At 36.8% G+C, this 144,179-nt stretch overlaps 1 protein-coding gene across 1 annotated transcript; it reads left to right on the forward strand.

Moving 5' to 3' along the window:
* Positions 1-10,015: 10,015 nt before the first annotated feature.
* ARHGAP5 (Rho GTPase activating protein 5) lies at positions 10,016-116,124 on the forward strand. The gene is made up of 7 exons (XM_036769577.1): positions 10,016-10,153; positions 21,511-25,388; positions 82,392-82,539; positions 99,202-99,279; positions 102,659-102,790; positions 110,741-110,846; positions 112,487-116,124. The coding sequence occupies exons 2-7, from the start codon at positions 21,669-21,671 to the stop codon at positions 112,815-112,817; spliced, it is 4,515 nt and encodes a 1,504-aa protein (XP_036625472.1). The 5' UTR covers positions 10,016-10,153; positions 21,511-21,668; the 3' UTR covers positions 112,818-116,124.
* Positions 116,125-144,179: the final 28,055 nt, after the last annotated feature.

Consider the following 144,179-nt stretch of genomic DNA (forward strand, 5'->3'; position numbering starts at 1 on the left):
GCCATCTTGGCTTCATCCCCTATAAATAATCTTTAAAGCATATTTGGGAAGTAAGTAATCCTTGTAGTCTGTAAGGAGTTTGTCCTCTCTGCAATTCGCTTTCAGTTAATATATCTGAACAAAATTAAATTTAAGAAAACTAATATAGAAAATACAAATAGCATGTCATAGTACAAAGAGTGTGAGATTTATTGTCAGAGTGCCTATTTTGAACCCAGGTATGCTACTCTTTGTGTCACTTTATGGAAGGTACTTTGCTTCTCTCTGTCTCTGTTTTCTTATCTGTAAAATAAGGGATTTGAACTAGATGACCCCTAAGATGGCTTCTAACTCTACAACCAGGACCCTCTGATTGTATGAACAATGTTCACGTTACCAATTCTGGATTACCATAATTGCAAACAACTCCCAGAACTCTATATTTTGAACATACGAGTTTCCTTCCCTATTCAAATGAGGAAATATCCCCTTCTCAGCCAATAGATTACTCTCTGAACCACAGGAGAACTTTGTGGACAATGTTCTCCCTAAGCCTTACTTGTGCCTAACCTCATACAACCAAAAATATCTCTGCACACTTCTCCAATTTGCCATGAATAGGTAATGCTGTGGACCTGATTTATCTAGAAAAACTCAAAGTGGATTTGGCAACTAGACAGTGGGAAGCTTACTAGTGGGGTCTAATGGATGAAGAGATGATGGCTAGAGGGTAATGATTTTCACCTGTCTAAATTGCTCTTTGTGACTTGGAAGTAAAAGCACTCTAGTCCATTAGAATAAATTTCTAAAATAACGCCAGTGCTGTCATTGTGTTAGCATTAGAATAGCACTTCAGATCTGTACCCCAGGAACACAAACATAAAAACAAAATTATAGATGCATAGATAGCAAATAAGAAGTGAGTGCCAAATTGAGTCTCTTGGCAGCTGAGATCTCTGTTCAGATCCTGCCCCTCATACTTTACTAGCTGTGTGATTCTAGACAACTAGCTTCGCTGGCCATCAATTTCCTCATGTACAAAATGGACCTGTTGTACCTGCTTCACACAGTTGTTGTGAAGCTCAACTAAGATAATATATGTAAAGGGCTCCATAGATATCAGATGTGCTTTTTTTTTTTGAGTGCCTAAAATATAGTGCACTTTTTTTCTTCCCATCCCTAAATTGCTTTCTGGCACATTAACACTTCTGGGCCACTGGGTTGGGCAAAATAAAACTGCATTGGTAATATTTTGAAGAACTAATTGAGTCACTTTGAAGCATTCAGTATGGTGTTCCCTTAGCTTGAAAGAGTTAATTCACCTCCCCAAATATTTACTAAGCAATGATTTAGGGACAAGGAAGAACACTAGTTGTAGGCACTCACCTTTGATTTGTAGGCTTCAAAAATTCTGCCTCAAGGTTCATACTATTCAGAGAGATCCCAGTTGTCTGAGATCAGGGAGAATAAAGCTTACTGTTTATCAGTTCTTCTCCCAGATTTTCTGATAAAATGTGTGTATTGCACCTACTCCAAAATTCATTTTGAAAAGTCAGACCCCAGAGTCCTTTACTTGAATAGGAAGGAGTAGAGGGGCACAACTGTATACTGCCAGTGAAATAAGCTGACAAGAATTTTAAAAACATAAGTATCTAGTATTTTTTTTTCAGTTTTCTCTAAAGAAGGTGAGAGAAAGAGATGATTCCATAAGAAAATCATCCATGGTAGGATATAACTGAAAGAAACCTAAAATAGAAACCATCTATGCATTAAGAAATATTTAAATGATTGCTTCTATATTTTTAAGAATTCCAAATCTTGTTTATTATTTTAAATTAATATTAGAGCACTATACTGATGAGACCAAAGTCACTGGTTTCATTTTGGAATGAACCAGCTTGCTCTGTTCCATGGCTGTAGCCTGTGGCAAGCATTTTTGCGAAACTTTTTATGTGGACTGAAAGTGATCCCAGCCTGACTGGGATTATATAATACAAATATATTTGTTTTTAGATAGACTAATCTTAATGTTAATATTGGGACTGAGAAAAGAGCAGAGGCCAGAAGATAAATGCATGGGTAATGGGGAATCCAGGAGACTCCAGTTGGAGATACATTCCAGAGGTTCCTGGGCTCAGGATGGAGACTAAGGGGTTTGGAAACCCTGGATGACAATTCTATGCAGGCAAAGCCGTGAAGATACTTGGATTTTTAGAGAAACAATGGGTTTGGCATGAGGTAACTACACAGAGTTGAGGGAAGCTGACAAAGGAATTGATACCCAGAAAAAAGTGAAGTTTATTTTGTGGGCAGAAACCAGTAAATCTGTTTGAGTTGTGTGGCTCAGAGAAGAGCAAAATTGCCCTAGAACCATGGAATGCATTTACAATTCAGAAAGCATCTTGCTTCTTTAGTCATCAAAGAACCCAAGAGGAATAGGCTTATGATCATGAACAGTGAGCCAGGACAGCACCATTGTAGACAAAGTTATCTACAGAGTGGAACAATGAAAGAAAGATGGAGAACCATTAGTTCCTCACAAAAATTATATTCTACATTGTTTGTATGCTGCAATTACTTTGAAAAATTCCCTCAAAGGGTTCTTTCACGTGCAGTTAAATGTCCATTTACATAGCGCATTTCACCTCATCCCCTTCAGCTTCACTAGGCAATGATCATGAGTGCCACTGGGAAGCTGCAGGAGTAGTTTAGGAAGAAGTAGAAAAGAGAGCAAGAGAAGAGTTGTGTGTTTGTCAGAAAACAAATCTTATCTTAAATTAGTAGTGTAGCTAGCTATGTAACCTATCATGTCCACTCAACTATGCCAGGCACTCTGTGAGGCCCTGGGAAGAACCAGACAAGAGAAGGGCCATGAAGGTGCTCATATGCTACCTGGGCCTAGGAGAGACACCGACATTTACATAGATAGATCAATATAAAATACACACAAAATAAGTTCAAAGCCATTTCCAGTGGCTGAGGGAACACTAACCTCAAAGGAGAAAAAAAGAATCATTTCATGATGGGAATAGCCACTCCACAAGTTGTCGTATTCTTAGGGTCAATTTTATAGAGAGAGAAAAAGAGAGAGACACCAAGAACCATATCTTAGAGGCAGCTGGGTGACACAATGGAATGAGGAAAGCCAGAGTTCCAATGTGGTCTCAGGCACCTAATGAACTAAACCTCTGTCTGTCTTGGTTTCCTCAATTGTAAAATGGAGATCATATTATCTTGTACTTGCCAAGGGATCAAATAAGATAATGTTGGTAAAATACATTTCAAACCTTAAAGCACTGTATAAATGCTAGCTATAATTATTTGTAGGATGTAGTTGGAAGCATTTGCTATGGTACTTCAGTGCTAAAGGAATAAAGAAAGGAACTAGGTGGTGTTTGTCAGGAAGATGTGAAGCATGGTTTGAATGGCTGTTTGAAAAAGAGGGAGAAGCTTAGACTGCTAAAATAAAAATGTACTCTCTACTGCAGTTGTGAACTGAATAAAAGATTGTACAAGTTTAGAACAGTACGGAAAGATTAATAAACTGAAATTAAGCATGGATGTCCACCTCTGTATTTGTTATTCAGATGTACTTAAGGTAACATTCCCTGAAGTCTCTGTCCCTCAGGTTTTTATTGCAAACAGCTCCCAATTGCTTTCTAGAAGGATATCTGGGGAGAAGTATAGATATGGACTGGATGATCTAACCAAATATTCATTGGATAATTTGAGAGTTTCTTAAAATGATTTGTATTTTCTAAGGTGATTATCTCAGCTGGCACTTCAATGTAGCCCTAGTCTAGGCCACCAATAAAGTCTGAAGCCTTCTGTTAACAATCTGGCAATTGAAATCCATAAGACTTTTTATAATGTTGTTATTATTACTGTATGTAATATATATATTATTACTATTATTATAATGTTGTTTTTATTACTATACATTTATTGAGCACTGTACCAATGGTGTGCTAGATGTCATATAGAACCTAAACATTCTTGCCTGGAGGAGTTCACAATTTAAACTAGGATATAAGAAAGGGTAAAAACAAGGGAAATATGCAGAAAATTAATTGATCTGGATACAGGTTCAAGGAACACAAAATTAAAATTTCTTCTTGCAAGAATCTACAAAGGACAGTAGCAATATTGCCTCTTCTGGACCCTAAATCCCTCCCATTGGCAACCCTTGCAATTGTTTTCAATCTTTATGGGGTTAACCTTATTGGGGCTTATTAAATCCATGCAGAGATCTTTCATAAAAACTCAATGGAGGGTCCAGATGGCAAGACAATACCTCCTTTTGCGAGAAGAAATAACTTGAAGATTTTTGTCTAATTAAAGTATTTGTGCTGGTGGGACTTGAATGAATTATTATTCTTGAAGACAAAAAGGGGTCTGCATTACAAATAATCCTTATAAAATACTAATCATTCAGAAATTGAATGTTGCTTTCATTCTTCATAATGTGCCTTGACTGGAGCTATAATAGTACGATATTCTTAAACCAGATACTGACATAGTGATTGGGATTTCAAATCTGAAAGTCCAGCTATGGATAATCAGCCTCAGAAATATCTATGGTACAAAATGTCAGAAAGGGCAATCGTATTCTTTTCCTGCTGTTTTCCAGTGGCATCTCACATTCATCATAACCCTTGTCAAAATATTTTCTGACTTAAGAGCCAAATCATAATTAGCACCTTTTCTTTATAATGAAAATGTTATCTGCAGTCTTTAAACAAACAGGGGACATACCTGCTAGTTCCTTACCTCCATACATGGGAGTAGCTGTGGGACTAATAACGCAAAACTATTTGCCCAATAGTTCAAATATGACATTGTTGCTAATTCCTCTTCCCTCAAAACAAATCAGTGTTTCAGAATCATCAGGGATGTGTGTGTGTGAGAGAGATCAGTGATTATAGGCAGAAAGGGAAAAAAGAAGGAATTGTGAACTCAATAGGAAACTATAGAATAAACAGTGGCAAAGTGTATACTTCCTGGAGTGGGATACCTTACACTCTTATTTTCTGCTATGCACCTAAGTGAATATTATTTTATGTTCCATCTCTTCTGTGATTTCTTCTGGAATCAAGCTAATGTCCCAAAAGTCATCCGTTTTTAGGAATCCTGACTTGTATCAGAATGGCAAAACACAAAAACAAAAACATAATGATACTGGGCTATATTGTTCATGACTAACAAGCAGGTGAGAACTATGCTTTCAATATGCCGCTTTGTTAGAGATGGTTAGAAAAGACTGTTATGATGAGAAATTTCCAGCAGGGGGCGTAGTTGTCACTACAGGGCAGGTTCTTCAGTTGCCAAGATCCTCCCAGAGATGTAGAAATGTACCAGTAAAATATTAGTTATGATGGCAAAACCTAGACTAGAACTACTCCAAAAAGAAAACAAGATGATAGCCATCCATTTGGGTCTCCAAAGCTCAAACACATTGATACTGCAGAAAGATGTGCACGTGTTAACACTGCCTACAAGAACCCCTAAATTGAAAACATTCCCGGTGAAAGACTCATTCTGTAAATTCTGCCAAAATAAGACGAACGAATGCTAAGACAAGAGAGCTTTGGGTGATTTTAGGTGTTTGGCACAGTAGAACAACCACGTAAGAAGTTCTTTGTTAAAGGTTAGAACAGGTGAGCTGAGTTCTGCTTTATCTTAAAAAGTGCTACACACTTTTGTAAAATTGCTATTTTAATTTGCATTTATTTATTTATTGGTTTTTTTAAATTTGCATTTTTTCAAGTTGAACATCCAGTGGTATTTTTTTTAAGTTATTGGTCCAGTTCAACTTTCAAATTGTGTTTTCTTACCTTTCTTTGCTGTTTTCTTTTCTTTCCTTTATTTGTCAAAGAGTTTTCACCACGAAGAGATCTCTATTTTTATCTTTGAGATATTATATTTGCTTTTTTTCTTGAAAAACAACAGCCATCCTTAAGAAGTTAATAAAAAAGTATATTCTTTTTTTTTTCAAAGCCAATTCAGTCTTAGACCACAACTGCTGACAAGGGAAGAATAAAGCCTCAAATTGCACGAACCTAAAATGATAATAATAATAGCTGACATAGCACCTTGCAAAGAAACAGACATATATTATCTCATCAGATCCTCCGAACAACTCTGGGAGATAGATGTTATCATCATCATTATCATTTATCAATGGAGGAGACCAACTTAGAGACTGAGTGAATTTGCCAAGGGTCATATGGTTTGTAAGTGTCTGAGGTGGAATTTGAACCCAGTTCCTCTTTATTGAGGTCTAATGGACCAGACCACACTGCCTTTAAAACAGGGTGGAAGGCACAGGACAAGAAAATTAATCTATGCATTGAAGGGGAGCAAGGACCAAATACTTGTTATAGAAATGAATAATAATAATGGTTAGCAGTTAGCTGGTACCTCAATGTTTGCAAAAAACTTTACAAATATTATTTCATTTTATTCTTGAAAGAAACCTGGGAGGTAGGTGCTTTTATTACCCCCATTTTACAGAAGAAACTGAGACAGACTGAGCCTGAGTGACTTACCTAGGGTCACAGAGCTAATAAGTCTGATGCAGGTTCAAATTCAAGTTTTCTTGAATTCACTTCCAGCAGTCTATCCACCAAGTTTACTGTCATTTATTGATGACAGTAGTAAAATTTTATAGGATAAGATAATGAGGTTATAGTTACTACAGTGTATTTTAATTCTCACTTCTGCATAATATCAGAGATTTACAACAGTGAAGGGGACTCAGAGGTTTTCTAGTGCAGTATTTCTCAAACTTTTTGAAGTCAGGACACCTTTTTATACTCATAAAAATTGTTGAAGATCGCCCCAAGAACTTTTACCTATGTGAGTTATATCTATTTATTGTATTAGAAAGTAAAATGTTTCACTATTATTACAAAAATAGTTTTCACCTTACAAATGCCACGTAAGTGCCTCAGGGACCTCAGACCAGATTCTGAGAACTGCTGTAGTCCAATCCCTTTGTTTTTCACATGAGGAAACTGAGGCCCAGAGAAGTTAAGTTTACTTACTCAGTATTACAGAGGTAGTAAGCAGAACTGGGATTCAAACCCAAGACTAGGGCACTTTCCATTGCCCCAGAAGTCTCGGCTGAAACTTGAACAGCCACTTGGGAAAAGGGAATTGAAACCTCATAACCCTGTCCCATACATTTATACATCTAAATGAGTACTAAATACTTGACTCTGGCAACCCTAGTTTATGGTGATGTATGTGCCAACAGTTACAAAGTTTCTTATTTATTAGGAAAAAAAACCCAGTTGATAAACTCCTTGAAGGCAAGGACTGTGTATTACAAGTATTTATTGAATTGACTTCAATTTTTCATGCTTCTAAAAGTAATTTATTTTTTAGGAACAATATTAAAACTACCACTGCTACAATTACCATTATATTTATCGCTTTAATTTTTAGCCCCTAAATCAAGAAATGCTTTACAGGTCCTTATGCATGAATTTCCCCAAATTCTCTAAACTTAGGGCAGGCATCTAACTCTAACCTTAAGTGCCTCTCAGCCACCCTACAGTCTGGTTCTTTGTTTTTTCTTTCTGTATCTTACTTTTAAACTACTCTCTCACTCTGTGGTTTTTTTTTTAATCCTCTCTACTGTCTCCCTTGCTTTCACCTCAAATCTCCCAGCGATATTGCCAGTCCATAACTCAATAGGCGGAACTGGCCTTAGGTAACTAAGGGGCACTATATTTGTTTCAACAATTTGCCTTCTGCTAATTAGAGAAGGGAAGGTAAAATGGGATTAGAATTTGAGACTTCTTGTTTCTTACCTTACTTCAGAAATCCACTAAGTTTACTGTTGAGAAATATGGGGGAGGCGGAGGGGAGAAACAAGAGAAAGAACCTTCTCTCCTGGAATATCCTGACATTTTTTACTGACACAAATATTTTTTAACAGATTTTACTGACAGGCAGTTTTCGTTGTTTCTTTACTGACAGTCCATAAATGTACTTATGGCTGGCAGCAGCTGCATCATTATAGCACTAAAAAAACAACCTTACATACGGACAGTACCTTATGTAACCTAAGAAATAAGAAACAACTTGAATTTACAAGCCTTTTAAATATTTTTGCTTTACTGATGATAGCCAGTTTTTAGAACAGGAATAAATCTATCCCCAAAGAGGAATCACCAAATTCTCCTGCATCAATAACTTAGTTTTCCAAGTTTTAACAACAACAATCTGGAGCAGATTTATGGTTCACAAATACTTTGATTTCATAGAATCTGTTGAAAACTACTAGCATGTGACCTGTTAGTGTGACCTTGGACAAACCAGTTAACTTCCCTGGGTATCAGTGTCTTCATCTGTTAAAAAAAAATCCGTGAATTGTCCTCGAGGATCTCCAAGATCCCTTCGAACACCAAGATTTTAGGTCTATGTTTAAACTGAGATTTGGCTTAGGACTTGAGTGCCCTCAAAGAATGGATACTACAAACGTGATTTACTAGTGAAATTCCTAGAGGTAAAGCCACAACCTGTGAAAGGATGACTGGAAACAGCGTAAAATTTGTATGTGCTAAAAGCTATAATGCAAGCCACTAAAAAAATAAAACCCAAGGGAGGCTGCTAAAGAGAGATGTTAGTCCAAGGGATGGAATATTAGCACCTTTACAATACTCTTTCCCACGTCTATCTTACCCTCTCTGCTCCTTCCTAGTTATAACCCGTTTCAAAGCAACTTTCTCTTTCTCTCTCTCTCTCCCCCTCCCTCCCTCTCTCTCCTCCCTCCCTCTCCTCTTCTCTCTCCCCCTCCCTCCCCCCCCCCCCCCTCTCTCTCTGTGAATACGGGCCTGAGCCCATATGCCTTACGTTCCTTAAGAAATAGACTCCTCCTCCTCTTGGCTTCAGTAGGAGTTTTGCCTTCCGTGGAAGTATGGCACTGACTCCAATATATACTGCCTCTACTGTGGGTGAACAAATGCTTCTTACTAGTGATTCCCAAGCCAAAGCCGGCCACACACACACACACACACACACACACACACACACACACACACACACACGTCCGTGCAGGCGAGCTTGCGGGTCTCCTTTTCTCTGGTTCGACTTCAGGACCGAAAAGGGATTGATTTTCTCCGTGCACGTCAGATTTTGCAACAGATCCGCGCGATCTGCAGCACAGTGAACTGCCCTGAGCTGCGGAGAGAAAACGAGGAATGAGGAAAGGGAAAACGGGGGCGGTGCTTAGGCTGTGTGGCATGGCGCTTTCAAAGTGTGGAGGGTGGGATCGAGGAGTAGGATGAGGAGGAAGGGAAAAGGAGAGGAAAAAAAAAGACACACACACACGCACACACAATCCGTAATGGGTGAAAGGGAGAAGGTGGGAAGGAAAGGAGTAGGCGAGCGAACCAATGAATAGGGTAAAGTGAGGAAGAAAGGGAGGGGGGATTCAGAAACCAATGGGGGAGCTCGAAGTGGGGGGGGGGCAAGAACCAGGCTCCCCATCCGCTCCCCTCCCCCCGGCTAACTCGCGCCTTCCCCGGCTCCCGGGAGACGAGCACCGGGGCGGGGCTAAGCTGGGAGAGAAGCGGGGGGAGGGAAGGGAGGTGTCGGGGAGGTGAAGCACGGCTGCGGGAGGGGGGGGCGGGGGAGCGGACGCGAGGGCGCGCGCGCGCGCGAGCTCGGAGCCGCGGCGGCGCCTCCGCTCCGGGTGTGGGGTTGTGCGCGCGCGCGTTCCGGCGGCGGTGCGCGCCGGGAGAGATGCTGAGGTAAAGTTCGGGAGAGAGGGAGCGAGAACCGTCAGCGAGGGGGAGCCAGAGCGGCCGCCATTACTGAGCCCAGCGCGGCGGCCGGCCGGCGAGCGGGCTGAGACGGGCGGAGGGGCCTGGGGGTGGGGGGGAAGGGAGAGAGAGAGAGAGGACGACCACCCAGCCGCGGCAGGGCTTGGAGATCTGGGGCGTGGAAGGGGGGGAGGGGGGGTGCCCGGAGGGACGCGGCGGCCGGTGCTGCTGGGAGGCGAGCGGAGAGTGGTGGAGGAGGAGGAGGAGGAGGAGGCGGCGGCGGCGGCGTGAGCTCTCCCCAGGAATGTCGCTGCTGCTGCCGCCGCCACCCCTGCCGCCGCCGCCGCCGCCGCCGGGGCTGCCGCCTTTGAGGAGGAGGCGGAGGAGACCGATCGTGTTAGGTAGGACCCTCTCTGCTCCCCGGGGCCTGGTCGGGGGCGCCCCCTCTCCGCACTCACGCCCGGCGGCCACCACCGCTGTGGCCGCCGGTTGCAGCCAGTTCCAGCAGCTGCCCCCCCCCCTCCAGACCGGGGGGCCGAGGGAGGGGGTGGGGAGAAAGTGTGATCGGGGGTCGGGGGCGGGAGACGGTGAGTGTGAAGGGTAGGGAGAGCCGCTGCTGCCCCCCGGGTGACGCGGCGCACCCGGCCTGGGAGTCGGGGGAGGCTGGAGCCGGCTTCCTAGCTCCCCGCAGCTCCCGGGCCCTGGTGGCGGGCAGCGCGCGGGGGAGGGAGGAGGAAGGTGGCGGTGTCTCTCCCTTCTTCCCTCCCTGGCTTCTCCGGGCTGCTGCGGCTAACGAGTTCCACCTGGAAGGAGGGTTGGGGGGGGGGTGAGGTGGGGGGGGGCTCGTCAGCTGAAGCGGAATCTCCGCTCCGAACTTAATCCCCTCTTGGTGTGAGCGGCCCTTTCACTTTTACTCCGGTCCTTCCCCCACCCCCCACCCCCCGCAAAGATACACACCCCTTCTCTTTTTCCCCTTCGAATTCCCCAGCTCTCGGGGTTCGGAGGGAGAGAAGTTTGGGCTACGCCACCCCCGACGCTAGGTCCTGTCCGTGAACACAACTCCCGAGCCAGCGCCGCATTCCAGTTTCTACGAGAATAACCTCTAGACTCCCAGTCCTTTGGTTTCCACTAAGGAACAAGTATCGGGGTGGGGGTGGGGGGGGGAACCGCGCGGGAGCGCGCGCGCTCTTCTACACACATTAAATATATACACACTTACCCATTCCCCTCCCCCTCCCCGTAGCGTTATTAGAAAGGCTCGTGAGGTGGAGTCTGGAGAAGGCTGTGGACGAGGTGGAAAGGTAGTCGGAAGTGATGGAGAAGCCAGCTCCTAGGACGCTTAGGAAAGCCCTGAGAAAGTTGAAGGAGAGAAGCTTCCACTCTTTTTTCCTATAAAACCTGGGTGTCGGATCTATTTAAATGGGCTCTGAAGTGTTTTAAACCTAGACCACGAGAGGCCTGTAGGTGGGTACGTGCCCGAACTTTGAAGTTTACATCCTCACAGATAATTTGATTTTACTTTGCGATGTTTAGCTAGGCAACAGTGGAAACATTTTGGCTTCGCTGCACCAATCCTTGTTAATGTCTTCAACAGGTGTCTCTTCTTTCTTCCTTTATAATAAAAATCCAATAAACAAAAGCCTGAATTTACAAAAAGAGAAAGTTAGGGAACGATGACTTAGAGTTGCTTCTTGAATGAAGAGATTCTGATTTCTGGTGTAGTGATCTTCGTACTATACCAGGCATTTAGGCACTTAGTATACATCTGGCGTATTAGGCAGTCTAAATTACAGTGTTTTTACCCTTCATGAATTTGTATAACCTGTCCAGTGTCGACCCAGATTACTTATATCCAGAAGCATTACAAAGGAGAGGGAAAGATGAGGTAAAGTGAAAAACCAAAAAAAGAGACTTCTGCAAGGTCACATTAAAAAAAATTTAAGAATGCAAAAACAAGACAAAATACCCCACCCCACCCCAACTTTTCTGGTTATCAAGTCATAACATTATTGTTCTGATTTTCTCCTCTGGTTGAAGGCAACAAGAAAAAAATGAGTTGATTGAAAGACAATATGGTTGTCATGTGTAGAATTCATTTAATTCAGAAGCCTATTATATTGCTTTACTTTGATAACAATTACTAAGTTTCAAGGGGAAAGCATTTTATACTTAATGTAGGTAGGAAGTTCTTTTCATCTGAAGGTGGCCATATTTAAAATTTCCTTCTTAAAGGCATTTTACTATAAGGCATTTTAAAGATAGTACCCTAATTGTTTATCCTAAATGTTTTGAAGTCATAGCTTTAACAAAAATGTTTCACAGACAGTAATGGTACATTGTGTTGCACTTGAAATTTAATTCTTTACTTTCTACCTTGTAAGTGAAGGTCAGAGGATTGAAATTGGTTAAAATGGAGATTATTTGCATTCATTGCTTGGAATTGAAGCTGATTTTCAATTTACAGAAATCCTATGAGTAAGTTTTTTGTTAATTTTGAGAAATCTTAATACTTACTATAGGTTACTTAAGCATTGTAAACACTTTTGACTGCTAATTCTCAGGGTCGATCTGGTTTGTAATGAGCCATTAACCTGCTAAATGTCTTTAAATAAATTTTAAGACTTGGGCTTCAGTTTTCTCATCTAAAAAATGATGTTGAAATAGATGTTTTCTAAGCTTATGAAACTTCTCACTGACTAGTAAGATAGTCAAAAGTTGACAATTTAATCTTAAATTTTGTGTTGAACAGTGTTCAGTTTAATATTTACTAAGTACCTACTGTGTGCAGGGCATTGTGCTAAGCACTCACTGGGTGTGTGTAAAAATGGAAAAAAAAAAAAAAAGATTAAAGTATGCCTCTAAAGGTGTTTACAAAAATCTGATAGCTGAGAATAGGATATGTACACAAACAAGTGCCCAGGAGAGGTTGGAACAGTGCAGTAAGATATCAGTAAGATAGTTTATAGAAATGTCACTTAAAATATATGTTAATTTTCAATTTATAATCATGACCACATATGATAACTGCTGAATTTAATTTTCTTGATGTTAAAGGGGTTCAACCTCTGTAATGGTTTGGAAGTGACTTACTTTGTGTGAAATCTTATCAGGTACTTAAAATTTCTGAGTAAATACCAATTTGGTGTCAATACTTCATTATTCCAATTTGAGTTAATAACTCACTTTTCAGAAATATTGTTTTAGGAACTCTTTCTTGCAGAATCTAATTTTGTCATCTCTTTTTATCTCCATTAAGGTACATGGTAGTAAAACAAACATTCTTCATTCTTGGAAGATTTAAGGTAGCCAGTTTGTTCAGTTGGTAGTTTAAAAAAATTATGATATTGACGTATAGTTTTCATAATATGACAGTTTCATACCTAAAAAGTTTTTTACAGATCACATTTAAAAGGATCTATTGAAACTCAGCCATAAAGGAACAGTGTTGTGAGTTCTTTGGTAAAATGAAAAAGCATTTATTGACTTTACTTTGCTACTTTGGATCTGTGATTTCATCTGTGCTGGGATACTCCCTCCACCGATGGAGATTATGTGTCTTCTAATAATCATGCTCATGGATATGGGGCTGGAAGGGACCTTAGAACTTATCTAGTCCCGCCCCTTCACTTTACAGAGGAGGAAAGGCTGCCCCTCAAGCTTACATAGGTACACCTACAATGTGATAGGCACTAAATGCTTATATCCCATTCGACCCTCACAACAACCTTGTGAGGTAGGTACTATTTATTTTCCCCATTTTACAGTTGAGGAAACCGAGTAAATAGATATTAAGGGGCTTGCCCAGATTACCACAGTTCAGATCTGAACTCAGTTCTTCCAAATTCCAGGTCTTAGCTACTGCTATGTATCAGAGTGGGACTTGACCTCAGATCTAGCATTCTTTCCACTGTGCCATGTTGCCTCCGTAATTCTTGTCCTATTTCTTCCCATAAGTTTTCTCTAGAGGATTTGCTTAACTGGCTGGAGGCTTTCCATCCAGTAAGTATTTAGCACCTGCTGTGTTCAAGGTACTGTGCTAGGTGTTGAGGATACTAAGGCAAAACCAAAAATACCCCTACCCAAGTTACCTTATACTGGAAGAAGAATGTAAAGAAACTCCATATATATTTACAGATATAGATATGGGATATTACATGTAAGCAGATGAGTTTATGCATGTGTGTGTATATATATATATATACACACACACAGACACACACACACACACATATACATATATATATATATATATATATATATATATATATATATATATATATATCTATATCTGTGTGCATCTATATCATGAATGGGGAACAATAAAGAGGCCAGTTTGATTGAAATGTAAATGAATATTGGGGGAGGGGCCTAGTATGAAGTAAGCCTGGAAAAATAGTCTGAGGCCATATTATGAAGGCTTTAAATGTCAAGTGTAGAGGTATTTTTAAAATTTTACAGGCATCAGGGAGCCACTGAAAACTTTTGAGCCCAGCAGTTTCACTGTTGCTAATTTAGGAATATAATTTTGGCAGCTTTGTGTAGGACGAATTGGAGAAGGAAAGACTAGAAACTGAGAGTGCAGTTTAGAAGCTTTTGCATGGTAGTTCCAGTGAGAGCTGGTGAGGTAGGACTTGAACTAGAATCCTGACTATCATTGAACAGGAGTCATAGATGAGAGATAGTGTGAAGATAAGGGTCAACCAGTGTTAGCATCTAAATAGATTTGGGATATGAGGGAGTGTTGTTGGGGATGCCTCAAAAGTTTCAAATATAGATAAGTAGAAGGATAGTGGTGTTTCAAATGAAATCGGGAAATTTGGAGTAGAGGTGGACTGGGAGTAGGGGTGGTTAATTTGGAAGATGATGGTTTCCATTTTGGTAATACTGAGTTTGAGATATCTACAGGACATCCCAGTCTTGAGATGTCCAACATGCAGTAAGGAAAGTAGGAATAGGGATATAGACTCATTTATGTGGAAATAATTGAATGCGTGTTCCTTCCTCTTACATTTGTATTTGAGTTTCATTTAAAAGGAGAATTTCAATGTGCCTGTGGTTCAGTTCATCTATTAGTGTGTCAACATGGTTATTGACCAAAAGATGGCACTTTGCTTATGGAAGTTTAAATCAAAGTTTGTAGGTGGTTCAAGAAATGTGATTCTTGGTACCCACTACTCTCTTTTCTGCCTTTCTGCCTTTGTAATTTTGGTAAGGGTGGGAAAAGTATTGGATTTAGGGCTATTTTGTATTTTTTGTCTGTTACATGGGTTTGTTGGCTCAAAAAATTCAGTATTGGGTGCCCAATTTATTGACACTTTTTTAATTCAGGAATTCCTTTTTTAATAATATCTAAGTAACATGCACATATATTATGTAAACATACATACCCACTCTTAGAAGCACAGATAGATAAGAGATGCATCACTTCACTATCAAGTCTGAAATATTTAGTAATTTGGATGTTTTAGGTAATTTGCAATTTTTAGATTGACTTTTACCTTTTCATTCACATTTGCAATATACTGAATTGGTTTACCTAAATCAGTTCAAATTTACCGCATATCCTATATCTCAGAGATTTGGACTATAAATAGTACATGGGAAAGTTGAAGTGGTGTACTAGAAAGTCCTATGAACTTGAAGACAAAGAGTCTAAGTTTGAATCCTGCTCTGCACCTGAGTACTGTGGGCAAATTATAACATCTGGGACTCAATTTCCTCCTATGTAAAATAGCTTTGGAGCAGGCAGCAGCCAATGTTCTCATAGCCCAAAATATATGATTTGATGGTTAATGATCTTTAGATTTAAAAACTCTTGAGTATGCCTTTTTTAATTGTAAAATAACCCATACAATAAATAAAATTTTCTTATGAACTTAATTATCAGCAAAAAATACATATTTTTAGAAGTTTTAAATTTCCTTCCTCTGGCTCAGAATTAGTTTTAGTTCACTCTTGAATTAACAGAACAAATACTTCTTCACATCTCATGTCTGTGTCCTCAATAGTGCCATGAATAGTACTATTTTAGGTGCTGTGTTCTCTGGGTACTTTCCTCTAGGACCTTATAATCTAGTTAGAGATAAAGCATAAACACAAGAAAAGCTGAAATATAATACAAGCTTTTAATAACAATTCAGGATAATAACAGAAGAGGTGTCAGCAGGCAATTTAACTGGTACTGTTAAGAATAATTTGAATTTTCTCTGTTCTTATTCTGCTTGAATTGACCACCCCCTTCCGCTGGACACTGTCTTCCTTTGGCTTCTGTGACACTTCTCTCTGTCCTTTCCTTAGGCTCCTTTGCTCATTCATTATCCTATTCCTGTTCCACAAACTCTGGCCGGGGCCATATTTCTCTCTATATACTTTGTCTCTTGCCGATCTTATCACCAGCCACTGTTTCAGTTATCTCTATGCCGATCTTAGATCTAGAAATCCAGTGCTAACCTCTCTCCAGAACTCGTCTCACATTACCAATAGCTCTCTGTGCTTCTCTACCTGGATGTTCCATTGGTGTCTTAAATGGAACTCATTGCGTTTCACCCTTTACCTTCAAACTTCCAACTGCCGTTTAAAACTAGTCTACCCTCTCACCTAGTTTTAAACTTTGGAAGTCATCTCTGACTCCTACTCTCTTCATCCTTTACATCCTATCAGATGCCACGTCTAGTTTTCTATAACTCCGCAACTTCTCTCAAATCCATCCCTTTCTTTTCACCTATACCTGGCCTTTCCTGGTTTAGGCATCTATCACCTCTACCTCTTAAAATATCAAGTTTTCTCCAATGCACATGTCAGGAACCAACACTAGGCCAGCCTTTCTTAATCTTCATTCAAATCATCTTAGTTTGTGGCCCTGTCAGTTAGCTGTGTGACTTTAAACCTCCCTGAGTTTCTATTTCCTCATCTTTAAAATATGGTTACTTTTTGTATTAAGTCACAGACTTGTCGGGAGGATCATGTGAGTAAGCATGTAAAGCAGTTTGTAAATCATCATTATTGTCATTTTTGTTACTTCTTAAATTTGCTCTTTCCCATTGATGCTGTTCTAGTTCATGTTCTTTCTTCCTCTGTCTCATCTGTCCCTTTCCAATCCATCCATTATGCTTCAAGAACCTTTTGATCTTCCACATTCCAGGCTCTTTTATGTGGCTTTCATGGGTCTATACTCTTGGCTCACTCTTCATGTTGAATCTTTTTCTTACTACTCCTCAGCTGTCCGGCTGATTGTCTTTACTGTATCCCATACAGCTCATCCTTGTTCTCTAGACTTTCCCTATACAGTTTCTTACCTTTCTCTTCAGTTTTTTTTTTAATTCCTGTTTCTCTGCTACTAAAAATGGAGCTTGTGTTATACTCCATCATATCTCTACCAGATACCTGTATTCTCTGAATACCTACTACATGAATTTGACTTATCTCAGCTATGTTAGGTGTTTGTCAGGTGTTTAGAATCATAAACTCATAGATTTAGAGCTAGAATAGCCCTTAAAAAGTGGTTGAGTCCAGCCTTTATTTTATGGATGAGGAAATTGAGGCACAGAGGTTAAGTGACTTGTCCAGGATCACACTAATGTACTTGAACCACTAGTTGAGTGCCTTATCCACTATTCCACATGCATCTCATTTGTTGTTTATTGCTTGCCAAGAATGATAGCTTAAGTGAAATGAAATGATAGTGGAAAGAAAAATAATTCATCAATAAGAAAAAAAATGTGTATATAATGCAGTATGAAGAGTAACAGCCTTTTTTTTGAAAGGTCTTTCAGAGTAAGGTCTCAGAAACATTAAATCACCAGGATAGATTGCAATTTGAATCTACAGTAAGAGCATTTGTTTTAGGTCAGCGATACTCGGTCTAAAGCTTGTCAAGATAGTACTAATTTTTATTATTGTCTACTAAATTCGAATAGATATCTAACAGTCAAATGTTATTTTAGGTGAAGGTGATAATAAATCTGGTTCTAAAGTTAGAGAGCAGGTGCCCCAAACTAGAGAGTCTTAACTTACACATTTTAAAAGTTATTTGAACATGTAGACTTTGTCTTGACTAAAATTAAGAATTAAAAGTTTTAAACATATGAAATGAGCTTTTATTTTTTTGGTTTCATGATCTCATCTCAAGGCTAGGATTTAGTTTTAGATGCCTAGGAAATGGGGGAGATGTCACTTCAGTTCAACAGACATTTATTGTCTGTTGTCTGCAGAGCACTGTATTAGACAAAATTTGGTTAGGTAATTGCCCTTTTACTTAGGGTGCATAAAGATTAGTAGGGGAGTATGGTACATTGCTACATATTAAATATGTAATTAAATACTTAAAGAGAAGTACAAAGTTCTTTAGGGGGGCTGTGGTGTAGGAGAAAGTCGTTGCCAACTGAGGTAATTATCAGGGAAGGCTTCTTGGAAGAGGTAGTATTTGAGCTAGTCTTTCGACCTTATGACTGATTGTGGTACAAGCCTTAATTTATTATCTCATTAGGAAAGTATATGTAACAGAAGAATCTTGTGTTGAATTATTTAATTATCTTCAGCCTATAGATAGGTTTTTTAAGATAAACCTTAAAATGTTTACTATTTCTCTTATACCTCAAGTAGTAATAAATATATTTTGTTGAAATAACCTGAGAATGTATTGTATCGAAACTGTAGGCTTCATTTGTGCTAGATAAACTTATTTGGTTATTTGTTTAATATGTAGCGAAATTTGGATTTGAACTTGATTCTTCTGAGTTGAATATTTGCAATAAAAGTATTTATTTCATTTGTCAGAGACGGGAGCATTTAACTTCTCAGTTGCATCTCTTCTCTATAGTCTGTTAATCCGGCCTTGGAAATATAAAATATTCAATGTATTTAGGCCTTGAAAATATAAATTCCCTGTCTTCATATTTTAAATTGCAAAAATGACTTCTTTTTAAAGTAATGAGATAATATTTTTAAAGCACTTAGCACAGTGCCTGGACCATAGCAGGTATTATGTAATGCTAGCTGTTAAATATCCCAAAATATTTTTTTAATTTAAATTTATTTATTTAATTAGCATATTTAGTTTTCAGCATTGATCTTCACAATAGTTTGAATTACTTGAGGCTGTATTTCAGGTTGTATTCACTGATCTTTTTGAAAATTAATTCTTCCCTTAAACATAGAAATGAGCATAAGAAAAAACAGCAAGCTACACTTTGACACCACATTAAGACAAATTATCATATGATTACCTAAAGATAGTATTTAGCTGACATACTTAAACATGTATATTGTACATGGTTTCTTAAATCTCTTGGTATAGCATCTCCTGAAATACTTTGGCCGTCGAATTTTTCTGGGCTTGAAAAATTGATGCAACCCATAAATATTGGTGTTTGGCATAAGGAGAATTGGGAAATTTTAGGTAATTAAGCCGTATCCATACCCTCCAAATTTCTGTACATAGGTTCCTTTGATACCTACATAATTTCATGTGTACTACTTTAGAGAAAAATAAATGGCCAGCATAGTAATTCTCTCTTAGGATTCCCATTTATATTACATAGTACATCAAGAATCCTTGGAACATAGTTTGGACAATACTGTTTTAGTGGAATGTTTTAGAAGCACAAGATAAAATGTTGCCTTTAAATAACATCTGCTGTTTAAAATAGCAGTTGTTATTAGGAGGTAAGAGAAAGGAAACTTGTTACTGTCAATTACATCTTCAAATTCTTAATAAATTAAAAGACACCGTTTTCTAGGTCTTCTAAAAGACTATTGTAAAGAAATGGATAGCAGATAGAACTGCATCAAGGTGAATTTAAAGTCGTTTCATTTCTTTTTCTGATACTATTTTACATTGGAGTAGTAAGTTTCCTCAGAATCCAAGCTACATATTTACTTCATTTGAGCAGGTATCCTTTATAGAATTGTACCTTACTATAATGTCTTCAGGAAGTTAGGTGGCACAGTGGATAGAGTGCCAGGGCCTGGAGTCAAAAAGACTCATCTTCCTAAGTGCAATTCTGGCCTCAGACACTAGCTGCGTGACCCTGGGCAAGTCACTTAACCTTGTTTTCCTCAGTTTCTTCATTTGTAAAATGATCTAGAGAAGGAAGTGACAAACCACTCTAGTATCTTTGCCAAGAAAACCCCAAATAGGGTTATGAATTGTTGAATGGGACTGAAAACGATTCAACAACAAATAATGTCTGCAGGGACTTTTCAGTTATATCTGTTGGAGACACTGTTTTCTCTCCTAGACGAAATTAGTCCAGACTGTTTTAAATGTCTAATTCATTGATTTTTATAGCTTTTATATATCACCTTGCTATCCAGCTGTTATTTCTCATTATTGTTAGTGTAAGTTCCTCCTGCAACCTATCCATACTTAATTGTTTCTAGTATACTGTTAAAACTTATGATAGCCAAGTTTATTAAATCAGTAACCTTATCTTGCACAGTTGTAAGGCAGGCTGTAGTTGCTTTTCATACCTCTTCCAGTGGAGTAAAGAACATGGACTTTGTGACAGCTAATTTTGGGCTTGAAGATTTTGGGTTGTTTTCTAGATAGTTGGGATTTCAAGAAATTTGCCAGCTGGACAAGTGGGGTGTTATAAATAAAACCCCTTCTGTATAATGTAACTTTTTTTTATCATTTAAACAATTATGTTTAAAGAATTTTAGAAAATGAGATTTTTTTTCAGTGTTGACTTGATAAAGTGAGGTGCTTTCTTTAAAAAGAAAAGGAAAATGTAAGAATACCACTTACCTTACATTAACTGATGTGGAGCTGAGTATCTTCTACTTCTTTTTTTAGCTCCCTGAGTATGATTGCATATGATTTTCTCATCAGAGTTACCATTCAGTCACTGCCTAATGTACAGATACTGTTGTGAAGAAATTTGATCAAGGTTTTAGAGGAAATACTGGTCCTTTTGTTAGAGAGCCACTTTTATGAAGCTCTATAACTTAACGGGTGAATTGGATAGAATAGGTCATAGGATTGTATATTGAGAACTGGAAGAGACCTTAGAAGTTATCTAGTGTAGTTTTACACATGAGGAAATGGAGGCCCAGAGAGGTTAAGTGACTTACCCAGGATTGCACAGCTAATAAGTGGCAGAAAAAACCAAGATTCAAACCTAGCTATTCTGTCTCCCAACCCAGCACTTTTCTCCCAGATCTGGCTTGTAAGGTGTTGTCAGGAGTATGTTAATTATTAGTAATAGCTCAAAACCTCAGAAAGTTAAAAAGTAGGGAGGAACAGGCTGTTAAAATGTAAATCTCAACGGTGAAGAACATTTGCAAGCAGGATTTTATTTTTCCTTAAGAAAATTTGGTGTTTCACACGAGACTGTAATTTTAAAATTTCTTTAAGACATTCTTTTGAGTCAGCACAGTCTAGTAACTGATAGTAATAACACTCTGCTGTAAGATTCTACGATTCCAAAACCAGTTTCTCATTTGATTTTTAATATAGACCTTGAGGGTAGATAGTGTGTGTAGCAGTGTACCTACTTTGCATATAAGGAAATCGAAGAGTAGAGAGGTATGATATACCCAAGGTCACATAGCTAACAAGTAGATGAACCAGAATTTGAAGTCTCGTCTTCTTCCAAGTCCAGAGCCCCTTCTTCTTTACTAAGCTCACTATCATATATATAACACAAAGAGTTAGACAATACTGTTAAACTGGAATTCATGATTTGCTTTGTGTTGAACAGCTACATTTTATATATTAAATTACTTTAAGAGTTGACTTTTTTTTTCTTTTCTCTAGGAAGATGATCCATATAATCATGAAGACCTACTTTCTGCACAGAAATGAGGAAAATACAATTAGTTCTGAAATTGAAGATCTGTATTTTTGTGAAACTTTTTCAGAATGAGAAATACATTTGGTTACCTTGGTGAACATAGAAGGATGAGAAGAGCGTTATGATGGCAAAAAACAAAGAACCTCGTCCTCCATCCTATGCTATCAGTGTAGTAGGGTTGTCTGGGACTGAAAAGGACAAAGGTAACTGTGGTGTTGGAAAGTCATGCTTGTGCAATAGATTCGTGCGTTCCAAAGCAGATGAATATTACCCTGAGCACACCTCCGTGCTTAGTACAATTGACTTTGGGGGACGAGTAGTCAACAATGATCACTTCTTATACTGGGGTGACGTGACACAAAGCGGTGAAGATGGAATAGAATGTAAGATCCATGTCATTGAACAGACTGAGTTCATTGATGATCAGACTTTCCTGCCTCATCGGAGTACAAATTTGCAACCATATATAAAACGCGCAGCTGCATCCAAATTGCAGTCAGCAGAAAAACTGATGTACATTTGCACTGATCAGTTAGGCTTGGAGCAAGACTTTGATCAGAAACAAATGCCTGAAGGGAAACTCAGTGTAGATGGGTTCTTATTATGCATTGATGTAAGTCAGGGATGCAATAGGAAGTTTGATGATCAACTAAAGTTTGTGAATAACCTATATATACAGCTGTCAAAATCAAAAAAACCGATAATAATAGCAGCAACTAAATGTGATGAATGTGTAGATCATTATCTTCGAGAGGTTCAGGCATTTGCTTCAAACAAAAAGAACCTCATTGTGGTAGAAACTTCAGCACGATTTAATGTCAACGTTGAGACATGTTTCACTGCATTGGTACAAATGTTAGATAAAACCCGTGGCAAACCTAAAATTATTCCCTATCTGGATGCTTATAAAACACAGAGACAACTTGTTGTCACAGCAACAGATAAATTTGAAAAACTTGTGCAAACTGTGAGAGATTATCATGCAACTTGGAAAACTGTTAGTAATAAATTAAAAAATCATCCTGATTATGAAGAGTATATAAACTTAGAGGGAACACGAAAGGCCAGAAACACATTTTCAAAACACACAGAGCAACTCAAACAAGAACATATAAGAAAAAGAAAAGAAGAATACATCAATACACTGCCTAGAGCTTTTAACACTCTTCTGCCAAATCTTGAAGAGATCGAACATTTGAACTGGTCAGAAGCCCTAAAATTAATGGAGACACGGACAGAATTCCCATTGTGTTTTGTGGTGCTAGAAAAAACACCTTGGGATGAAACTGACCACATAGATAAAGTGAATGATAGGCGGATTCCATTTGACCTCCTTAGCACTTTGGAAGCTGAAAAAGTCTACCAGAATCATGTACAGCATCTAATATCTGAGAAGAGGAGGGTGGAAATGAAGGAAAAATTCAAGAAAACTCTGGAAAAAATTCAGTTCATTTCACCTGGACAACCCTGGGAAGAAGTTATGTGTTTTGTAATGGAGGATGAAGCCTTTAAATACATCACTGAGGCTGATAGCAAAGAGGTATATAGTAGGCATCAGCGAGAAATAGTTGAAAAAGCCAAAGAGGAGTTTCAGGAAATGCTTTTTGAACATTCTGAACTTTTTTATGATCTAGATCTTAATGCAACACCCAGTTCAGATAAAATGAGTGAAATTCATACAGTTTTAAGTGAAGAACCCAGATACAAAGCTTTACAGAAACTTGCACCTGATCGAGAGTCTCTTCTACTTAAACATATAGGGTTTGTTTATCATCCCACTAAGGAAACCTGTCTTAGTGGTCAAAATTGCATGGACCTTAAAGTGGAGCAGCTGCTTGCTAATAGTCTTTTACAGTTGGATCATGGTCGCTTACGTTTGTACCACGATAGTGCCAACATAGATAAAGTTAATCTTTTCATTTTGGGAAAGGATGGCCTTGCACAAGAACTAGCAAATGAGATAAGGACACAGTCTACTGATGATGAGTATGCCTTAGATGGAAAAATATATGAACTAGATCTTCGACCAGTTGATTCCAAGTCGCCTTACCTTTTGAGTCAGTTATGGAATGCTGCCTTTAAGCCACATGGATGCTTCTGCGTGTTTAACTCTATTGAGTCACTTAATTTTATTGGGGACTTCATTGGAAAAATAAGAACTGAAGCTTCACAGATTAGGAGAGATAAATATATGGCTAATCTTCCATTTACATTAATATTGGCTAATCAGAGGGACAGTGTTAGCAAAAATTTACCTATTCTCAGGCACCAGGGGCAGCAGTTGGCAAACAAGCTACAGTGTCCTTTTGTAGATGTACCTGCTGGTACGTATCCTCGTAAATTTAATGAGACTCAAATAAAACAAGCTCTAAGGGGAGTATTGGAATCAGTTAAACGCAATTTGGATGTGGTAAGCCCTGTTCCCACCAACAAAGATATATCTGAAGCTGACCTGAGAATTGTTATGTGTGCCATGTGTGGTGATCCATTTAGTGTGGATCTTATTCTTTCCCCATTTCTTGACTCTCATGCTTGTAGTGCTGCTCAAGCTGGACAGAATAACTCTTTAATGCTTGATAAAATCATTGGTGAAAAAAGAAGACGAATACAGATTACAATATTGTCTTACCATTCTTCAATTGGGGTAAGGAAAGATGAACTAGTCCATGGATATATATTAGTTTACTCTGCCAAAAGGAAAGCATCCATGGGAATGCTCCGAGCATTTCTTTCAGAAGTTCAAGATACTATTCCAGTACAGTTGGTGGCAGTTACTGACAGCCAGGCAGATTTTTTTGAGAATGAAGCTATCAAGGAGTTAATGACTGAAGGAGAACACATAGCAACTGAGATCACTGCTAAATTTACAGCATTGTATTCTTTATCTCAGTATCACCGGCAAACTGAGGTTTTTACACTGTTCTTCAGTGATGTTTTAGAGAAAAAAAATATGATAGAAAATTCCTATTTGTCTGATAGTACCAGAGAGTCAACACATCATAATGAGGATGTTTTCCTTCCATCTCCTAGAGATTGTTCTTTTTCCTATACTGGCTATATTGATTCAGAAGATGATACTGAAGCACCACCACCATATAGTCCAATTGGGGATGATGTTCAGTTGCTTCCAACACCTAGTGACCGTTCCAAGTATCGTTTAGATTTAGAAGGAAATGAATACCCAATTCATAGTACTCCAAATTGTCATGATCATGAACGAAATCATAAAGTGCCTCCACCAATAAAACCCAAACCAGTTGTACCTAAGACAAATGTAAAAAAATTGGATCCAAACCTTTTAAAGACAATTGAAGCTGGAATTGGTAAAAACCCAAGAAAAACCTCTCGAGTTCCTTTGGCACACCCTGAAGATATGGATTCCTCAGATAACTACGCAGAACCTGTTGACAGCATTTTTAAACATAAGTGCTACTCTGATGAGATCTATGTTGTCCCAGATGATAGTCAGAATCGTATTATTAAAGTTAGAAACTCATTTGTAAATAATGCCCAGGGAGATGAAGAAAATGGATTTTCTGATAGAACATCAAAGAGTCATGGGGAACGGAGGCCTTCAAAATACAAATACAAGTCAAAGACATTATTCAGCAAAGCCAAATCTTACTATAGGAGAACACATTCAGATGCAAGTGATGATGAGGCCTTTACTACTTCTAAAACAAAAAGAAAAGGAAGGCATCGAGGAAGTGAGGAAGATCCACTCCTTTCTCCTGTGGAAACCTGGAAGGGTGGCATTGATAACCCTGCTATTACTTCAGATCAGGAATTGGATGATAAAAAAATGAAGAAGAAAGCACACAAAGTAAAGGATGATAAAAAGGTAATTGTATTTAAAAATTTGAGTTTTTGATCAAGTTTTAAGATTTCAGTGTTGTCCAAGGTTTTATTTTAGATAGATGTCTACAATTTTAAAAGGCACCGAATTTGATAAATTAACCCAATTCATTCCTAGTGTGGCATTTGTATTCATGAGAAGTTTTATTGTTGTATATCGGATGTTTAGTGAGCAGCCTTTTTCAGTCCTTTCAATCCACACTTGAATAATGATATTCTTTTGAACATTTTATTTTAATTGGATAAGTTATTTTATTCCATTTTTGGCATTGGTTAGTACATCAGTGGGGGACCTGCAGCCTTGAGGCCACATGTGGCCCTCTAGGTCCTCAGGTGCAGCCCTTTGCCTGAATCCAAACTTCACAGAACAAATCCCCTTAATAGGTTTATTAACAAGTCCCCTCAATAAAAGGATTCATTCTGTGAAGTTTGGATTCAGTCAAAGGGCTGCACTTGAGGACCTAGACAGCCATGTGTGGCCTTGAGGCTGCAGGTTCCCCACCCCTGGCCTTTAGTAGTTGTAACTGTTTCTTTTATTTGAATGGGAATTTGATTTGATCTTCTGTCTTTGTTTCTCTTATATACATCCATGTTCCAGGTGGGTAGAATTGTTTGTACCCTGCATGTTATACGAGTAGCCTTTAGGGCCCCAAATAAGAGGCAGTTTAGGTAATTTTCCTGATAGGTTTAAGTGGGAAAACCACCTCCCTCCTTTTTCCTTCTTTCCTTCCTTCTTCTTTTTCTCTTTTTTTTTAAAAAATGTAGTATAGTAATGCCTTACGCACACAGATTCTCAGTATGTTTATTGAATTGAATGTTGTATTTTCCACTTAATACAGTTTTATGCCAGTTGTTTGTGTTAATGAATAGAACCTTTAAATATGTTTTAAAGCCAAAGTTTGTGGATATAACCTTTAAACTTTCTGCAGTGGCTGTGACCTTTTAATGTCGCATGCTGATTGCTGTCCCCATTAATTTATTCTTTCCTGTCGCCATTTATTCTAGAACAGAAATACTTCTTCCTAGAAATGTTTTTATTTGTGTCAGTTTTGTTTTCCCCTTTTTTCAGGAAGTGTATTGAATGCAGGATGTATGATACACTGTGGGTAGGCTGAAAGATTTTAAAAGTTTAGTCCCGTAAAGTTTTTATCTGTTTTACGTTTGCTTAGTACAAAAGGGATGATTTTATACATTTGTGGTAAACATGAGGAGCTTGACAATATGTGGTATGAATACTAGGTCATAATTTTAATTTTTATTAAAATTTATTTTTCAGAATTTGATTTTTCTTTTTGTCCCGGCCTAATTACTTTTGGCTTGGGAGCATATTTATACAGGTGACTGGGAACAAGAAAGAGTTCTTAAAGAATTTATTGGGTTGGCGAACTCTATAAAGAGATTCTTATGATAATGATAATGTCTTGAGCAGTTGTGTTAGAATCTGAATAAAAACATTTGCCAAGATTGTCTGCTGTTTCTCAAACCAGATTAAATTAATTAAAATGAAAATATTTGGAATGTGCATACAGGCCTTCCTATAAAATAAATTATACCTCTGTTCCCTTTACAATTTTCTTTTTAGTATTATTTTATTTAATTTATTTAATGTATTTAGTTTTGAGCAGTGATTTTCACAAGAGTTTGAATTGCGAATTTTCTCCCCATTTCTACCCTCCCGCCCACTCCAAGATGGCGTATATTCTGGTTGCCCCATTCCCCAGTCAGCCCTCCCTTCTGTCCCCCCCACTCCCCTCCCATCCTCTTTTCCCTTCCTCTTTTGTAGGGCAAGATAAATTTCTACACCCCATTGCCTGTGTATCTTATTTCCTAGTTGCAGGCAAAAACTTTTCTTTTTTTTGTTTTTCAATATCTGTTCTTAAAACTTTGAGTTCTGAATTCTCTCCCCTCTTCCCTCCCCACCCTCCCTCCCTAAGAAGGCAAGCAATTCAACATAGGCCACATGCATATCATTATGTAAAACCTTCCACAATACTCATGTTATGAAAGACTAACTATATTTTGCTCCTTCCTAACCTATCCCTCTTTATTGAATTTTCTCCCTTGACCCTGTCCCTTTTTGAAATTGTTTGTTTTTGATTACCTCTTCCCCCTATCTGCCCTCCCTTCTGTCATCCCCCCTTTTTTATCTCCTTCCTCCTTCTTTCCTGTGGGGTAAGATACCCAATTGAGTGTATGTGGTATTCCCTCCTCAGGTCAAATCTGAGGAGAGCAAGATTCACTCATTCCCCCTCACCTGCCCCCTCTTCCCTTCCTACAGAACTGCTTTTTCTTGCCACTTTTATGCAAGATAATTTACCCCATTCTATCCCTTTCTCCCTCTCAATATATTCCTCTCATCCCTTAATTTGATTTTGTTTTTTAGATATCATCCCTTCATATTCAACTCACCCTGTGCCCTCTGTCTATATATATATATGCACACACACATACATATATACATACATACACACATACACACACACGTATATATATATTCCCTTCAGCTACCCTAATACTGAGGTCTCATGAATCATGCACGTCCTCTTTCCAAGTAAGAATGTAAACAAAACAGTTCAACTTTAGTAAGTCCCTTGTGATTTCTCTTTCTTGTTTACCTTTTTCATGCTTCTCTTGATTCTTGTGTTTGAAAGTCAAATTTTCTATTTAGCTCTGGTCTTTTCACTGAGAAAGCTTGAAAATCCTCTATTTTATTGAAAGTCCATATTTTGCGTTGGAGCATGATACTCAGTTTTGCTGGGTAGGTGATTCTAGGTTTTAATCCTAGCTCCATTGACATCTGGAATATCATATTCCAAGCCCTTTGATCCCTTAATGTAGAAGCTGCTAGATCTTGTGTTATCCTGATTGTGTTTCCACAATACTCAAATTGTTTCTTTTTGGCTGCTTGCAGTATTTTCTCCTTGATCTGGGAGCTCTGGACTTTGGCAACAATATTCCTGGGAGTTTTCTTTTTGGGATCTTTTTGAGGAGGTGATCGGTGGATTCTTTCAATTTCTGTTTTACCCTCTGGCTCTAGAATATCAAGGCAGTTCTCCTTGATAATTTCTTGAAAGATGATATCTAGGCTCTTTTTTTGATCATGGCTTTCAAGTAGTCCAATAATTTTTAAATTATCTCTCCTGGATCTATTTTCCAGGTCAGTGGTTTTTCCAATGAGATATTTCACATTGTCTTCCACTTTTTCATTCCTTTGGTTCTGTTTTATAATATCTTGATTTCTCATCAAGTCACTAGCTTCCACTTGCTCCAATGTAATTTTTAAGGTAGTATTTTCTTGAGTGGTCTTTTGGACCTCCTTTTCCATTTGGGTAATTCTGCCTTTCAAGGCATTCTTCTCCTCATTGGCTTTTTGCCATTTGAGTTAGTCTGTTTTTTTTTCCAATTTGTTTGGGGGGGGTGGGCAGGGCAATTGGGGTTAAGTGACTTGCCCAAGGTCACACAGCTAGTATATGTGTCAAGTGTCTGAGGCCGGATTTGAACTCAGGTCCTCCTGACTCCAGGGCCGGTGCTCTACTGACTGCGCCACCTAACTGCCCCAAGTTAGTCTATTTTTTAAAGTGTTGTTTTCTTCAGTATTTTTTTCAGTATTTTTTTGGGTCTCCTTTAGCAAGTCATTGACTTGTTTTTCATGGTTTTCTTGTATCATTCTCATTTCTTGTCCCAAATTTTCCTCTACTTCTCTAACTTGCTTTTCCAAATCCTTTTTGAGCTCTTCCATGGCCTGAGACCAGTTCATGTTTTTCTTGGAGGCTTTTGTTGTAGGCTCTTTGACTTTGTTGACCTACTCTGGCTGTCTGTTTTGGTCTTCTCTGTCACCAAAGAAAGATTCCAAAGTCTGAGACTGAATCTGAGTCCGTTTTCGCTACCTGGCCATGGTCCCAGGCAACTTACTTGAGTTTTTTGTCGGGGTGTCACTACTTGCAGAGTAAAGAGTACTTTGTTCCAAACTTGAGGGGCTGCGCTGTTGTTTTCAGAGCTATTTCTATACAGCCGGCTCTGCCACACCAGCAGTCTTCCTTCCCCAAGAACCGCCAACCTGGACCTGATGCAAATCTTCTGCAGGCTCTGCACTCCTGCTCTGATCCACCATTTAATTCCTCCCACCAGGTGGGCCTGGGGCCAGAAGCAACTGCAGCTGCAGTTCTGTAGCTGCACTCCCCCCCCCCCCCCAGGTGGCCAAACCTCAAACTCCTTCCACTCTGTCCCCTGCAGCTTTTCCCACTAACCTTCTCTGTTGTCTTTGGTGTTTGTGGGTTGAGAAGTCTGGTAACTGCCACAGCTCACTGATTCAGGGCGCTAGGGCTGGGCTCCGCTCCCCTCTGTTCCCAGCTCTGTGCGTGATAGACCTTACCCAGCGACCATCCAGGTTGTCCTGGGCTGGATCCCTGCTTCCCTCTGCTATTTTGTGGGTTCTGAAGTTCTAGAATTTGTTCAGAGCCATTTTTTATAGGTTTTTGGAGGGACCTAGCAGGGAGCTCATGCAAGTCCCTGCTATCCAGCACCATCTTGGCTCCGCCCCCTCCATTTACAATTTTCACTAACTAATGCCTGATACACATACTCTTATATTTGTGGCAATTTTTGGATCATTTTAAGATTAGGAGTATTAAAAAGTTTTCTTTTTTGGAAAGTTGATTTGACCTTGACTTTTTTTTCCCCTATAAAATGCCTACACATGTCACTCTTCCTCATACTCAAGTACCATCATTACATTCTCTGTGTGTGACCATTTAACCCTCATTCTAGCTAAATTTGGCCAGTCTAGCCTATTAGTTCCTGTCATTTCCCAAACAACCATAATCTCTCTGTAGTAATTAATTCACCGTTTTCATCTCTTTGCCAAATCATTCTGAACCTAATTCTTAACTCTTTTTTTTTTTTTTAAATCCCAGCTTATCCTTGAGGGCAATGGAGAAAGATTTTTTTTTCTCTACAATGTAATAATGCTCTTGGACATTTATCTATGGTTTTAAATGCATGTGTGTTCACATTTTAATTACTTATATCTCTCTTTTAGCTCTTAATTCTTTTCTCACTTGCATTTGGACTGAAGTTGTAGTCAGGCTCAGCAGGAGTAATTTTAAAGCTACTCTCAAGAGAGTTTTCTGTTTCTATCTCCAGCCTACCCGACTTATTTTTCTATACTGGAGTTACCATCTACACATATCTGTCTTTTTTCCCTGATATTAGTGCTTGATAGTATTTAAGCTGTAAAAGAGAATTGATAGGATTGACTTTTCTTGGGTAAATATTTTTGTATAATAGGGCAGGCTACTTATGGCCCCAGGACCAATTCAACAAAAGGAAAAAGAAACTTTTGTAAATTACTTATTTTATAGTTGCACTTATGAAAATGTCAATTTTGATGCATCTTAATGTAGGTTCAAATCTACAGTCAATATTCAGTTACTGTGTAACTCAAGATGGTGTAATTATAGTGGAGACAAAGTCAGAATAGTATTGAAAACCTTCATGATTATAAATTTTATACATGGTTGTATAAATGTTGAAATGTGATATATAGCATAATATGTTGACACAGTGGAACCGATTTTCCCTTCTTTCTGTAAAATTTACCTGTAGAAGGCTTTTTGCTCATATAGGTGGTGTCCCATGTGTAAATATATGGTATTTTAACTGTAAATTAGATTAGAGAGAGAAAACTATGGAGGCTAAACTTGGCTTGGAAAATGGTCTAGATAAATTAGAGGTAGATAGTTTGGGTAAAATAATTGGTATTGTAATTGAATTCATTAAACATGTTGAATGTGTTTAATGCCATTTACCCATTATTATAGCAGGGAGATTTTAAGAGGTGAAACTTGAAACTTTGTTTTCTTCTCTTGAAAAGTATAAAGTCTCTTTGCTGAGATGAAATATCCCAGTTAAGAAGTGACTAAAGAATAATTCTATGGCAATATACAAGCATACCTCTCCTAAACACATTAATTGGTTTCTACATTATAAGAAATAGTTTAAGCAACAATATTATAAATGGGAGGTAATTATTGGGTAGACATTTAGTCTGTAAAAGTTTAAAAGCAAATTTTTTCAGAAACACCAGAAAGTAGTAGGGTGGGTCTGCCTCGAGATGTGCTGAAAGGGAAGGAAAAGTATGAAGTGTCTCCTGCATACCAGGCATTTTGCTAAGTATTTTACAAATATCATCTCATTTGATCCTTGCAATATCCCTGAGAGGTAGATACTATTATCATCCCCATTTTCCAGTTGAGGATACTGAAGCAGATAGAAATGTAGTGACTTGCTCAGGGTCATACAGCTAGTGTCTAAGGCTGGATTTGAACTCAGGAGGTCTTCCTGCCTCCAGGCTTACCACTCTATATTCTCTCTGCCAAATAATTGCTTATAACAGACTAAGATATGGAGACCTCAGAGGCATAAGACACACCCCAGAGGTTTGCAGCCAGTAGTGGAATTGTCTAGCTTAAGGACAAAAACTAAAGATAACCATGTTTTGGAAGGAGGGTGGGAAAGAACTTTCTCCTCCCTAGGAATTTCCTAACTTAGTTTAAGTTTTAGCTAAATGTGACTATTCTTGATTGACTTCAAATATTCTTAACTCTCCTCCACTCCCTTCTGCCCAATTTATCACCTATAACCACCTGTAACTGGGTGAGGAAGATCTCAGAGCAATAGGTCTCTGAGCAATGCCAAGCCCCCTGATATAATAGGTAAATTTGGGAACGTAACTGAGTTGGAAACTGTGAATTTCGGCTCCAAATTCTCCTAATTCAGTTATTTCAGTTGATAAGTAGGGTAACCAGTGGACAGTAAACTGGGCTAAAAATTATTTTTAAAATACCTGTTTTGTTTTCTTTCTTTTGTGTTCCTGAATAGCCTTATGGAAGAATTGACTCTATACCTCTGAGAATAGGTTGCTGTTGATTAGGGTTCCACTACCGTTACGAATGAGTTATTTCTATAAATACTTAACATATATCTGATATTAAACAGACCGGAGTACAGACTTAAGTTAGATACTAGTGCTGAATCTATGATATTAAGAAATGAAGCTAGTTGTAAGGTGTTTTATTTGTAATGTGCCTATAAAAGCAAATTTATGCTGGTAGAGTACCAGCTCCTGTATAGATAATAAAGAAGTTAAAGTAAAGTAAAGGATATTGTAGAGTAACTAAGGGAATAAATGCTTTGTAGATTTGACTCAGCCTTAATGCGTAAAGTTTTTAGTTGTTAGCGAAGGTAATAAAGGGCCATGGGAAGAAAGATGAGTGGGTCAAACGACAAATCATAGAAGCAATTAATAACTTCATCCAAGAGCATGACAGTAATGAGATAACATGCTAAAACTTATGGGATGTAGCCAAAGCAGTTCTTAGGGGAAATTTTTTACCTAAATACTTACATAAATAAAAGAACAAGTTAAAAATCCCCAATTAAATAGTAAATTAGAAATTTTGAAAATCAAAGGAGAGATTAATAAAATTGAAATTAAGAAAATGATTGAACTAATAAATAAAACTAAACTGGTTTTATGAAAACAATAAAATAGATAAAGCTTTGGTAATTTGATGTAAAAATAAGAAAGAAGAAAACCAAATTACCAGTATCAAAAATGGATGAATTCACCAATGAAGAGGAAATTAAAGCAACAATTAGGAGCTATTTTGCCCACTTGTATGCCAATAAATATGAAAATCTAAGTGAAATGGAGGAATATTTACAAAAAAAAATAAATTGCTCAGATTAACAGAAGAGGAAATAAAATACTTAACCCCATTTCAGAAAAAGAAATTGAGCAAGCCATCAATGAACTCCCTAAGAAAAAATCTCCAGAGCCAGATGGATATACAAGTGAATTCTACCAAGCATTTAAAGAACAGTTAATTCCAATACTTTATAAACTATTTGGGAAAATAGGCAAAGGAGTTCTGCCAAATTCTTATTATGATCCAAAGATAGGCAGATACCTAAACCAGGAAGAGCCAAAACAGAGGAAGAAAATTATAGACCAATTTCCCTAGCGATTATAGATGCAAAAATTTTAAATAAAACATTAGCAAAGAGATGACAGTAACTTATCTCAAAGATAATATGTTATGACCAGGTGGGATTTATACCAGCAATGCCAGGCTGGTTCAATATTAGGAAAACTGTCAGCATAATTAACGATATCAATAACTTAACGGAAATCATGATTATCTCAATAGATGCAGAAAAAGCTTTTAACAAAATACAACACTCATTCCTATTAAAAACACTAGAGAGCATCGGAATTGATTGAGTTTTTCTTAAAATGGTAAGTAGCATCCATCTAAAACCAGCAGCAAGCATTCTCCATAATGGGGATAAGCTAGAACCATTTCAAGTAAGATCAGGGGTGAAACAAGGATGTCCATTGTCACCACTGTTACCCAGTGTCGTACTAGAAATGTTAGCTTCAGCAATAAGAGAGGGAAAAGAAATTGAAGGAATTAGAATAGGCAATGAAGAAACAAAGCTGTCTTTCTTTGCAGATGGTAAGATGTATACTTGGAGAATCAACTAAAAAAACTACTTGAAATAACTAACAACTTGAGCAAAATTGCAGGATATAAACAAAATAAACCCACATAAGTCATCAGCATTTCTATATATTACTAACAAAGCCCAACAACAAGAGATAGAAAGAGAAATTCCCTTTTAAGTAACTGTAGACAATATAAAATATTTGGGAATCTACCTGCCAAGACAAACCCAGGGACTATACGAACACAATTATAAAACACTTCTCACGCAAATAAAATCAGATCTGAATAATTGGAAAAAATCAGATGTTCTAATGGGTAGGCTGAACTAATGTAATAAAAATGACAAGTCTACCTAAATTAATTATTCCGTGCCATACCAATCAAGCTATCAAAAATTATTTTATAGAGTTAGAAAAAATAATAAAATTCATCTAGAAGAACAAAAGGTCCAGAATATCAAGGGAATTAATGAAAAGAAATGCAAGGAAAGGTGGCCTAGCCATGCCAGACCTTAAATTGTATTGTAAAGCACAATCATCAAAACTACTTGGTACTGGCTAAGAAATAGAGTGGTGGATCAGTGGAATAGGTTAGATACACAAGACATAATAGTCAATGACTATGGTAACCTACTGTTTGATAACCCAAAGACTCCAGCTTCTGGGATAAGAATTCACTATTGAACAAAAACTGCTGGGAAAACTGGAAAACAGTTTGGCAGAAACTAGGCAGAGAGCAACATCTTATGCTGTATACCAAGATAAAGTCAAAATTAGGTACACGATTTAGATATAAGCAAATCAGGAGAGCAGCAAATAGTTTACCTGTCAGATCGATGGAGATGGGAAGAAGTTATGACCAAACAAGATAGAGAACATTACAAAATGCAAAATGGATAATTTTGATTACATTAAATTAAGAAGGTTTTGCACAAACAAAACCAGTGCACCCAAGATTAGAAGAGAAGCAGAAAGCTAGGAAACAATTTTTATAGCCAGTGTCTCTGATAAAGGCCTCATCTCTAAAATACATAGAGAACTGAGTCATATTTATAAGACTGTAAGTCACTCCCCATTTGATAAATGGTCGAAGGATATGAACAGGCAGTTTTCTGATAGAGAAATTAAAGCTATCTATAGTTATATAAAAAAATGCTCTAAATCAGTATTGATTAGAGAAACGCAAATTTAAAACCATTCTGAGGTACCATATCACATCTATCATATTGGTAATACGACAAAGCAGGAAAATGACAAGTGTTGGAGAAGATATGGGAAAATTGGAATACTAATGCATTGTTGGTGGCGTTGGGAACTGATCCAACCGTTCTGGAGAGGAGTTTGGAACTGTGCTCAAAGGGCTATAAAACCGTGCATACCTTTTGATTTGATCTAGCAATACCACTTCTAGGTCTGTATCCCAAAGAGATCATAAAAATGGGGAAAGGACCCAGATTTTGTGGTGGCTAAGAATTGGAAATTGAGGGGATGCACATCAATTGGGGAATGGCTGAACAAATTGTATATGAATGTAATGGAATACTATCTTTCCCTAAAAATTGATGAGCAAGCAGATTTCAGAAAAACCTGGAAAGACTTGACATGAACTGATGCTGAGTGAAGTGAGCAGAACCAGGAGAACATTATACACAGTAACAGCCACATTGTGTGATGACTGACTTTGATAGACTTAGCTTTTCTCAGCAATGCAGTGATCTAAGTTCCAAAAGACTCATGATGGAAAATGCTGTCCACATCCAGAGAAATTGCTGTGAAGTCTGAGTGCAGGTTGAAGCATACTATCTTTTTTTTTCTTTTTTGTGGGTTTGCCCTTTTATTCTGATTCTTCTATGGCAACGTGACTACTGTGGAAATATCTTTATTGTGATTGTACTTGTATAGCCTATATCAGATTGCATGCCGTCTTTGGGAAGGACAATTTAGAACTCAAAATCTTACAAAGGTGAATGTTGAAAACTAAAAATAAATTTTTAGAAATGGAAAAAAAAATGTTAGGACAGAAGGTTTTCTTGGAAGGTGAAACAAGTAGGGAAAATTTCAGACTGGTGAACCTGGTGTGTGTTAGAGATGGTCGGGAAAACTCTTGATAATCATCAAAGAGAGAAATAAGTTAAGATTGGATAACTGAACATCAGGCTCAAGAGTTTGGACTAGAGTTAGTAAACCATATGGATGCTTAAATACTCATGAATTAGTAATTTCGTTGATATGGATGTTTTCTCCAGTCATGTAAATAGCAACCAACCCATGCCTACAGATCTCAAACCTTACATAAGCTATGTTCTCTGAAAACAGCTAAATGGAGTGATTGTGGTGCTTTTGACTGATTTCAGGTTTCTCTTTATACTTTGGTCATTTGCCAATTGTTAATATTAAATCACAACATTGTCCATTGTCTTTGAACTGAATTTAGTTGCCACCTAGTATTTTAGCGTTTTTTACAGTATTATATTCATTATGTATCTTGTGTATTGTCTTCCCTCTCGGTCCCCTCATTTTATAGATGAACTGAAATCTAGAGAGTTGGTGACTTCCCTGTAGTAGTAAGTTAGCAGAGAGATAGGTTTTATTATCATATCTTTTAACTGCAAAGCTAGTGTTTTTTCTATGCTGTTATGCTACCTCCCCTTTCTAATCATGGAAACATAAGAGCCTCAAAAGATCTGTACCAAGAGCCTTGCTTTTCCAGTGCTTTTTTTTTGCTCCTCACGTATTTTCTACATTTATTTATGCTATACACCTAGAATATACTGCTTCTTGCTCAGTTGTTTTAATCATGTATGACTCTTCATGACCCCATTTGGGGTTTTCTTGGCAAAGATACTAGAGTGGTTTGCCTTTTCCTTTTCCAGCTTATTTTACAGATGAGGAACTGAGGCAAATGAGGTTAAGTGACATGCTCAGGGTCACACAGCCAGTAAGTATTTTGAACTCAGGAAAATGAATCTTCCTGTCTCCAGGTGTGATACTCTATCCACTGTACCAGTACAAGAGACCACTTTCAACTATACTGTAGACATACTCTTCTCCATTCCCTCAGTCCACTAACTATCTAAGGACTATTATGATGGAAGAGATTTTCTACATTGAGAACTGATTATATGGATGAAATAACAGACCTCTAGCTCCCCCAGCCCACCTGCCCTCACCCTCTTCCCCAAAAGGAAGGAAGAATAGCACAGAGATTGGTATTAAATGGTTCAAACAAAAGAGGTTTAAGATAGGGTGAGGAATTAGAACATTGATGGTAAGGTTAGTCTTTTAATGTATCTTATTTTGTGGCACTATAGGCTTCTGTGAAGCAGTCTAAGGGATTCCACAAAGAAAAAAAAAGTTTAAATGGCAGAAAAGCAAACAGATCCAGTTGCACCTAGTGTGTGTACAGAAAGGCATCTGATCAAAGATAACATGATAAAAGATGGCTGATTAGTCTAGGATTATTCATGGGATACATATACTAATGTATAGACTTAATCAGAACCATTATTTGTAACCTATAGACGTAATTCACAGGCCAAGAACATGCAGTCTGACCTGAATTCATAACGCCTTATAGTAAAGCATTGAGGAATGTCATATCTATCCATCTATCTCTATTTCTCTATCCATCTGTCCATATACATATATATGTAGATAGATAGATAGTTATCCTGGCTACACTCGGTAGTCTTTCTGTCTTATCATTCTTAACTCTTCTGCTGCATTTCACAAGAATCACTGTACTTGTAGCCCAAACAATACCTCCTTCAGGAGCCTTATTTCCAGCACCTTAGATGTCCTATGAATTGAATGGGGAAGTGACCTGATAAATGGTGGCTTTTTAAAATAGGGCAGCAGTAAATACAAGATGCGCTAGAGATGAGTAGAGAAGAAAGCCTGAAAGCAGGCAAATGCTGTAGTAGCCAGGATACTCCTGTAGAAATTTACATATTAAGTGATGATAGTTTGTTGGAAATAGAGGAAGTGTTGGATCAGAGCAGTAACACGGAATGGCTTAATAACAGCAGTATAGAAGAGGAAAGTCTGTAGATAGAAGTGAATATCATTGACATAAGTTAGGGGTGCTACTTCAGGAAGCAAGGTGATTTTTGTTTTTTTTTTTATTGAATATGTGAATATTGAAATGGTAGACGCTGCTGAGGATTTATACTGATTACCAGTATATACCAGAAACCATCATTTAAGTAAGAGTTATTCTAGGGCTTGAAATCTAGGCCATCCCTCTCATATTTAGGCATTTCTGTGTTTAATTCATCTAAATAGTAGGGAAGGATAATTCAAGGTTTCTTTGGAATGTACACTGTGTCTTTACTTTCTAAGCCAAACTTATGGCAAAAAGCTACCTGTACTCATGACTTCAACCTTTTTCCTCCAATTCTCACTCTGCTCAACCCTGTGCAGTCTGCTGCCTTATCAGTCTACTGGTGCTGCTTTAAGTCGTCTGTTAATTGCTAAATCTGATGTTTTGTTTTGCCTATCAGTCTTCATTCTTCTTGATGTCTCTACTTTATTTCACATTGTTGACCACATGTTCTTCTTGGATATTCCTGGGTTTTCTTGACAATAGCCTCTCCTGGTTCTCTTTTCTCCTACTTAATTCTTCGTGACCTTTATTGTCTCCACTGAATTTAAGTATCTCTCTGACAAATGTACAAGGTGTCCCAAAAGTCTTAAGGTAGTTCAAAGCTACTTAAGGTATTGAAACTTAAAACTACATTGACTCTTGAGATAATAGAACTGTATAGAATTGGCTCTCATCTATCTCTTAAGCTTGTGTCCCAAAGCACCAGCTACCAATTAGATATTTCAAAATGGATTTCAAAATGGAGATGCTGTAGGCATCTCAAATTCAATATGACTAAACAATATTTTTCCCAAACAAATCTTAAAATCTTTATTATTTCTAGCCAGAACACCATGTTTATTCCAGTCTCCCAGGTTTGCAACCGCATGTCCTCAGTTCTCCACCCTCCCCGATCCCATACATTCAGGCAGTTGTTAATTCTTGCCCTATCTACCTCCCCAACCTCATATCCAACCCCTTTTCTACTCAAACAACTTCTGCCTTAGTTGAGGCTCTCATCATGTTTTGCCTTGACTGTTACCACAGCCTTCTAATTGGTCTCCTTATCTCAAGTCTCTTCCTGTTCCAGTGTACAGCTACCAACATGATTTTCCTTAAGTGCACATCTGAGTTTGTGGCTCCTCTATTCAACAAGTGCCCCAGGGCTTCCTGTTGCCCCTGGGATCAAATATAAACTCCTCTGTTTGGCTGTTAAAGCCCTTTACAACCTAGCCATATATATAGCCCATCTTATTTTTGACATTATTTGATGCATATATGCTGCATATGAGTTGAATATAATTTCTTTACAGGGTAAATTTATACTTTTGGGGTTGTTCATTTGTTTCAGTTGTATCTGACTCTTTGTGACCACATTTGGAGTTTTCTTGGTAAAGATTCTAGAGTGGTTTGCCATTTCCTTCTCCAGTTCATTTGCCTCTACTTACAGGTTTTATTGTCTAGCTTTTGTTTGCTACACATTTTCTACATTATTCTTGCCCTTTGAAAGTTTAAACTCTATTTTGTTGTCATTGTAACTACATACATGCATGAATACATACATTAATATCTTCTAGCTTGGAAGTAGTTTTCGAAGAGTTAACTTTAAAATTTCATGGAACTGGATTTTTAACTAATAGCTCTTATGTCTAGTGCAGTCGATTGTCCTATGACCAATGCTTTGTTAATTCTTTTATACAAGAAAGATTGTTTCCTCTAGCCATAGGAAGTAAAAGAGAAAGTGTTTTCTGTATTGCATCTCCTTTAGAAGGAACTATTCTTAATAATAGTTCTTACCCAATCTGGTAAGCATAGTGTGTTGCATTTTATACATGTTAATAACTATTAAAGTATAGTAGATGGCATTTACATGTCCATTTTGGGTTTATGAAGCCCATTCTGTCCATTATTTCATTTGGTTCTCACAATAGCTTTGTGAATTGGGTGATATTATTTCCATTTTATAGGTGAAAAAACTCAGACTCACAGAGATTGTATTTGGCTCAGTCGTATACCCAGTAAGTGCCTGTGGTGAGAGTGAAGTCTACTCTCTCTTACTCCAAGTCCGGAGCTTTATGTGCTGGGCCATTCTGTCTTTGCATGATAGGGTGTGTTTCGGAGTTTGAATAAGCCTGCCTTGGTAGGCATCTTTCTTTCTGATAATTTCCTCTTCTTACCTGCTTAGGTTAAATTTTAACTCTGCCTTTTAATAGATCTAACCCTAATTTGATGTGATGCACTAACTGATTAAAATTTATTTTTAACTTACGTTTATAAGTACCTACTCTGTACAAAGCACTTCTGCTTTCCTAGGCTTATCAGGGGAAACAGTAAAGTTCAAGATTTGGTTGCTGTTCTTTAGGATCTTGCAACATGGTTAGATATATAGAGTGAGAGAAAGTTAATGGGCAATAAAAATACTAATATGATTGTCAAATGAATACTACAGATGATGAGAGAAATAATAGCAATAATTTTGAATTGTTCCCTTGACTTAAGTTCTTAGATGCTAAGCCAGTGTGGAAAGAACTATGGGTAATTTGTCATTCTTTTTTATCCGCTATCCACAAGTGATAGATACAGGATAACTTGATGGTATAATCTTAGGGGGAAAGCACTAGCATTAAAGAGGGACTGGGACATTCTTCTTGCAGAAGATGGAATTTTATTAGACTTGAAGGAAGTTAGAGAAGCTGGGAGGCAGGGACGGGAGGGAATTCCAGGCATAGAAGACAAGTAAAAATTTATGGAGTTGGGGGAAAAAGTGTGTTGTGCAAGGAACAGCAAGGAAGCCAGTGTCACTGGATTGTAGAGTATGTGGAGAGGAGTAAAGTATAAGAAGACCGAAATGTTAGAAAGGAGCAAGGTTATAAAAGGCTTTAGTAGCCAAAGAATTTTATCTTGGAGGTAATAGGAAGCCACTGGAGTTTATTAAAGTAAGAAGGAGATGTGGTCAGACTTGAGCTTTAGGTGTAACTAGGAGGAAGATGACATCCTCCATAGTAAAGAGGGAAGTTGAGAATGGAGACTGAGGGAGGGAAAAAAATAACAAATTTAGTTTTGGATGTATTGCATTCAAGATGTCTGTAGGACATCTGATGTGAGATATCCAAGAGACAGAGATTAGAGATAGGGTGGATAAATATGTGTGAGAGTCATCTGCATACTTGATGAAAAGGTGATCTAATATCCTATAACTGTTGATGGAGTTGGCCAAAGTAACTGATTTTAATCTTGAGCCTCAGAAATTCAAAAGGAACCTTTCCCATCATTGTATGTATCCTTACTGGTATATCTTAAACATTCTCAACAGTATACAGTTGCAGTGGAAAAGAAAAGCTGTAGACACCTAACCCTAACCCTTTGCGCCTAACCAGTTTTGAGACTTTGAATAAGCCATTTACTCTTGGGTCCTCAAGTTCCTAACCTGATATAATGAAAAGATTGCAATTTAGAATCATAAAATCTTAATGCTGGAAGAGACTTCAAGAGATCTGATTTTTTAAATGAAGAAAAGCTCAGTTTTCAAGTTAAAACTTAGAAGTACATGACCACATGTAGCCAGTGTAATTAATTTTCATTCGCAAATTTCCTGATGACCATGTTACTGACTGGTAAGTCTTTGCTGCCCTTCACTTCTTTTCTGGCAGGAACTGGTCGGTGAATTGTCCTAACTGCGGGAGAGACCTAGTGGAGACATGCCAAAGCACTAAGGTCCCAAATTGTAACTTGAAATTAAAGGTGACTTAATCTTTTAAATCTTTATATATAGATTAAGTTCTGCCAATGGATTTTACCACATCAACCTGTTCTCCAGCTTTACTAGCTTCCCAAGCATCCATTAAGTTCCAGAGTCCCAAATCTGGTTTTCCTTTGAACATAGCACTTAAATAAATGTTAGTTGAATTGAGGATACCATAGGCAGGTATGCTCTTTTCCATTACCACTTCCAGACCATTTTTCTACCACTGTCATTTAATGATTTTCCCCCATCCGGTCTGTGTAATTGTCTCCGTATCTTTGTTGCTTTCATTTACCAATGTTCAGGTATCTCAACTTTTTGATGAGTTTTTAAAATTTTTTTTGTTATCTTCTGCTTTTATATTGCCAAAATTTTTCCCTTTAACCCTTCCTCCCCCTTCCCGAGAGCCACCTCATTTAACAGAATATTTTTAAGGGGAAAAAAAAGTAGAAAAAAAAGAAGAGGGGGAAGCTGTAAAACCAGTTAATTTGTTGGAAAAAGTCTGAATTTGTGTTCCATACCTTCTACTTCGGCAAAGGAGTGGAATGGGGATATCTTCTCTCCTTTCTTCTTTGGGGCCATGCTCGTTTGGTACTTTGTAGCATTCTCTTTTGATTGTTTTGTAGTTCTTTCCATTTACATTGTTGTAGTCATTGTCATACTGTTTTCTTGTCTCTGCTTACTTCGCTATGCTGGTGACAGATTGTGCAAGTCTTTTTATGGTCTATATTTCTCATTCATTATTTCCTATAGCATGATACTATTATATTCCTATATCACTGTGAAAATTATACATTTTTTATTGTTTGATTTTTTTTTTGGAGGGGGGGAAGGCAAGGTATTTGGGGTTAAGTGACTCGCTCAAGGTCATACAGCTAGTAAGATTATCAAGTGTCTGAGGCTGGACTTGAACTCAGGTCCTCCTGACTCCAGGGTCGGTGCTCTACTCACTGCACCACCTAGCCCCTTATTGTTTGATGTTATTGTTTGATATTCTACTGTTTGATGTCTTATTATAATTATAAGACCCCAGTTTGGAGTCACTTAGGCTAAGTGATTCTAATGCACATAGAAACATAGGCAAAATAGATGCTTTGTACTTCTCCACTGTTAATTTTGTGTCAGGTGGATAAAGATTATAGCTTTTTGATTGGATGAACCCTTAACCTGCCTTTCACTTAGGGGTCTTTAGTTATTCTCCTGCTGCTGCCTCTGTTAACAGATCCTCCCACCAGGCCTGGGAGGTGGTCCTGGTAAACTTCCCCTGCTCCCCATAAAGAAACTCCTCTTACTTGAGTTTCACCTAGATCTGGTCTGACTAGGAGTGCCCTGTTCTACATCTGGTACTCATTATCTGTTCTCAGCCAAGACCATTCTTAGATCTTGCCACTTGGCCCCCAGCTTTGAGCATATTCCCTCCCCAGTATATCTTCCTCACCCTTAGGCTGGGATGAGTTTCTTGCATGTGGGGATAAACTTTGGTCTCTTTCTATTGCCATAGTGTAGGCCTGCACAATGCTTGCAGCACGCCAAAGGATTTTCTCTACATTTTTTGTGGGCTGTGAGCGACAGGTTGTGCAGGCCTGCCATAGTTTGTGTATTTGCATTATTTTGCCTCCTTTCTGTGTCATATAGTGATAAAGCTCATGGTTGTATCATTTTCTTGAGTACCAGTTTTCTAGAAATCCCGAACCTAGGTATTTGTTTTAACCTGAGCCTTGAGGCGAAATAAAGCAACCACAATTTGTTTGGTCATTCCCCAGTTAGTGGGTATCTGCTTTGTTTCCAGTTCTTTGCCACCACAGAAAGCGCTACAATAAATAATTTGGTGTATACTTGGGGTTTTCTTCTTATCAATAACTTCCTTGGGTTACATTTCATATTGGAATCTCTAGGTCAAAGAGTATGGACGTTTTAATCACTTTACATTATTCCAAGTTGCTTTCCAGAAAGGTTGTACTCTTTCGCAACTCTGTCGAGAATGCATGAGTGTGCCTATCTTCCACAACCTTTCCAACACTGACTATTCCTATCTTTTGTCATCTCTGCCAATTTTCTGAGTAGGAGGAAAAACTTAGGGATGTTGCTTTCAACTTTTAAATAGTGACTTTAATAATTGGTTCCTGGCGTTTCTATTTACCTCATCTTCTGTCATCATCTTTGGGGATTTTAGTATTCATGTTGAAGACTTAGCCCTCAGATAACCTGATTATTTGTTTCTTCAGCTTCAAATCTAGTCGTTTTGAGTCTATATCCCGACATGTTTTCAATTTGGACCTCAGCATCTATCCAGCTGACACCATCTGCAAGATCTAGAACTTTGGAATTCCACGATCATGGCTAACTCTCAGTTCTCACTAAGCTCATTTATTGCCCTTATTACAGCATATACTCCAGTCCTTTGAGGGAATGTTTTCTCAGTTCATCTCCCACACTCTGGTTTTATTCACCTTTATAACTAGCCTTGACCACATTTTAAATACCGTGTTAGCTACTATGCTAGGGTACCTTACCTCCTCCCTGCTCCCCCATCCTAATTTTTATCATTCCCGAACCCTATTCAGTTAGGCTCTTGTGTGCAACCTTGGGGCTATGTTTAAATCTTCTCATTTCCTCATCGCGTACGTCCAATCCAATTAGCACTAATTGTTGAATGTATTTCCTTAATATCTCATCCTAATATCTTTTCTTCCTGTTGTGGCCCTCTTTGTTTGGGTTATCATTACACCTGTATTGTAATAGTCTTGCCTCTACTTTTTCCTCAACCCTTCCTCCTCCTAATCTATTTACTTGAACAAACATTAAATATCTACTGGTAAAAGATGCTACCTAGGCATAAATCTGGCCTTAGTACTCTTGTTTAGAAAACCTCAGTGCCTCTCTTTTGCTTTTTGAGTAAAGCTAAGCTTCTTCTACCCCAAGAAGTTCAGACCTAGTATGTAGTGAATCTAATTCCCAGGGCCTAGACTCTCTTAGCTCCAGGACCATTTTCGTTAGTTCTACCTCTAGTCATTCCAATCTTGACCACCCCTGCCTGAATACTTAAGGCAAAATATTGAAAATATCTCTGTAAAATGCTGTGATAATGGTTAAAGTAGAAGGATAGTCGTTATGTATTTAATTTTACAAGGCTCCCAAAAGACCACCTCACTTTATTATGTGAATAGGAGGTCCCTGTCTATTCACTTGGCGGCAGAGATCTATTCTTGGAAAACAGCGGAAGGGCATAATAAATTTAGTGTTTTAGGGAAGTCAATTTAGCAATATTATGGAGGTCAGGGGACCTGCACAGGAGGTTTGAAGGGGAAAAGATTGGAAGGGGATAAGATTTAAGTTAGGGAGTTCAGTACATAAGAATTGCCAAGTTAATGGATATATCCTGTCCAACCCATCGTTGTCTTGGTAATATTGGATGAGTTATGGTTAAGCACGTAGTGATTTTCCTGATGTTAGGTTTTAAAATTTATGCATCCTTGACACCCTAATTTTAATTATTCCTTCATTTATGATGTTTTGGGAGTGATTTTTAAGTTGAGGAGCAGTTTGTTTCATAAATCTATGCCCTAATGTGTCTATAAAGCTAGATGGCTTGATGGATGGAGTGCTGGCAGGAAAACATGAATTCAAATTCTGCCTCAGACACTAACTCTGCCTCAGTTCCTCATCTGTAAAATGATGCTTTTAATAACACCTACCTCCCAGGGTTGTGAGGATAAGATGAGATAATATTTGTAAAGCACTTTGCAAACCTTAAGGTGCTACAGAAATGCTAGCTATTGCTATTAAGTAGTCAAAAGAAAGTATAAGATATGGTGACTAAGTTAAAATTTACCCTGTCTTTGATATCGTAGATTTAAGTCAGATCTGCTCTCTGCTAGATTACTTTTAGTTTGAAGAATCGTCATCTTTTTGGGAAGGATCAGGCCTTGTTCAAAAAGATCAGATTAGATGAAAAGGTATAGTGGAGTAGCAGTATATCTTTAATTTAATTTCAGTTCCAAATTCTCTCCCACGACAGCAAGAAACACAAATACCCATTAGTATACCTTTTATTAAAAAACTTTTGGAGGCAGCTAGGTGGTACATTAAGTAGAGCACCGGCCCTGGAGTCAGGAGGACCTGAGTTCAAATGCGGCCTCAGACACTTGACACATGTACTAGCTGTGTGACCTTTGGTAAGTCATTTAACCCCAACTGCCCTGCCAAAAAAAAAACCAAAAAACTTTTGTTGCTTTTCATATCATTTTCATTTTGTTTTTAAAAATTAACAAGCTCTGTTTTCTCTTCCTCTTGGGTCCTTCCTGTCCTCCCTGACAGACAGACGTACATGCACGTGCTCGCTCTCTCTCGCTCTCTTTCTCTTTCTCACTTTCTCACTCTCACATTCTCTCACAGAAAAACGATATTCTTTTTTTATATATAAATTTATTTATTTTCAGTTTAAAATATTCACTTCCACACGATTCTGAATTCCAAATTTTCTCCCTATCTCTCCCGGTACTGAGAGTATGCATTTTGATTACCCCTTCTCCCAATCTGCCCTCTCTTCTGTTACCCCCAGCCCCTTCTCTTATTCCCTTTCCTTTTATTTTCCTATAGGACAAGATAGAGTTCTGTACCCCGTTGCCTGTATATCTTATTTCCCAGTTGCATGTAAAAACAATTTTTAACATACATTTTTAAAACCTTGAGTTCTACATACTCTCCCTCCCTCCCCACCCACCCTCATTGAGAAAGCAAGCAATTCAATATACGTTATACATGTGTGGTCATGCAAAACACTTCCATAACAATCACATTATGAAAGACTAACTATATTACCCTCCATCCTGTCCTGCCCTCCATTCTCTCCTTTGACCAGTCCATCCACAGAAATGTTTGCTTCTGATTGCCCCTTCCACCAATCTGCCATCCCTATCTCCTCTCTCTTATCCCCTTTCCCCCTTGCTTACCTGTAGGGTAAGATAGATTTCCATACCCAAATGAGCATGTTTGTTATTGCCTCCTTAAGCCAAATCCAATGAGAGTAAGGCTCACTTATTCCCTCTCACCTCCCTCTTCTTCGCCACCATTGTAAAAGCTTTCTTGCCTCTTTTATGTGAGATGATTTACTACGTTCTACCTCTCCCTTTCTCTTTCTTCTCTTTCTCCCAGTACATTTCTCTCAACACTTAATTGTATTTTTTAGGTATCATCCCTTCATATTCAGCTCGCCCTGTGCCCTCTGTCTACACACACACACACACACACACACACACACACACACAGACACACACACACACACTCTCCTTCTAACTACCTGAGTTACAAATATTATCTTTCCATGTAGGAATGTAAGCAGTTCAACTTTAGTAAGTCTCTTATGGCTTCTCTTTCCTGTTTACCTTTTCATGTTTCTCTTGATTCTTGTATTTGAAAGTCAGATTTTCTATTCAGCTCTGATCTTTTCAGCAAGAATTCTTGGAAGGCTTCTATTTCATTGAAATTCCGTTTTTTACCCTGAAATATACTCAGTTTTGCTGGGTAGGCGATTCTTTGTTTTAATCTGATCTCCTTTGACCTCTGGAATATCATATTCCAAGCCCTCTGATCCTTTAGTGTAGAAGCTGCTGAATCTTGTGTGATCCTGATTATGTTTCCACAATACTTGAATTGTTTTCTTTCTGGCTATTTGTAATATTTTCTCCTTGACCTGGGAACTCTGGAATTTGGCTACAATATTCCTAGGAGTTTTCCTTTTGGGATCTCTTTCAGGAGGTGATCGATGGATTTTTTCCATTTCTATTTTCCCCTCTGGTTCTAGAATGTCAGAGTAGTTTTCCTTGAAAATTTCTTGAAAGATGATGTCTAAGCTTTTTTTTGATCATGGTTTTCAGGTAGTCCAATAACTTTTAAATTCTCTCTCCTAGATCTGTTTTCTAGGTCAGTGGTTTTTCCAGTGAGATATTTCACATTGTCTTATATTTTTCATTCTTTTGGTTTTGTTTTATAATTTCTTGATTTCTCATAAAGTCATTAGCTCTCATTTGCGCCATTCTAAATTATTTTCTTCAGTGAGCTTTTGGACCTCCTTTTCCATTTGGCCACTTCTGCTTTTCAAGGCATTCTTCTCCTCATTGGCTTTTTGGGCCTCTTTTGCCATTTGGGTTAGTCTATTTTTAAAGGTGTTATTTTCTTCAGCATTTTTGGGGTCTCCTTTAGAAAGCTGTTGACTCATTTTTCATGATTTTCTTGCATCACTCTCATTTCTTTTCACCAGAAAAGTAACCTTCTATAATCTTATTCTTTTTTCTCTGTTTGCTCATTTTCCCAGCCAATTATTTGACTTTTGAACTCTTTGTTAATTGGAGGGTGTACTGCCCCCAAGTTTCAGGGGTTTTGTGCAGCTGTTTTTAGTGATATCTCTAGGGACCTGTAAATTCTCAGTTCCTGCAAAGTGATATGATCAAAAGATAGGTGTTTACTCCTCTCCTGGTCTGCGTTCTGGTCCATGAGCAACCTCAAAGTACTCTTCTACCCTGGAACTGTGAGGGAGGGTTCCCTCTTCACAGCTGTCACCAGCTCTGCCACACCAGCACTCCTCCTCATCCCAGGACTGCCACCCAGGACTGCACCCCAGATCAGCCTCTCAGTTCTCCCACCATCTGTATGCTGAGACCTTCAGAATCAGCTGCTGCCTTGGCAGTCTGCTGCCCTGGGGCTGGACCAGGCTCTTTTCTCACTCAGGTGAGAGAGCTTTCCCACTGACCTTTGAAGCTGTCTTTGACATTTGTGGTTAGAGAAATCTAGAGACCATTGCAGCTGCCAGTGATTCAGTGCCCTGAGGCCTGCTCCTGTCCAGTCTGTGTCAGTGCTGCCCAGGCTGGGCTGCACTCTGCTGTAAGCAAAGTGTGATAGACCCTTCCTGTTGGCCTTCCAGATTGTCTTGGGCTGGAAATCTGCTTCACTCTGTCATTTTGTGGCTTCTGCTGCTCTAGAATTTGTTTAGAGTCATTTTTTATAGGCATTTCCAGGGGTTTGGTGGGAGAGCTCAATCAGGTCCCTCTCTGTTTCTACTTTGCCATCTGAAAAGTGATATCCTCATAACAAATATTCACAGTCACGTCAATCACATTCTCACATTGACCGTGTCCAGAAAAGATCTCAGTTTATGCCTTGAGTCCATCTCTTTTGAGGGGAATAGGTAATACTCATAAGTCTTCTGGAGTCTTTCAGAGTTGTCTGTCTTTACATTGCTGTTATTATATAAATTATTCTCCTGGTTCTTTTCTGCTTCATTTCGTACATGTAGTTCCCAGTTTCCGCCAAAACCATCCTTATCATTTCTGATGACATAATAGTCTTATGCAATAATTTGTTCAGTCATTTCCCACTTTATGAATTTCCCTTTCTAAGTTTTGTCACCACAAAAAGAACTGCTGTAAATATTTTTGTGTATGTGAATCCTTTTTCTCCTTCATTGATCTCTTTGGGGTATAGGTCTCTAGTATCATTGGGTATGCACAAATTTAGTGACTTTTTGGACATAGTTCCAAATAGCTCTCTAGCATGGCTGGACTAATTCATAGCTCCACGAACGGTGCATTAATAGGTCTGTTTTTCTGCAGCTCTTCTAAAGTTTGTTATTTCTCTTTTTTTAATAACTTTGCCCATCTGATAACTGTGAAGTGTAACCTAAGAATTGCTTTAATAGACTTTTCCCTAATTATCATTGATTTCAGTAATCTGAAGGAGAATACCTTTATTTTAGAGTACCATCCTTCCCTTCTACCTAGCAAGCTATTCATTATAACAAAGAATTTTAAAAGCATCTAAAAAAAACTATTTAACATATCAACTGTATTCGACAGTGGAAGATTCCACTTCTATAGTTTCCTACTTCTACGAAGAAGAGGAAAATACATTTTTTTTTCAACTTTTCCAGTCTTGGGAATTATAATCGCATGGTGTTAAGCTTCAGATTTTTTGTTCTTTTCATTTGCCTTGTCATCTTGTATGTTGTTTCTTGAGTCTGCTTGCTTTAACTTTTATCAGTTTTTTGTCTTCTTGTGCTTCTCTGAATTCTTTCTGTTTATAGTTATCTTACAGCTCAGCAGTACTCCATTACATTTATATACCAGTTTGTTTAGCTTTTTCCCCAAATGATGGATATCTCCTTTGGTTCTATTTCTTTGCTGCCACAAAAAGTGCTACTGTGAATATTTTAATGTATAATGTATACACACCCACACACCCATCAGATCTTTTTTTCATTCTATGTCCTTTGATTATATGCCTATCAGGGGGCTCTCTGGGTCATTTTAGTCACTTTGCTTTTCAGAATAGATGAACTCCACCTGTTTATTAGTGTCCTTGCCTTTCTACAGTCCATTCTACATTGACTCTCTTCACCTATTGTCATCTTTGCCAGCTTGGCTGGTTGAGAGGTGAAACTTCAGAGTTGTTTTGATTTGAGTTTCTCATATTGGTGAAAGCAGTCTTTAATGCGGTACTTAATAATGTGCAGTTCTTTTCTTTACAGAATTTTTTTTTCACCTCTTTTGACCACTTAATCACTTTGGATTGCTCTTGGCCCTTGGCTTCACATATTAAGGTTAAGTTCCTATATATCTTTGATATTATGTACACCAGAAATCTAATATTTTTTTCATGTACCATGTGGCCCCAGGAGTATGGAATCATAGGACTTGGATTCACATTTCACCATTGGTCACTTTGTACCCGTGTGACCTTGGACAAGCCTCTTATCTTCTTTGGGAGTAAAGTTATTTCACCCTTAAAATGAGAGCCTTGGTCATTAAGGGTCCTCTCAACTTTAAATTGAAAATACTGTAATCTCATTTATCATGAGAGTCAGTATGAAAGTGATTCAATTTTACAAGCGTTTTCCTGGATGTACACATCTTGTTAAATGGGGAATATATTTATTGAATATTTTATTCAGGATAAACTGAGGAAGAAATTTCCGAGAAATTGAAGCTACTGTTCTTCCCAGATTAGAAAGACAGATTACATAGTACAAATCAGCATTTGTCTTCTTCATTTTGAAATGATGGTGTTGTTCAGTCATATCCAACTCTTCGTGGCAATTTAGATTTGAAGATCTTTCCCACCCATTAATAGGCCATGTGACCTTAGAAAGCCTAAGTCACATGTGGGAGGAGCTTGCTGAGAGGAAAAGGAAAGTGTGTCACAGGAGAGAGCAGACACTGGTGAGCTAGCTGTGCTGTGAGTGTGCTTGTGGGAAGGCCCCAGCAGCAGGGCAGAAGGCTAATGGGATGATGAGGCTCCATGCTGTGATATTGTGTTTTAAGTTTCTTGCTGTTATGATAAAGTGGGCTTACTGGTTTTGGGAGTTGGTTGCTGCTTGGATGGGTCGAACTTATTGGTTATGGGATTTGGTCCTCTGATGTCTGAATAAATGTTTTACTTCTACCTTCTCTATGGAGAGTCTCTCATAGTTTGTGATACAGAACTACATAGGCATATTCACAATTATCATCAGTGTTGTGTTGATTGCCTTGTTAATGCAAGTGGTTTGCTATTTTTTTCTCCAGCTCATTTTACAGATGAGGAACTGAGGCAAACTGGGTTAAGTGACTTGCCCAGGGTCGCACAGCTCGTAAGTGAGTCCAGATTTGAACTTGGAAAGATGAGTCTTCCCAATTTCAGACCTGGCACTCTTTCTACTGAGCTACCTGAAATGGTAATAATATCCATTTGTATGGTTGTGTTATAATTGGAATATTTAGAATTATTATTTTGGTTTAGGAACAAGGACAGTTAATGTCAGTTTTACTAAAATTCAGATGTTAAAAAGTTGGGGGGGAAATGTTATTTAAGTGAAGGAAAACAGTATTATGAGTTACGTTTGTAATTATTACAGATTTGGAAACAGAAGTAAATTTGATTTTAAAAATCTGTTAAAGGGGTGTGTGTGTGTTAGAAAATTTCACGTTTGTTTCTAGCAGTTCAAGTCGGCAATTCAGCAAGCATTTAAGTTCTTAAGGTACTGTGTGAAGTGCTGGGGATACAACAAAGGCAAAAAAAAGTTCCTATTTAAGTTCTAGGCACTGTGTGCCGAGATGAAACTAAACGCAATCTCTACCCTCAAGGAACTTATTCCAGTATTGAGATAAGACAAATGGCTTATATACAGGTGAGATCTTCAGTTAGAGTGATATGAGAAATTTTGGGAAGGAGCTCTTTTAGACCCTAAGGGATCAAAGTAGAAACTAATTTTAAATTACTAATATTTGTGAATAATAAACATCCCATTTACTACAAGGAAATATTATCTATTAATAGAGCTATAAATGGCATATTTACTCAACTTATTCTGCCTATGAAGGAACAAAAAGTTTATATTGCTTACATAATTTATTTAAAATCATACCACAAGATTCTTATTGGTAGACTTGGTGTACCAATACAAGCCTTATCTGCAATATTTATCTACTATGTAGAATTATTTTAGTATATAAATAGTTGTCTCTATGGCCATACTTGACTGTCTATTTCAACTTTAACTTAATCTGTTATTTTCAAAATTTAACTGATCTCAGTAAATGAAGTTCTGAATTTTAAATGTAACATTAATTTTTAAAAGAAGTTTTTATTGATTTTTTTTCTTTCTTACATCCCCATAGTTATCTTAAGTATCATTCCCCCTCTCTTCCCAGAGAGTCATCCCATATGAAAAATAGTATTTTTTAGAAAGGAAAAAAAAGTAGCACAACTGATGGGTATATCAAAAAAGTCCAAAAATTTGTGCAATGTGTAACTTATGTGGATTTGCTACCTCCACAAATAGGTAGGTTGGGGGTGTTTTCTCATGTATCTTCCTTCAAGTGCTGCTTAATCGTTATAATTTTGTTGCATTTACTTTTTTTTTTTTATGTGTAGTCATTTTCATTTCCATTGTTATAGTTACTGTGTGTATTGTTTTCTTGGCTCTGCTTACTTCATCTGCATTTAGTTAATTTAGTGTGCTCTGTATTTATCACACATCATTTGTTATAGCACAATGATGTTCCATTGTATTGACCTACTTCTGTTTATTGAGCCATTCTTCAATTGATGAACATCTACTAAGTGTCCAAGCAGCACTATTAATTTAAATATTTTAGTGATATACTTGCTTTCCCTTTTCTGAAAGCAATTTAGAATGGTTACTTGTTATTATACATGAAGCAATAAAAAAACTTTTTCCAAGGGGGAGGCAGTGAATAATCTTGAATTTTCCTCCTTTCCCAAATACTAAATTGCTTATAGGTATTCTAAATTTGCTGGACTTGAGTTTTATAGTAGGTAGTAACAAATACACAAATATAATACAAACTAGATTATAATAAATGTCCTGTCCTGAGTTAGAAACTGCTTTGACATTAGATGAGGAATTCCTTGTGTTTATTGTGAACTGGAGGAAAGATACAAATCACTCTTAGTTTCATTAACATTTACCAGATTCTTTACTCAGATTCTTTTATTAGATTTATAGAAGCTACTGTGTAATAGACATTGTATTAGAGAATTGGTTATAAAGCAAATTTTGTAAATCAAATTATATTTTCGCATTTGATTTGAATAATTTTTGTCATACAGTCTGAGATGTATTCACACTGGGAAGAGTACTGCTGTCACATTGTAGCAGATTTTTAAAATGATACACACTAAATAATTTTCTAGTGTACCAAATGGCATAACAGAAATACTTGTAGATGTATAGGAAAGAGGCTCGTACCATGTCAATTCTAAGCTTCTGAAATAAGAGGTGAAATGACAGAACGGTTTTTGTCTAGAGGTAAGTATGACAAGCTTCTGATAATCCATTTTTGTTACCTCCATATATAGTTGTTTAATCATTCAGTCCAAATAGCAATTTTTATGAAGTAGCTGTGACATATGAGAGAAGCAGAAATTAATTTTTCTATATATCTATGTCTTTAGGGATGTAGTGTTTCTATACAAAATTTTGTTGGTATGCCCTTAATAGTTTTTAAGTTTTTGTGGTATTTTTTTAAAAGAAATATCCTATTTGTTTAGTTTTAAAAGGATATTCTGTTAGTCTGGTTCTATCCCCATTCCCCAAATAACATTTTTTTTTTTTTAGTGGTACACCAGGGTATATTGTTCAGTTAATGAGTCTTACACTGCTGACAGAAGGTTAAGGGGAGAGAATAAGCATTTTGGAGTGCCCACTATGTGCCAGGCACTGTGCTAAGCACTTAATATATTTTTTGAAGTTTCTTTGAATAGACAATATGAACGCTTATCATAGTTTTAATTTGTAAAATAGGTTTGGTTCTTATACACTTATAAGTGAACATTAAGATAGCAGAGGCTTTTTTAACCTTTCAGATATCCTCAAACACCCCCTCTCTTTTATAATTAATTCATTATGCTTTGATTTTTTTTTCAGCAACAGTAGAAAAGCACACATAATTGAAGTTTCCTTGCTTATTTTAATACTGCATCATATTCAGTCTGTTTCTTCTTGGTTCTAGATATTTACAAGAATATCTAGGCCACCTACCTAAAAGAAAAACAAAAATATCTAATATCTTTTGTCACAGCGTGGCATAGAGATGATGATTGTTAGTTTTCAAAGTATATGGCAAACATTTATCTGGTTGTCAATTTTCTGCAATTCTTGAATTAGAAAGTATAATTTTTCTTCTTCCACTAGGGAGCATATGTGTTGGTAACCAAAAATGGGCTCCTTAGCACTTAGTCCAACAAGTGCCCTTGAAAAGTTTGGCTTTTGTTTGCTTGGATTAATTCAGTGTATTTCATTGAGTCTTACTAAGTGCTAAGCCCCGGGGCCCAAACCCCTATTAGGTGTAAAACCGTAATGGGTGTGGATTGGCAACTAAGGTGGGGCCCAAGGTAGGGCCTAGTTTACATGTCTGGGAGAGCAGAGGCTCCTAGACTACGCGAGTTTAGGTCTGCCTCTCTGTGACGATTCTAGGTCACGTGGGTGAGTCGCATGTGTGACTCACTCCTGACACTGAAAAAGATATAAAAACCAGGGGTTGGCTTTCTCTTTTTCGGAACTCTTACCCACAGCAGTGGTGGCACATGTGACTCTGGGCCAGCCCTTTTTCTGAGCTCCCAGGCTGAACCTAGATGTTGGTAACTATGAATCTGTATTGGGTCTGTCTGTTGATATTTGTAATTTGTTTGTATTTTGTTCTGAAGTTCAGGGTGCTGGCTTTTCCCATTAACTAAGTGAATGCTGTCTGTATGCTAGATTAAAGTAAACTTGTCAGCCCCTTTAACCTTGCTTTCCTTATTAAGGCAGATCAAAAGAACCTGTGCTTTCCCAGCGTGCCGGCAGCTTTCTGGGTGCTGGCTGTGGGTGGGTCTTACACCCCCACAGAAGCTGCTAGCTGGATTGTTGAAACAGCATATTGTAATAGAAAGAATGTTACATGGTCAAGAAAGATTTAGGTTTTAATCTCATTGTAACACTAAGGAGTGTGAAGATGGGCAAATGACAAACTCTGCTTCATTTTTTTATTTGAGAGAGAGAGAGACAGAGAGAGGAAAACATATCATATATAGGAACCACCTTATAGACCTTTATTTAGTCTTTGTATAAATGACAGCTAATAAGGGACAAAGTTCAGTATTTGACAGGTTGAAGTACTGTATAGAATTGTACATTTAGAGGTGGAAGAGGACTTTAAAAGGCATCCTAGGCCAACCCCTTCATTTTATAGATCAGGAAAATGAGGCTCTGGGAAGTTAAAACTTTCTCATAGTCACACAGGTATTAAGGAGGTCAGGGTGAAATTTGAATTCAGGCTCTTGACTCCAAATTCAGTATTTTATCCGCTCTACCGTGTTGTCCCTATGAACCATCTTGGAATCCACCCCACTTGTTGATAAAGAGGTAAGGATACCCTTTAGCCAAAAGGAATAGTCAGGGAGAAATAACCAAAATTTTACTCTCAGGATGGTGGGCTTCAACCATTACAGTTACAAATAAGAAAAATGAATTAGACGTCATTACAGATTGTTTCCTAAGAATAAGCCGTGGCCAGAAAGGCTAACAAATCTGTATAGTCAACCTTTTTAATTTAAAGTTATAACCAAATCTTTATTTAGGAACTGTGGAGAAGGCCAGTATTTGTTTGCCACTGATGCTCTACTTTAGTACAGATACCTGACATTTAAAGCCCTTTACAACCTGGTTCCAAGCTTATTACCTTACTCTAGGTTGTGCAAGACATCCTGGCCTAAAGGACATTACTATTATTCCTCCCGTATCCCATTGCACATGCTGTCCAGATGCCTTTGCTCAGATCTTCTCCCAAGCCTGGATTGTACTTCCATTTCATCTTTGTCTCCTAGAATCCTTAGTTTCTTTCAAAGTTCTGCTCAGACCCCACCTACTACTCAAAATGTTTTTTGATTCCCTCCCATGCTAGTCTCCTTCCTTCTCCCACCAGATATTCCCAGAACCTAATGCTATGCCTTATACCTAGTAGGTATTTAGTAAATGTTTATTGGTTCATTTGTTTAATTTTACCTGGTTTGTCAGAAGGTATCTGTAGAACCATAGGAGTTCAGATTGATCTTAGAGACTTCCCTAGAGATCTATTCTATCTATTTTCATTTTAAAGATTAGAAATTGAGAAATTACTGAAGATTCATAAATGTTGTTTGTAAATGAATAAGGACTAAAGCTCAGGGCTTCTGACTCTAATTCTGGTTCTTCTAAAAATTAACATACCATATTACCCCAACCAGAGAAAGTTATTGGTGTGAATAACCTTGGTGGTATTAAAGTACAAAGCTCGTGGAGTCAGTGTTACTTCCTGCCTTCTGCCAGTCAGATCCTAATCATACTGTAAGGCCTAAGTCAAATGACACCTCTTGTAAGCCTTCTTTACTTTTTTCTTCTTTCCCCCTCTCTTCTAACCAGCTGTACTTCCTTAAGGCCACATAATAATATGGGCTTTTTTGTTATTTGTATGTTTGTCTGTATCCTCCTTATTCTATTTAAGTTCCTTGACAAGGGTGGGCAATATTTATGGCATAAGAATCAAAATAGTAAGTGGACGATATACTTGAGACTTGGCCTGAATTTGTTTCAATTCCATTAAGAACTAGCTGTTTCTCTTTGAGAAAATGCAGAAGATGAAAGGTTTAGAGCTTGATCTTGAAGTTCTGTTTAAAGTTCAAAGCTACATCTGTTAAAACTGCATCCAGTTCAGCCCCTGTGTTGGTAAGCAAAATGGGCCCTTAGCACTCAGTTCCACTAAGTGCCCTTGAAGAGTTTGGCCTTTGTTTCCTTCATTAGATTTGGGTGTCCTTGGTGCCTCCTTGCTTCAGGGGAGGGCCTAGTTTACACATGAGTTTGAGTGACATGTCTGGGACAGCAGAGGCTTTTAGACCACGTGGGTTTAAGTTGCCTCTTTGTGACGATTCTAGGTCACGTGGGTGAGTCGCTTGTGTGACTCACCCCTGACCCTGAAAAAGATATAAAACCAGGGGTTGGCTTTCTCTTCTTTGGAGCTCTTACCCACAGCAGTGGTGGCTCGCTTGACTCTGGGCCAGCCCATGTTCTGAGCTCCCAGGCTGAACCTAGATGTCGGTAACTGTGAATTGTATTGGGTCTGTCTGTCGATGTTTGTAATTTGTTTGTATTTTGCTCTGAAGTTCAGGGTGCTGGTCTTTTCCCCTGAACTAAGTGAATGATATTTGTATGCAGAATTAAAGTAAGCTTGTCAACCCCTTAATGTTGCTTTCCTTACTAAAGCAGATCAAAAGAACCTGTGCTTTTGCAGCATGCTGGTAGCGTTCTTGTTGTTGGGCTTGTGTTATTCTTTTACCCCCACAACAGCTGCTAGCCAGATTGTTGAAACAGCCCCTTCATTTTATAGATAAGGGAACTGAAGATTAAGAGAGGTTAAGTGACTTGCTGAAGATAAGTAGTTGGAAGAGCTAGGGTTCAAAGCTAGGACTCCAGCCTAACTTTTCAATTTTTTATCGATAAAGTGGAGATAGTAATATTGTAACTACCTCATAAAGAGTTAAATTAGATAATATGTGTAACTTATTTTGTATCGTTATTAATACAATAGAAATGAGAGATGCCATTGTTATTCTGTATCAGTACATCTGTACTTTCCAACCTACCATGGTGCCTTACTCACATGTGCCAATAAATACTTATTCACTTGAGAAAAGATGTGGTGGTCATGGTATGTCTCTGTCCCCACTTTTTTTCATTCTGTAATACATTTGTGAGTGTGGCAACTGTGGGGGATAGAGACCTATGAACTCTCACTTATTAAGTGGGAAGTTTTGCCAGGGTGCTTTTTGCTGATTTGGGCTTTGTATTTTTTAAATAGGAATTTGATTATTACTAGCAAATCAGTTTGTCAGATGTTTTCATATTAGAGAATAAGCATTTGTGAAAAGCAAATTTCTATATAATCATACCTTTTATGAATTTCATTAATTTTTCAGTTCAATAAACATTAAGTGCCTACTATGTACAGGGCACTGTCCTAAGTACTAGGAATATAAAAAGGCGAAGGACAGCCCCTGCCCTTAAGTAAGGAGCTTACAATCTAATGGGGAAGGGGAAAGGGGAACAGTGTACAAAGCAAATTTATATACTAGATAAATAGGAAATAATCAACCCAGGGAAGACACTGGAATTAAGAGGAGTTAGGGAAGGTTTCCTGTAGGAGGTGAGATTTTAGTTGGGACTTAAAGGAAGTCGGGGGGGCCAATAGTGGAGGAAGAAGAGCATTTCACACTTGGGGAATAGCCAGAGAAAATGCAAGGAGCTGAGAGAAGCCAGGAGGCCAGTGTCACTATATTAAAGAGGATGTGTTGGGGGGTAGTAAGATGTAAGAAAACTGGAAAGGTAGGAGGGGTTTAGGTTATGAAGGCCTTTGCGTGCCAAACAAGAGCGTGTTGTATTTGCTCTTGAAAGCAATAGGAAGCCACTGAAGTTTATTGAGTAGGGGCGTGACATGATCAGACTTGCAAGACATTTTTAGTGGCTAAATAGAGGGTGGATTGGAGTAGAGTCTTGAGACAGGCGGACTCACCAGTAGGCTGCTGCAGTAATCAAGATGTGGGGTGATGAAGCCCTGCACTACAGTGGTGGCAATATTAAAAGAGAGAAGGGGGAAAATAATCGTAAGACCTAAGTAAAAAATATACTAAATATCAAAGAGTGAAATTAAATTTTAAATCACACATTTAAAGGTGCACACATTTGACATTAGGAATTGTTTCCTTTGTATTTGTGTCCTCAGTGCCTAGCACATAAGTGTTTAATGATGTTTGTGAATTAGTTGAACCTTTATGCTTAGTTGTCATATAAATAGTTTTATTTTGTTATATTCCTGGAAAAATTTCTTTTATCTATTTACTCCTTGTTTCATTGTAGTTACTCATCTTATTTTTGAAGGCTGCAGTAGTCTTGTATCACATGCTTTTTCTTCAGCATAATTTGTTTTTCTTTGAAAGCCTCTAACTCAGGTTTTATTCCCTGGTTGTTTTTTTAATTGCTTTGAGGGGGTTTATGTTTGGTTTGTTTTTTTAATCTGTCCATATTTGCCACCTTGTCCTTATTTTCTGAAATCATAGATTAAATGTCAGGCTTAAATAAAGGCTAGACTGGTGCTAATTATCAAAGGAAAACTATGCCTTTATCACTACTTTAAAAATAATTATTATGGACCACATACTGGCTCTGTGATTCTCAGCAAGTAACTTAAACCTCTCAGCACCCAGGCAACTTTCTAAGACTCTTTAAGTTGCAAGAACTGTTCATCTCCATTTGCAGTTTATTCACCAGAATGAAATCACAGGTCTGGTTTTCAAAAATATCTCTCAGAAAACAGTCATAATACAAATACTGTGCTTACATTTAAACGGACTGTACCCCAAAATTATGTTTTCCTCCTTAAAATTGGAGATGTGATTCTATTGAATTGTGGTAGATATTCCCTTTCTTGCATTGAGCATGTTATACTTCCTTTAACCCTCTACAGATATGACAGATTAGCTTTATGTTTTATTTGGTTTTATAGAGTTCTTAAATGTAACTCCTAGCTATTATTTTTGTTTCTTGTCAGATTAAGAGTAGTCTAAGTACCATAACAGCTCATTTATCCTGACTAAATTGCCACATATAAATTAATTTACCACATGGAAGAAGCATGTCTTTTAAAGTATCAAAACTTATTTTTAGCCATTTTTAATGAAAGGGAAATCCTAAAAGTACACTGAACATAATGTGGTCTCTTCTGTAACTTAGACACTTGTCTTTTTAAGTCTGTAATTGTTACATTTATGAATAAGGGGGTGTGTGTATGGGAGGGGGAAGTAGAAAGAAGTCCTAGCCCTACCTTTGGTTCTGATGAGCCCTGTGAGCTTAGTGGAATCCCTTAAGTTGTAGGACCGTTTTCTAACACATTAAATGAAGGAGTTAGACATGGTCTTTATGGTTCTGCCTTGCAGGATGATACAGCTTGCTATATTCGGAGTCAGGAAATTTCCTTTTGAATTTTACCTCTGATGTTTAATTAGCTATGTGACCAGCAGCAAATGACTTGAACCTTGGTTTTCTCATCTGTACAATGGAAATTAATGATACTTAGAATATTTACTTCATAGATTTGTCATGAGTAAAGTACTTTGAAAATGTTAAAATGCCATATCATGATAAGATTGGTTTCTGACCAGCATCCTATGACTTACAATGTTCTCACCACCTTTTTTTCCTTGCTTGACCTCTCAGTTACTTGTGGACTCAGGGTCTCAGCTGTCAGAAAACCATTACGCATTAAGTCTTGGTTCTTTGTATCTTTTTCCTTTTTTCATATCTCCACCCCTAACCCCCAGTTTCTTTGGCTTGTCTGAATATGAAATGTTCTAACAGGTTAGTGTAACTCTTTCTGAAGGTGTTTGTTAACTACAATTGGCCTTTCATAAATACCTTTTTCACTCTGGAATTCTTCTTTTGTTGAACTAAACAAACTTTCATGCATTTCTTGTTAGGAATCTCCTCCTGACACCAGTTATACCACTCTAGTCCCGTGATGCATTTGCTTTCAAGTTTGTCTCATTAGTTTCCTTACTCAGTTATGATTGGAAATATAATTGGCAACTAAGCACCAAAATGTTGGTTAAATGTTTAAAAAGTTTCTAAATTGTTTTAAAAGTATTTAAATCTTCTATAGTTTTTATATAAATGTCATCAGGTTTTTTTGTTTTGTATAGAATTACTTGTGAAACTTAGTTTCATTCCTTGTTTTGGCTGGCTTGGCCAGTAATGGTTATACTGCAGTAAAATGTTGCCTGCAAGGAAATTCCTGTGAGGCCACAGAGGATATACTGGGGCATGTTTCTGCCTGCTCAGTAGGAAAGGCAGGTTTTTCCTCATATGCAATGGTTCCAGCTACCCTTCCCCCACCATAGCAGTGTAAGAATGTCTATTTAGGAGTGAGTTAATTGTGAGCTAGAACTACTGGCTGTTGGTACTCCCTAAGTCTTAACCATGCTCATTCTTATTTCAGTCATGTTTTGTGGTTTAGAGATAGTGAATGAAATTAGAGTTGAGATTCTGAGCAAAGATATAAAATGGAAGAAAAGCACTGGACAAAGCCAGACCTAGATGGAAGATACCATGTCAGAAGCATCAGGTATCTTTGAACTCCAGGGTTTTAAAAGTCACACTTGGAACTTTTAGAGAGAGAAGAAAATTAAGCAGCAGTACAAAACTTATGCTAGGGTAGTAAAAGAAAGACAGAGCTGAAGGGATTTTTTTTTTTTAATGTTCAGAAGAGGGAGAAAATAGTGAGTTAGAAAAATTGGAAAACTATGGATTAATTTACCATTTTACCACATTGTTGTAAGATTGTGCATTATAGAAGTTCAATTAGAGAAATTTGTTGCAACCTGCCTTTATCCATGTGTGTGCCTCCTTCAACCCAAGCAGATCATAGGCCACTTGATGCCATAGTAGCTTATGCTTTCATGGGCTACTGTGGTTAAGCAAAATCCATTTCCTTGTGATGACTTTTTTCTAGATGACAGAGTAGTCTGACTGTTGGTTGTATGCATCCATTGGAATCTATGTATACAATGGACTGTGCTCATGAGCACTCTCATTATGGATAAGCTGCCAACAGATGAAGTAGACTATTTCTTGGGCAAAGGATACGTATGGCAACAAGGGGTCATTTCTCCTTGCCCAGTTATTAGTGGATACTATAATCCCAAGTTTCTGGGAATGTTCACAGCAGTACCACTGTTAGTTCATGGAATATTAACAGACCAAGGAAATGCTCAGGCACAGCTCAAGGCCTCCTGCCTTGGCTTGTGCAACCTGATGAGTATGGGTGCCAGTTTTTCATAGTATAAAAAGCATGACTGAATACATGCACATCCATCATTAACAAAACCTAGGAATAGCTAGGTATGGCGGGCGGGGGGTCCAGTTTCAGAGCATAAGTAAGCTTCAAAGATTGACCAGTTGTCAAAACCAGGGGAATCAGACAATGTGTCTTTGTTAGCAATCTCGAGTATATAAATTAGGATCACAGTTATTTTTCCAAGACTAAAAACAGATTGATCAGATTGATGAGTAGATAGGTCTCAGCCAATGAGGATTGCCAGGGCTGATCGTAACACAACAGATTTAGTCTCTGTAACTACACCTGTACCTAAAGCATTTCCAGCTTCGTATAGGATCCCCTACTTGAATTTATGCTTCAGTGAGTTGACCTTTAAAGACTCATTGAGTCTTCTTCCTGTCACAGTGAAGCTCTAGGGTAGAACTTTTTTACCCCCCCCCCTTCATTTTTTTTAAATAATCAACGTTTTTGTAGGCTGGTTTGTTTAAGGTGAGGTTTGCCTGCACATTGACTACATGGAATTGGAGCTATTATTAAACCATCGTACATAATGAAGGGTTCTTCTCAGCAGAGTCATTCCCTTGTCTTGGTTGATGTCTGCAGTACAAAACATTGTTGCTATTCATTAATGGGTTTTCTCCAACAGAAAGAAATCTTGTGTTAACAAATGCTTTTTATGGCCTTTCTGTCCTGCACTGTAACAAAAACACCTGATTTTTAATGGATATAATGTTTTTTCTAACAGTAACCATTTCCTTTGAGCCCATCAAATTTCTCATCTTCTCCAGAATACCAGCTATCCCTCTCCAAGCCCTACAAATTGGCCACTGAAACAAAGCATGGAAAAATGAAAGGGTTTACAGTAAAGGTTTATATGGTACTTAATTTTCCCCTCTTATACTTGTTTTCTAATTTTGATGCAGAGGTTGGATATTTTACATTTCATTATCTGTTGGTTGAAAATGGTTTTTTTTTTAAGCAGTGTATCTCATTTTAACTATACTTTGCTATCTCTGAGCTTTACAGGTCGTAACCCAACCTTGCCTTTTCATCCTGTGCCGTTTTTTTATACTATCCTAATGAAGATCCTCCAAGGAACATCTGTTCATCAAGAGGCCTTCCTCTAGGGAAATGTGTTCTTAACCTTTTTTGTGTTATGAACCTTGTTGGTAGGGGACCCTTCTCTCAATGAATGCCTTCTCAAATAATGTTTACAAAGTAATGTAAAATAAATAGGGTTACAAAGGAAACCAATTATATTGAACTTGTTATCAAAAAGTTCAAAGATCTCAGGTTAAGAACCGCTGTTCTAGGTCTTTTGATAGTTTTGGGTAGCATTGAAACGTCCCTCTATTACCACTCACCCTCCTATATGACTGGCTTCATGGAGAGGGTATTTACTTGGAGTCAGGAAATTTGGATCCTTCTCCAAGACATGAGTTGTGTGACCCTGGGCAAGTCAATCAACCTTTCTTAGCTTCAGTTTCCTTATCTGTAAAATGGAGATAACAGTAGCAGCCACTTTATTAGAGTTGTTTGGGGATAAAATAAGATAACATGGAAAGCACTTTGCAAACCTTAAAACACTATATAAAGTCATTACATTAGTTTAATATCTTTTATACTGCTACTCATACATGTCATCATTAGAGTATACTGCTAGGATATGACCTAGAAGAACAATGAGAATCTTCTACAAGAATGAGTATATGACATGCATTTTTATCATTTTTTTCCTGAATGGCCTGACTAGTTTGGGTTTATAATTACAGAGTTTGTAATATTGCTTCTGAAATTAAGAAATCCTAAGTAAACAGATTTCTAGAAAAGAGCAGGATCTAATTAGAGTCACAAGACCTAAAGTCAAGTTCCAGCCAACATTCACTTTCTCTGTGACTTTAGGCAGGTCACTTAGTCATTAAGTCCTTTGTTTTCTCATTTCTAAAATGAAGGTTTCAGATCTAAAGCTTTTGAGTCTCTTCCACCTCTAAATATATGTTCTGTCATTAGCTCTACTCACCTTGATTACTGCCACCCTTCGCCATTTAGCCGTTTCACTTCTTTAAGCACCAATCAGTCAAGTATTTGAATATCTTGCAGAAATATATAATATATTGTCTTTGTCCTCAATGACCTTGCAAACTGATTAGGAAAATGACTAGCTCGCATAATAGAGTAATGCAAAAAATTTATTTTTAGTTATTCAAGATAATTTGAATGAGTTTCTCTTTGGGCCTAAACAGTCTAGTTTCCACGGTACTGAATGATTTTCTTATGTGCTTACTGAAACCATTGTTGTTAGTTGAGATATCTGGGTGAATGGGAAAGGGAACGCAGGGCTTAAAGCATCTGATTAAGCCTAAATTTGCCTTCTTGCAGCTTCTACTCTTCCTGGTTCTGTCCTCTGAACCCAATAGGATATATTTCATCCCACTTAGACACTACAACTCATAGAACACTTGAAGGTATCTTTTACCATTCCCTCAAATCTCTGCTCCAGGCAAAACATCCCTAGTTTATTTAACTGATCCTCATATGATGTTATATCAAGGATCTTCACTGTCATGGTTGTCTTCTCTGGATGCCTTCCTCTGATAGCTTATCAGTATCCTTCCTAAAATACGGAGCTCAGAACTGAACATAATGGTCTAGATGTTAACTGTCCAGCAGAAAAAGGAGGAAAAGGAGTTGTCCTTAAAGTACTTATTTAGTGCTTTAAGATCTGTAAACTACTTTATATGTTATTTGATTCTCACAATATCTCTGTGAGGTATATACAATTATTGTCCCCATTTTATAGGTGTGGAAAATGAGGCTGAAAGAGATTAAATAACTTGTTCAAGGTCAGCCAGCCCAGTGAGTGCCCAAACTAGATTTGAATTGAGGTCTTGGTTCCCACATCCAGTGCTCTATATCAGGGCTGTCCAACCTTAGGGCCGCATTAAAATAAAATAATTATTCTAGGGCCACACCCAGAATGAAAAATACAGTACACTAATAGAAAGTGGGGGAACGTGTGTCATCAATACAACAGGTGAAGGGCGAAGCACGAAAGCAAACACAAAACAAAGTGACAATACAACAGTATAAAGGTAGGTGCATACTGACATAGTCTGTATCGGATAGATGGAACGCATCCCACAGATCGATTGAAAATTCTGTGTGGTATGTTCTGTCCGTAATACTGCTTAAAAACACCAAAGAAAATTAACATCAGTGAGATTATTTATTAGTGATGGAATTTAAAAATCTAATATGCATTCCATGCAAATTATTATTTTATTTTTTCCCTCATGAAAATTAAAACCCGCAGGCGGACTACATAAAATCATACTGCGAGCCATGGCCTATGGGCCATATTTTGGACAGCCCTTCTCTATATACTACTATGCCATCTAGCTATTTTCAAGTAGAACAGAACTGTCACTTTTTTTCAGTTCTACACAGTGTGCCTCCCATAATGTACTAGCCTTCACAGTAGCCTTTTGGATTGCCTATCACACCACTAATTGACTCATTGATCTTTTGAAACTTTATGGTTCACTTTGTGCCATGAACTATGCTGGGATCAGTTAATAAAGATAAAAAGCAAAATGGTCTTTCCCCATTTCTTCTCTTCTTCACTAACTAATATGTATCATTTGATACTATTAAGCACCATCTCCTCCTAGATACTTTAGCCTCTCTGGGCTTTTGTGATCCTGCTCTTTTTTCTCCTACATGGCTGATCACTCCTCATTCTCCTTTGCTGGATTATTATCTTTGTCATATATGTCCCTAATTATAGGCATATCCCAAGGCTTCAGAACTCATTATTTTTTTCTTTCCAAGTCTACCACCTCGCTTCCAAATTTTCCCATTTCTCTTGGAGTTTCTACCTTACTTCCAATCTCTCAAATTTGAATCCTTGATATCACCCTCTACTACTCACACTCACTTATCCCATATATCCAATCAGTTGCCAAACCTTATATATTTTACCTTCTCAACATCTAGCATCTGTTCTCTAAAGGCAGCTGGTGGCTCAGTGAATAAAGAGTTGGATCTGTCAGGAAAACATGAGTTCAAATCCATCCTCACGACACTTATTGTCTGTGTGACCCTGGGCAAGTCACTTCACCTCTGTTAGCCTGTTTTCTTAACTGTAAAATGGGGTTAATAATAGCACCCACCTCATAGGGTTGTTGTGAAGATCAGAAGATAGTATTTGTAAAAAGCCCTTAGCACAAAGCTTAGTGTGTAGTAGGTACTGTATAAATGCTTATTCTCTTCTCCTCCCCTTTCCCTGTACTCATATAGTCACTGTCCTACTGTATAAACTCTCATCACCTCTCATCTAGACTATTGCAGTAATCTCCTACTTGGTCTCCCTAGCTCCATTATCTTCCTGACTCTAATCCATTTTTCACACAAGAGCTGAAATGATTTTCCTAAAATGCAAGTCTAGTCATTTCATCCTTCACAACTTGACTATAACCTAACTTTATATTCTAATTATCCATTCTTCTGCTCTTTGTACTCTTTGGTCCAGACACACTAACCATGTTGTTCCTTACCCAAGACAACTTCATCTCATTTTTCTATGCCTTTTATACTAGCTGCTTTCTATTCCTTCCTAACACCCCTTTTTAGAATAGCTGGTTTCCTCAAGAGTAGCTTTCTGCATGAAGACCTTTCTGGTCCTGTCACCTGCTAGTGTCTCCTTCTCCAGGATCTCTTTCTGTTTTGTATAAGCCTATTCTTTCCCATTAGAATATAAACTCCTTGAGGACACAGACTGTTTTGCTTTTGTGTTTGTGTCCTTAGAGTCTCATCCAGCACTTGGTATGTAGTAAATGAATGCCTGTTGATTGAGTTGACAATCTAGATCCAAGTTGAGGAAGTTCATTAGTCTAGTGCTCTGGGGCTTCTTGTTCCTGTTTTGTAGAGTGGTGGAAAGCATGCTGAACTTCGAATTAGAAAAAAACTGCATTTTAACCATGCTCTAGAAACTCATTGCTGTGGGTAACAACCTGATTCTCAGCTATTAATAGCACCTGTCACAGAATGGTTGTAAAGTTCATATGATATAATGTATGTAAGCATTTGAAAGCATTAGAACGGTATATACATAATAGCTATCATTGTTAGTTTTATAAGTGATTTGATTAAAGCTGTAGAACACATGCTTTTCAGATTTTCATATCCCACAAATCTTGAAGGCTTAGCTTATTTATAGAGTTACAGAATTTGGATTTAAATATTTTACTAGGCTAGAACAGTGAGCTCGAGCTAATGGGACAAAATCTAAAAGTGAGAAAGCCCTGTACCTAGTTAAAAAAAAGTCAATTGTATAGGTGAATATATGGGTAGAAAACGGTTCTTTGAAGAAAGACCCTAAGGGTATTAGTGGACCACAAGTTTATTGTGAATCTCCAGTGTGATATGGAAACCAGAAAGTTAATTCAGTATTATATTGTATTGATGAAAGAATAGTGTCTTGAATAAGTCACATCTATTGTGAAGTAAAGATGATATCGAAACATAAGATAACTTTGAAGAATTGTCATCTTTGCCTTGAAGGTATAGATTAAATGTATTTATTTTTGGAAAGTATCTTCTGTGAGCAATACTATTGATAGCCATTTGTCCTTTAGAAAAGGTCAGCAAACATGGGGATATACACTTTTTATAAAGAAAAGTTCATAATTTCTAAATTCAGTGACTTTGCCAAGAGATAGACCAAACTTTTGTGTGGGAGAAAATGTCCATATATATAATCTTTTGGAGTTTAAGTCCTGTGGAATTTTTTTTTTGTAAAACTTGTAAAGTAAAATTTTCCAGGGTTAGAATCTAGAACTTTACAAATGTTTTTGCATTCTGTTTCATGTCTTTTATGTGTTTTTTCAAATATACATCTTAATCTTACAGTGGCTTGTTTCATTTAAGTTTATAGAGGTTGAAACCAAGCAGCTTAATCCCTCTTTTGTTACCTTGGAAGTTTCCCTCAATAACCAACCAAAAAGCATTTTATTAAGTTCTTATTTTATATTCGAAGAACATGAAGAAGATCAGTTTAGCAAGACCATAAAATAGAGGAAGGAGTGTGATGTAGAAGGTTGGAAAGGGGTAGGGTAGGGCCAGGTTGGATTTTGTATTTGTTATCAGAAAAAAATAGGAAGGCACTGAAGTATGAGTAGAGGAGGGACATCATAACCACACTTTAAGGGAATCACTTTGTCAACCATGTGGAGGATGGATTGGAGTGGGGAGAGTCTTGTTGCAGAGAAACTAATCAGGTGGCTGTTGGCAGTGATGTAGATACAGAGAAGGGAACAAATGAAACATACGTAATAGTGGTAGAATGACAAAATTTGCCAACTGATTATCCATTTATTATAATCCAGTGGGGAGGTGAGTGATAGACATTGAGAATAACTTTTAAAAAGTTGTAAGCCTGGGTGTCTGGGAGGATGTTGATATCTTCTACAAGAATAGGAAAGTTTAGGAGAGGTGTAGTTTTGAGGACAACAATAATGATATAATGCAGAGTGAAACCCATCAGTGCTTATTCCATCTCTGTGATCGTTCCCACCACCGAAAACAAAAGATAGAGTAAGCTTAGGGGTAATTTGGACCTAATGGCATAGAACATTGTATAGACTAGTAAGTAGATATGTTGGTTAGTTTTGCTGAACTGCTTTTTTTTTTTCCTTGAGAAAGTCTTTGTTAAAAGGGATCACTTACTGGGTAGAGAGCCAGAGAGTTTCCTATTTGGGAATAAAGGTGAAGTAAAGACAAGAAACAAGATAGCTATATACATATACATATATACATATATATAGTTTAATTTGTGCTACAGCTGTATGTGTTCTAGTAGTTTTGGATGGCTACTGGATTAATGAGAGCTGAGTTTGTCCAAGAAGGCTTCATGGAGAAGATAGCAATTGAAGTGAGCCTTAAAAGCTAGGGAGAATTTAAATGAATGGGAAAAAATTGGATGATATTCTTGGGAGGTAGGATGGGGCTGGGGGGCTGTCAGTTTGGACAGCTCTCTGACTTGGATATAGGATGATGTTAAATTCAGTAAAATTGTTTTTGGCACACAAATTTTAAGTATTATTATGTTGAGATATTTTTAAATTTTAAATTACTATATTAGTATTAATATTTTTTCTTCAACATTATGATGACCAAAATTGACCCCAAAGAAGAGCATAGAATGCACCTGCTTCCTTTATTTGTAGAGGTAAGGGATTATAGAATACTATATATTCTCTTCTACTTGATTATGTGAGCTTCCTCTTAATGGGAATGGGGGGTTGTGGAGAAGATATTTGGAAATATAAAATTTGGATGGTGCTAATTGATCTGTACTCTGTCTTGGTCACACCACATCTGTAGTGTTTTATGTGCCACAACTTGGCAAAAACATTGAAAAACTGGGATGTATCCATTGAAGCTCATTGGAGAGGTAACATACTGAGGGACTGTGCAAAGACATGGAGAAGAGAGATTGAATGCCCTATAAGAAGAATAGAAAGTAAGGTCTATTTGACTAGAACAAAGAACATATAGGGCAAAGGTTGCCATTTGGCAGCATGTTAGAGCTATATTGTGAAGATTTTTAAATGTCAAACAGAGGAGTTTGTATGTTATTCAAGCAGCAATAGAGAGCCACTGAAGCTTTTTGAACAGGAAAGTCACATTGCCAGACCTTTGCTTTAGGAATATCATTTTGGCAGCATTAGAGGATGAATTGGGGAGGAGTGCCTGGTATCAGAGTACCATTACAGGACTGTTGCTATAGTCCAGGCAAGAGGTGATAAAAGCCTGAACTTGAGCACTGGCGATATGAGTAGAGATATGGGGATAGATGTGAGAGATGGTGTGAAGGTAGAAGCAGCTAAAATTGGCAACTGATAGATATAGGGGTTAAGGAAAAGGGAAGCATTTAGGATAACTACTGAATTTGAATATTTCGAAAGGTGAATGTCCTCAGCAGAATTAAGTAATTGAGGAAAGCGGTGTGGGTTTGGCAGGGAAAAAAATAATTTTGGACATGTTTGCAATGCCAAGGGGACATCTTGATGGATACATTTAGTAGAACGTTGGTGGGATACTGGGTGTACAGGAGAGAAATGAGAGTTGGTTTTGTAGATTTGGGAATCTTCAGCCTAGAAATGAGAGAGAGAGAGAGAGAGAGAGAGAGAGAGAGAGAGAGAGAGAAGGGGGGAGGGAGGGAGAGAGAGAGAGAGTGTGTGTGTGTGTGTGTGTGTGTGTGTGTGTTTGTGCAGGCCCAGTAGAACTCAGGGTAACTGCCTGCTATGTCAGTGCTGGCCCTGGTGTCAGGAAGTCCTGAGTTCAGATACTATCTCAGATGCCACTTACTAGCAATGTGACCTTGGGCAAGTCACTTACCTTCTCCATTTCCTCAACTCTAAAATGGGGATGATAGTAGAACCTATTTCACAGGTATGAGGGTCCGTTATTCCCTCCCTTTTACAGGTCTTTATGACTTGTATTAGTTGAAGAAATAATGATATAAATGTTGAATCATTAAAGTTTTGAAAAAAGCAATTAAACTTTGAGAATAAGCTGGATTTTTGTAAATTATATGGATCCATTTCATTTATTTCTCTCATCTTTTCTGGCGGTAAGAGTAGCTCTTAGGGTATTTGGGGGCAGGGGGATGAGGTTTAAGTATATTTATTGTGTGGATTCAATTTGTAGGACATAGCTTTCCAAACTAAGATAAAGTTACACTTTAGCTACTAGCATTGGACTCTTAATTTGCTTAAGTAAGGCAGTGCCACTCTTGCTACTTAATTTTTGTCCCCAAACTTATTGGAAAAGTTTTTAGAGTTAATTTAAGACTGGTTTACTTAGCAGTTTTACTAGGTAAATTTTTTGTAGGCACAAAGACTAGTGTCGGGTTTCATATTCTATTTAATATATTAGTGTTTAAAAATAGTAAAGTTAGGAAATTTGATTAGATTCAGTTAACATTGTATAACTTACTATTTAAAAAACAATTCTGTGAACTAAAAGTAATTCCTAAAATTCATTTTCCCTTGATTTTAATGTAGAAGGAACAATACTAATTTTGTTATGATTTTCAAGGTGTTCTATTCCATATTTTGCCCCAAATTTTGAGTACACTAGGTTTGTGAGTTTACAGATTTTCACTTGGGAAGCACTAGCGTTTTGGCAGTTTCTTTTTCAGTACACTTGTTTAATTTACTTGATCCTGAACTTTTGCACTTAACAGCCTTTAAGTTCTTTTCCAAGTGTTTAGTATTCATATTTAGGAAGAGACTATCACTCTATGATCAACCTAGTGATGATCCTTCAGAAATTAAGTTGGATTAGTCTTTGGATGATGGACAAACGGTCTACCACTGGACCAGTACTTAAAGCTTTTTTTTGAAAGCCCACCATCAGTCGTCTCCATATCACACAGAAGCATTGTAAAAGTTATATAGCGTAACTTTAAGTACCTTCAAAGTGTTCTGAAGTCTTCTTTTGAATTTCCAGAGAAATTATCCTCCTACTTTTAATTAAACCCTTTTCTTAATAGCATCAGAATTCAAGATAAAAATTTTCAACCTGTTTTTAAATTGAAATTTATCTTTTTTCATATCTACGTAATACTTGTAAATGTTGCAAAAATTACATAGTCAACTAGCTTTTAAGGCCCATTATATACTAAGCACTGGATGTGTCATGATGTCGATGTTTTATAAATTCCTAGTGTTCAGTGTTTTAGCTGCATTATGGGTAGGTCATATGGGTTACCCTTGAAACCCTCAGTAAGTTTTTAAGAGGAAATGGATTCTGAATTCCAGATAACCGTATGTTGGATGAGTTGAGCACTGTTTGTATTTTCATCCTTAGCACAAATGAAGGAAGCATTGACTTAAACAGCATCATTAAGGACATTAATTAAGATGTGACTGGGCCCACATCTGTTCAATTATTAAATTTTTTGGGTGAACACTTTGGAAATCTGCTACAAATAAGGGTTTGATTTATTTTGTTGATTGTCTTGACTTAAGAAAGTGATAGAGAAAATATTAATAATGCAGATTAAACTTACTGTGTCTTGTGTACAGTTTTTCCCCTGGAATGTTGGTTATTAAATATGTATCATCACCCAGCTGGACTGGATTGTTTGTTGCCATTTCAAAATGATGTTATGACATTTGGGGCAGTGTTCTTCCAGGTATATCTATATAAATATGGTGCCCTCCTCATTTAATGATTCCCTGTTTCCATTCTCTCCGTCTTGGACAGGACCATGTATTTTTTCTAAAGCTTAACTTTTAAGTAAGTCATATTTCCTCTGTTCCCTTTTGCTTACCATTAGAATAGAAAACTTATTCCCTGCTAAATGCTACATATGTTTAAAGGAAAAATACTTTTTGACAAAGGAAAATGTTTTTGTCTACTTTCTCCTTCCATTCAGATGAGGGGCGATGGGAAATTGAGATGGAAAGAATAGGGGAGAGTTGGAGTGAATAAACAGATGAACTAGGATTTGAATCTAGGTCATTTGCTTAGAAAACCTGGCTTTGGGTCTTGCCTTGGGGCAAAAGTTCCCTAGGCTGTTGAATAAAAGATGAATAGGCAAATCTCACTTTAGTTCTTCAATTCCAAAAAGAGCTTCATCTCCTCTAACTATCCCACCAGGACACTAGGGCCTAGCTGGCGCAGGTACCTTGCCATCTACCCTTCCACCATCCATACATCCTCTTTATTTTTATTTTTTTTCCTGAGGAGATTGTAATAAAATCAACTTTGCCATTGCTTCTAAAAAAGGTACACAGTTTAGTGTTCTGTGAGTCTATAGGCTGCCTAGACCCAAACTGTCTAACTGGGTCATCACCCCCTGCTTCTTCATACTTAATCATGTTAAACCTTTTCTTCCCGAGCTGCTGTTCAGTTCTACTCTCTCCTACTGCCCTGTGGAATACTTATTCTCTGTTTAGCAAATGGCCTTGCATACTGAACCTCGTCTTGCTCTTTCTGTCTCTTTGTAATCCCAGAAACCTGGCTCTCCCTTAAAGCTATTATGTTTCTGACTTTCCAGTACTAGATATACCTTTTCTTATGTCCCCTAACACAGTAGATGGACTTGGAGCAAGAAGTAGGTATGCTTTGTTGCTGCTTCCAGGCCCTTCCCCTATCATTTCATTCAACAGCCTCTCTTTTGTGGTTCACTGGGACCAAATGAATAATCATATCCAGACCTTTGTGGCTGTTATTTATATGCCCCCAGGTCATTAGGGAGTTAACTGCCTAATTAATGAGTCAGTAAACATTTATTAAGTGTCTGTGTGTCAGGTACTAGAAGTTGGAGATATAAAAAAAGGCAAAAGAAAATCCCTAGCCCCCAAAAAACTCATAATCAAATGGCGAAGACAATGACCAAACATATATGTACAAATAAGCTATGTACAGAATAAATAGAAAATAATTAAAAGAGGGAAGGCCCTAGAGTTGAGGGGTTGCAAAAGGCTTCCTGTAGAAGCTCCTGTAAACCTAGGTCACATTCTTGTTCACTTTGATTCCTGCCCTTATTTGGGCATTTAAACTTAAATATGAGATCTGCTCATATTCTCTTCCTAGTTAATGAGGCTTCTCTATTCTAGTCTTTCCAAATTCCCAGCATACGTTTACTCTTTGGCATCTAAGTACAATATAATTCCTAGGAATCTTAGTAATTCCTGAGATCATCAGTTATTCTCTTTTTCATAACATTTTATGTTTTTAAATATTAATGAATGGCCTAATAAACAGTGAGGCATTTTCCTGTGATAGATTTATACTAAAAGTTTTAGAGGTTTTCTTTTTTAGAAAGTGTATGTGTGTGTTTATAAATGGGTGATTTGTTATGTTAAAAACCAATATATATCATGATTTAAAAGTTAACTTGCAACAAACTGACATTTTCCTTCATCGTTCTTAAAAATATTTCTTTCTTGATCCTCTTTACTCATTTGTGAACATCTAAAAATTTATTTAATAAAATAAGAAATACTAAGTTTAGTAAAGTTTACAGAGAATAGTAGCCTATAGTGAATATTCAGACACTGGAAAATGCCAACAGACTTTAGGCTTGTATTGGATAGTATTGCATAGCTATGATAGTTGGATAGCTGTAATCCATATAACATTCAGATCTCCTGCAAGGTTAGCAGCACTACAAAGAACCGTATTCGAAATTGCCAACATAAAGACTTACTTTGCTTAAAAAACTTTATTTTTTGGAGCATTACTCATAGTGCATAAAATACACTATGTATATATTTTATTTGCAAGAATGACAATGTTAACAGCAAACAGGGCCAAGTACACACACACACACACACACAAAATTATGTATGTGATACATATGTATACACACACACATGGGTAACATTTATTAGCAAGACTGATTCATTAGATTGTGACTGCTGCTCCTGCATGCTTCTGTCCCAATTTCCAGAAATGTTGACCTTAGGTGTCAGTGTTTCTTGCACTTGCTTTCTAATTGGTATTACTGGATTTGAATCAGTAATGTGTGGGACAAAAATCCCCCAAAATGAAATAACAATCAAAGGTTTCTCAAGGTAAAGACAGAGGCTTAGTTGCAAGTCTTGCGGGAGAATTGGACATCGCCCACTCCAGAATGGTCTGGGGTGGGGAGGCAAGTTTCAGAAGGCAGACATGCAGTTTATATACCCCTTAAAGGGCCCCCCCCCAAAAAAAAACCCTTACAAAAACAATTCTAAGAAGCCCCCAAAACCCCCTCGACCTCTATCCCCATCCGTGGCGGGTGGTTGGCCTCACATTCTTGAAACAAGGAAAGATTCTTAATCTAACACCTTAACCTCAAACTAACAGGCAGCAGTTACAGGCATGCTCCCCCTATGTGTATGCAGGATGTGGATATATGTGGTGTATGTGCAAGTTTAAGCAGGGGAAAGGGGGGGTCTAATTCTTAAAGATATAGTTCAGGCGTTGTGGAAGCTAAAATATTAAGTATCCTTTTCCTTAAATGAGAGATTTTCATCCATCCCACTTATTAACATCTCCAATGTTGATTGTTAGTTAGCCTTTTTCATTTCATATTTTCATAGGAGAATCACTATACTTTCCCCTGATTTCCTGATTGATTTTTTTGGGGGGGGGGTCAGAAAAAAATGAATTTCCCAAGAAATGTTTGGAAGAAATTGCCTCATGGAAAGACAGCTCAATTCCTTTGAGGTACGTACCTTCACTCTTCCTTAGTCATTCATAGGAATGATACTACCCTTGATTTCATCTTTACCCATAATATTCTATCTCCCAAACCATAATTTCTTTGTCTGACTATAACTCCTGTTCTTTGAGGACTTTCTGTGCCTCACTCCTACCCTTCTTCTCATTGCAACCTTCCATTACTTTACCATTTCTTGCCTTCTCAGAACAGTATTCCTCCAGCCTTAACTTCCTCCCTTCTAAACTTCACCCATTTAGTTAACCACTTCAGTTGTACACTGTCTATGAGCTTTGAATCCCCTTGCCACAGTGTTTTGTTTCTGCCATTTCAAATTCCAGTCTTTGGTTACCCCTGTCATCTTTCGTATGGTGTGCTCAGTGCCATTCGGAAGAAGTTGTACAGTTATGGTGAGTTCTCTCACTGGTATTTTTTTTTCTTTTTTTTTTTTTGCTTGATTATACATATTTATTTAATATATTTAGTTTTCAGCATTGATTTTCACAAAAGTTTGAATTACAAATTTTTTCCCCGTTTCTACCCTCCCCCCACTCCAAGATGGCATATATTCTGGTTGCCCCATTCCTCAGTCAGCCCTCCCATCTGTCACCCCACTCCCCTCCCATCCCCCTTTCCATTCTTCTCTTGTAGGGCAAGATAAATTTCTATGCCCCATTGCCTGTGTATCTTATTTCCTAGTTGCATGAAAAAACTTTGTTTTGTTGTTGTTGTTTTTGAACATCTGTTTTTAAAACTTTGAGTTCCAAATTCTCTCCCTTCTTCCCTCCCCACCCACCCTCCCTAAGAAGGCAAGCAATTCAACATAGGCCACATGTGTATCATTATGTAAAACCCTTCCACAATACTCATGTTGTGAAAGATTAACTATGGTTTGCTCCTTCCTAACCTATCCCCCTTTATTGAATTTTCTCCCTTGACCCTGTCCCTTTTCGAAAATGTTTGTTTTTTATTACCTCCTCCCCCCCGTCTGCCCTCCCTTCTATCATCCCCCCATTTTTATCTTCTTCCTCCTTCTTTCCTGTGGAGTAAGATACCCGATTGAGTGTGTGTGGTACTCCCTCCTCAGGTCAAATCCGATGAGAGCAAGATTAACTCATTCCCCCTCACCTGCCTCCTCTTCCCTTCCTACAGAACCACTTTTTCTTGCCACTTTTATGCGAGATAATTTACCCCATTCTATCTCTCCCTTTCTCCCTCTCTCAATATATTCCTCTCTTTTCCCTTAAATTGATTTTATTTTTTTAGATATCATCCCTTCATATTCAACTCACCCTGTGCCCTTTGTGTGTGTATATATATGTATATACATACGTATACCTACATATATACATACATAGACACACACATATGTGTGTGCATATATATATATATGTATACACATATACATATATGCATATTCCTTTCAGCTACTATGATATTGAGGTCTCATGAATCATACACATCATCTTTCTATGTAGGAATGTAAACAAAACAGTTCAACTTTAGTAAGTCCCTTATGATTTCTCTTTCTTGTTTACCTTTTCATACTTCTCTTGATTCTTGTGTTTGAAAGTCAGTTTTTCTATTCAGCTCTGATCTTTTCACCGAGAAAGCTTGAAAGTCCTCTATTTTATTGAAAGTCCATATTTTGCCTTGGAGCATGATACTCAGTTTTGCTGGGTAGGTGATTCTTGGTTTTAATCCTAGCTCCATTGACCTCCGGAATATTGTATTCCAAACCCTTCGGTCCCTTAATGTGGAAGCTGCCAGATCCTGTGTTATCCTGATTGTTTTTCCACAATATTCAAATTGTTTCTTTCTGACTGCTTGCAGTATTTTCTCCTTGACCTGGGAGCTCTGGAATTTGGCAGCAATATTCCTAGGAGATTTCTTTTTGGGATCTATTTGAGGAGGGGATCTGTGGATTCTTTCAATTTCTATTTTGCCCTGTGGCTCTAGAATATCAGGGCAGTTCTCCTTGATAATTTCTTGAAAGATGATATCTAGGCTCTTTTTTTGATCATGGCTTTCAGGTAGTCCAATAATTTTTAAATTATCTCTCCTGGATCTATTTTCTAGGTCAGTGGTTTTTCCCATGAGATATTTGACACTGTCTTCCATTTTTTCATTCCTTTGGTTCTGTTTTATAATATCTTGATTTCTCATAAAGTCACTAGCTTCCACTTGCTCCAGTCTAATTGTTAAGCTAGTGTTTTCTTCAGTGGTCTTTTGGACCTCCTTTTCCATTTGGCTAATTCTGCCTTTCAAGGCATTCTTCTCCTCACTGGTTTTTTGGAGCTCTTTTGCCATTTGAGTTAGTCTATTTTTTAAGGTGTTGTTTTCTTCAGTGTATTTTTCAGTTTTTTTGGGGGTCTCCTTTAGCAAGTCATTGACTTGTTTTTCATGGTTTTCTTGCATCCTTCTCATTTCTCTTCCCAATTTTTCCTCTACTTCTCTAACTTGCTTTTCCAACTCCTTTTCGAGCTCTTCCATGGCCTGGGACCAGTTCATGTTTTTCTTGGAGGCTTTTGGTGTAGGCTCTTGCACTTTGTTGACATCTTCAGGCCGTATGTTTTGGTCTTCTTTGTCACCAAAGAAGGATTCCAAAGTCTGAGACTGAATCTGGATGTGTTTTCGCTGCCTGGCCATGTTCCCAGCCAAGTTACTTGACCCTTGAGTTTTTCGTAGGGGTATGACTGCTTGTAGAGCAAAGAGTACTTTGTTCTAAGCTTGAGGGGATGCGCCATTGATTTCAGAGCTATTTCTATACAGCCAGCTCTGCCACCCCAGCACTCCTCCTTCCTCAAGAACAACCAACCCGGACCTGATGCAAATCTTCAGCAGGCTGTGCACTCCTGCTCTGATCTGCCACTTAATTCCTCCCACCATGTGGGCCTGGGGCCGGAAGTAGTGGCAGCTGTAGTTCTGTAGCTGCACTTCCCCCGCGTCCCCTGGGGCGGTGGCCCAACCGCGAACTCTGTCCCCCACAGCTTTTCCCACTAACCTCTGTTGTCTTTGGTGTTTGTGGGTTGAGAAGTCTGGTAATTGCCACAGCTCACTGATTCAGGGTGGTAGGGCCTGTCCTGCCCAGCTCCTGGTCTGGTTGGTCCTGCTGCCTCCATGCCTGCATGATTGACCTCATCCAGCGACCATCCAGGCTGTCCTGGGCTGGATCCCTGCTTCCATCTGCTGTTTTGTGGGTTCTGCAGTTCTAGAATTTGTTCAGAGTCATTTTTTATAGGTTTTTGGAGGGACATGGTGGGGAGCTCACGCAAAGTCCCTGCTTTCCAGCCGCCATCTTGGCTCCACCCCTGGAACTCTCACTGTTATTTAATCTCACCTGGATGTGTGCTGCTATATTCTGATCCTTACAGACTTCCCGAATCAATTTTCTTCTTGCAAAGTGGTTTTTAAAGTGTGGTTCAGGGTTTATCTGGAGAGTGTGTGAGGTCATACTATTTTCTCATATGATGAATATTGATAGCCATAATCTACAAACACAAAAGCTCTTTGAAGCATCTGAAAGATTTTTAAGAGTGTAAAGGAGATCTAAGACCAAAAAGTTTGAGAATCATTATTCTAATACATTCCCTAAAGCAACTGTTTCAAATCTTCCATATACTAACTACCACATCCCCATCTTTCAGCAGAGGACCTCATCTTATACTTTTCTTCCGGAAAATACTAAGGCTATCCATCATGAGCTCTCTTTCCTCACTTCATCTCAGCATCATCCTCTATCCTTCCTTCTCTTACTCCAGTCTTGGAGGATGATATGGCTTTTGTCAGTGCCAACCTTTGTAATTAGCTTTTGTCTTAGATACTTCATTCTCCTAGAAGATTGTCCTTTGGATCATACATTCCCTCTAATTTTAAACATCTTATCCTCTAACTCTTCTTCCCTTTTGCTTTCAAACATGTTCAGTTTCCTCCTACCATGCTTAACTTTTTTTTTTTGGTCACATGACTTGCAAGCTATTATTCTGTGTCTGTTTCTTCCCAGAAAAGGCTTTCTAGTCACGTAATTTTCACCCTTCTTGCAGTCTGGCTTGTTTCTACCATTTGGCTGAAATGGCTTTTTTTATTCCTAAGTCTAGTGACCTTTTCTGAGTTTTTACCATTGACCACTCTTCTATTGATACTATTGACCATCCCTTCCTGCACCATACCTCCTAGGGTTTTCATGATACTATTCTTTCAAGGTCCTCTTCCTTGTCAAACCAGTCCTTCTAAAATGTCCTTTGTAGATACATCGATTTCCCATCACCTGTGAATAATATCCCGGGGATCTGCCCTGGCCCTCTCCACCTAGCCCCCTCTTTCTCCTCTTTTCTTCTCATATTGGTAAAAATAATTAAAATAAATGAAACTTGTAGGCCGATGACATTGTGGAGAAAAAGTAGCTCTCAATCAAACTTTTATTATTGTCTCCCATATGTCGTGTACTGCATGGGAATAGAGACAAAAATAAAGCTGTCTCTGCACACAAAGAACTTTTATTCTATTGAATGAGAAAGCATGTACCTGTAAGTATATGCAGAATAATTACAAAGTAGCTAAATTGTTAGGGAGGCAGGTCATTCACAGTTGTGATTAGGAAAAGGCTTCCTGTAGAATGTGGTTCTTGACTTCATCTCGTAAAGATGTGAGGGATTCTTTCAAGTGGAAGTGAGGAGGAACTACATCGTAGGCATGGGATTTGGTAAATGAAAAAACATGCGATGACCAACCATGAATCCAGAGGACCTGTGGTAGAAGGGAAGGGAATAAGCATTTATTTATATAGCACTTACTATGTGCCAGACACCGTGTTAAGCATTTTTTAGAAATATTATCACATTTGATCCTTGCAACAACCCTGGGAGGGACGGTCTATTTTTATCCCTGTTTTACAGTTGAGGAACTGAGGCACATGGGTTAAGTGACTTGCCCAGGGCCATACAGCTAGTGTCTTAGGACATATTCAAACTCAAATCTTCATGACTCCAGGCCCAGCACTATCTATTTCACCACCAGATGCTAATGAAATATATTAATCACCTGCTGACAGAATTGATGAACACACTTGGAGAGTTGTATATTTTTGGACCTAGCCACCGTGTGAATTCATTTTACTTGACAGCTTCTTTGTTAAAAGAAATTCCCCCCCCCCCCCCATTTCAGTTAACTAAGACTCTTGGAGGAATGGGAGGGAAAAGAGAGAGTTGGTAGTAATGATGCCCTCCCCAAAAGAGGGTTATTGAAACATTTTATAAAATGCACAGGAGACAATAGAAGTTCAGAAGGAAGCAAGATAGTTTTGAAAATGGGTGGAATTTTTTTTAATGATAGTTTTTTAAAGATTTTGCAGTGTTGTTAAATGGAGATTGGTTTCATGTAGAATTGTCATATCCTGTATCTCTCTTTTTTGATATGTAAGTTAAAATTTTTTTTGATACCTTAAATGTAAATATTAATGAAGTCTGTTGTACACAGGGCAGCTAGATAGGCATCCACTGTACTGGAGTCAGGAAAACTCATCTTCCTGAGTACAAATCAGGCCTCAGACACTATCTTTGTGACCTTGGGCAAGTCCCTTAACCCTGTTTGCCTCAGTTTCCTCATCTGTAAAGTGAGCTGGAGAAGGAAATAGCAAACCACCCCAGTAGCTTTGCCAAGAAAACCCTGAATGGGTTCCTGAAGAGTCACACACAGTTGAAACAACTGAACAACAGCAAAAAAATTACTGTATAGTCACTAAATTTGGGTGCTCTTATATATGATTACCTTTGAGGAAGGATTATGGCATAAGCATATGTTTTTCTCCGGTGCTTAAAAAGGATTTACTGGGAGCTTAGTTGCTGACATCAGACAAAATTTTGTAAGCACTTTTGTGTTGTTTAGTTGTTTCAGTTGGGTCTGACTCTTCATGACCCCATTTGGGGTTTTCTTGGCAAAGCTTCTGAAGTGGTTTGCCATTTCCTTCTCCAGCTCATTTTACCGATGAGGAAACTGAGGCACATGGATTATGTGACTTGCCCAGTCACGCAACTAGTGCCTGGAGCTGGATTTGATCTCTATTCTTCCTGACTCCAGGCCTGGCACTCTCTCCACTGCATAAAGCAGTTTTGTATCATACTATAATTACTCTAAACACTTTATGTCCATAATGTGATGATTGTGCCTTTGCTTTGTTCAATTTTAAAATATCTGATACCATGAAGTATATAGAACAAAATTGCATTTTATTATGACTACCAACACCACATCCACATCTACCATTGCATTTTTATTATCTAATGTGGGGAATAGTGTACTAGAACTTCATGTGCCATCTCTGCTTCTGTAGCAGTTTTGGATTTAGATTGTTCACAACTCTGTATGTAGTATTTGACTAATAGAGAGATTTAAGCTGTATTCCCATAGAACTCTGTGATGGGAGAAAATATGTAACCTCTTAATATTTATCGATAGAAATGGTCGTTTGTTATTACTTCCCCTTTACCTTGAGAAGATGTTGATTTTAGTAGAAATGTTCCAGGTTCTCATAACAAGTTATTTTCAGCCATACTATATTACATAGTTTTAGACCTAATCATCAATCTTGAATCATGAATATCTTAAAAGTATCAATGTAGATACATGTTAAAGCTTGGCTGTTAGGTGACCTGACTTAATGTGGTGGAGTTTTCATTTTTGATGAATATTTAGACTAAGTTTAAAATACCTTGTATACTTAGTCATGACCTAATAGGGATTGCTGTTGTATGCAATGTATTTTAAGCTCCTTTGACTCTATTTTCATATAAAAAAAATGGGAATGTATGCCACCAGTTCTTGATGGGTATGAAGTATAACTTTAGTTTCAAAGCACCTTACAAAGTATAAGGTGCCATGAGCATACAAAAATAATTTCCATTTACTCCTGTCATGTAGTCACATAGCTAGATTGTTCTCTTTCTCATTTGACGGAAAAAAAATTTATTGCTTAATACTAATAGCATTATTTTTGAATGGCCTGATGTTAATAGTATTGTAACTTTAATATGTTTTATTGTAGCAGAAAAAGAAAACTAAGACTTTCAATCCACCAACCCGTAGGAATTGGGAAAGTAATTACTTTGGGATGCCCCTACAGGATCTGGTTTCACCTGAGAAGCCTATACCACTGTTCGTTGAAAAATGTGTGAACTTTATTGAAGATACAGGTAGGTTAGAAATGTCACTATGAGAATAATTTCATTTTTTTTTGACTACTGTTTCTTTGCTTAATTAAAATTAAATGAGTGCCTTCATACTCCAACTTTCTTTGTGTGTAAAAGCTTACACTTTGAAAGTGGTATATACTTTTCACTGTTAGAATTTATTCCCTAAAATATTTAGAACAATTAACTGTAGATGATATTTGAAAGATATTTGTGTTCAGATTGCAATTTTTGGGCTTATGTTTGTAGCATAGTAGCAAACTACTGAATGAAATCCTGAAGATATTTGATGTATTTTATCCTGGAATTAAAAATAGTTTCCAGAGTCTTAGATTATGCTGCTGTTTGCTTAATCCAGAGCTATTTTGTCTTTTGAATGGAACACTAGAAGTGTTCACAGAAGCAAGTAATGGATTTTTATGTCACTTTCTGATAACTTTTACTTCTTCATATCAGTTCATTTTCCTAAACTCATTTTCTTTTTATACTTCTTTTTAAGAGACATATGAGAAGCTCCTAACCTGTTCATAGCATTTTATATATTTACATGTCCTGGATTGCTATGATTTTAGTTGTATTGCTAGGGGAGTATATAAAGCTCTTAACTGTTATCTTCCTAATAGTTTGTACCTTCCCAGAGTTAATATTTTGATGAGGAGGGGGAAGGCATTATTACTGTGGTGTCAAGACCTGTAATTTTGTTGATGTAGGGTACTGTCTCTGAGAAACTTCCTCTACTAATTTAGATGGAACTACTCTGCAACTTACAGCCCTAGAGGATTCCATGGGGGAGGTTAAGTTAGTCATATCTAGTATGTGTCAGAGGCAGTACTTAAAATCAAGTCTTTGTGATGTGAGGCTGGCTCTCTATCTACACAATGCCATGTTTCTTCCCCAAAAGTTTATATAAAACTTGTAATAATAGCTATGAGTGTTAATGTTTTATTTTATTTTATTGGGTTTTGTGTATCTTATACTAATTAGGTTTCGAAAATTAACTGGTTTCAAAATTTAGCAAAATTGGTTCTAATAAATTAGAATGCTAATAATCAGTCCCACCCCCACCCCAGGCCTGGCCCCTGAACAGATATGGGAAGAAATTGTTTATTGAGGAAAGAAAGAAAAGATAGTCATTGAAATTTTTTTTTTAAATTTATGGAACCTTAAGAAGTTTAGGAAGAAAAAAAGACAATTAGGGAGTTTTCATCATAACATGTTGGTTTTTTATTATGTGTATTTGCAAAGGGTAGATAATAGAGATTCATAGTTTCACATGTGATCCTTTTTTTCTGCTCTACTTTGTACATGGATATCCACACCCCTTTTTTGGTGTTTAAATTTAGTATTTTAAATGTGTTGGGATTTTTTTTTTAATTACTTATGCTACAAAGTTTTAATGATAGGACTTTTGAGGGATCTCTATGAACTGGTCTTTCTATTGTATGTGGAGAAGCAACTAGAAATTAGCATCAACTCTGCTGCATCCACCCCACATACAGTTCTAGTTAAAACCTAATGAATGCAGTTGCCTCGTACACTAAGTCTTTCTAAGGAATAAGCATCTACTTGTCCTTTTAATATGACTTTCTCCTCACTTTATTCATCCTGTTTCTTTTTTTCTGCATTAAAGGAATAGAGTACTAATAACTGAATGGTTTGGATTTTTAAAATTTCAGTTGTCTAGTTTTGTAATTGAGTGTTATAGAAATGGTTACTCTAAATATTTCTCAAATGGGAAATGGTATTTAATTAACATTTTGTCATATTTTTCATATGGCTGAATAAAAGTCTTTTAATATTTTTCAAACATTAAGCTTGGAATACTTTCTTGAATAGTTTGGTTACAAAAGAAGATGACTCTCAAAGAACAAATAAAATTCAGTTCCTTATTAGATTTTGTAGCTTGATTTATAAAACGATTATATAACTTGCAGAAGTGTCATTTGGGAGTCATTGAAATGATTTACACCCATTTCTTGTTGCATGTATTGTAATAATGTTAATAATTTTGTGTGTACTAGCAATTATTTCAAATTATAGGTCAGAGGTTCTCAAACTTTTTGGTCTCAGGACTCCTTTACACTCCTAAAAATTATTGAAGATTCCCCAAAGCACTTTTGTTTATGTGGATTAAGTCGAAGATATTTACTGGATTAGAAACTGCAGCATCTTAGTATTATTATAAAAATGGTTTTGATCTCATGGGACCCCCTGAAAGGTTCACAGACTCCCAGGGGTCCAGGGATCACACTTTGAGGCCTCTTGGTATGCATGAACAATACGCATTTTCTTCTTTTTAGTGGTGCTTCAAGCTAATTGGTCCTTCTGAACTTTCTGAACATCAGTAATAAATGTAAAACCTCAAAAGCACTAGTTACCTTATCGAGCTGTCGAACCCTACCTGAACTGTATTGCAAATAGATATTTACACCTTATAAATTGTCTACACTCCTTTCTTATCACTCATTTTTAAACCCCTTGCAATCTGCCTTTACTTCCAATTGCACAGCTTTACTGCCATCTCCAAGGTTATCAGCAATCTCTTAATTGCTAAATCTGATGGTCATTCTCTGTACTTAATCCTGTTTGATCTCTATAAATCTTTTGATACTCCTGACCACCCCCTCTTTCCATGTATTTTTTCATTTCTTTGCTTCCCTGATGTTGTTTTCCATTGTTATTTCTCCTACCTGTTTTACTTTTCCTTTTCATTCTCTTTTTCTTCATGGTAAATTATTTTACTGAATGATTGAGCATCTATATTCTGGGTTCTCTCTTTTTTTTCCTCCACTCTTTAACCTTGGTGATCACAACTGCTTCCTTGAGTACAAGTGTCACTTCTATGCAGATGACTAAAAATGTATCTCTCCAGTTCTCGTGACTAAACTCCAGACCTGTATTAGACATCACTTTCTGGACAACTCTACCTGAAAGTTCTGCCAGTACCCAAACCCAGTATATAGTGATTTAAGATTTCCAAATTAATTGGCTCAGAAAAGTGCTGTGCCAAATGGCCAATGGCAGACATATCTCACCCTTGCTGTGGAACGTGTGTTTTTGCAAGTATTACTTTATAAATACGAAATCAAGGGTGCAAAGTGTGTTCATTTTGATGCCCAGGGGAGCAGTGTTGCACTGTAGTCCAAGAGGAAGGGAATGAAAGGTCCTTATGAGTAACTTACACTTCATTGGTGAAAGTTGAGCATGTGCCCGTTGGTAGTATGATAGCCTCTTCTTAGCACACCACAGTGTTCTCCATACAGCTTCTCAAATAATGTTCCTTACATATAGGTCTAACCCAAGGATGGGAAATCTGTGTCTTTAAGGCCACACGTAGCCTTCTAGGTCCTTGGGTGTGGCCTTTTGACTGAGTCCCAAGTTTTACTGACCAAATCCTTTTATTAAGGGAAATGAAGCCGCATTTGAAGACCTAGAGGGCCGCATGTGGCCTTGAGGCTGCAGGTTCCTTGCCCCTACCATATCATTCTCCTGTTCAAAAACCCTTTAGGCTTTTCCCATTGCATCTGGAATAAAATTGAAATTCCTAAGCCTCACATTTAAGTCCCTACACAATCTGATTCATATCTTTCTGTTCTTATTTCATGTGATTCTTCTTTGCACACTCTGTATTCTAACCACATTGGACTGTATTGGCCTACATTCCAGCCACTAGCAGCTAGACCCTACACTTGACATATGTTTTACTTCTGTACATTACACAGGTCATCTCCCATTCCTCAAATACCCTTCTTTCTTAACTGCCTGGTATAGGTATTTCCGTCTGTGCTCAGCTCAGGTTTCACCCTGCTGCAGAAAGCTTTCTCTTTCCCGGTCCACCCTGCCGCCGCCCGCCCGCCCCCCCCCCGTTGTTTGTGCTCTCCCTCCACTAAGGTAAGTTGTATTTTCCTTAATTGTGTGCTAGTGGAAAGTAAACTCCTCAAAGGCAAACTTTGTGTTTTTGTCCTTGTTGGTAAGCACTGAGATGCTTTGCATAGTGCCTAGCACTTAATATTTTTAATTAAATTGAATCTTTAATTTTTTGCATACTCATGAAAGAAAGTCTGTGTCTTTTAATAAAGCTTTCACTGGAAGCTTTTCTCTTTCTTATTTTAATATCTGAATTACCAGTAGTAACTGCCTCTCCATCCTTTCTCACTGCATGATCAACTTTTAATACTTCCTGGTGTTTATTAGAGCAAGGTGTCCCAACTGGCTTTCAAGTTGTTCTAGCTTCTAATGTCTCTCTTTTCCAAAACAGTCAGCCTCAGGATAGCTTTCCTTTGTTTATTTCTAGGTCTTACCCTTTTTTGTTTCTTTGAGCTTTTCTTTCACTCTCTTTTTAAACTGAAAAAAGCATGTAACTTTTCTGTCTGACCTCAACTGTTAATAATTTTCCCTGAGGCTTGCTCTCACTTGATGAACCCCCATTAACAGTGTGACGTCTTTAAAGAAAAGGACCTGGATTATTTTGCAGCAAAACTAAAATAGGTTAAGGTTAAAATGATACTCAAGTGCAGTGCTGTCAGACATAAAACAAATTTTTCTCTCTCTACTGGTCTGGAACCTGTTGCCTTCTAGCCCTTTACCATATCTCTCCTTAAGTTGTCTCTGTCATCCCCATCGGACACTTTTCAGATATGTGGATTCTTCTCTTTAAAACCATGAGTAACATCCCTAGTTTTTTCAGAGGGAATGACAGGAAGATAGAAAAATAACTCGTCTCTTATTAATATACAAGAAGCTAGTAAAAATTTTGTTTTATCAAAAGAATTATTAAACAGCCACAGTAAAAAGTTTGGTGAGGGCTAACTTTTTTTGTTGTTTTTGCTTTAGCCTGCATAAATTTGTCTCAACATAGTTTTGTATCCATATTTTAAAGCCAAAAAAGTTGGTGGGAAATTAGTTTAGAAATTCTTGTTATCCCTTTATCTAACCAACCTAAAATAGTGATGCGTAGTGGGGAAAACACCCAGCTGAAAATTGTAAGACAGGGTTTCTTGCCTTGACTCTGCCACTAATTATGCTTAGCCAAGTCATTTCCCTGTTATGGGTCTCTTTCCCTATCTGTATACATGAAAAGTTTTGACTAGATGATTTTTAAGTTCCATTTTAGTTCCAACAATGATTTTTAAATTAGAAAAAGTTTTACAATTAATATTTTTTAAAAAATGTCTGTAAGAGAATTTTAGCCCCCTACTTTTATATTTAAATAATTTCATCTTAGCAAAATTTGTCATCATACAGATTTAGTGAAATGTATATCCCAATCTAGCCACTCTTGGTGATGTCTGTTTATAAAATAAGTCTATATGGCAGAATTACCACTTTTTTAGAACCTATGCTTTACAACAAAATTGAGCACAAAGTAAATTTTTATGATAGCATTGTCTTATTTCCCCTTTTATGTGATTAGAAATAGATTCCTGTTTCATTTACTTTACTTTTAAAGGTAATAGGAGGGTCAACCTAGAGTATTGAGGTTTTAGTGGCTAGAGTGCTCTACTTGGTGTCAGGAAGAATTCCATTAAAATATTGCCTCTTGTACTTTATAGCTTTGGGCACGTCACTTAATGTCTCCTGGCTTCAGTTTTCCTGATTTGTAAAAGTGTAGCTTTGCTGGTTGTACTAGATGGCCTCTATTTTGGCTCTAAGTCTGCTGTGATCCTATCATAGTAGATTGCCTGCTTGTACTTTTATTGCCTCTGGAAGCTTGCTGCTTTTGATAGATTTTTTTCTCATTCCAAAAATTTCCCATCTAGTTTAACACCCACTCTCCTGAGGTAAGAATAACATTCTGTAATTAAAATAGTAATTTATGTAAATTTCCTTATCCTCAAAACAGTATCACGGAGCCGGCCACATACACTATTATTAATCTACTTTTCGGATGAAGAAACTGACAAAATCTCCTGAATCTAATTCTGTAACTATTGAAATTTTGTTATCTTTGTTTCATTTTTGTCCATATATTTGCTCATTTTAATAAAACTGAGCTATAGGGGCAGCTAGGTGGCCCTGAAGTCAGGAGGACCTGAGTTCAAATGTGGCTTCAGACACTTGACACACTAGCTGTGTGACCTTGGGCAAGTCACTTAACCCCAATTGCCCTGCCTTCCCCCCTCCAAAAAAGAAAAAAAAAATTATTTAAAAAAAACTGAGCTATAACATATTTTACCTATAGTTGTCATATATATAGTAACCTAGCACAATAGGGTAATTTGCTCTAGCCTCAGAATTTCTTAATTTTTAGGCTTCATTTGTAAGAAATTTTCTTTCTTCTGAATTATTTCTGTAAGTCCAAAATGATTGAATCATGCTTACATGTGATGGAGACTTGTTTGTAAAAGCAAAATGTTGGAAAGATACTTAATTATCCGATTGTATTCATGGATAGACATATATAGTAAACTTAACTAGCAGGAAACTGAAGTGCTTTCTGAAACATCTCAGTAACTCATTCACTGATTAAATGGCCCTTAGTGCTGAGTGTTAGCATTCTCTTTGAAAATTGCTAATTTCTATATGATATATAAATATATTTTCTTTCAGAATAGTTGATTAATCAGAACATCTCTAGTAATGAGAAAGAAGAAAATTTTGCTGTGCTAGCTTGAGAGTGGAAGTGAAAGTAAAATTTAGTACTTCTAGAACTCAATATAGCTGAAATTAAAGGAGTACACATCAGTTCTAGAAGTACTAAATTTTTTCCCATTTTTCTTAAATAAGAATGTGTATTCACTAATAGTCTTGTGTCTTACTAGCAAGAAAAGAACTTAAGTATGGCTGTAGGATTAGGTTTCAGTAAAGGAATTTTTTTATTTCTAGAGGGAGTTGGTGATTGTAATTAATACCTTGTGTTCAGAGAAGGAAAATGACTAAAAAATTGAAAGGTGTAGGAATGGAATTGCAAGTCAGTGCTAATTGTTTTGGCTTCTCCATAGGAGATGAGTAGAGGAATTAAACTGGAAGACAGTTACTTGTCTCACCTAAATTCTGCTAACTCATTCAACAAACAGTAATTATAGTTTACAAGCATTTTGTAGTCCTTTGGTAAAAGGACCAAGATTTGACTTTTCTTTCTTTTTTTTTTTTCTAAAATCTTTTGTAAGAAAGACAAGCGATAGTTGTCCCCTAAGTCTGTTTTGGGAACAGACAACATGAAAGTGGGAATAAAGTTAAATACTTTACTGATGAATAAGTACGATTGGGAGAATCTGTGTTTGGAGGCATGTTCAGACTTTGAGTTACTGCGTTTTTGTTTCAGTAATTTTAGCAACTGTATTCTTATGTTGAGAAAGTATGGCTTTGCAAGTTTTAAGCAGGCTGCAAAACTCTGGGGTGTGCCTGAAGCAGATTAAAATGAAACTTGGAAATGTTTAATAAAATAAATAAAAATATAGTACAACATGGATAGTGTTGATTTGTGTTTTTCCAATTTGATATATAGCCTGCAAGGATCTAGTTCTATTTGAGTTTGACATCACTTTTTTAGACAATAGAGAAATGGCCTGACTCAAGTCATGAAGATCTGAGTTCAAATTCTACCTCATATACTGTGTAATCTTGGGCAAGTACCATTTTACTGTCCCATTCTGTAAATCATAATACATTTGCAGATCTATATTGGTGGGGAGATTTTCCTCAGTCAGAGGTAGGGTTCCTCACACTGATGAAATCACAAGTCTAGAGCGCAAACATTTTTCTCTTCTACATCCTCTGTAAGTCATCTTGCTCTCCCTCCCCTTTTTTTTTCCTTCCTTCCTGGCCTTTGGGGAAAAATATATATGTCACAAACAATCAAATATCATGGTCTAAAAAGAGCCTGTACTTTTAGAATATAAAAATGAATGGAAGAAAATTGGAAATTTCAACATTAGAGAGAAATGTGTTGTATCATAAGAATTTGTAAGTACAACAAATTAAGACATTTAATTATGCACATTAAGGAAACAAGTTCTCTGTAGTTAGGACTTTCAGTTCAGCTGTTAACTCTTCAGCAAATGAGATGTTTTGAATGTCAGTAACCAGAGAGGTGACTTAAAACCTGCCAGGAGTTTTAAAATTCAAGGATCTTATTTGCAAAACGATCCATGTATTTATTTTTATTCGGTCTCATATACTAAAGTCATATAATCCTAAGATAGCAATTATTATATGTAAAGTGCTGACATAAGGTTTAAAATTTCTTTTAAATTTCCAATTAAAAAAAAATTTAACGGCATCGCCTTTTTTCTCCTGAAGTTTTTTCTGTTTCTCAGAATTAAGTGTTCTGATTTCCTCAGTGGTCTAGGATTAAATTTTTAGCTTTATTGGTGTTTCTGAGATTGAAATAGACTAAAACCTGCAATGCAGCAGAGTAGTAGTATGATCAGTAGTACTGGTAGTGCTATGTTTAGTTATGTATTTCAAAAGGCAAAACATCTGTTGCTTCCCACATATAAAACTAGTTATTAACAGCATTAGTTGCAAAAGAAAAAATTAATTCTTAGATCTTGGTTTGGTAATTTGAAAGTGTGGTGCAAACAGACAAATGTATTTTTAGAATACTTATTATGTAGAAGCTGTGTAACTGACTGTTGTGTAAATGATTGACACCCAACGATGAAGTGAAAAGCCATATTTCTGCAGGACATTTTTCATGTTCAGTTAAATGGAGTTGAATTTTAAATAGCAATTTAGTAGCTGCATAAATCTAAGACAATCACAGGTATTATATGTGATGTCTTTTCTGCCTAACTTCTCAGGTAAAACTGCTGTATTTATCGTTTAAGTATGAATTGTAATTTACCAGATAAAATGATATGTTAAGTTTTTTTTTTAATTCTTGAGTGATCCTAAAACTTTAGGGAAAAAATGTCAGAAATGTGATGTTGGCAAAAATGATCCACAATTAATGTAATAATTTGAATCTGTCACGTACATACATACACATATATCCATACATGCGTGAATTTTTCATTATAAAACCATAATCATTTTTTTATATTTTCATTGGCTTGCAATGTGACCATTGTTGAATGAAATAAATTAGTTTTTTTTTTTTTTTTACCATTTTCATACACAGTCATAATTTCCATTTCTGTTACATAAGCCCTTAAGATGACAGAGTGCTATTTGCCAAACATTTGCTACCTGAAAGGTGTAGTGAAGAAGTATAAGTTTTGTATAGTTAACTACAAGGTGATTTTAAAAGTTTTTGATTTTTAAATTTTACTTTGTTATAGCTAAAAGATATCTTATAGTTAAGGAGTCTGACATTAATTATACTTTGAGATTCTATAGTTCAACTATTCTTCAGTGTTGCTTTCTCTTTCTGTAGAAATTCTTAAGACTCCTATTTTTTTTTAAACTTCTCTCTTTACTTGGCTTAATGGAAAAAGTACAAGTTTTAGGGTCTTGAATTAGAAAATTGTCTCCATGTAGGTATCTTCACAGCATTTTTGCATTTTGAATACTAGGATCAGTCTTTAATTTCTAAAGAAATTTTGGCAATAATATGTTCATTTAGTAACTGACTTTCCGTGATAATAACTGTTATACATTTGAAAATAGGAGTAAACAAAACTAGGATTTTGTCACATGCCTTGAATGTGTTCCCTCTTTATCTCTGCTTCTTAACTTCCCTGCCTTCCTCTAAGTCTCAGCTAACATTCTACCTTCTATAAGAAGTCTTGCCCATCCCTTCTTAATCTTAGTGCCTTTCCTCTAAGAATACTTCCAATTTATCCTGTTTATTATACAGAACTGTTTGCCTTATTAGTCTGTGAACTCCTTGAGAACAAAGATTCTATTGCCTTTCTCTGTATCCCCAGTGCTTTGCACAGTGCTTTGTATATGTTAGGCACTTGTTAAATGCTAATTGACTGACTGACTCTCCCCTGATTAATTTTATAGACCAGGAGACAGAGGCCTAGAAAGTTGAAGTGATTTGCTTCATACTGGTTGTAAATGGCAGAGATAGGGTTCAAATCAAGGTACTCTGACTTAAAATCTATGTTTTTTTCCACTCTTGGTGGATGATAATAGAAGAATAGGATTTCAAAGGGCACAGTGGACAGAGTTAATATGGAAGGATAGAGTGTCTTTGGGGTGGGTTATGGCTGACAGTTCAGGGGAAAAAGTAGTACTGGGGAGATACTGGTAACTAGGGTGAGTAGTAGGAATAAAAGAAGAAAGATGTTGGGAAGCTGGGGAACTGAGTGGAAGAGTTATCGGAAAAACTGAGGAATTAGTTCTAAAGAGTTTGTAAAACAGATTAGCCCTCAAATTCCAAGTAGAATGATGTTAGCTTCTGCAAATTTTTCTCCCAAGTTTTTGAGCTAGTACAGCAGCATCTGGGTAAGAGAAGGTATAGCCAAATTATAGAATTGACCAGTGGAACAAGTTTCAGTGCCTTGCCTTCTTAGTTTCAGGGCTGGCAAACACTTATTTAGAGATTTAGACTCATAGTTAGGGAAGATAGAATTAATGTAATTTAATTGACGAATCAGGTTCAGTTTCATGTTTTTCTAATAAAAAAGTTTTTTTGGTGTTTCATTTAATACCTGAATACTTTTTAAAGGTCTATACTGTGGGTTTTTACATAACATTTTTTACTTTTCAAATTGGTTTTGCAGCAGTGTCAAATTTGTTTAAATAAAAATACATTTTATCTCATTTATTTCTCAATAAAAATTTGATTTTAACAAAGCATCATGTGTTGTATAGAAAGCAGACTTTGGAGTCAGGTTTGACCTAGGTTCAAGCCCCAGTTGTAACACCTTCTGGCTATGTGACCCTGGGAAAACTATTTAACGTCTCAGTGCTCCAAGCAGTGTTGTAAGACTGTAGTTTGCAGAGCAGTTTGCATTGGTGGAGTAAGTTTGCTCTGATTCAAGGAATCCTGTATGAATGAAGTTTCTTAATAACATCCTTAAGAACTATGAATGAGTATTTGTTATAATAATATAATGTTAACATTTTACATATATACATATATATAATAGGTCTGTGTATATCAGAGAAAGCAGAGCTGCCAGTATTAACCATAGAAAATTTCTTTATCCACTCATAGCTTCTGTTTGCCTCCACTCAGCTGAAGGTAAACAGAGCTGATTCTAGGCAAAATTGTGAAGCATTTTAAAATGTGTCTACTTCATCTCTAGCCTCTTTTCACCCTCAGTGTCAAATTCCTTCAACTCCAGATTCATCAATAGCCTGTAATCTTCTCCCCTTTCTCTTTCATTAAAATAGGAAAGGATTTAATATCAGTTGTTAATGTTTGCTGTGGAGAAGGAAATGGCAAACCATTCTGGTATCCTTCCTTTTTTGTTCTGAGCCAAATGCCTATATCCTACTTCAATTTATTTAGTATTTTCTTAGCTGCATTTATCTGACACTTTGGGAATCAGTCTCTCTGCTACTGGTAATCAAGTGTCTAACAAAATATTTGATGAAATGAATCCTCTTTCCTGTTAGTTGCTGTATTTCATGAATGGTGGGTTGCTCTTACTACTGAAATTTAATATATTCGATTCTATGTAAAGATACCAGTTTGCATCAATAATTCTGCTTTAGAATATTTACTAAGCCTCATATAGCTTGTAGTCTATGATCGGTAGTACTATTTAACATATGTAGAGGTTAAACTTTAATATCCAGACACTGCACTAAAGCCTTGTATTGTACCTAGGCAAATTATTCAACCCCTCTGAAACTTGGTTTTAACTTCTTTAAAATAAAAGAATTGGAAGTTTATAATAAAATGGCAGAGTGAGTGGTCACGTGTCAGCATAACATCTTGCCTCTACCACCTCAGAACAGCAAGAAATGTGCTAAACAACTAAAATTACAGGGAAAGAACTTCCCAACTAAATCTTCTGTGGGGGAAAAAGATTTCATGATGAGTACACTCCCATTCATACTGTCTGTTCTACATTTAGAACACGAGACATGCATTTCAAGATTTGACTTTTCTAGTATCTTTGCTTTTTTCTTTTGTTACTGACCCAGTGTGGTTCCCACCCATTTGTTGGGGGAAAATCAGGCTACTCTAGGAGTTGTAAAAACTGGAGAGAGGAATCTCATGGTGTGAAACCAGGTAGAGTAGAAGGGACCTAACCAAGTATAAATTCAGTTAGATATAGATATAGCTATAGCTATAGCTATAGCTATAGATATAGATATAGATATAGATATAGATATAGATATAGATATAGATATAGATATATACTTGCCTTGGAAACCCCAAAAGTACTTTATGAAATGAAATCTTTTTCCTGATAGTTATTGTATTTCTTGAATGGTGGATTGCTCTTACTACAGACACCTTCGTATTATACATGCTTTTTTTTTTGATTGCAGGAAAGGTTCAACCTAAAGAAGACTGTTCATATTAAAAAATCACAATAAGATAACAAAAATCATATACTGAAAAGGCTTTTGACAAAATCCAGCATCTACTTGTTAACACTAGAAAGCATATAATTACCTTTCATTAATATAATAAATAATGCAATTACAGTGATAGTATTTATGTATTGTTTTGAGGTGAAGTAGGTGCTATTCCCATTTTACAGAGGAGGAGACTGAGACTGATAGCACTCAAGTGACTTCATCATGGTGACATAGCTAGTGTCTGAAGCAAACTTAGGATTGCCTGACTCCAATTCTGACTATACCATGCAGTTGCCTAAAACTTCCTTAGGGTGTTCAAGGAGGACTAGCACCTCTAGTGTGAGGACTTTCCCAGACCTTTTCAGGGCTGCTCATCCACCTTTGGTGTCTACCTTTTACTCAGCTCTCACATGTGGCTCCATGTGCAGCAGCCATGCCCTGCTAAAACTAGCTGGCAGATGGGTTAAACCACCCAGGCATGTGAAGATGTCCCCCAGCGGAATGGGTGGATGAGAATAATTTGTTCCAGTGACCATGAAGGTGGTGGAAGCAGGTGCTGTGGAACACTTAGAGCTTGGTCAGACATGAAGATGCCATCCATTGCAACCTGGGCCATCACCAGTCATCTTGACTTTTGTCTTGCCATGGGACTTTAAATGACTCCGGAAGACAGAGTAAGGCTGATGACCTTATGCAGTTGTGCCTCACTTAAATCCATTTCACATGCAAGTCAAGACATCACCCCCATGATGCCATTGGTCCTCTTAAAGGAAAAATGAAAGACAAGCAACACCTCTCTCTGTGTGATGTGATTAAAGAAGCCTATCCCTAATGGTCCAGAAGTGGGAAAATGAGTGATGGCACAGAAGAAGAGACTGACAGTGTGGGGGTGGGGGGGCCTGATGCAGAACTTGTTGGAACCAAAGAAAAAGAATAAAATGCAAGACAGCTAAGAGAAAATTTGGGTGTTCTTAACATCATGTCATACAAACCCATGTGACTCAACCAGGAAAAAAGAAGAAAAAACAATTTATAAAATTAGTAGGGTCTGATAACATATTGCAAAATAATTGGAAAATGGCTAAATAAGTTGTATTATATGATTGTGGTGGAATATTATTGTGCTGTAAGAAACGACAAGCAGAATGATTTCAGAAAAACCTAGAAAGACTTCAATGAACTGATGCGAAGTAAAGTGAGCAGAAGCAGGAGAACGTTGTACACAGTAACAACAATAATATATGATGAAGAACAGCGAATGACTTAGCTATCTTTAGTAATACAGTGATCAAAGACAATACCAAAGGATTAATGATGAAGCATACTATCCTCCTCCAGAGAAAGAACTGATTGTTTAAATACAGAATGAAGCATGCTATTTGTCACTTTCTTTTATTCTTTTTCTTTCATTTGAGTCTTCTTGTATAGAATGACTAATATGGAAATGTTTTACATGATTGCACATATATAACCCTATGTCTGATTGCTTACCATCTCGGGGGGGGGGAAGGAGTGGGGGAGGGAGACAAAGAATTTGGAACTCAAAATGTTAAAAAAAAAAAAGTTTAAAAATTATTTTAACATGCGATTTGGGGGAAAATATTTTTTTAAAAATACCATATTTATGCAAAGAAATAAGAACAGGTGAATTTTGATGATGTTCTTTCCATTTTTTTGCTTTCCTGCTTATTTTCCCATGCTTCTCTCTGTTAAGAAATAATAATTATGAAGAATTATTGTTTGTTAGTAGCACAGTAACATCCCATTACTTTCATGTATCATAGCATTTGTTTAGCCATTCTTTTATTGGTGGATATCTTTTTTTTTCTAGTTCTTTGCTACAGCAATATATCAGAGAATTAATTTATAATAACTATAGAAGGTAGAAGCAAGAACGGATAATGGAATATGAATGTTACAGCATCGTGTGGATTTGTAAGAATATTGTCTGATGTGGTAAAGTTTAGAATAAGAGCATGTATGTTGAGAATTATAAGTCCTATGACATCCTGAAGAATTATTAAATTATGTGCATATGTATAGAGAAATATTTGGACTATTTTATTTCTTTCAAATGGGGCTTTCTGTTACAGCAGTTTTAAGAGTGAAATACCAATCTTTAATATTTTTATTAGGCTAGTGTAGTAGAAATACCCCAGAATTTGAAATTAGAGCTCTAGAGTTTCAATTCAGATCCCTATCCTTCCATTTTTTTTTACACATTTGACCTTAGTGAGCCACTTAATATTCCTTAATTTCCTCTTCTATAAAATTAACAACTAGATGGAAGTCCTGAAATCCTTTCTTTCCAGATCTAGATCTATGATCCTAAGTAGCAATATCATAAATGTCATGAAACTGACAAATTTTGTGATTAAAAACCTCTCCACCCATCACATTAATAACACTAATAATATGCCTGTGGTCATTACTTTATAAATTGCAAATATGAAAGCTCTAAATCATTCCCATAAATCCGTATGTTACTTTTTTATTATGATTGTAACCAAGGATTTGTATTTTAAAATTTTTATGAATTCCTAACTTTCTTTGAATAATATGAGCTAAAAAAATTGTTGGCATAGATTGTTTTTACCAAAAGTTATTGGACATGCCTTTTTTCTGTTTAAAAAATAAAGAGGGGATATTGCTACACAAATTTGGAAAATTGCTGATTTAAACTTTCTAGAGTTCAGTTTTTGCATCTGCAAAATTAAGAGCTGGACAACATAATCTTTAAGATCACTTCTAGCTTAATGTTTATGACTCTCTGAAACTTTCACATAAAAACCCTTCAGATATTTGAAAATAACTATCCATGTCTGTCAAGCTTTCTTTTCTCTAGACTATGCCTATAAGTGCCTTCGTGTTTTCTTCAAATGTTTTTGCATCCCCTCACCATCCTGTTTACTCACTTCTAGATACACGCTAGTTTGATAATGTTTCTTCTTGAAGTACTAGGGTACTTAAAGTATGGCCTTCCCAGTGTAGAGTACTGCATGATAATCACTTTATACTTCTTTTAACGTAGCCTAAGACTGGCTTTGGTGTTTGTTTTTCAACCATACCACTCCGTAAGCATCATCAGTGTGATTTTAAGAAGTATAAGAGTCACTGTCGGTACTCCTTGCAGTTAAGAAACGGTTACCTTTTTAAAAATAATCAGCATTTTCATGTCCTGACTTTGGATTTTGTGTATCTTCCTAAGAGAGTTGGCAGGCTAAAATGTTACTTTCTACTTATGTTACTCTCCTAAGATATCTGAATGAAATAACTACCTTCTTTCTTACATGAAGATTGGGATGGGGTTGGATAAGTCCTTAAATTTTAAAACTTTAAAAAAAAATCAAATTTGTTTTTTTTAACCCAATGCAGCATCTTTCAGAAAATATATTAACTTATCTTGAATTTTGTCATAAAATTATCATTTTCCTTTTAGATGATTTGACAGATTTATTTCATTCTTTATGTAAATGTAATTAAATCTTAAGAGCTTGGGAATGCTTTCCATTTGTATAATGGGAATCGTGAAGAAGTAATCCTTTTTACAAACGTTTACTTCATAGCTTTTCAAAAGTATATTTATTCCGTGAGGTGGAGTGTTACCTGAAGACAGATTTCAGTGCGTTAATGAGAAAACATAAGAAAAATGGTGTAAGGGAATTTTTTCAGTACTGATACTCAGGGAGAGATGCCAGTAATTGTTTTTTGGTTTTTTTCTACCATACATATTTAAAATAAAATTGCTTATGAAAACTAGCTCTAGCTTGGTTAAACTTCTGTAGTACTGATGTTTAGTAATTAATAGAATTGTCTGAAATAAAACCTTTTAAAAGAAAAATTATGAATTCACTTTAACCATGCCAACATTTATTAAGTGAGCACTATATAAAAATCAGTAAACTAAATATAACAAGAATAAAAAAGCTTTGACAGATTCCCTGCCTTTATGGAACTTGTAGTCGAGTAGAGTTTGCCTCTTGACCAAATATCGTTAGATTTTTATAAGTAACTTTCAGTTTGTATTTCAGATTTTATTACTTTAGTGGGTCAACTTTTAAAAATCATTTTACTCTTTGACAAATTAAATACTAAAAATTATATACATCCTAATTAAAATCCAAGTTATTGATTTACAAAAGCTCTCATGTGGGAAAATGTTTGTCAACATGTTTTCAAAATGTGTCATAGCTTGCTTCAGAGTTTTTAATGTAGTTTTTATTTAGCTAAATTGTTATATACAGGACACTGTTTAAATGTTATTCTGAATATCTTTCTTTTCTCTTTAAGGACTTTGTACTGAAGGCCTCTATCGTGTTAGTGGGAACAAAACTGATCAAGACAACATTCAAAAGCAATTTGACCAAGGTAATGATAAACTACTATATATAATAAAATCTAATTCTGTTCTTTTTGTTTTACGAATTTAATGGTTTGAGTGAGTTAATCGTTCAGTACAGGAAGCCAAGAGATTAAACAGAGAGTGAGGCCTAAAAAAGCCCATGAAATTTAGGTAGAAATCATTGTCATCTTCACATCCATTTCTGTGGAATTTATGAGTGGATATAAGAGGGAATGTGAAAGGCCAGTTCAACAGTTTGATTTAAAGGATGGAGAAGATAAAGTAATTTGGAAAGGCAACTAGATCAAAGATTTCCTTTTAGATGATTTGACAGATTTCTTCAAGGGAGGGGATATGGGTGCTTTATGTTCATATAAAGACAATAGTGGAATGGCAAACTCTTGGCCCCAAGGAATGGAATGCACCTAAGAAGGACTTATCAGAATGCATTTTTCTACAGTGTTAAAAATCTTAAAAATAACTGAATCTAATATATAAACTGAAAAGGAAAGGAGGAGAAAACTGCTTATATCCACCAGGCTAACTGCCATGCAGAGTATCCATAATGTAGGAGAATAGTCCCGCAGTAGAGATGCTCAAAAATTAGCAGGGGACAAAACCCAGAAGCGGACACAGCAATAAAAATCCCCATCTCCTGATGCCTCTCACACGAATGCACAAAGAATGGATTTAAATTAAAAACTGGAGATTCCAGTGCTAGGAGACATACTTGTCTTAGAGTTATCGCTCGGAAGGATAATTTGGATAAAGGTCTTCATACTGTGCTTAAGAAATTTTCAAATGATACAAAACTAAGACAGATAGCTAACACATTGGATGACAGAATCGGGATCCAAAAACAGCTTGACAGACTAGTGATCACTGAATAGGAGACTTAATAATAAAGTTCAGTGAGCTTTGCAAGTACAAAATGGAGGAGGGTCTGGCTGGATGGTAGTTTGTTTGCAGAAGTACTGCTAGCTCAATATGGTAGTGTGGTGTAGTGGAGGGAGTACTGAATCAAGGATCAACTGACCTGTGTTTGAAATTCAGCTTTTGGAAAAGGCTTGAACCTCAGTTTCCTCAGATTCTTTCTCAGCTCTACATCTAGTATTATGTTTTATTTGTGAGCTGTCATTTTAGTTTTCATTAGGAAATGCCATAGCATCCTGCACTAGAGAAGGGATAATTCTTTCTTACTCTTCCGTAGTTCTGGACACCAAAATTAAAAAATTAGTTCATTGATAAGCTGGAGTACGTTTAGTAGAGGGCAACCTAGATATTGAAAGGTCTCAAGATCATACCAGATGAGGATTAGTTGAAGGTATCGGGGGTGGATCGCTTGGAAGAGAGAACATTTGGGGGAACATGATAGCTTTTTCAAGAGTTGAAAGTGCCCTATGCATGGAAACTGAAATAAACTTGTATGGTCAGGTAGAACAGAAGTAGGAACAATGAATAGTTATAAGATACAGAGAGGCAAATTTAGGTTTGATGTTAAGGAAAACTTCCTAATAATTAGAGCTATCAAAAAGCTAAGTTGGATGTTTTGGTGAAATGGTGTTTCTCTAACTGTGGTCTTCAGCAAAAGGCTTGAATATAATAATATCATTCAATTCAAAGGGTTGGTTTCAGGTTCAAATGAGGTCATCTATGTAAAGTGCTGTGTATATGTTAGCTGTTGTTTTTAAAGGCTGAATGACTACTTGTCAAGTGTGTTGTAACAAAGATTCTTGTTCTGGACTGTGTTTTCTGAGATCTCTTCCAGCTCTTGAGTTCATATGATTCAGAGACAAAACAAGTATGTGAACACACATGATAAAAGGTTACATTACAAGGGTTGCTTTAGAAAGGAGAGAAAGCATTTTTTTGCTATGAGGTTATAAGTATGAATTTAGATACCAGGGGTATTTTGAATTGAATGGAATAGAGACTTTGATCAGTGGTTTAGAACATAGTGCTAACAAAATTAAAATATACAAATTTGTTCGTTTTTTCAGTGATCCTAGTTAAGCTGTGTCAGAAATGTGTAGCCAATAAGAAAATACAAATGAATCAGTGCAAAACAAAAAAAACCCAACATCATAGGAATGTGTTGATTAGTAGTGGTATATTGTATGCAAACTACAATAATTTATTTGAGATATAGGTCTTTTTTTAAAAGCCCTGGAAAAACTAATATCAGACCTTTCATATCCATTTCATTAATTCCTTTGATGGGGAAAGGGTTGTAGTGAGAGGAGCAGCAATCCTGTGATTTCATTGGTGTGGGAAGCTCTCGGTGAGGAACTTTCTGTACCAGTGCAGATCCTTACCTGGTCAACAATTTAGAGAGTTGCTTGAATCACCAAGAAGTTAAGTGACTTTCTAGGATTTACACTAGCCAATATGTATGTGTGAGGTGGGGCTTGACATCAGTTCTTCTGACTTCAAGGCCACTATACCATGCTGCCTGTCATTTCATAAATTCATAATAAATTAGAAAGACAGCCTTTCTTTAAGTGAAAACTGGATCAGATTTATTGTTTATTCTTTGTTAGCAAAGCTCATTCTATTTTTTTAATGACTTTAAGGCTAAAGTTATTGTTCATTTATTACTGTCTATCTAGATTAAGCAAGAGGATAGATTTTGTAACCAGCTAATGTTTGATAGATACCTAAACATCCTTTAAAACTTATTTGTTAAATACCTAAATATCTTTCTACTAATGGTTTCTCCCCTGTACTGAAATATAAATGTATTAATATTTTTCACACATTCTGTTGAGAAATATTTTATTTTCTATATAGTGTTTTTAATCAAAATGACCCCATTTTAAATATTAACTTTTAGTAATGATAGTTAAAAGGGTTCATTGAATAACCTAATATATTTCAGTAGTTTTGAGTTTTTAATCACTTGGATTTAAATGTATGTAATATATTGCAGTATAAATTCTGAAGCTCTTGTGGAAATATTTTGCATTTTTTGTAGTTGGCATCTTTTTTGTTAAATCCTCTTCCAGTACAAATATTATATATTAACCATTAAATGATAGAATATATAAATAAATGCTTAAATATTTCTCATAATTGTTGATAGGTTGGTTAGCCATCATTTCGTTAATGTAGAAGAAAAGTATTGACATCTTATAATTTTAACTCTTATTCATTCATATACATCTTTTTTAGTCCTGTTTGGTAGAGATTGTAGGATGAATGACACAGAGGCTTTCAAATTTAAGAAAAGTCCTTAAAGATATAAGTGGCAGGCAACAACCAGCCTTTCTGATGTATTTGAATGTTTAGCAGTAGTTCACTTTATGCAAAGCACATTTGAATAGTTTGTTTAAAACAGATTTCCAAAAGCATCTTGTTTTCATAATACTTCAGCTGTTAAATTGTCATTTCATTTTTATTTTGTAGATCATAATATTAATCTAGTATCAATGGAAGTGACAGTAAATGCTGTTGCTGGAGCACTTAAAGCTTTCTTTGCTGATTTGCCAGATCCTTTAATTCCATATTCTCTTCATCCAGAGCTATTAGAAGCCTCAAGTAAGTAATAACCCTCTTGCCTTTTGTGGATTATTCTAGATTACCAAATGGTACACATTAACTTAATGATTTCTCTAAAAGATTTAGTTTATTTAGCAATTTAACCTCTTAGAGATGTATTTTACTAGAACTTGAGGATATTAAAAAGTAAATAAATCGATCCAATACTGAGTCATGTAGATATTCAGTTGAAACCCTAAAAATACATTATCTGAGTTTTTAACAGATAATAGCAGTTCTCAGTTATTGGATTTTCAAGTTTCAGGATTTTTTAGTGACATTTTGGTGTTATTTGGCTAGCTGATAGAAGCCATTACGTGGAGAAACCATGATAAATCTTTAAAATTTTCACTTCTTAGATTATTTGTAGTGATCTAGCTAAATACATATGTCTTTATAGAAATATTCAAGTAATCGAGGCCATGAAACACTTTGGGAATTAAAGACAGTTCATGCTTTACATAAATGGACCATTCTACAGACCTATACTTAAAACAATTTTTACCCAATGTGAATTTGTCTGTGGACATGAGAAAGGGAGGGAAACAGGAAAGGGGATGCACACCCATGGAGGTAGGGGGTTGGCTCATGGTTCAAGGACATGTTGCATTTGGGGACAGAGAAGCGAGAGCAGGAAGAAGAACATGTTGAGTCTGGGTCCAACCACATTGGGGCCTGGCCAGAACCAAAACCCGGTGGGGACATGGGGGATACATGTAGAGGCCAGGCACGGACACAGATAGGAAAAGATAGGTAATATTCAAAGGCCAGGGACAGACTTACAATACTGGAGTGTGGACAAATGTTCTACTTTCCCTTGAAGGGTTTTTTTGTTTGGTTCTTTTTGTTTTTTGGTGGGGAAGGTGAGAGTAGGAAGCCATGGAGTGCCGACCTGAGGGGCAGGAATGGAGAGGGAGAGAGCATAGTATGTATAGTTAACAGGTAGTTTTAGAATATGGATCTCTTTCAGAATTCTTTATGTAAAGTCAAATTTGCATAATGCCAATTTATGTAAAGTGAGAACTATCTGTATATGGAATTTTTAAAGTGATGGTGATATTTTGACTTAACTGTCTAATGGAAACATTATGCATATTTTTGTCTCCATTTCCCAGGTAAGTTGTATGTGAAGAGTTAGTTCCAATGTAATTCAGAGAATTTTCTTTATGTAAAGCATATGATGGTAATGAAACCATTTGGGAATCATTAAACATACATATGTTAGAAAACATTTTTTAACTCTGCTTCATTTCTTCTGTTGAAACCTGTTCTGTTTGGGAGATCATTGTTGAATATAATCTAATGCTGTAGATATTTAACTGAGTTTAGCAGTAATATTATATCTATAACATGAAAATATACTTATTTAGGCATGTGGTATTAATACATAATCTCTTTTGGAAGTACACTTTTATTACCTCCTTTTATTCTTAATTCTTAATAAAACCTTTATTGTCAGTGTTTTAACTGAAAGTATTTCAGATGTCATGTTTGGTAGCAGGTATTGATATTTTTTTTTCTTCTGTATCAAGAAGGCATTGATGACTCATGTTATTATATAGTTAGTGTATAGCTAATGAAATTTGGTGAGACATGAATGCAAAAATGTAGACATAAATGTATGCTTATGTAGTGTATGTGGCAACAGAGCTATGTAATTTCACTGGCTTGTGTGACCAACCAGTGAAAGACAAAACAGTCTCCTTAAGGATGAAAAGACTTATTCCATCTTCAGAAATATTTTATTCTGTAACATTTTCAAAGCTCATAATTAAGGTCTTTTTAAAAAATGATATAGTCCCTACTTAACAAAACACTGTATCCTGATTTAAATACTTTTTTCAGTGAAGAAACTATTTGATGAGGATTCTTATACTTTTTCTTGGCTGATTTCTGGGAGAAAGAATAATTTTTCAGCAGACCAGCCAAGAAGGCAGAGTAGGATGATACAATACAGCCCAGTTCCCCCTATAGCTATTCGAAGAAGATCTGATAAGAGTGCCGGTCTGAGTAATGATTAAGAAGTCTGAGGAAGAACCATAGTGAGTCATCTTTCCAGCCTAAGATCACAAATGCAACACACAGACAAGTGGGTTCTGTCCTGAAACTGGGAAAGGATTAGATAAAGATGCCTGACCCAGACTTTGGACTAAGGTCACAGTGCCATTGAGCATTGGAGAGAGTATTACAGACTCAGCACCTAGAGAAGGACCACAGTACTGTCCAGTTGACCCATATAGCAGGTCATGGACTCAGCTGTTGGCTTAAAAGAGGGCTATATAGATAGCATTATGGTTCTGACCCCGTAGCAGTATCAAAAAATGAGACCAGGCTCATAACCAGGGTGAGGCCAGCCAGTTGGCAGTGGCTACAAGATTTCTAATGCCAGAGAAAAAAATAATCCACTATGTATCTCCCGAAAAACTTCAAAATAAAAACTCATAGAAACATCATAACCAAAATACAGAACATCCAGGTCAAAGAAAAATACCAAAAATGGCTAGGGGAAAAAAAAAGTCACGAGTACTAAGAAAGCAAATCCACAGTCAAGATCACACAGGATTTAGTAGCCAATTTTTTAAAGAAACAAAGTGCTTCGAATATAGTACAGAAAGCAAAGATTAGGTATAGGCTTATAACCAGGAACGAATTACCCAGCAAAACTGGGCATAATCCTATGGGGAGGGGGTGGAAATAGACTTTATATCAAATATTCCTGACGAAAAGTCCAAAACTGCATAGAGACTTTGTTCAAATACAGAAATGAAAAGAAAAATAAAAAAGTAAATACAAACGAACAGTCCATAGATCAAGGAGGAAAAATTTAAATACCATCATACTACCTGAATACCATGCCCCCCCCAAAAGAAAGCCTAGTCATATTTTAAGAAATCTTAAAAAAGAAAGTTGCCTGGCTCTCTTAGAACCAAGAGCAAAATGGAAATAGAAGAACTCCATCAGTCACCTTCTGCAAGAAACTTCAAAGTGAAGAAACAAAGCCACTATCCAGAGCTTCCAGGTCAAAGTTAAAAATACTGGAAGCAACCAGAATGAAAAAAATTCAGGTACCAAGGAGCCACAATCAGGATATCACACACTGTTTAGCAGCCACCTACTACAGAGGAATGGAAAACAAAGGCAAAAGTTATAGACTTTTAGGAAAGAATAATTTACTGAGCAAAGCTGAGTATATGTAAAGTATAAACTACAAGGGGAAAATGTACCTTAAAACAGAAGAATTAAAAGCCCTTCTAATGAAAAGACCAGAGCTGAGTAAAAACTTTGAAATATAAACATAAGAATAATGAGAAATATTAAAAAGGTAAAAACAAGTCAATAATCAGGAGAAACTGTGTATGTAACTTTATTGTCCTCAGTCACAGAGGACCTAAGAGTGATTTTGTTACATTTGACCATCTCAGAAGAAAGGAAAAATTTTGAAAAAAGGATTAGACTAGGGAAGAAAGGGAAAGAAAGTGGGGCAACTTTATCTCACATAATCAGGGTACACTAGTAGAGTTCTGTTTAAACAAGGAAAGGGTGAAGGGAGCCCGTATCACTTGAACTTCACTTTCATCTGAACTGGTCAATGTAAGGTAAAATACATACACATAGTTTGAGGTAGAAATGCATTCTACTTACCTAGGGGATCAGGGAGAGGGAAAAGGAAATAAAATGCAAAGGAGTTAGAATCTATGATTTGGGAATACAGGTGAAGAAAAGGGACAGGAGAATTGCATGGCATCAAGCATAGCACATCATTGCCAAGCACAATCATCTTCTGTGTTCCTTTTCTTTGTAAAGAGGGGATGGGAAGCAAAGAGAAGGAAAAACGTAGGGGTATGCTGGAGCCAGTTCATACTAGCTCATAAGTGATAATTGTTAAATTTTCAATGTGATCGTTTACATCTTGGAAATCAGCAATTGCTACAAATCAGAACTTGATTCACTGTAATTTAGACTTAAGAAAATGATGGAGAAAATGTTAATAATGCAAATTAAAATTAATTGTCCTGTGTGCATTTTTTTTTTTTGGAGCACACGTTTAACATATACCATCACATTCCCGGGTGTGAATGTAAATGAAACAAACTTATTAAAGTAGAAGAGGAAAAAATAATGGATTAGAAAGCTAAATCCAATAGTATGTTGTTAATAGGAATCGTATGATAGAAAATAGACTCACTTAGATAAATGAATAGGCTGGAACAAAATCTAGTTTGCTTCAATGGAACTGAACTCAAACAATCAGTAGCAATCATGATCTGAGGCAAAGCAACAAAAAGAATAAACTTGTTTAAAAAAGTTAAATGGAGAAATCACCTATTCCTGAAAGGTATCACAGATAATTTCAATACTTAACATATGTATACCAAATGGCATACCTTCTAGTTACTTAAAAGAAAAGCTAAAAGAATTTCAGTGAGAAATGGGTATTTAAAGTATAATTTGAGGAGGACCTCAACATGTCCCTTTCTTATAGCTAGACAACTCTAACCAAAAAATTAAAAAGAATCTAAAGATTTAAATAGAATTTTGGAAGAGTTAAATACAATATGATAGCTTTTCCAATGACTATTGACTTGCAAAGGAAAGGAATGCATATTTTTCTCAGTTACAGTTAACATTACAAAAATCGACCCTGTATTTTGGCATAAAAACCTCACAAACAAGATAATGTCAATATTGAGACAATATACTGTTTTCACTATGCAGCCAAAGCAGTCCTTAGGGGAAAATTTATATCTCTAAAACACTTAACAAAAGAGAAAGAATAGATCAATTAATTGGGAACGTAACTAAAAACATAAAAATCAATAATAAAAAACCCCAATTAAGCAATAAAATAGAAATACCAAAAATCAAAGAAGAGATTAACAAAATTGAAAACAAAAAAAAATTGAATTACTAAAACCAGAAGTTATTTTATGCAAAAATAAGGTAAAAGAGAAAAACCATTAATTTCATTTTTAAGAGAAAAACCAAATTACAAATATTATAAAGGAAAATTCACAATTAATAATGAAATAAAAGATATTGTTAGAAACCATTTTGTCCTGCTACATACCAGTAAAACTGGCACATTGAATGCAATGTGAAATGCCCCTATTAATAGAACATGAAATAGAAAATTTTAACAACTTAATCTCAAAAAAAAAAATTCAAGTCGTAAACGAATTCCTAAAAGAAAAAAAAAAACAAGAATTTGGTGGATTTGTAAGTGAATTCTATCAAACATGCAAAGAACAATTCCAATATTATATGTATTGTTTTCAAAAATAGAAGGAAAAAAAGAAATCCCACTAAATTCCTTCTATGATATATAAATAACGTCTGATACCTAAACCAAGGAGAGTCAAAATAGAAAGAAAATTGTAGACCAGTATTCTTAATGTGCAATGATATAAACATTTTTAAACAAAATATTTGCAAAGAGATTGCAGTGTCATATCACAAAGATTATACCTGTGACCAGGTTGTATTTATGTCAGGTTGCCTCAATTTTATGAACACTACAAGCACAATTGATCATATTAATAATGGAAACAACAAATTTCACAGAATTGTCAATAAGTACAGAAAAAAACTTGTGGCAGAATATATACCCATTTCTGATCTTTAAAACTAGAAAACAGGAATAAATGGATTTTTCCTTAATGTTTCGCGCGCGTGCGCACACACACACACACATAATTAAGAGCCAGAAAATTATACATGGATATTTAAATGCTAGGCTTTGTAAATATTCTTAGGGCCTTTACTTAGAATTGACACTCACATTTAAAGGGTTTCCTTGTTCTTTACAGGAACTCCCACGAGTGTATCTTTATATAATACTTGGTTAGTCCCTTTCATACTCTGTGCAATTAGTTGTGATAAAACTGTTCTTTAATTGATCCTGGCTTACATATGGCTAAATCTGAATTGGTAAAGCTTTTCCTGTAGTTGGAAAAAAAAAAAAAAACAACCAGTTTTATAGAGGAATGTGAGGTAGTCCACAGTTACAAGATTAAGTTGAGAGGTTTGAGAATATCAAAGAAGGAAATCTTAACCTGCCGTATATCATTAGTGCCTCATCATTTTTCATAGCTGTCTACAGGCACTATGTCTATATGTCTACAACTGTAGGTGTTGATCTAGTTTCTTTAGCTTTATCCCTCTGTCTCTGATATTGCACTGGCAGTAGACTTGTATTCCATCTTTGGATTATATTTACCTGAAGAATGAAAAATATCTTCCACGTATCCCTACTCTGATGTCCTATCATGGCATTCAGGTGACCCCTGAGTTCACAAAAACTATGCTAACAATCCAAATTCTGGCTAGTTCTGGCCTCAACAAAAGCGTTGACAATACACCGAACTGGCTGTGTAAGGACCAGCTCAGAAAGACTCATTACCAGGAGTTAGGTTACTGAATTGTTTGGCCATACTAAAATACTAATAGGAAATTCATACAGGAGGCTTAAAGGGTTTATTTTTAGACTGCTCTAAGAAGGGAAGGCATTTTAAAAAAAATATTCAAGATCACGGATGATATTATTCCTAAAAAGTGGTCACAATGGAGACATCAGAAACTAGAGGCCTATGATGCCTTACATGTAGAAAATCATTGTTATAATAACACTAAGCACTGTCTTTACATGTAATTGGAAAAAATATTAAGTGGGGAAAAAAACAACAAAAAAATACATTTTAAAAAAAACCAGAATAACACTAACTTTGGAGTCAAGGAAGATTTATTTTTCTGAGTTCAAATCTGGCCTCCAGAAACTTAATATTTGACCCAGGCAAGTCACTTAACCCTGTTTGCCTCAGTTTCTTCATCTGTAAAATGAGCAGAAGAAATGGCCAATCAACTCCTCTAGCTTTGCTAAGAAAACCCCAAATTGGGTCACAAAGAATCAAAAAGCACTGGAACAACTGCACAACAAGGTCAGTGAAGAGAGTGTAAATAGGCTGCAACATGTCCTTACAATAACAAGTGGAATTGGCATGATTAATGACCTGTAACTTGGAAAATGAGGTGGGCCAGTCATTTACTGAGAGCTAGAATATGAAAACAAATGCACAGGCCAGAGCACTGTTGGTTTCCATGAAATCTTAAAAACCTAGAAGGCTTCCCAGTGCATTGAGAGCATTCTTCAGTTCATTTAAACAAGCGTTTATTAAATGTCTACTTACTCTATGCAGGGCCCTGGGGATATAGACAAAAATGAAGGAACAGTCCCTGCTCTTAAGGAGGGTACATTCTCCTTGGAGTTGGGGCAAAATCCAATAAGTAAATATAAGATGATATGAGGAGGGAGACATCACAGGAGAGTACTAACAACTAAAATAAAAGGAATGCTTCCATGATCTTATCACTCGTTGAGATAACATGAACCAAGAATCATACAGGATGAGAAAGTGTAAGTATGTTGCAGCCTCCATCAATGGAAGGAATATTTCTACTTATGAGATTGTGAATCTGTTGAAATAATTTAAAAATACCTTTAAGAGGTCAGTAATAATTTAAACAAAGATTATATAAATTATTATATTTAGTTATAGAACATTCCATATATCTGTTCATAGCTTCACACTTTTGACAGTATTATGTAGGTGTATGAGCTACTAAATGGCAGTGTCCAGTTCATTCACTAGGGAGGAATGTTTTGAACCTTATTTGTAACTTTGCCTTTTAAAATAGGGATATTGAAACAGTTACTGGTACCCAACAAGTTCTGTTGTAATTATTTTTTAGCATCTTGGTGTAAGACTTAATTTCCAAGTTTAAAAAAAAATGTATTATCTTGTGTGTGTGTATTTAGACTCGACACTACATTATGTAGCAAGAACTTAATGTAATGGCTGCATTCACTGCATTTTTTAGTAGTTATAATGGCGTTATCAAGTGCTTTAAGAGACACTTTGTCCATTTTTTTCTCCCAAAACACAATTTTTACAGAAATCCTGGATAAGACAGAACGACTTAATGCTTTGAAAGAGATTTTGAAGAAATTCCATCCTGTTAACTATGATGTATTCAAATATGTAATAGCACATCTAAACAGGTAACTGTATCTCAGTAATTTTTAATAATACATGTAATGAACATTTGCTATAATACTGCTGAAATATTAGTAGCCATAGTGATAAATAGGTAAAAAAAAAAAAAGCTAATTTGAAGTGACAAGCATTACAAAATGGGTAAAGTTTTACCTTGTTTTTAATTATAAAGTAACATAAATTTTTCATAGTGCTGCTTGATTTCGGATAATGTTTATCATTGTTTTATTAGATAATAGAATTTTAGAACTGGAAAGGAACTTACAGAACAAGCTTCATTTACAAATAAAGAGACTGAGACCAAAGGAGTTTGTAATTTGCCTGGTAACATTCATTGTTAGAACCCTAGAATCTTGGGCCCCATGCTGTTTCTTTTGCATCATACTACTTTTCCTTGTGTCTTTTTTTGAAAAGTGGACACAGGTGTTATATAGGCTTTATTTTCTTTCCATGTTCAGTCAGTCATATTGGATTATCCATTAGTGGATTTTTCTTAGCAAGTTGTTTTTTGTCTTGTTTTGGTCTTCTTTTTGGTACCCAAGATACTTCTGAACCACTTCTCACATTATCCATTGAAATACACCTGGGAAATACATTATCCTGATGTCAACCCAAGAAAGCCATGATTTGAAAAGTAGCTTTATGAGGAGAAAAGGTTTTGGCTTCTTTTGATTTAGGAATTATTTGTGCCATGGCTCACCTCTGTGACTGTGAATAATTGAGAGTCAAGTGTACTTCAGGGCATAGTGTTGTCCTGGCCAAATACTGAGAAATAGAATTTCATAAATTGCAAATTAAACTGAAAAAACTGATTAAATTCATGGGAAGCTAGAAGTTAAGAAACTTGAGTTCCAATCCTAGTTCTCAAGCTAATTAGTTTTACGACCTTGGACCAAGTCACTTTAAATTTTGGGCCTTATAACCCTCATCTGTAAAATTAGGAGGTTGAATTAAACAGTTTCTAAGATGATTTTAAGAGACTGTGTGTGTGTGTGTGGAGAGAGAGAAAATATGCAGTGAGCTTGACTTTGGGGGTAGGGCATGGGGAGGGCATAAAAATGGCAAAAACATGTATTATACTCTTAAGAATGCAAATCAACAGAGTATGGGGTATTATTGGGGGGAAATGTTCACTAGTTTTGAAGATTAACAACTTAGCCAAGATTTTGAGTGGAATTTTGTGTGGTTTATTAATAGATAATAACTCAAAATAGTTGAAATTTTGATCTACAATTTTAGTATTCTTCAGTATTAGTGGAAGAATAAGTTGTAATTTGTCCTCATCACTTTGAGAAGCCTATTCTTCCAATGGAATAAAAGAAAGTGCTTCCATTTATAAATTACTTCTTTCAAGGAGCGCTGAACAAAGGAAACCTATCTTAGGAGCTTTTTAAAAACTATATATTATTTTTATTATTATTTGGCAAGCACTGTGCTAAGTGCTTGGGCTGCAGAAACCATCAAAAACATAGGAATTGGTTGTTTACTGGCAGTTTTTCTTTACTAGACAGGTGGGACAGAAAACCTGCTTTAAGTTTGAAATTTGGGTTCTAGTGAGATTATATTATTTCTAAGGTAATTTCTTGGTTTAAAATTCTGGTTTTTTGTTCACATATAAATGTGATTTGTTTTCCTTCTTTTACAGGGTTAGTCAGCAAAATAAAACCAACCTTATGACAGCAGACAACTTATCCATCTGTTTCTGGCCAACTCTGATGAGACCTGATTTTGAAAATCGAGAGTTTCTGTCCACCACTAAAATCCATCAGTCTGTTGTAGAAACTTTTATTCAGCAGTGTCAGTTTTTCTTTTACAATGGAGAAATTGTAGAAACTGCTAACTCTGTGGCACCTCAGCCACCACCTTCAAATACTGGACAATTGGTGGAACCAATGGTACCACTTCAGTTACCACCACCATTGCAGCCTCAGCTAATACAGCCACAATTACAAGCAGATCCTCTTGGTATTATATAAGGAGATGATTGCAGGCAGCCTGGCATTGAAAAGAAAAAAAAAAAGCAAAGCTAGACATGCATGTTTCAGGGTACAATAATATATTTCATATTTCTGACAAATAATTCATGTTCATACTGAGGGAACATATTTCTCTTAGAACTGTATCATCTTTCTTCCTTCATTTCCGCTACAGATCAAGATCATATAAGCATGACTGGAGAGGTTTAATTTTTTTAAACAAAAATAACTATAAAGTACAAAGCTACTGCTGCTGCATGTAATCTTATTGCAATCACTATATCATTCCTTTGGCAATTTCTGCCTCAATATATTGTGAATAAAATTTTTCTATAGAAATTAAATGATTTAAAAACTCACACTTACAAAACATTCAGTGCTTTTCAGCCTGCTTTATGGCTGCTTTTTCTTTTAATTTCATGTGATATTTGGGCAACTTAATTTCCATTCAAACATAAAAGCCCAGCTATAGTTATTTTATAACATCAAGTTACATCAAGCTTGGGGTGATGGTGGAAAGAATGAAAAAGTGCACTGTTGAAATATATTACACTCTTGCACCTTCCATCTTCTGAGTAAACCTGTGGACAATTTGATGAGGGGTAGGTTAAATATAATTCTTATTTCTTGTAGCACAATACCAAGGACATGCTTATGACAAAAGCGAATTTAGAATATTGTGCAAAAAAAAATGTCATCTACTTCCTTACGCTCCATTAATGAGGTAAACATTTTGTATACTGTTAATTCTGTAAACAAATGCATGTTCAAAAGATCATTGATGGTCTTGTAAACTTAATCCAATATATTTTAGATATTTTAATTTTTTCCCTCTTGGGGAATACATTTAGTGTGTAGAAAATAGCTCATGACATTTTCATATAAGGTTATATAACTTTTCATACATAAGCATAAAATTTGTTGTAGTAAAATTCTTTAAACCAAACAATGTTTTAATCTAGGACATGAATTTAATCTGTTCTTTAAAATCTATTTTTATGTGGCCCTTTAAATATATACAAAAATCCATTGCTAATATAGCAATAAATACTTTGGGTACTGATTGCCTCTTTGGAGTGTATATATAAAATTATGAACTTGTATTCATATTCTTTTCTGTGGTATGTTGTACTAAAATTTCAAAATTACTTTTGCACCATTTTTATACATTTTTTTCTTTGACATTGGTACCAGTTTTGCTGTAAAACATGCTGCTTTTTTCATTTTAAATATTTTATTAGTGGTAATGCAACTTACAAAGCGATAAATTATGGATAAATTTTCAGAATTAGGCGGCTGTAAACTTTTTTGTTATGCTTTTCTCAAGGGTTCTATGAACACTATGCCATTTTTGTCTGGAAAGGAAAGAATTCGGTTTGTTTTCAGCTGCTAGGGTACGTTTTTTGTGATAAAAGAAAAGCTATTTGGTCATTGTTGTAATCTTCATTCATAATGAGATTTTAAGATCGTCCTATGTATTATATAGTAAATAGATGATTTTGAGATTTAAAGTTCTTAAGAGTTTGATTTGCTCCCTTTTCCTAAAATAAAAATTGCCTTTCCCAACTGTTATGTCCTAGGTATTGTACTTCTAATTTTAACTTGGATTAATCATTCTGGATCAAAATGTTGACGTGAACCAGGCTGCTGTTGAAGTACATGTATATTATAAATTATCTTCTGTGTTATATTCTTGCAAATTATTATCTTTTCTAAGAAAACAAAAGCCCTATTATTCCTATTGCAAAGCACACAGGAATTGAGAAAGTACAATAATTTAAAAAACTGTCCAGTAAATGTATTCTTAACTTGTTCTATATTACTTAAACCTGTTGTCTATATAGCTTTAATTTATAGCTGTCAGTTTAACATTGGCATGTCTAGCAAAGAAAATTAAACTTTAAGAGTTTTATAAACTGTTTCTAGGTTGCTAAAGAATTTATTTTTCTACTATATATGGTATAGACAAAGCATCAGACTATGTACAGGAAAAAAGCCTGACTATTTCTTTTGGAAGTAGGCTGAAAGGAAATTTTTCAACTGTCCATATCTTCATACTCATCTAGTATAACTTTCCTACTGTGATGTGAATCTCACTTTACACCATTTCTGTTTCTTGCTATACTAGTATATGTAGTCAGCCGTGATAATTTAATTTTCATCTGCATACAGTACCATTTTTGTTACGTTACAACTAGCACTTACCATTTCCCACATTAACCACATAATACAGCACTGCAAAATTTATATTAATTTTCTTTTTATTATAGACATGACACAGTGAATCCATCTAAATACTCCCACAGTTGGCCCAATTAGGAAGTTTCACTAACATTGATTGAAAATTAAATAGCTACTTAAAACAATATATGACTCTGAATTACTTATATTTTTTTTTGTCCAGAGCTTAGTTTTATGTTTTAAATAGTGAAAAAGCATTTTAAGTATTTGCTTTCCTATGGAACAGCTGGAAGGCAAGGGGCATATTATTACATGAAATTTTAAGAAGATTAAAAGAAGGGACTAAATAATCTCTCATATATTTCATCAGTATCCAAATTGGAGGGAAGGAGCGACAATGGACTTTTAACAATTAAATTTTAAGAAAAGCTAACGAGTAAATTCACAAGATATATGAATTGCCATTATTTTCATTGATGCTTCCTATGTCTAATTGTTATACTATTGGGCTTAAAGAGCCATATCTAGATTAGCTATATAAAAGGTATATTGCTACTCTGATTTATGCATTCAGTAGATTTATCCATTTGGGAATCAAATTATATGCCTTCAAGGTGATTTCTATTTCTTCTTTAGAAACAAAATTCATTTAAAAGTAATAGTCCAAGTACAGTGGATTTTGGTTTTAAATGGTATTTGTTGGTAGTTTTGAACATTTATAATGTAAATACTGTAGGTGACAGCAGTCTGATTTAGGTGAAAAGCAGCTTTTATTTTCCATCCTGTATGTAAATAATGTGGACTTGCTTTTCCTTTTGAGGTACTGGAATATAATTTCTAATATCTCTAAACTATAAACAAAAGGAAACAATTGGAATAAGAACCTAGGCCTTAGCTTCCATGGTGATTTTAGTTTTTTTATACAGTAATAATTGTGATGCTATTTGTCAACTGGATATAAATATATATACAATTTTAAAAAGTCAAAAACGCTTTGTTTCTTTGTTTTTAATTAATGTAATCATGTGCTTCACCACCAACAGGATGCTGCAGTGAATTAAATATCAGTGAAGCTTATTCTGTATAAAGAATGCTATGAATAAAACATTATGATGCTTACTGTGTATAATTTTTAGTTTTAGTGGCTCTTCACCGTTTTGCTGTTTAAAAATTAGCTTATATTTTTTCAAGTAAAATTCTACCCAGCATGTTTTTCAGCTGAATTGTGTGTGTGGGTGTGCATATATATATATATATATATATATATATATATATATATATATATATATATATATATATATATAAATGTATAAAGTGAGAATTAACTTCATTAGGTAAGGTAAGTTAATGGCATTGATAGTGTGTTATCAGTGGAGGTCAACTATTTCTTGCATTATCTAGTGAATTAAAAATTGGAATGATGAGCATTCAGTAGAAACTACATTAAAACATTGACCTCTGAAGTCTAGGTAATCCAAGAGGATTTCTTTGATTTTATGTGAATTTTAATGGCTCACAAGAATGTCTTGGTATAGCTAAAATCTATTGAGACTAAAACATCTAACCTAAAGGAGTTTTCTTTTAGTTCTCTCTGTATGAATTGTGAATCTTAAGTCTAATTTTTGTGTGAATTGGTTGGGGGAGGGAGTTGGATGGAAACCACTAAGTTTTACACAATATTCTACTTTTTCTGCAATCTTTTTTTAGCCTATTCTAGATTTTTAAAAATTGCACTGTGAGAAATGTATCAGTTGTTTAGCTTGACCCTTATTTCCTCTAATACTAAGAACTTTGCAAAAGAAAAGTTATATTTTTATAAACTTCTTATGTTCACAGCATCTCTTGTTTAAGCTGACTGCTCACAAACTGTCACTTAAGGAAGGAGGCCAGTCTTCACACTTAATTCTCTTAGTATTTTTGTATTTTGTATTAGAATGAAAAGCTGTGCTCCACACATTAGCTTCATAACTATCCTTAATCATGGGATTCTTACTCTAACATTTTCTTTTGTTGGTTAAACGTATCTCATCCCTGCTTTCATCCCAATAACATCAACTATTGATAAGCATCAATCTGTTTTAATTTCCCAGCCTAAAGTCTTTTATCTCTAGAATGATTTCCCTGGGAACTGGGGAGGGAGGTGAACAAGATCATTACAGAATTCCCAAATAAAAAATTTGGTGTGATCTTATTAATGACAAAACTACGTGGGGATTTTGTTAAAAATCCTAAAGTTGTCACAGCTTAAAAAGCATTTCCCAGATTTGGTAGAGAAACTACTCACCTAACAGTACTATTGTCAAGTTGGTCAGTCTTCTAAAGCATACATGTAGCTCTGAAAGATATTTGGAAGACATAATAAGCACATCACTCCACTGATGGTTTTACACTTTATTTGGAAGAAGCCAGAATTAATGGAAAATTCTGGACCATATCAAGATTTGTGTGGTTTTTCTTTTCCTCCTGATGAGAGAATCCAAGATTTGTGAAGTACCTTAGAGGCTGTCTAGCCTAGCCCAGCCCATAATGAAGCGAGAGTCCTTTCTGCTACATTGCCAACAAGGGATCTTCTACCCTTCTGCAAGAAGACTTTCATTCAAGGGGAATCCAGTACCACAAGTGTTTCTTCTCAAGTTGATCTCCTGTACTAGCCTTTTCATAGCAACTTCATCATTTCTTGGAGCACAAGAAGTTGATTGATTCAGCTCTCTTATCTGCAAAAGCCTCATGAATCTTGCAAAACAAGTCCTTTCTTGCATTCTCTGTCACATTTTCCTGGAGTTATAACTGATGAAGTGACTGAATGTCCCAGGGTACCATGATTGGGCATTATATCACCACTACCAGAATATATCTGATTCTCAATGCAGGGTATCTTTAGGTGATGTTTTATAGGGTTTGAGAACTTTAAAATGTGAACTCAGATGTAAATTAATGGGCCCCAACTTTGGATTTATTCACCCCCTTTGCTCCTATTTACATACTGCTGAACTGAACTGGAGAAAGTCATGAAACCATACTCATTGAGTCTACTATACATTAATGTTACATCATCTCAACTAGGCCAGACTATTTTTATACCTTCCTTACTGATTCGCTACCTTTCCTACAACAGGTGTTGTCTGTCTTGAAGCATTGTATTACACCAACTCCTTCCAGCCTTCCAACTCGGGATCTCATTCCTTAACGCCAAGAGTTTTCTCTTTTCTCATCTTGCATCACTCGGATGTTTTACCTCACTATGTTCTCTTCAGTCCTGTCTAATGAAGAGGTGGACTTTTCCTTTGAAGGCCAACCCTTCTGCATGTGCCCTTCCATCTTTGCCAGCAGATTGTCCTTGTTATCATCACACTCAAATTCTCCATCTTTACTTATCTACTGGTTCTTTCCCTGCTGCCTACAAATATGCCCATATCTCTCCCATCCTTAGGAAAAAGCCCTTATTTGATTCAACCATTTCCCCCTCCTTACCATCCTTAACAATGCCTAGTAAATAGTGCTTAATATTCATTGATTTGACATTTATGAACAGAGTGACAGGATAATTGTGTTTTCCTCGTCCTTCCACCTCTATCTCTTTATCAAAGGATGGTATTCTCCACTTGGCAAATAAGCGAGGTTGAGCTGTCCTATGATCATTAAAATAATGCAGCTAGTAGTCATTAAAGAGTAGATGGGAGGCAGAAGTATTAAGTTTTATTGTGCACACTGTCAGTGAAGGCTATCCTTTGACTTCAATTTCTCATTTCTATTTTTTAGTAGATGCAATTGTAAGCCCTTTAAGGGTGGTGTTCTTTTGTATCCCCATACAGGAGATGTCCAATAAATATTTAAGGGAATGCTGTAATAGTCTATCTTCTAGCAATGGTTAATTTTTTAAATGCATCAGAATTTAAAATGAGGATGGCTCCAAGGGCTCCAGGTGGCTCTGTCCTGAGGAAGGTATAATCTCTTGGGTTAGTGGTCTGGGCTACTAGCATTTCTAATCATTCTGCTAAGCCCACTTTTAGAGAGTCAATGGCTAGAATCAGCCTAAGAATTTTCGATGTTAACATGTCATGGAAATTTTGGAAGTAGCAGATTCTCTTATTGAAGCCATCTCATTTCTAGTGTAATGTTGGTGAAAAATAGGATTCATAGATTTTAGAGCTAGAAGAGACAGGAAAGACCATTTAGTCCAATAGGGTCATAGATACAGAACTGGAAAAAACCTCAAAGGTCATATAGTCCATCCCACCCTTATTTTACAGATAAAGAAGTAGACCCAGAGGTTAAGTGATTTGCCCAAAGTCAGACAATAGTCCTCTACGACAAGTAGTTCAAGTAGTATCAGAGGCAATATATGAACCCGTGTGCTCTGAGTAGGGCAAGTGCTTTTTCACCCTCCCTGGATTTCTATGCTTTGCACCAATCATTTTTTAAAAATTAATTTGTGTTTCTTCACAGAAAATCATTGTTTTTTAAAAATTTTAAATCATTTTAAGGAAATGTCCTTTTATTTTGAGGTTTTTTGTAATACAACATAAATGGTGTTTTATTTTGTTAAAGGTTGTTTTGCATAGGAGTTGATTGCTCTAGAAATATTTTCTACAAGTCACTTGTAAATCCATCTAGCCCTGGAAATTTTTTCTTTGGGAGAAATCTTCCAATGAGAATTGCTTTAGTGGCATCCTGGAAATTTTGTCTTTATTATCTCACTGATGTGATTTTATTTTCTACAATAATTTATTTTTGTAATTTGTTGTTTTACCCACTTATTCCTAGTGTGAAGATTAAATTATTTAGCCTCCATTTAAGTCTAAGTCTTTAGTTCATTTTTCCTTATTGCTTACATTTTTTATTGCAATATTGTCTGTAATTGATGTATTTCTGCATGCGGCAGGCAACATAGGGTTTTTTTTTTTTTAAAGATTCTATGCTTTGCTGAAAAATAGGTGTTCCCTTTGAGATTCCCATTCAGTAACCAACAAAAGTCTATCTTATCTTTTTTTCCCTAAAATTTTGTTCAGATTTCTACCTTCTTTCTGATTTTTTTTTGTTCTATTTGTCAAAACCTGAAAAAGACCCATTGAGTTATCTCACAAATACTTACATAGGCCTTCTTAACTTTTCCTTTGAGTACTTAGTTGCTATGTAATTTGGTGTGAGTACATATATTCAATAATGATGTTTATTCATCTATGATATCTTTAAACATACATAAGGTAGCTCCTCTACTTATCCCCTATTACCTTTTTTTTAGACTGGTGCCTTGACGAAGGTCAAGATCACTACTACTGCTTTTGTGATTTCTCTAGAGGAATAATAAATTCTGCTCCAAGGCCTCATTTTAGCTATGCATATTTATATCTTAAGCATGTTTAATGTAAATGCCAAATCATCTTGCTTCCAATTCTATCTTCTACAGTTTTAGTTTATGGATGAGTTTGTCCCATTCACTTTCACAGTTATGATTGTTAAATTTGTTTTCCTTTCGTTGAATCCTGTTAAAATATTCCTTTTGTCCATCTCTTTACTTGAGGTTCTCTCCTCCCAGACTCTCCCCCTCCTTAAATACCCTCTGCAGCTCCAGCTCAGGCCCCAACTTACTATAAATATATTCATTTAAGCATCTTTGCCCAGGCCAAATAAGAGTCATATTCTTGAGATTCAGACTCTTCCTACCCTCACCTCTGACCTGGAATGATCTTTTCTTGTCATATACCAATTATAAGAAATAATTCCTTTCTCTTCTTTCCTAGGGCATTTTTTTCTTCCTTAAAAAACAGGATGGAGCTCACCTTTGCAAAATAAGTAATTTTTCAGTTGTACATCACTTTCCTTTGCTTTTTTCTATTTCTATTTCTTTTCTTTCTTGCAGTTGGTGCATAGTCACCCATGATTCTGATCAGGCTTCCATGGTATATAATTTCCTAGCCACTTGAAATATTTTTTTCTTTGACCTTGGCCATCTCATCTTTATTTATTTCTAGGGGTTCTCTATAGCTGTCACCTGAAGGATTCAGCAAACTATACTTTGTTCCCCAGTTCCAATACTTTCACAAAATTTTATTCTAAGATTTCTTAAAATGTGATATTCAGGGGTTCTGGTTTTATTGTGCTCTTCTGAAGCCCAGTAATTATTTTTCTCTTTGTCCTCTTTTCCAAATCTCATTTTTTATAGTAGGTAACTAATCAGCGAGGCGGCTCGATGAATAGAATCCCAAACCTGGACTAGAAGAATTAAGTTCAAATATGACTTTAGGCACTTATTAGCTGTACAAACCTGGGCAAGTCACTTAACCCCTCTGCCTCAGTTTCCTCAACTATAAAGTGGGAGAAAAAGCACCTATATCCCAAAATTGTGAGGGTGAAGTGGGAAAATATTTATAGAGTGCTTAGCATAGTGCCTGGACATAGCAGATACTTGATGAACGTGGATTTCCTGCCCTTGTTTTCTAGTTTGTTTTTTTTTAATAATATTGTATTAATATTTGTAGTTCTCTGCTCTGTTCTTTTTTTCACCATGTGTACTTCTTTACATTCTCTATTAGATAGAGTGCATTTAGTCCCGGCTCTAACCCTAAATGCGCTCTTCCTTCCCCTGTTTTAGTAGCCTTCCCAATCATTTTGATAATCTTTGTGGCCATTCTATATTATTTTCTGTGATCATAGAATTGATTTCTCCTGAAATTTTTTTTTGAAATTTTCTTATCCTATAGTATATCTTCCTTGTATTAGTAGTTTTCCTGTGTTTGGTCATTTCTTCAATCTCTATTTTTTCCTGCCCTTACCATGGGACCTGAACTATAGAACCTCTTCCCTACTGAAGGGTAGAGACTACGTGAGCCATTGAGGAGACAGCCTGCAAGAGTTGCTGATAAAGGTCCTTGGTGATTGCCTCATTTATAGTTACTTTCAAACTTTCTTTGGTTCAGTAGTTGCTGTAGCCATTACCAAGAGGAGCCTATATTATTACCAGGGTAGGAGTAAAGGATGAGCAGAGAGATTAATATATTATGCTAAACCTTTACATTAATAGAAAATATGAATATAACACTAATGAAATGAAATATTGAAGAGAAACAAAGCTGAAGTGTTGCAGACTTTCCATAACAATGATTTTCACACAATTCTATCTCTCATGAAGAAGTTTTTATCTTGCAAAACTTCCTTGTGTCATCCTGGGCTTTCTTCCTGCAATAATGTATGTTTGTATACAAAATAGAATAACAGGCAATGTGGCAGAGTGGGAGAAGGACTGACTTTGGAGGAACCTGGCTTAAAATTCCAGCTCTGTTACTCTGGGGCCATGGATAAGTCACTTCACTTCTCTGAACCTCAGAGACTTCATTTATATAAATAATTCCAGTGTTAGTATTTCCAGATGAAACCTCATAGACTAGGCAGTTCATTCTAAATAAAAATTATGCTCTGGTATTTCAAGATTCAATAATTTTACCTTTGTGGGTACCCCTTCTGTTGATGTGAAGTGTACTTCTTACCAGGTCTTTGTGTTACTGTGGCTGAGCAAAAAAAATCACATATTAGCTTGCCCTTTTTCTGGCAATGACAAGCCTTTCTAAATGTGGGGTAGTTCTTTGACAGTGGACATTTAATCTGTTGCTCTGAGTCCATACATGATGACTTTCCATCTTGGTAGAAACTTCCAGATTGATCTTGCATTCCCTCACTTGCACAAAATGACAAGGGAGATGAGAAATGATGAAACAATTAAGTTACCTAATGCATGAATTTCCTAACATTGAAGCTTTATCAGTAATTCCGGATTGTGAATGGTTTTTCCTTCTTTTAGCTGATTTCATTCTAGAATTCAATGGCTTAGCTGTATCTCCTGCAGAAGAATGACTTTGAAATTAATGTGCTTCAAGGGGGATTTTTTCAGATCTTCTGAAGCATCTATTCCAAAATTTAAACAAGGTACATGTAATAGAGCTGTCCTAGGGAGTAGCACTCACCTTCATGAATATTTTTTTTCTCAACATGATTCTTAAATTGATATTTCTGAAAGTTTGCTTGACATTTGTAACTGCCTTATTTACATTTTAATGTCAGAGTCCTAATTGAGTAAGAAAAATGTCTACTCCATTATACTTAAAATTCTTTATCATTAAGGATTTCTGTATGGTTTCTTTTTATATGTATAATAATAATACCTTAAATTTATATGGCACTGTATAATTTCAAATATATTATCTCAACTTATAGTCACTCTCAGAAGTAGACAGGGTATATTAATATGCCTACTTCACAGATGGGGCTCAGAAAGGAAAAGTGTCTCTTCCAAGGATGCACAACTAGGAGTAATAGAACTAGAGAGAGAAATTGGTTATTTTACTCATAATCATGTGCATTGCCCACTCTACCAGTCAGCAGCATTCCAGAAAGCTTCCTTAATATAGATTATAATCACATAGCTTGAAATTTACAATTGACTGCCCTATACATTAGCAAAGAAGGCAGTACAAATATGTTTTTAGTATCTTGTTGGACATTTTAGAGCTCAATAAGAACTGAAGTTAAAGAACTCCCTCAAAAAAATGAAAAGTAACACTCCTTTGGAGAAAAATTGAATGTCTGTAAGACTTATTAAGCCTTATTTTTAACCTTCCTCCTTAGGCAACTCCTCTTATGAGATGTAGGAAATTAAGCGTTAAAGGAAGCAACATTATATTAGGTGGTTTTGTGTGTTTATGTGGGGAGGGGAAGCCATGGGTCAACAGTAATCCTGAAAAATAACTAATTTTTAAGTTGAATTTATAAAAATAAAAATAAACATAAAATTTCTAAAGACAAAAGTAAACTAGATACATCAAGCTTTCTTATCCTTGTTACAAATTCTTTCTGTCACATATAGTTATAAAGTTACAACTATTTTAAATTGCACACAGACTTTATGGACATCCTGTGTGTGTGTGTGTGTGTGTGTGTGTGTGTGTGTGTGTAGTAGTAGCAAAAAACTAAAAACAAAGATGCCTACCATTTGGAAAATGGCTAAACAAATTCTGTTATCTGAAGGCAATTGACTATTACTGTAGTGTAAGAAACATCAAATGGACAGACTTAAATGAACTGATGTGAAGTAAGCAGAGACAGGAAGACAATGTATACAATGGTTATAATGTAAATAGAATAAAAATCACAAAACAACTGAAACCAGATGTTGCAAAATTATGAAGAACAAGTTTGACCCCCAAGAAGAGATATGAGAATGTACTGCCCCCTATTCATTTTCAGGGATCAAGGTCCACAGATGTGGAACATTATAAATAATTTATCTTTTCAGTATGTAAATTGGTTTTGCTGATTTTTTTCCCCTTCTTCCTCTGTTATTTTAAAAAGTTCCTTTTTTAAGGGATGGGTTTCTGGGAGGGGGAGGAGGAAGGATACAAAGAGAAATCTAGGTGTTGCTAAAACAAAATCAATAGAAACCTATTTTAAAAAAAAGAAAGAAAAACTATAGAGATAAACCCGAAGAAGGGAAAAAAAAAAAACAACCAGAAACCTATAATTTCCCAGACTGCTTTCTCCTCTTCATTTTTGGGGCAACTTTGTCATCCATCTTTTGCGTCTGTCCAAGAAACCTGCCGTTATTCATCCTTTGTTTGAAGAGGACCAATGTCTTGACTTGCTCATGAGTTGGATTTAAATGAGGCAGAGTTGTACAAAGTCATCAGTCTCACTCTGTCTTCCAGAGTCATTGAAGTCCATTGGCAAAACAAAAGTCAAGGTGACTGGTGATGCAGTGAATGAGTTTGGCATCTTCAGTGTCTTACCAAGCTCTAAGCACTCCACAGTGAGAATGTTTCTCACCATTATAGGATATTGAAGCTAGAAAAGGACCATAAATGTCATATAGTCCAATCCTTGCATTGTATGGATGAAGAAACTGAAAACCCAAATGATTAGCTACTTTCCCAGGGTCATATAAGTTGTGAGTGATAGAGCCAGAAAGGATCTAGTTCTACTCATTCTAAATTCCTTACTTTGTAGTGTACTTGACTTCTGGAGAGTATCATCTGTGTCCTGGATCTGTGAAGTCCAGATTTTAAGTATATGAAACTCTGGGGGAAGAAGGAACCTTGTTATCATTGAATGAATGAAAGAAGCATTAGTTATGCACTTACTACAGGTAAAGCTCTGTGCTAAGGCCTGGGGAGACAAAGAGAAAAGTAAGACAGTGTCTGCCCTCAAGGAGCTCCTACTCTAATGTGGAGGAGACAATACATATGGAAGGTTTCAGCTATAAGACAGATGCAAAGATCCCATGGTCCTTAGTATGCAACAGCAAGGCAGATGGTCATGCCTCCTCTTTAACATAATTTTCACTAATACAGGAATACCTCAGAGATATTGCAATTTCAGTTGCAGACTACCACAATAAAGTGAATATTGCAATAAGGCAATTCCCATGAATTTTTTTTGTTTCCCAGTGGATATAAAAGTTATGTTTACATTATACTGTAGTCTGTTAAGTGTGCAATGTCTAAAAATCTTAATTTTAAAATACTTTATTGCTTAAAAAAAACACTAACACCATTATCTGAGCCTTCAGCAAATAGGGCTTGGTTTTGGTTTTTGGGGGGTTATTTTTTTGCTGATGGAGGGTCTTGCCTCAATGTTAATGGCTGCTGACTGATCAGAGTGGTGGTTGCGGAAGGCTGGGGTGGCTGTGGCAATTTCTTAAAATGAGACAACAATGAAGTTTGCGTCATATGTTGACTCTTCCTTTCACTCGAACAGTTAGAGGCTATTGTAAGGTTATTAATTGGCCTAATTCCAATATTGTGTCTCAAGGAGAGGGAGAGAGACAGAGAATGGCTGATCAGTAGAGCCATCAGAACACATACAACATGTATTGATTAAGTTCTGCATCTTATATGGGTGCAGTTCATGGCACCCCAAAACAATTACAAGAGTAACATCAAAGATCAATGATCCCAGATCACCATAAAAGATATAATAATGAAAAAGTTTGAAATATTGCCAGAATTACTAAAATGAGACACAGAAACATGATGTGAGCACATGTTGTTGGAAAAATGGCACTGATAGACTTGCTTGATGTAGGGTTGCCACAAACTTCCAATTTGTAAAAACTACAATATCTTGGAAGTGCAATGATGCGAAGTACAATAAAATGAGGTATGCCTGGATTGCCCTCAGTTTCTGATCATGAGTCATTTTACAGTGCTTTTACATTACATTTTTACATTTTACAGACTTTGGTAACAAGAACCTTTTTGGCTGTGTCTTCGGTATTTATGTCTTCCTCAGGATGACGGCTGTGGGTACTTCACTGGAAGCACCATTATTGTAACGGCTCTTGGGTTCAGAGTCTTGGACTGTCTCTACTAGGGTCTGAGGGGGAAATGGTGGTCAAGGTTGTGGTGGTTTGACTTTGTTGGTCTGACTTGCCTGGTATGTGCAGCCTCCTGTTTCTCCCTCAAGATGCCCCACTGCTTCAGCTAGGCTGGCCTACTTGCCCTGTGAATGAAAGTTGGTTGGCATTTGTACAGTACAGCTAACCACATATTCACAGGAGTTGCCTCCCTGGGTGATGGTTTTAAGGGCTGGGCTAGAAGCAGGACCAGTGATTTGGGAGGCGATTGCCACTCCCAGGGCCCTTGTGTTTATTTTCTGTTGCTGGCAGTGGGTCAGCAGTTGCTGCTTGTAGTGATGTGGAAGGTGGGCCCTTCTCCACAGTGATTTCTTCCCTAAATCAGGACTACAGGGGCTGCTCTGGAAGCAAGGCTTATGGTTTAGGAGGTATTACTTTTCCCATGGCTTCTGGGCTTAGTGTCCTGGACTGTTTCCATCAGTATCTGAGGGGAGATGGTGGTGGTAGTTTGGTGGTAGTTTGATCAACACATGCTACTCCTGATCTCTTTGTTAAGGTTTCTGTTTCTTCAATTAGTCTGGTTTATCTCCCTTGCCTATTGTTAATTGGTATTAGTTCCTGTTTAGGAATTGCCTTTAGAAATTTAGAACAAAGGTAGGCAATGAGATATAATGGAAAGCGGGTTCAGTCTAGATTGAGAGATCCCAAGTTCAGACTTTATCTCTAAGACTCCTCATGTGACCTTGGACAAGTCATTTGACTTCCCCAGACTGTTTCTTCATGTGCACAAGGAGGTGCTTGGACTAGATGGCCTCTGAAAACCCTTCAAGCTCCATACACATGATCTTGTGATAACCAAGGTGTCTAGGATTATGCATGGCATTCAAATATAAAAGGATTTGGAACATCGCCTTTTTTGTAGTGTTATTTTCTGTGTATTTCTATGAAAATATATCATAGCTGAGAAAGGATGGTAAAGCCAAAGGAGAGGTAAGGAAGCAAATAGTTGCTCACAGACTTGGAGTGTTTTAGATCAGGGGTTCTTAACCTAAGAGGCTGGTTGGATAAGTTTTAGGAGTCCTGGGAACACCTGAATTTGAAAAAAAAAATACACCTTTATTTTTACAAATCCTTAGCTGAAATTAAGCATTTCCTTTAACTATTAATGTAGACCACGTACCACAGTACTATCATCAGTATCTTGATGTTGTCACCAAAAGAAATCACAGATAATTTCATATGGCATTTCAATTTCTGTGAATGTCTTGAAATATCCTTTAGACTCATTATTACTTCAAAAATGTTGTAGTTGTACTGCCAGACTGTCCATGATTACGGTCTTCTTGTCTATAGATGCTTGTTTTATGCAGCTGGCATATTTTAGTAATTCAGCCACCATATGATGAAATCGTGTCTTCTCACGCTGGTGGACTCAAACATCTATTTTGCTTTCCAGTATTTTTAACAATAATTGTTTGCTGATCAACATGTGGAAGGAGGAAGATTGTTTTCATCATTTGTTAAATTTTGCAAAAGTGGGCAGTCCAAATGAGAATTCTTAACTATCAGGTAAGCAGGTATAGCTTTTTGTAACCCATGTATGCATGCTATAAATGTAGGCCAAACACATCTAATGGTTGAGATAATTGTGGGAGTATCATTAATAGTACCTTATCATTGCTAAGAAAAAAAATTGCTTAGTGACGTGGGTCATACATAGTGTTTTAAGTTCTGTGAACACAAAGGTTCTTTCTCATATTTCATATTTGTTTTTAAATACACTTTCTATGCTATGAATCAAAGGCATGCACACACAGGGTATTGTATAAGTTGGGTTTGTGTTATTATTAGTCTGTGAAAATACCACACATCTAAAAAGTGTCACAAGAAAACTTCAATCTACATCAAAAATGAAAACTTTTATGTTTAGGAAGATGTGAAAAGCCACAAGACTATAACAATAGCTGAATTCCAGGAAGCATAAGCTTCCTATGCTGCCATTACAATCTACATGCCTTTATTGGAGAATTAAAAGCCATTTAAAAGTGTTAAAACTTTGGATAAATTGTTAAAATCTACCTTATTTTACTTGTTATATAAATTTCTAATGTATCTTACACTTTGCTTAATTAACACACAAATTACTTGTTTCTTTGAAACATTTTCAAACTTAAAAACAAAAATAATGAGTTTTTAAAACAATTGTATCAGACATTTTATTTTAGCTTTATTTTTTACATACTCAATTTAAGATGAAATGTCGAAGAAAGGTATGATGAAGGCAATGTATTATAAGGTTTCACTTGCATTAATGGAACGATGGAACACAAAAACTAGTGATGTTTGCACCAAAAAAGTCTTTCAAACATATATCCAGCCAGCAAAACTGAAAGACTACCTGATCAATTCCTGTTCATCCTGATATGGGTTCTTTTTAAGTTAAAAAAGGTCAGTTTGAAAAAGCTGAGATACTTTGGATACTTGGATTTTCCATTTCACAAAACCTTTTTCCTGAAGCATCCCTTACTGAATAGCTAAATAAAAGAAATCCCACCCACTTTAGTAAAGCCATGTGCAATGGAAATTGTTGAGACGCTTTATGGATAGAAACAAAGGAAAAAACTGTAAGTGGTTCTATTGTTAAATAACATGAAAAATTCTAGAATAGGTGATATTTCTTTTGGGATTTTAAAGCATGTCATTGAGGAACTGACAGGCTAGATTTCACATGAAACTGGATGAGACTGTTGACATCTTTAAAAGTCAACCCTTTGTTTTTAATCACTGTATGAATATTGATGCTATCAAAGAAGAATGTTTATTTTGTGAGTCACTTTTGGAAACTACAAAGGCCACTGATATTTTGGAAATGGTAAAAAAAAAATTTTGTTACTTTGTAAAAAAAAAAAGCTTTATAATTTTTGTACAGATGGAGCTCCTGTGATGCTTGGTAATTCTTCTGGTTTTGCTACTTTACTGAAAAAGTAACCTCTTCATGTTGTCACTCATTATGTTTTATGCAGATGTGTATCATCAAGCAAGACTCTCCAACAACCCTGAAAGAAATGTTGTTAACATAACAGCTGTAAAAACCAGTAACTTTATCAGGAGCTGGACTTTGAATCATCATGTTATTTATTTATTTATTATAACATCACAAAGTGGGAGCAGAATAAGAAGTGCTTCTCCAGGACACAAAAGTTTGCTGGTTTTCAAGAGCACAAGTCTTAAAAGTATTTCTTCAAACTAAAGATAGAGGTTTCACTTTTTCTGAAAGGAAAAGAAAACTCGGAATACTTTCCAAAAAAAGTATTTTATCCGTTTGTTGTCTTACTTGGCAGATATTTTAGTTCTACGATTGAGATAAATCTTTAAATAAGTGCTTAAGTGACAAATATGGATGCTCCTGAAAAACTGTGCTTTCTCGGTTAAGTTGTCAAAGTGGAAGAGAAAAATAGTAGCTGAAAGTCTTGCAAACTTTCAAAAGTTGGAGGAAATGATTTACCAACATGGAGTTAGGGTATCAAATTCTCTGTCAATTTCTTTGAAAAGGGCAATCTACATTTCCTGGAATTACTTCAGATCTCCCAAAAATTATTCCTATCTTGATGGAATTTAAATTGTACCCTGGATTTGTAATCCTTTTCGTTCTGATATAATCTGTATCAAAGGTGTTTACCCAACAAAAACTGAACTCACTGATTTCAGACAAGGAAACTATAATTACAGTTTAACTCAAAAAGCCCCAGAGAATTCCAGCGTTCCTTGAGAAAAGCCTATCGGCTTCTTGTAATGTGACCTATGGAACTTTAGTTTCATTTGCAACAACATATCTCTTCAAATCAGGATTTTCAGTACTTGTAACTATCAAAAAAATTGAAATCAATTGGATGTCCAATGTAGCATTCATGTTGCCTCAACAAAGACCACCCCACACCTCTCTCTAGGCTAGGCAACAGCCTTCATACTGATAGGTCATTAAAAAAGAAAATTTAACTTTAACTTGCTTTTATTTTAAATGTCTTGTTGTTTAACACTGACAAAATATAAGCATTACTTTATCACAAATTTTAGAATATTTTTATAACTTTCAAAATAACTGGTTTCCTCAAAATTTTATTTTGAGGAGTCCATAGGCTTTCACTAGACTGCCAAAGAGGTCCATGACACAAAAAAAGTCCGAGAATCCCTCTTTTAGACTATCAATCCATTTACAAAAGTTCCATGAAGGAACTTAGAGAGGAGTTAGCCCTTCCTGACTGATTTTTGCTTATTTCTGTAAAGATAGAGTTGAAATCATCCTACCCCGACCTAACCTTGATTCATATATCAAGTGAGAAAATATCTTAATTGTTCACTAAGTGTTAACAAAAGCTGGACACTCTCCTAAGTGTGGCAGGTAGTTTGGGCTGGTTGAGTGACTTGGTTACACTCTATTTAAAGCCATAAAACCAGTTGGATTCAGGAATTCAAGTGAGCAGTGAGCCAAGAGATTGCATTCCAGCTAAACTCCTAAGAAGGAATCACCTGGAGGGAAAAGGAGGAGAGTATCCTCAGCCTTGGTCAGTGAAGGACCTTGTGAGGGTCTGAGGAATTTGGGATTTCCCATCAGCATCCTAGTAACATCCCCAAAGCAGTTTCAGTTAATGGCAACACATGCCTTAGGAGCCAAGTATAGCCTGGACAAGATGAGGAAAGCAAATTCAAGGCTTTACAAAAAGCCCAGCAGAAAAGCTAACCAAACACTTTAAGAACTCCAGCTTACAGACCTCCAGGATCTGTGAGTTAGCTCTTTGTCACATGTGCTGTCTAAGCTTGAGCACACTTTCTCTCTTAGACTCCATGAACTGGTAGAATATATCACAGACTTTTTGGGGGGGGAAGGGCAGAGTGGGTGTTTTTGTACGAGTTATTCTGACTATAGAACCTAAGTAAATACCCCTTTCTAAAAGCTAATTCAAGTTCAACTGACCAACTGATATCAAATGGTAATCAGAGGGGAAAGCATACTGATGGTGGTACATTAGTTATGGTACTAGAAAGACAGACCTTTCCTCAGGGCTAAACCTATATTCCTAGGGGACATAATAGCCATGCTCCAGAGACCTTACTTGTTAGTGCAAATTGGGATTGGGATAGCAGAGCATACATTACATTTCTATTTCCTAAAGAAACCTATTGACTTAAAATTTTGCTTATTCCTACAATTTATAAATTCCTAGCATCTGGAGATGGAATGGAACTTAGAGGTTTTCTAGTCCAACCCTCTTTTTTATAGTTGAGCAAACTGGGTCCCAAAGAAATTAAATGATTTGCCCATGTCAGGATTCTAAATGATTCCCGTAACTCCCAAGTTCACCACACTTTCCACTGCACCTGCTTGTTAAGTTTAGTTTTCTTTGGACCTCAGGAGCTCGAGCATTTACAGGATGTGTATCTGAATTTGAATATCAGCACTCTAAATCTTCCAGAATTGCAAATGGGATTTGCTTGTCAAACCACAAATAACTGACAGTTTCACTGAACAAGTTCATCCTGACCCAATGGAAATCTCATCCAAATTCTCAGATCTTAAAATAAGGCTGAATGATTACACTGTTTTTAGCTGAATCAGGAAAACTGATTCTCTAGTTCAACATGTGAACATTCTGCAACATGAGGCCAAAAATAGATATCGAATCTAGAGATGGCACCAGAAAGATAATCATAAGAACAAAGGCCTTCAAATACTGAAGGAAAGATGCATCATGGGGCATTTTGAGGATTTTTTTTCATTAAGTTGCTTAGTATGTTCAACATTAGGAGAGTAATAATTAATATATATTTATATGTATACACATATACGCGTGTGTATGTAGATCTATCTATCTATCTGCACACACACACATTTTCAAGTTATAGCCCATGATCATACGGCTATAACTTGAAAACTATAAATTGGCTAAAACTTTCACAGAGGCATGTAGGCAGTAAATGGCAGAGCTAGGGTGCAAATTCTGGTCTTCTAATACTAAAATCTAGCACTCTTTTCACTATACTATGTTTCTTGGGGTTGCTTTTCTGTGCCCTAGAACTGAGAAGTCTGATGTTTAAATGTAAGCATAACCTCAGCCTTAAAACCCGTTGCTATGAGATCTCTCATTGAGAGAGATTGATTACTCAAAGCCCCACATTTGTGCTGTTTTTTAAAATGTTTTATTAATTTTGAACTTAAATACAAAAAGACCCCAAAATTCCATTTACACAGGACAAAGCAAAGATTTAATATGAAAACATAAACCTCCATGTCACAATGTGTACTTTTTTGAAAAACTGCGTAATAAATACTACATATCACTTTCAAAGCTACCCTGCTTTTCCATGTTCCCTTCTGAGTTTTCTTTTGTTCTTTGCTGTGGTACTTTTTATTTTTTTTCTCCCTCCCTTCCCACCATGCCCTAGAGAAGGCCACTATTAGTCACAGATATATATATGTTCGTATATAAATATATACATGTAAAACCATTCTACACATACTTCTATTTTTCAGTTCTTTTTCTAGAGGTGCATAGCATCTTCCTTCGTAGGTCCTTTGCAGTTGATTTGATATTTGTAGTACTCAAAATAACTTGGTCATTCACAATTGTTCTTTGAACAATATTGCTGTGACTGTATACAACATTTTCTTGGTTCTGCTCGTTTCACTGCTCATTATTTCCTGCAAGTCTTTCCATGTTTTTCTAAAAATCAAGTGCTATATACTACATATACCACAACTTGTTTTGCCATTCCCCAATGGGTGAGCATCCCCTCAATTTCCAACTCTTTCCCACCACAAAGAGAGCTGCTATAAATATTTTAGAACATAGAAGTTCTCTTCTTTTTTCCCGATCACCTTAGGAAATAGGCCTAATAGTGGGATTGAACAGTTTTATAACTCTTTGGGCATAGCACCAGATTGCTCTCCAAAATGGTTGGATCAGTTTACAACTCTACCAACAGTATGTTAGTGTCTCGATTTTTCCACATGCCCTCCGATATTTGTCATTTCCCCTGTCTATCACTTTAACCAATCTGATAGGTGTGAGATGATATCCCAAAGTTGTTTTAATTTGCATTTCTCTAATCACTAATGATTTAGAGGTACAGCGGATAGAGCACCAGCCTTGGAGTCAAGAGGACCTGAGTTCAAATCCAGCCTCAGATACTTGAAAATTACTAGCTGTGTGACCATGGGCAAGTCACTTAACCCCAATTGCCTTTCCCCTCACCCAAAGAAAATAGAGTATTTTTCATATGGCTACATATAGTTTTTATTTCTTTATCGAAAAAGTGCTTGTTCATATCCTTTCACCATTTATCAGTGGGGGAATGAGTCATATTCTTAAAAATTTGACAACGTTCTCTATATATTTAAGATATGCATCCTTTATCTGAGAAACTATCTATAAAATTTCCCCTAATTTTCTGTTTTCCTTCTAATCTTGGCTACATTGGGTTTATTTGTACAAAATCTTTTTAATTTTATGTAATCAAAATTATCCATTTTGTACTTCACAATGCTCTCCATCTTTTGTTTATTCATAAATTCTCCTCTCCACGAGTCTGATAGGTTCCATATTCTCCTATTTTTTCTTATGACATCTCTTTTTATATCTAGGTCACATATCCATTTTGACCTTACCTTTATAAATGTTGTAAGATATTGTTGGTCTATGCCCAATTTCTGCCAGACCGCTTTCCAGTTTTCTCAACAATTTATACCAAACAATAAATTCTTATCCCAAAAGCTTAAATCTTTACATTTGTCAAATACGAAGTTACTATAATGATTTACTACTGTGTATTATATGTAGACTCTGCTCCACTAATCTACCTTTCTGGCTCTTAGCCAGTACCAGATAGTTTTGATAATTACTGCCTTATAATATAGTTTAAGATCTCCTTCCTTTACATTGTATTTCGTTAATTCCTTTGATATTCTCGACCTTTTGTTCTTCCAAAGGAATTTTGTTAATGTTTTTTTCTGGCTCAGTAAAATAATCTTTTGATAATTTAATTTGAATCACATTGCATACGTAGATTAGTTTAGGTAGAATTGTCATTGTTATGATACTGGCTCTGCTTACCCATTAACAATGAACATTTCTCCAGTTAGTTAAATTTGACTCTATTTGTATACAAAGTGTTTTATAATTATGTTCATGTAGTTCCTGGGTTTGTCTTGGTGGGTACACTCCCAGACATTTTATACTGTCTATGAGTATTTTATCTCTTCTTGCAGGGTTTTATTGATGATATGTAGAAATGCTGATGATCTATATGGGTTTATTTTATATCCTGCTACTTTGCTAAAATTATTCATTGTTTCAGCTAACTTTTTAATTGAATCTCTAGGATTTTCCAAGTATATCATCATATCATCTGCAAAAAGCAATAGTTTTATTACCTCATTGCCCATTCTGATTCCTTCTGTTTCTTTTTCTTCTCTTGTTACTATTGCTAGCATTTCTAATATAATATTAAATAATATTGATAATAATGGACATCCTTGTTTAAAGTCCTACATTTGTGTGGGGGCCAGAGTTAGCCAGAGCTAGAGAAAAGTGAGATCCAATCTCTTCTGGTTTCCAGCTTTAAGAGAGATATGCCATTTCAAACTCTCTTCAGGTTACTGAAGGGAGATAATGACTCCAGGAAGAAGCAGTCATATATAGAAACTGGCCATCTTTATCACGTTCCTATCCCCAGCTTATTATACTAGATACTTCCGGGAATTTTCCCTTGCCAAAACTCTCAGTTGAACTGAGTTACCTCACTCCCAATAAGAAAGTTCATTTACTTCATGTATGTCTGGTATATATGTATGTATGTATATGTATACACACACGTGTTAACTGCCCTTTAGGAGGAAAGCAAAATAGAGGTCTGAGTCTACCAGTGTGAGTAAATGGGGGGGGAGACAGAGACAGAGAGAGAGACAGAGACAGAGAGAAAGAGAGAGAGACAGAGAGAGATAGAGACAGAGACAGAGAGAGAGTGCCTGAAGTCGAGGAGCCCTGAGTTCAAATCTAGCCTCAGATGCTTCCTAGCTGTGTGGCTCTGGACAAGTCAGTTAGCCTCTCTTTGCCTCAATTTCCTCATCTGTAAAATGGGGATAGTCATAGTATGTACTTCCCAGGGTGGTCATGAGGAGCAAATGAGATAATAATTGTGGTGCGCTTAGCACATTGGCTGGCACACAGTAAGCGCGATATAAATGTTAGTGCTACTCTGACGATAGTCTCCTATGTATACTTGCTCTGATTTACGGCTTACTGTCACCCTAGATGAGTGTGTTTATTTGTTATTTGCTATGTGTGTTAATCGGTGGGAACGGGTTGCTTGTTAGGAAAAGGAAATTCATCAAAGGCTCCAGACGGTATTTTCAGTCTTGTCTTTTTGGGGCAGTCTGGACCAGTGATTTTAGAAATTTAAAGAACTTCTCAAGTGGAAACCCCATTTGCCCCTCCAGATAAGCAAGTTGTTGGTAATTTCATAGCCTTAGAGGGAATTCTGGAGGGCCCTGAGAGGTTGTTCCTTGTTCATGGAGAGCCACGTCTTCCTTAACCCAAGTCTAGTTCTCTCTCCACAACATCCCGCTGCTTATCATAGAGTATCTTATACATCCATTTTCAAAAATAACCTTTTTCTTCTTGGCTTTGGTTTTTTCAACACAGGTTCCCCGCTCCTGGAGCTAGAGCGTTTGAATTGAAATGTGGAAGGTTTTGCCCAATTGTTGCTCAGTTTGGCTCGCTCTCTCCTCATGTCATTTTCATTGACTCACTGGCAGCATTGCCTGCTGAGCTGTAATAGATGTGCAGCCTTTTGTGCTTCTGGGAATTTCTGCATCTTTTTTTTTTTTTTTGCGTAAAGCAATTACTGTATTTTATTATTCTTACGGGCATGATCCCACTGCAGTTACTTTTATGAAATTGAAAGCAGATGAAATCACATCCTCAATGTGGACTCTGTAGGGATCTATTTCTGTCTTTATTGTTACTATTTATGTAAATAATACTTTGGATTCTTAATTACTCTTTTGTTCAGATGACTGCTTGCAGCCCTTGTCTCTTTAATTGTGCTGTCCACATAATAATAATGGTAATGAAATCATAATAATAAATAACTGACATTTATATAGTGCTTTATGGTTACAAGCCGTTCTACATGTATATGTGCATATATATGCATATATATTATATATATAGTCTCATTTGAAACTCATAGAAATCCCAAGAGGTAGCCAGTGCTGTATTGTTCAATATTCATTCAGCAGACATTTTAAGTACTCCTTTTATGCAGAGCACTGGGCTAAGCACTGGAGGTTAGTTTACAATGTCTTAGAATCATCTTCATTTTTACAGATGAGAAGGAAATTAAGAATTAGGCTATGATGTGCCTAACATCACACAGTTAGCGCCAGAACCTGAACCAAGACCTTCAGATTTCAAGTACAATGCTCTATACCAGGGGTGAGGAAGCTGTGGCCTCGAGGCCACATGTGGCCCTCTAGGTCCTCAAGTATGGCCCTTTGACTGAATCCAAACTTCACAGAACAAATCACTGTCCCATGCTACATCTTTCTCTTTTTTTTAATAGTTACAATCAACTTATTAAAAGAGGTGATTGGCTAGGCATCTGCAAGGGTGACTTCAACTTCTACACCTGGTTCGATGCTGAGAAAAGTAATGTTTAACCATTTCAGAACTGTGCAAATCGATAAGGCATTTGTGGATTGTCATCTGGAACCGACCCCAAGTCTTTGAACCTTCACTGCAAGGAGTTTTTCTAGTTGCGATTGAAGTGTCTCAGAGGGCATTCAAACACTTTCCTTTCGAGTTCTTTGCTTTGGCTCCTCTGATTAGGTCAGCACACGCTTTCCCCAGTGATTTCACGCTGTGGCTGGTGAGGGTGATCCGGCTCCGGTGAATGGCCACTTCGGGCTCCACAAGAGACTTGCTTTGAATGCCGTGGCAGTGGAGAGGCTTCCTAACCGACTTAATTCCTCGGTGAGAGCGAACAGCGGTTAAGTGAGGAGGAGGAGAGGCAGGGACTGCTGACTCTCACGGCTGCAGCGGCGATACCTTCACCAAAGAGCCAGGCTACATCTTTCTAACGTAAGCCACACGTCAAGAACTGGGTTCAAATAAACTCTGACCTTTACTAGCTAAGTGTGGCCCTAGTAAGTCACTTAGCCTCTATAAGGCTCAAGAAAATCTCTAAGATTATAAATCATAGAGTAGTTGAAATCTGCTCTGCCTTGTTGGAAAGGTCACACCTGCACTTTCCCACAAAGGAATCACACACTTTTGGTCTATCTATATATAGCTAGTATAGGGACATCTTCCTCTCCCTCTTCTCCTCCACTGCAGCCATGAATAGTGTGAAGAAGGTAACTGGTGGAGATCTGACAAAAAAAAAAAAAAAAAGAGGAAAAAGAAGGCAGAGAAAGAGGATAATCAGGGAGAAGGGAATGATGGGAAGTTTTTGTCCTCATGTTGAATAGTGGAAATAACATAGAAAAATCAAGAAATTGTCCTTGTCTTGCCTGGCCTAAAAAACTAGTGGACCCAAGTGCTATAGAACTTGGAAGTAGAACCACAATGAGTGCAGGGCAAGTGGGGGCACTTCTGTTGTAGGAGTGTGTGTGTATGTGTGTGTGCATGTGTGCGTGTGCGCGTGTCCTTTTATATTTATCCTCTTGTCAATATTTTCAACTTAATTTATTCTCATTAAATTTCATTTTGTTAGACTCATCCCATTGTTCTGGCTTTTTTGGGCGGGGTGGGGGGAGGGCCTTCTTTTCATCCCTGGGATCATAAGGTCATAGACATAGAGGCTGAGTCCAACCTCCTCATTTTACAAAAGAAGAGGCCTAGAGAAGTTGTGACAAACCTAAGACCACACAGGGAGTGACAAAAGTTGGATGTGAATACAGGTCCTCTGATTTCAAAGCCAGCACTCTTTAATAATAAGCAAATCCCCAGCTCTACGTCTTCTGGAAATTTGATAAGGATGCCATCTATTCCTTTACCAAAGACAATTACCTCAACAATCTGATAAATTGTGTGTTTGAGAGTGTGGAGTAGGTCTCAGTATTCTAGGGGATATCTTACATACATATTTCCAGGTATTCTGGGAGAAGAATATGAAATAATAGAATGAAAAATGCCCCTAAATGTTCCCAGGTCCTTCCTGTCATGGGAGTCTCTGACACAGGGATTATTTATGTATATTTTCTTTCTAAAACAATTTCTTTTTAGGGACATGCCCTGTATTCAGAAGTGGCCTGTATTTGAACAGGCTGTTAATAGAGCAACTGGAAATGGCAGCCATGGAAATCCCCTGAAATGAGAGAACCAGAATCTCATGGGATTAGTCATTTTGTCCAGGTCAGCCTGTGTGAATGATTGCTTGTTTTGCACTGTTACGCATTTGCATATTTAATGTGTTAAAGGCAGGGTCAGATTGACACATAGTAAACCTAGAACAGGGCAAGCTGTTCAGTAGCTGCCTGAAGCCGTTGTAGGCTCTCACCAGTTTCCATGAAGGTCAAAAGCTGCAAGAAGGAATCTGTTTCTTTTCCTTTCATGAGCAGGAGCCAAAGCAAACTTTTCAGAACCAATAGCATTGTTTTAAACGGCTCCTAATAACTGCTCAAAATCATTGAGAGTGCTTCAGGGCCTGATGGCACCCGCCTATAATCTGGACTACAAAGAAGACTCAGGTGGCTAGATTGCTTAAATTACAGAGTTAGGAGTTGCAGCAGGGTTAATGCCCATCAGGGATCCACACAAAGCCCTGAAACAATATGGTAACCACTTCCTCCAAGGGGAAGGGGTTGTACCAGGCTGCCTAAGGAGGGAAGAACCAGCCCTGGTCAGAAACAGAACAGGTCAAAACTTCTGCGCCCATTAATGTGACTGGGCCCATGGATGACAGCCCTGCCTCCAGTCTGGGTGAGACAGGGAGACCCAGTCTCTAAAAACAAAAACGACCAAACAAAAAAGAAAGTGAAACAGTCAATACTTTATAGTGCTTTATAGCTGCTACTGTTCACTACAAGAGGTGCTAATGGGGTACTTTAGAAGAGACTGTAGCAACTTTATATAGGATACTCTGAGCCTTTAATAGATGAGAAGGGGTGGCCTTCACAAGCCCTTTCAAGGCGGTTGTTTCTGCTGAAAGTCTTTTTACTGAGACTTAATTTGTTTTATTTGCTCATTTCTTTGAATGTTTGCTTTTTTTTTTCACGCTGAAACCAGTTTTATTTCCAGAGTTTCTGGTTAGCTATGCTTCTTTCTGTTTTTTTTCCAATAGAGAAGGAGGTGGGGCAGTGGGCAGAGCAATAGGCTTGGAATCAGTAAGTTCATCTTCATGAGTTCAAATCTGGCCTCTGATACTTACTAGCTGTTTGATCCTGAGCAAATTACTTAACCCTGTTTGCTTCAGTTTCCCCACATGTAAAGTGAGCCGGAGAAGGAAATGCAAACACTCCAGTATCTTTGCCAAGAAAACCCCAAATGGGGTCACAAAGAATTGGACTTGACTGAAAAACGACAGGCCATCTTGTGACTTCTCACTTTCCTATGTTCGAGGAAGTGTATTCATCTATCTTTATTTCTGAACTCTGAAATTTGCACCATGGTGGCCCAGTTCATAGAGTTCTGGGCCTAGAGTCAGGAAGACCAGAATTCCCTCCACTTTAAAATGGGAATAATATTAATACCTACTTTGCAGAGTTGTTGTGAAGATAAGATGAGATAACATTTGTAAAAAGCACTCAGCACAGTCCCTGGCACATAGTAGGCATTCGATAAATGCTTATTTCTCCCCTGTCCCCATTGATCAATTCAATCTAGCTGCCTGGGCCTTCTGTGGCTACATTAATTAGTGTGGGGCAGAAACTCCAGCCCTAATATAAATCACACATCAGTCTTTGACTGATGTGCTTCTAAGATAGCGGGTTGCTGTCTCCCAGGGTCCCTATCGTTGTCACCTCACTACTCAGTTCCTTCCTTTGGTTGGGGTCAGGTCCACACTATGTCTCCCAAGAGGCCAGTCATTTCCACCTCACTACCCAGTTCCTTTTATTGGTTAGAATCAGGTTTAAAATATTCCAACTTTCTACTTCTACTGAAAGTTGAAATTACCAGCAAGACAGGTCAGGAGTTGATTAGTTCCTCTGCTTTTAGCAAGGAGAGAGCCAACACATTTGTACTGTTGAAGGTCCCCTATCACAACTGAATTCTACCAACTGGATCTGCCTCCAGAACTCAGACATCGCCTCCATCTGACCCTAATAATAATACTAATAGCTAGCATTTATAAAGCGCTTTAAGATTTTCAAAGTGCAAAAAAAAATTAAAAATTAAAAAAAATTAAAAAAAATAGATTTTCAAAGTGCTTTACAAATATCATCTCACTTTAACCTCCTGACAACTTCGGGAAGCAGGTGCTATCATTTTCTCCATCTTACAGATGAGGACACTGAAGCAGGTAGGTGTAGTGGCTTGCCCAGGATCGCTGACCTGGGAAATGTGGGAGATCACACTTTAACTCAAGTCTTCCTGACTTTAGGTCCAGAATTTTGTCTACTGTGTTACCTAGCTGCCCCACGATTGATCCTGGAGATATCTAGTCTACTCACACCGTGATCTTATTCTTTCAAAGACCAAAGCAATCATATTTGCAAATTATTTTAGTGTCCTACATTGTAGTTGAGCTGGCCCTGGTGGTCTAAACTAGTTAAGAGCGACGAAATACTCTTAGTTTTTCAATCATTGTGTCGGTAACCAAAAATGGGCTCCTTAGCCCTCAGTTCAACAAGTGCCCTTGAATAATTTGGCTTTGATTCCCTTTGAGTAATTCATTGAGCCTTACTAGGTGCTAAGCCCCAGGCCCAAACCCCTATTAGGTATAAAACCTTAGTGGGTGTGGATTGGCAACTAAGGTGGGGCCCAAGGTGGGGCTAACTCCAAGGAGGGCCTAGTTTACATGTCTGGGAGAGCAGAGGCTTTTAGACCACGTGGGTTTAAGTCCACCTCCTTGTGACAATTCTAGGTCACGTGGGTGAGTCGCATGTGTGACTCACCCCTGACGCTGAAAAAGATATAAAAACCAGGGGTTGGCTGCCTGTTCTTTGGAGCTCTCTTACCCACAGCAGTGGTGGCATGTGACTCTGGGCCAGCCCTTGTTCTGAGCTCCCAGGCTGAACCTAGATGTTGGTAACTATGAATCTGTATTGGGTCTGTCTGTTGATGTTTATAATTTGTTTGTATTTTGTTCTGAAGTTCAGGGTCCTGGCTTTTTCCCCTGAACTAAGTGAATGCTGTCTGTATGCTGGATTAAAGTAATCTTGTCAACCCCTTTAACCTTACTTTCCTTATTAAGGCAGATCAAAAGAACCTGTGCTGTTGGCAGCTTTCTGGGTGCTGGCTGTGGGTGGATCTTACACCCCCACAGAAGCTGCTAGCCGGATTGTGGAAACAATCACTCTCCTTTTTCGTCATTTCCAGGTTCATCCTTTCCAGTCCAAGGATCATTCCTCTTAGCATGACAAAACAAAAGCAAGAAAGAGGAGCAACATAAAAGTTAAACTAGTCTCTGTCAACCATTATCATCAGCCCATTCACCCCATCCTTGGGAACAGTGGCAAAAGCACAGGATTTGGAGCCAGAGGACATGGGTCTAAATCTATATTTTCTCTCTTATTACCCACATGACCTTGGGCTACTCACTTATTTTGAGCCTTAATTTCCTCACCTGTGAAATAATTGGCTTGGATGAAATGACCTACAGTGGCAAAGTCAAGGTCCCTTTGAGCTTTAAAAGTTATAATTCTCTTAAGTTCCCCAGTAGAGGTTAAAAAACAAAACAAAACAAAAAACTTTTTATTGTCCTCAGGCTTTGTGAGGAACGGTTGATCAAAGATTTCAGTTTTATTTACCTATTTCTTTTTCTCTCTTACGTTCTCTCTCCTCTTTGATTCCCCTTTGTCCTTCTCCTTCTCCTTTTCTATGTTTTTCTCAGGCTGGACATAGATGGGCTTCTCATAGACTTGTTGTTGTCAAGTTTGTCCTTCTCTTCACACATTTGTTTTAAAAGCAACTCCCATTAGTTCAGAGACAGCTAGGTGGTGTGGTAGGGGTGGGGTGGAGTTGCAGTGTGCAGAATAGGGAGAAGATGGATAGCTTTCGAGTCAGGAAGACCTGAATTCAAATCCCACCTTAGGTAATACTAGCTATAGGACCATGGGCCAGTCACTTAACTTCTCTCATCCTCTGTTTCCTAATCTGTAAAATAGGGAGGATAACCCCTGCCTCACAGAGTTGTTCAGAGGACCAGATGATAACATATGTGCAGTACTTTTATTGTTTTGTTATTATTATTATAGTCTGGCTCAGAATATTAAAGACCTCAAATGTAGATTTTAATAAAAACCATCTGTTCTTGCCACTCTCCCAATCCCACCACCATATTCAGATTGCCTCCCCTGAATTCATAATCACATTTTTTGGAGAGAAGGGTTATTCCTTTACGCATCTTCTGAAAAACCACACAGGAAGGTTTTGAGGTACTAGTTATTAAGAAAAGAACTCTTAGCCCCCCAAGGAGTTTAAGAGTTAACTCTAATAATTCCTTTGCTTTTTTTTTTGGCAGCCAGCTGACTTTGGTCAAATGTGTGACATTAAGCAAGTCATTCTCTGGGCCCCAGTTTCCTCATCAGAAAAATGAAGATATTGGGCTAAATGGCCCTTCAGGAACCTTCTAACTCAATAGCTATGATCCCCAGCTGCCTGGTGTTTTTCGGTGTGCAGTATTCATTTTCTTCCAAATCTTCAGCTGCTTTTTAAATTGATATCTCTAAGATATAAATCTATGAATTGATGATTCTAGAATCTGGGTCTTCAGACTCCTAGTCCAATGTTTTTTTCTGCTGTTCCTAGTTCATACTTGATCCAAAGTTAAAAGGGGGTAAAATAAGGATTTTGAGCTTGTCTCCTTCAAACTACTTTCTAGCTGCGTGAATGGGACAATAAGGTGTATACTGAGACGATGGAAACTCTGAACTATTCTTTACCTCTTGAGATGATTCAGTGATGTTATAATTCTGACATATATTGACTGTGTGACCTTGGACAAGTCATGTAATCCCTCAACGCTCTCTAGGCAACTCTCCAAGACTACAGGTTATAGACAACATGCAGCACTGTATTGGTGGAGGGAGTTTTCTCACCCGTGACTTCCCTTTAATCCGATGAAACCTCAAATCCAGTCCATTTTCCTGTTCCTTTGACACAATTCAAGCACAGCACAAACTGATAGTTTCCTTTACAGGGATTTTTCTGTCATTAACCAGAGAATAGGGGAAAAGATACTAAAACAAAGTTCTCACATTTTCAACAGAACCCAGATGACTCATTTGGAACTAGAACATCCAATCAAGCAACCCCCTTGGTGTCAAGTCTGAGAGTTTCTAGGTAGATTCTGTGTATGTGTTGGGGGCAGGAAGGTAGGGGTGGTGCCAGAATGGAGGAAGGGCAGTAAGTTCTGGTGGCAGCAATGGCCCCAATGTTCACTTACGTGCTATCTCCAGATCTACCTTTTTGCCAACCCCCTCCCCAAGGCAAAATTATGAAGTCAATGAAGCTTGTCTCCAGGACCCCATAAAACCCTTTTCTTTGTCACCCATGTCCCTTTTGGTGTGGACTCTCCCAGTGATTCCCACCCACTCCTCTGATGTCACCTGCTCAGATAGTACCTCAGAGGGACCTTTCCTATTACCCAACCCTTTAAAATGAGCTATCCTGTATCCT

This window comes from Trichosurus vulpecula, chromosome 8, assembly GCF_011100635.1.
Source record: "Trichosurus vulpecula isolate mTriVul1 chromosome 8, mTriVul1.pri, whole genome shotgun sequence".
Lineage (NCBI taxonomy): Eukaryota > Metazoa > Chordata > Mammalia > Diprotodontia > Phalangeridae > Trichosurus > Trichosurus vulpecula.

Coding starts and splice junctions, on each gene's coding strand:
- ARHGAP5 (XM_036769577.1), top strand. CDS start 21,669: ATGATGGCAAAAAACAAAGAACCTCGTCCTCCATCCTATGCTATCAGT. Junction 25,389..82,391: donor AAGTAAAGGATGATAAAAAG/GTAATTGTATTT, acceptor GTTTTATTGTAG/CAGAAAAAGAAAACTAAGAC. Junction 99,280..102,658: donor TCAAAAGCAATTTGACCAAG/GTAATGATAAAC, acceptor TTTATTTTGTAG/ATCATAATATTAATCTAGTA.